This window comes from Mus caroli, unplaced genomic scaffold (assembly GCF_978045245.1).
Source record: "Mus caroli unplaced genomic scaffold, Mus_caroli_1 scaffold_7, whole genome shotgun sequence".
Classification (NCBI taxonomy): domain Eukaryota; kingdom Metazoa; phylum Chordata; class Mammalia; order Rodentia; family Muridae; genus Mus; species Mus caroli.
Genome location: NW_028227262.1, coordinates 132026918 through 132171096, shown reverse-complemented (window position 1 = coordinate 132171096; position 144179 = coordinate 132026918). Strand labels below are relative to the sequence as shown.

Sequence of the window (144179 nt, the reverse complement as noted above, 5' to 3'; positions counted from 1 at the left end):
ATGTGCTATAAAATATTTTCCATACTTAGCTCAATTATGACCCATAGGTTACAATGGCTGCATCACTGGTTTACTCTACTTCATCTATTTTGTCTACTTCATCTACTTTTGCCTTCCTGGTAACCAATCAAGCATTGCATGTTAAATGAAATGCTGAGCAGAGTGGATAGTGTTGACCGTGACAGAGCAGAGTTCAATAAGCTTCAAATACACATAAGAAGCTTGTTGGTGTTTTGTTTTGTTTTGTTTTTCTGACACTGGAAACTTAGTAGCCTGCCAAAATCTTTGCCTTATAAATTTAAGAAAAGAAAGGGGCAATCAGATCAATGCTAGTTCTATTACTTCAGGAATACCATGAGCTCAGGGGAAATCTGCTGCTGCTTTTCTTAATCTCTGGCAATTGTAGCTGTTGCTGACTTTCCCACTGTACTAATTCAGTTAGGAACTAAATTAGGCTTTGTGGCACATAAACCCAGTTTCTGTGGCTTTGCAACGTAGAGGATTATTTGTATCACGTCTTAGAAGGTCCAGAGTGGGTGGTATAAGACCATGTGGTGACACCATAGGATCTTCAAGAAGTCAGCCTTCCCCTTCTGCTCTTTGACATGAAGCTTTCTTCCATGTTATCACTTCTGATGAAAGATGCTAACAGAACCAAGGGATTGTTACCTGGGTATATTGCTGAGATCTCTAAGCAAGGAATAGCGTGTAATGAATACTGGGTAGAGAACTATCAGAGTCTAGCATGTACTTACTGTCAATCAAAATTCTATGACCCTGATGATGAACCCACAAGAGCTTCAAGCAACTGAAATATGGGATCCAGGACTTTTGATATTTCATTGTGCTGTTTTTGTTGTTGTTTGAGATGGGGGTCTTATGCAATCCAGATGTGAACTCACTCCAAGGTCTGTGAAGGATGACCTTGAATTTCTGATTGTCCTGATTGTCCTGCCTCCACTTTCAGAGGCTGAGATTAGACATGTCCCTTAAATGTAGGAAAGTGACCAAAGCCCCAGCTTGTACCATTTTCTTGCATTTCAGAAGAGAGCTGGCAGCAAATATCCCTCATTGTTAGGAGCTGTTTTAGGAGCCGAGCCTCTAGCCCGGGTTGCATTGTCCTACTTACCTTACGAAGCAGAACTTATCGCTTATGAGTTGCTCCCTGTGAATAATGATTAAACTTCAGACTTGTGAGTAAAATAAATAATGGTTGTTGCTGTAAACCATTAATAACTGAGATCGTTTGCATCACAGCAATAGATAACAAAAACAATTGCTTTCAATGGAAGTAGTTAATTATGCCAATGCAATGTAAATCTGGATGAGATTCTCACAATCAAAACTCGTAACAATGCCTGGGAAAGTAGTTCAGTTGTAGAGTGTTTCCCTATCATTCAAGAAGCCCTGATTTGATAACCAATGCTTTATAAACTGCACTTAATAGCACATGTCTGTAATTATAACCCTGTTAATGGTGGACAGAGGAAGTTCAGGAGTTTAAGGTCATCCTTTGCTGGATATGAGTTAATATGAGGCCATCTGAGTTTCCCGAGATACGGTCTAAAGAATGTAATAAATATAAATATCACCAAGAATGTGCCACGTTCCCCTATTTAATATGAGAATCCCAAACCATCCATATTCGTAGCATTCCTAGCTTAATGTAGACACCCATAAGCCCAAATATTTGAACAAAATTATACAGAGTATATTCTCTATTAACATGTAAGAAAAAATATTTCAGAAGCAAACAGCAAGCATACCTGAAAAGCAGCTATTCCAATATTAGCATCTTGCAGAGCTCTAAATACTTATGCTTAAAAAATATAGAACAGAGATAAACTTAAAAATCCAAATCAAAATATAGTTAGCTCAGTTGAAAAATAAGCTATGGTTACTAAACAGTATAAATATCATAAGAATGAACTAAATCAGGCTATGAAAGAACGGCCAGTTATGATTATGTCTAACATACTAAAATTTAATAATTTTAATTTAAATAGTTTATTTTCAGTTTTAATATTTTCAAAAATTTGAGGGTGTTCAGAGGAAAAGGTAATTTCAAATAGAGGTCTATGTGCTGCTGAAAGGGGTAGCTAAAGAAAATTGTCTGTATCCATTTCAGGGAAATTAATCACACTCTTCGATTAAAAGGTTTTAATGTGCCTAGCAAATAAATAAAAGTTACTGTGGGTTTTCAAAGGATCCCTGGTCCAGGAGTAGCTAATTTATGTAATATTTAGACATCAAATCATTTCCTCCTTCCTGTAGAAGCAGGTGTAAGTTAATATGTAGAAGACTTTTTATAACTGAGACTCAAAATAATAGTGTTTTAAACACATTTATAATGAGATCATATATGCTTGGCATGGTGGCTCATTGCTGTGAGCATCAGTGCTCTTGTCTTGTTACTCCTCCATCTCTAGGTTGTTCTTGTTACTCACCGATATAATACAGCTCGTGTTTAATCTACATTCCAAGCAGAATGAAGGAAGGGGAAAAGGGTCATATGTTCCCTTAAGGATATAACACATATGCTCCATTAATTAATTGTGTACACATTCTACTGGGCAGAACTTAGTAATTGTAAGCACACCTCACTGTAAAAAGACGAGCAAGGTAGAGCTTCATTCGGGATGGCCATGTGTTCAGAAAAAAATCAAAGGCATTCTCTTGCTGTCGGAGAAAAATGGACATAAAAGGCATTCTATTGCTGTAGGAGACAAAATGGACAGATAGTGTGCCTGTCACAGAGCCTCCTCACTCAAGAGCAAGAATTAATCTTGTAACTAATATTTTACTTTTTATGAGATCCGTAATTTGAATGTTCTGCCTGAATGAACACCAGACAAATGTGCTATGTAAACCTCTCGAACCACAATTTCATAAAGATGGCCTGCACTATGTATGAAAAGAGAGGGTGCTCCTTTAAGTCATCTTTATTCACCAGCCATAAAATACCTTAATAAATTAAAGAAGGCAGAAGCCATTGATTCAGACATGGCTAATAGACCATTTTATCTCTCCTAAGCAACAATTTCTAGAGTGCCCTACATGTTTGCTTTTTATACAATTTTAACTCATGCACTATCTTTCAGGAGACAATCTCAAGAAGCTTTTATAAGCATTAATTAACTAAACTTCACAACACACTTGAGAACTGTATATTAATACATCCATTTACATGGCAGGAAGCCAGATGAACATTACAATAAAGCAATATGAGCTGACTTGGTTTCCGCCATGTAAGGACATCAAACAGGCAGCACTGAGGGTTCAATGGCAATCTGATAACCACTTTTATAGTTACCCCCAATATTATTATTGTTATTCTGGGTCCAATATAAGCAAGCCATGTCACTAAAACGAAAGGGGAAAGGAAGGCTTTATTTTGAAATGCAACTTGAGCTTTAAAAAAACTGACATGTAACCTGTGTATAAATCAAAAGATAATCATAAAATTGGAAAGATTTTTCATCATGGAGATTTTCACACTAAGCTTGCAATTTATCTCTAGATTAAATTTGAAAAGGCAACTGTTAAGTATGAGTTATTCAGTTTATGTGTCAGGAAGGGATAGTTGATATCTGATTTATTTGAATGAAATAATAAACTATGTATGAATATCCATTATATGTTTTCTGAACCTTAGAGATTTGTGTAGAATAAATAATAAAAATGATAGTGAAATGCATACATATTTATGCATTCATAGTCTTTGGTATGACATTTTTGACAATATTTAAAACCCCAAGGTTTGTATATATAGCGGGTGTTTGAAGGATTTTTTTAAACACAAGAGTTATAATCATCCACCCTTATGGGGCAGATAACCCTATTTCAGACACTACGTGAAAGTTTAAACATTGTGCTTATTTCTAACAATCTGGTCTATGTCTAAAGGCTGAAGTCTATGCCTCAGTTTGACACTTCAAGCATGATAGGAAAAGCAAGTTACTTTCATAGGAATGAGAAAGTGTCAGTGGAGAACATCTGCCAGTAACCACCATCAGCTGATGGAATGGAAACTTATCGCACAGTCTCATCAGAAACCCTTGCCAACCTTCTTCTATAACCTTTAAAAAAAAAAAACTCAAAAAATGACAATGTCCTAAAGTTCCTTCAAGGGTGTTTGTTTCTCAAATCCCAATAACATGAAAAATATTGGATATTTCTCCTAGCATATTCATTCTGTTAGGACTAGGATAGTCCTAACAGAAGGGGCCCATGGGCAAGGGGCCCATGATTCCCTTCTCACTGGCTCACCCTTTCTCATGCATTGGCAGAATCAACATACTAGCAAGCCTTTAAAACAAGTTCCTGATCAAAGCCATTTGAAAGCTAAAAGTCTAACTATATATTATGTTGTTTGGCTGCAGTAGGTAAAGGGTACTTTTCAAGAGGAAATTTTGCCTTTAATGACTTACCCTTGGAAAAATTCTGGTCATCAAAATCTTAAAACTGTGGGAAGTCTCTTTGCAAAGAAGAGAGGGAAATAGAAACGTTAATGGTCACTGTGACCACATGGGAGATAGCTTTATCTCCTATGAATGAAACTCTTTCATTCAAGAGTTTCATCTTTGAGAGATGAAAGTCTTGTGAAGAAGAAGGACCCATATACACCAGATACAAGCTTTTCTATATACAGGAGACAAGGTCTTTAAATAAACTATGAACTCTTGACTACAGATTTGATATGTAAAATTCAGCAAATCATTGACAGTAAATATCACTCTGACGTGTAATAAGTAGGTACACAAGAAACACATAGTTCCTAGTTTCAAGGAGTTCATAACCTACAAGGAAGAGAGAAAGCTGTTTCTCCAAGGAAGATAAAATAAATATAGAGAGAGGAAACCAAAAAGCTTGTGGGCACAAGCATAGAAAAAAAATACCTTTATGGCTTCCATGACACTAACTGTATGTTTCCAATATGCCTTCCTGAACATCAAGGGCTCAATGCTCTGATATTGTGAGCCAAAAGTATTTCCCATAATTACTTCTCTTGAGTCACAGGCAAAGCTAATACAGTAATTTACTAAGTCAAAACACCCTGTTGGAGAGATGGCTCAGCAATTAAGAGCATGAAGTCCTTCTCAGCAGAAGAAATAAATACACAATGGTTAGGACATACTTTTAGGAGTGTTTACTGTCTTTAAGTTCATGAAGGTACAAATTAAAACTACTTTGAGATTTCATCTTACCCCAGTCATAAATGCTAAGATTAAGAAAATAAAAGTGATAAATGTTGGTAAGGATGTGTGAGGCCTGGGGATGCCTTTTGCACTGTTGGTGGGAGGAAAAACTGGTGCAGCCACTATGTAAATCATTTTGGCAGTTCCTCCAAAAGCTAGAAATAGATCTACCATATGACCCTGCTATACCACTCCTGGGCATATACCCAAAGGACTATTTGTGCGACAGAGACACATGCTCATCCATGTTCATTGTTGCTCTATTTTCAATAGAGAGTACATGGAAACAGCTCCAATGTCCATCAACTGATACATGGATAAGGAAGACATAATACTGATGTACAATGACATTTTATTCAGCTTTAAAGAAAATGAAATTATGAATTTTCTGGTCAAGGTGTGGAAAGGGAAAGCATTATACTATGTGAGGTCACCCAGACCCAGGAAGACAAAAATAATGTTTTCACTCATATGTGAATTTTACCATCAAATATTTAGTTTTGGGCATTTAAATTAGATTACCTATAGATTCCAGGAAACCAGAAAAGGGCCATAGATGGGGAGGAAGAAGAAAAATCTTAAGGGAAGGGAGATAGTCAAACACAGGTAATATGAAGAATAATGGCGACGATAGTACTGATTCAGAAGAGAGATGGGAGGGGAGGGGAGAAAGGGGGGCTAGGGAGGAATAACTAATGCTAGTGATTTTAGAAAATCCATATAAAGGACTGCTGGTTTATGATGTGTGTGTGTGTGTGTGTGTGTGTGTGTGTGTGTGTGTAGAACTAAATTGGAGTTATCCTGCATGTGGATGATGCTCCTCCAAGAATCCATAGAACTCCAAATAAAAATCCCAGTGCTCGGTGTGGAGACCTCCCTGCTAACTGTTGCTATGTCACAGAGATACTCCCCTCAAAAAATACAGCAGCGCCCATACTGGTTAATCTTCATATTATCAGAGGTGCTGTGTAGGCTGCTGGGAAAGCAAAATCCACAACATCCTTTCCCACTTGGGAACCCTGAAATTTTATAATAATGACAAATGTGTGATGTCATGCCACATGTGTAGCATGAGTATCTGAGAATAATCAAATATTGTTTTTATTGCATTTAAAGTTCACTTCACTGAGAGGGAGGGAGGAAGAGAGAGAGAGAGAGAGAGAGAGAGAGAGAGAGAGAGAGAGAGAGAGAGAGAGAGAGAGAGAGAGATGGTGTTGTACATTTGACCAAAAACCCATAGCTAGGGAGCTCACAGGCCCCAGTGATAAACCTGCTGCCATTATTCTGCCAAATATACACAGTATTAAAGTTCTCTAGATTCTATGCTTATAGCTTAGTACATCTCTCAGAACTTTTCAGAGAGGTTTCTTCGTGTAGTATATTGTGGCTAGCATAGAATCTCATAGCTGGTCAAGAGCATTAAATAAGAGTTTGTGTGTGGACACTGTGCACCTTCTTAGAATTGGGAACAAAACACCCAGGGAAGGAGCTACAGAGACAAAGTTCGTAGCTGTGATGAAAGGATGGACCATTTAGAGACTGCTGTATCCAGGGATCCGTCCCATAATCAGCTTCTAAACGCTGACACCATTGCATACACTAGCAAGATCTTGCTGAAAGGACCCAAATAAAGCTGTCTCTTGTGAGACGATGCCGGGGCCTAGCAAACACAGGAGTGGATGTTCACAGTCAGCTATTGGATGTATCACAAGGCTCCCAATGGAGAAGCTAGAGAAAGTACCCAAGGAGCTAAAGGGATCTGCAACCCTATTGTTGGAACAACATGATGTACTAACCGGAACCCTGGAGCTCTTGTCTCTAGCTGCATATGTATTGAAAGATGGCCTAGTTGGCCATCAATGGAAAGAGAGGCCCATTGGACTTGCAAACTTTATATGCCCCAATATAGGGGAATGCCAGGGCCAAAAGAATGGGAATGGTTGGGTAGGGAAGTGGGGGGCGCTATGGGGGACTTTTGGGATAGTATTGGAAATGTAATTGAGGAAATTATGTAATAAAAATATATATATATAAAAAAAAAAATAAGAGTTTGTGGGTTGCTTACCCACAGAATGAGACATCCACAGGATACCATACCCTCTCCTCCAAGGCCCCAGGATCTCTGTTCTCATACCTTAGTACAGCTCTCAGGAAAGATAGTAAGTAAGAGGCGAGATCAGCAAAGACATGAGTGATGCTGTGCTCTGGACATGCCAGCACCACTGCACTCATGATCTCATAGCAGCTGACTCTTGCTGCCTTCACAAGACCTGCACAAGATCAACAAGCCAGTCAACACAGATGAATGGGCTCTCAAGCCCTCCTCCCCAGCTAAGGTACTACTGAAAGCTGATGGCTTTTAGGGATGGAGAGTTTTCTCTATGCTTATGGTGTCTGATGGGTTGACCATGCTCCAATGGATTGCCCTGTGGAGAGCCGTGCCGAGAGCAATCGCTGTGGAGAGCCGTGCGAGCTGTGAGCAATCGCCATTATAAGATGATGCTGGCCTCCGCTGTGCCTAACTAGTAAACAAGCCTTGTACGCAGGTGCGAGAGTGAACTCACTCCTAGTCACTGCCCATTCTTGGGGCGTAATAGTGGGGTGATGGGCGAGCAACAAATCAGGAGCTGACATGCCATATCAGGTGCTGAAACGCCATGGCTGAGGGCTATATAAGTGACTCCATTTTCTGGGGTCGGGGTCTTCCCTCTTGAAGAAGCAATAAAGCTTTTGCCGCAGAAGATTCCGGTTGTCCTGAGTGTGTTCTTGCCGGCGGGGACAAAGCTCGGGATATTGCCCCATACCCATTATTATACTCAACACAAATAAGACTGGGTGGTATATTAGTTAGGGAAGCAGAAACCGGCCTGAGTAGGGCCACAGGCCTCATCCGGCCGGATCAGCGCCGGGGTAGCTGGAGCGCAGGGTTACCTGACACCCGCCAGCTACCCACGACCCCCGCCGCAGGATTTTGGGACTGCTGGTGAGTGGAACACAGCTTCTGCTCCAGTCCAATCACGCGGGACCTGAGACTGCTCTGGTTGGGGAGAGAGAAATCCAGCCTACATAGGGCCACAAGCCTCTTCTGGTCAGAAAAGCACCGGGGCAGCTGGGGCGCAGGGTCGGCTGACAATCGCCAGCTACCAACAACACCCACCACAGGATCTTAAGACTTCTGGTGAGTGGAACACAGCTTCTGCTCCAATCCAATTGCACGCGGGACCAGAGACTGCATTAGTTAGGGAAGCAGAAAACCGGCCTGAGTAGGACCACAGGCCTCTTCCGGCTGGACCAGCACCAGGGTACCGTCAGCTACCCACGACCCCCTCCGCAGGATTTTGAGACTGCTGGTGAGTGGAACACAGCTTCTGCTCCAATCTTTAAACAGTGACAACGATAACAACTAACCCCAGAGATTACCAGATGGCGAAAGGTAAACGTAATAATCTTACTAACAGAAACCAAGACCACTCACCATCATCAGAACCCAGCACCCCCACTTCGCCCAGTCCAGGGCACCCCAACACACCGGGAAAGCTAGACACGGATCTAAAAGCATATCTCATGATGATGGTAGAGGACATCAAGAAGGACTTTAATAACTCACTTAAAGAATTACAGGAGAACATGGCTAAAGAGTTACAAGTCCTTAAAGAAAAACAGGATAACACAATCAAACAGGTAGAAGTCCTTAAAGAAAAACAGAATAACACAATCAAACAGGTAAAAGTCCTTAAAGAAAAACAGGAAAACACATCCAAACAGATGATGGAAATGAACAAAACCATACTAGACCTAAAAAGGGAAGTAGACACAATAAAGAAAACCCAAAATGAGGCAACAATGGAGATAGAAACCCTAGGAAAGAAATCTGGAACCATAGATACGAGCATCAGCAACAGAATACAAGAGATGGAAGAGAGAATCTCAGGTGCAGAAGATTCCATAGAGAACATCGGCACAACAATCAAGGAAAATGTAAAATGCAAAAAGATCCTAACTCAAAACATCCAAGAAATACAGGACACAATGAGAAGACCAAACCTACGGATAATAGGAGTGGATGAGAATGAAGATTTTCAACTCAAAGGATCAGCAAACATCTTCAACAAAATTATAGAAGAAAACTTCCCAAATCTAAAGAAAGAGATGCCCATGAACATACAAGAAGCCTACAGAACTCCAAATAGACTGGACCAGAAAAGAAATACCTCCCGACACATAATAATCAGAACAACAAATGCTCTAAATAAAGATAGAATACTAAAAGCAGTAAGAGAAAAAGGCCAAGTAACATATAAAGGCAAGCCTATCAGAATTACACCAGATTTTTCACCAGAGACTATGAAAGCCAGAAGATCCTGGACGGATGTTATACAGACACTAAAAGAACACAAATTCCAGCCCAGGCTACTATACCCAGCCAAACTCTCAATTAACATAGATGGAGAAACCAAAGTATTCCACGACAAAACCAAATTCACACATTATCTCTCCACGAATCCAGCCCTTCAAAGGATAATAACAGAAAAAAACCAATACAAGGACAGGAACCACGCCCTAGAAACAACAAGAAGGTAATCCCTCAACAAACCTAAAAGAAGACAGCCACAAGAACAAAATGCCAACTTTAACAACAAAAATAACAGGAAACAACAATTACTTTTCCTTAATATCTCTTAATATCAATGGACTCAACTCCCCAATAAAAAGACATAGACTAACAAACTGGCTACACAAACAAGACCCAACATTTTGCTGCTTACAGGAAACTCATCTCAGAGAAAAGGATAGACACTACCTCAGAATGAAAGGCTGGAAAACAATTTTCCAAGCAAATGGCATGAAGAAACAAGCTGGAGTAGCCATTCTAATATCTGATAAGATTGACTTCCAATCCAAAGTCATTAAAAAAGACAGGGAGGGACACTTCATACTCATCAAAGGTAAAATTCTCCAAGAGGAACTATCAATCCTGAATATCTATGCTCCAAATACAAAGGCAGCCACATTCATTAAAGAAACTTTAGTAAATCTCAAAGCACACATTGCACCTCATACAATAATAGTGGGAGACTTCAACACACCACTTTCACCAATGGACAGATCGTGGAAACAGAAACTAAACAGGGACACAGAGAAACTAAGAGAAATTATGAATCAAATGGATCTGGCAGATATCTACAGAACATTCTATCCTAAAACAAAAGGATATACCTTCTTCTCAGCACCTCATGGTACCTTCTCCAAAATTGACCACATAATTGGTCACAAAACAGGCCTCAACAGATACAAAAATATTGAAATTGTCCCATGCATCCTATCAGATCACCATGGACTAAGGCTGATCTTCAATAACAAAATAAATAATAGAAAGCCAACCTTCACGTGGAAACTGAACAGCACTCTTCTCAATGATACCTTGGTCAAGGAAGGAATAAAGAAAGAAATTAAGGACTTTTTAGAGTTCAATGAAAATGAAGCCACAACATACCCAAACTTATGGGACGCAATGAAAGCATTTCTAAGAGGAAAACTCATAGCTCTGAGTGCCTCCAAAAGGAAACTAGAGAGAGCACACATTAGCAGCTTAACAACACACCTAAAAGCACTAGAACAAAAGGAAGCAAATTCACCCAAGAGGAGTAGACGGCAGGAAATAATCAAACTCAGGGGTGAAATCAACCAAGTGGAAACAAGAAAAACTATTCAAAGAATCAACCAATCAAGGAGCTGGTTCTTTGAGAAAATCAACAAGATAGATAAACCCTTAGCCAGACTCACTAGAGGGCACAGGGAAAGCATCCTAATTAACAAAATCAGAAATGAAAAAGGAGACATAACAACAGATCTTGAAGACATCCAAAACACCATCAGATCCTTCTACCAAAGGCTATACTCAACAAAACTGGAGAACCTGGATGAAATGGAGAAGTTCCTAGACAGATACCAGGTACCAAAGTTGAATCAAGATCAGGTTAATGATCTAAACAGCCCTATATCCCCCAAAGAAATAGAAGCAGTCATTAATAGTCTCCCAACTAAAAAAAGCCCAGGACCAGATGGGTTTAGTGCAGAGTTCTATCAGACCTTCAAAGAAGATCTAATCCCAGTTCTTCACAAACTATTCCACAAAATAGAAACAGAAGGTACTCTACCCAACTCATTCTATGAAGCCACAATTACTCTGATACCTAAACCACAAAAAGACCCAACAAAGATAGAAAACTTCAGACCAATATCCCTTATGAATATTGATGCAAAAATCCTCAATAAAGTTCTTGCTAACCGAATCCAAGAACACATCAAAACAATCATCCATCCTGACCAAGTAGGTTTCATCGCAGGGATGCAGGGATGGTTCAATATACGGAAATCCATCAACGTAATCCAGTATATAAACAAACTCAAAGACAAAAACCACATGGTCATCTCGTTAGATGCAGAAAAAGCATTTGACAAGATCCAACACCCATTCCTGATAAAAGTCTTGGAAAGATCAGGAATTCAAGGCCCATACCTAAACATGATAAAAGCAATCTACAGCAAACCAGTAGCCAACATCAAAGTAAATGGTGAGAAGCTTGAAGCAATCCCTCTAAAATCAGGGACTAGACAAGGCTGTCCACTTTCTCCATACCTATTCAACATTGTACTTGAAGTCCTAGCCAGAGCAATTCGACAACAAAAGGAGATCAAAGGGATACAAATTGGAAAAGATGAAGTCAAAATATCACTCTTTGCAGATGATATGATAGTATATATAAGTGACCCTAAAAATTCCACCAGAGAACTCCTAAGCCTGATAAACAGCTTCGGTGAAGTAGCTGGATATAAAATTAACTCAAACAAATCAATGGCCTTTCTCTACACAATGAATAAACAGGCTGAGAAAGAAATTAGGGAAACAACACCCTTCTCAATAGTCACAAATAATATAAAATATCTTGGCGTGGCTCTAACTAAGGAAGTGAAAGATCTGTATAATAAAAATTATTATTTCTTTCTTCAAGTCTCTGAAGAAAGAAATTATAGAAGATCTCAGAAGATGGAAAGATCTCCCATGCTCATGGATTGGCAGGATCAACATTGTAAAAATGGCTATCTTGCCAAAAGCAATCTACAGATTCAATGCAATCCCCATCAAAATTCCAAATCAATTCTTCAACGAATTAGAAAGTGCAATCTGCAAATTCATCTGGAATAACAAAAAACCTAGGATAGCAAAAACTCTTCTCAAGGATAAAAGAACCTCTGGTGGAATCACCATGCCGGACCTAAAGCTCTACTACAGAGCAATTGTGATAAAAACTGCATGGTACTGGTATAGTGACAGACAAATAGACCAATGGAATAGAATTGAAGACCCAGAAATGAACCCACACACCTATGCTCACTTGATCTTCGACAAGGGAGCTAAAAACATCCAGTGGAAGAAAGACAGCATTTTCAACAAATGGTGCTGGCACAACTGGTTGTTAACATGTAGAAGAATGCGAATCGATCCATTCCTATCTCCTTGTACTAAGGTCAAGTCTAAGTGGATCAAGGAACTTCACATAAAACCAGAGACACTGAAACTTATAGAGGAGAAAGTGGGGAAAAGCCTTGAAGATATGGGCACAGGGGAAAAATTCCTGAATAGAACAGTAATGGCTTGTGCTGTAAGATCGAGAATTGACAAGTGGGACCTCATGAAACTACAAAGCTTCTGCAAGGCTAAAGACACCATCAATAAGACAAAAAAACCACCAACAGATTGGGAAAGGATCTTCACCTATCCTAAATCAGATAAGGGACTAATATCCAATATATATAAAGAACTCAAGAAGGTGGACTCCAGAAAGTCAAATAACCCCATTAAAAAATGGGGCTCAGAACTGAACAAAGAATTCTCACCTGAGGAATACCGAATGGCAGAGAAGCACCTGAAAAAATGTTCAACATCCTTAATCATCAGGGAAATGCAAATCAAAACAACCCTGAGATTCCACCTCACACCAGTCAGAATGGCTAAGATCAAAAATTCAGGTGACAGCAGATGCTGGCGAGGATGTGGAGAAAGAGGAACACTCCTCCATTGTTGGTGGGATTGCAAGCTTGTACAACCACTCTGGAAATCAGTCTGGCGGTTCCTCAGAAAATTGGACATAGTACTACCGGAGGATCCAGCAATACCTCTCCTGGGCATATATCCAGAAGATGTCCCAACCGGTAAAAAGGACACATGCTCCACTATGTTCATAGCAGCCCTATTTATAATAGCCAGAAGCTGGAAAGAACCCAGATGTCCCTCAACAGAGGAATGGATACAGAAATTATGGTACATTTACACAATGGAGTACTACTCAGCTATTAAAAAGAATGAATTTATGAAATTCCTAGCCAAATGGATGGACCTGGAGGGCATCATCTTGAGTGAAGTAACACAATCACAAAAGAACTCACACAATATGTATTCACTGATAAGTGGATATTAGCCCAAAACTTAGGATACCCAAGATATAAGATACAATTTGCTAAACGCATGAAACTCAAGAAGAATGAAGACCAAAGTGTGGACACTGTGCACCTTCTTAGAATTGGGAACAAAACACCCAGGGAAGGAGTTACAGAGACAAAGTTCATAGCTGTGATGAAAGGATGGACCATTTAGAGACTGCCGTATCCAGGGATCCATCCCATAATCAGCTTCTAAACGCTGACACCATTGCATACACTAGCAAGATTTTGCTGAAAGGACCCAAATATAGCTGTCTCTTGTGAGACGATGCCGGGGCCTAGCAAACACAGGAGTGGATGTTCACAGTCAGCTATTGGATGTATCACAGGGCTCCCAATGGAGAAGCTAGAGAAAGTACCCAAGGTGCTAAAGGGATCTGCAACCCTATTGTTGGAACAACATGATGTACTAACCAGAACCCTGGAGCTCTTGTCTCTAGCTGCATATGTATCGAAAGATGGCCTAGTCGGCCATCAATGGAAAGAGAGGCCCATTGGACTTGCAAACTTTATATGCCCCAATATAGGGGAATGCCAGGGCCAAAAGAATGGGAATGGGTGGGTAGGGAAGTGGGGGGCGCTATGGGGGACTTTTGGGATAGCATTGGAAATGTAATTGAGGAAAATATGTAATAAAAATATTAAAAATCAAAAAAAAAAAGACTGGGTGGTATATTGTTTTCAAAGAAGACAACACTAAATTGATAGGAAGCACGGGAATATGGGAGGAGGAGATGAGGGATACTTGGGGATTAATATGATCAAACTATGTAATATGTATAGATGAGTTTTAAAAAAATTTACACACACACACAATCAAAAATGAGTCTCATATTTGGATCAAGAGACTGTGAAGTACCAGCACAGAGAGAATGATTACTTTAGGACTCTGTAATTTAATAAACAGGTATCAAACAAAATTTGAAAAAGTGCAATGAAAAGATTACATTGCTTTCCAACTGCTGTGAAATCAATTACATGTGACTTCATAGCTTCCCATCATTTACTTATTATTTGTCATTCTGTAGCATGGTCCTCTCTTAGGATGTCACTGGGTCCTCTGTTCAGGTTAGCACAAGGCTGAATTCGGGTATTGACCGGAATGTCTTCATCTGGAACACTCTGAGTTCCCTGAAATCCCCGAGAGTCCTCACTCAAGTACCCATGAACTGAGTATAGATAAACACACAGCTTAAAATAGTTCAAACATTTAAAAGCAGGAATGTGGCCAGACAATAAAGGTTCTTTGTCTTTCTATCTAGAATTCCACTACTACCCAAACATTTAATCAAATATTCAGGACAAAATAAAAAACATTTCAGGCCGGGCAGTGGTGGCTCATTCCTCTAATCTCAGTACTTATGAGGCAGAGGCAGGTGGATCTTTGAATTTGAGGCCAGCATGGTCTACAAAGCAAGTTTCAAGACAGCCAGGGCCACACAGAGAATGTCCATCTCAAAAAGAAAACCGAATGAAAACAAAAAAGCATTTTTTTCAAATGTAAAGGGTATCAAAAAATTGCACCATCTATCCTCTAAGTAACTGATTAATTAATAAAGCCTTAAGTGCCATCCCACCAAAATGAGAAGGAATTAAGAAAGAAGCCTAAGGTCCTGGGAAACACATAGAAGTGCCAGTTGTCTCACTTACATTTTATTTATTTATTTTTACTTACTTATTTGTCTACTTGTTTTATGTGTATGTGTAAATATATATATAGTCACATATATATATTCATTACACACACACACACACACACACACACACACACACACACACACACACACACACACATATATATATATATATATATATATATATATATATATATATATATATGGACCACATGAGTGCAGGTGCCCACAAAGCCTAGAGGAGGCCATGGATTCCTCTGGAACAGAAGGTTTAGGAGGTTGGGAGACACCTGATGTAGATGCTAGGAACCAAATCCTAGTTCTTTACGGGATCAACCAGTGTTCTTAACTGAGTCATCTTTCCAACCTCCAACCATCCCACTTCCTACCTCCTGACTCTCACATTTCTCTCATCCACAGACCCTGGCACAAAGTTCTCCTTATTCATCATGACCTTTCATTTCCCTACTCCACCTAAGTTCATATTCTCTAGGCTGTTTCTACCATCATAAAGTGTCAAACGCCTTGAGCTTTAAGACAACTCTGAACCCACAAGCAGCTCCCAAAAGTTCTGTGGGTGAACCTCTATTAGAATTACTTTAGCCCAGACTTTTGAGATTCAATTCCTATCACATGACTCTGTCCAATTATAAATGGACACCCCTCTACAAGGATTAAGCTGACTTTCAACAATGGAGACCTTGCCATACATTTTAGAATTTTGAAAAAAAGTTAAGCATCCTTTCTAGTTCAGATTTATTTTATTATTGTTGATTATCATGTGAAAGGAATTACAAAAGCCTAAGAGACAAACAGGCAGATGTAAAGTCCCATCTGCCTGAGCAGCTAAAAGCCCTGACAGTGGCCAAATTGATTTCAGAGTAGCCAGAGCTCTTCTTCCCACACTTCAGCCATGGACCAGGAGAAAGATCAACAGATGCTTCCAAGGGCATCAGTATGTGAATACTGGGGAGGCATCAGACAGAACCCTTTTGCTTAGAACCATGAAATGTGTCTTCCACAACTGTTTACACACTTCACTTTGACCACTTTAATGGGCTCTTCCAGTCTCAGTTTCTCACCTCATAGGGTGCGCGAAGTTTGAACTCCTTTTTGCCTATCCAACAAACCACATCTAGCATGCATGTTATCTTAACAAAGACAAATTCATCACAAGAATTCTACACGCAGTGTATGTCTTCCCCTTTGTGTAATGTGTGCTTGTCCTTTGGAAAGGAGATACCAATCTCAGTGTGACTTCCTTTAGAATAATAGACACTGTCACAGTTTGTTAATCTCATTTGTCTCCCAGGAGAAGGAGAACATTATTAATTACTCACTGTAGGTCAGGGGGTCATCAGGCTCATAAAGGCCATTTGCCCAAGACTCTCTCAGGACACAAACTAGTGGAAGCTGGACAGATCTATATACCCTGTGTATGGTGGCTTTGTTCTCAGAACATGATCGGAAACTCTTATTATGTCTACAGAATATATGTAGGGGACTCAGCCCAATTGCTGGAATTGTTAGTGAATTTCAAAATTTTGTACATACTTAGAGATGAAGGGTTTTAAGAAATTTTATGAACAGTGTTATTTCTGATTCCTTCCTAACCAAGCAAATATAGAGCTGGGTCAACGTGCTTTTGCAGTAGGGCATATACACTGGATATACAACGTGTCTAAAAGATGTAGAATCTATTTCCCTTAACCCCACTGACAGCTTTTCTCATTTTCTTGCCTTAGCACTCTCTGATTCATAAAGTAGAAGTTATAGAACACCACACAAATTAATATATCATTGGGTTATGCTGTCACACACCAAAAAAAAACCAGCTAATTGTAATACAGTGTGAGATATGCTAAATTAGGAGTATGAAATGCCAATAGAAAATAGACTAAGCCACCTGTCAGCCTGCCCAGGGAGAGGACCAGTCAAAGAAGCCTTCTAACATCAGGTCTGGATTTTGAGGGATGGGTTTGTAATTGCTGTGTGAATCTAATAAGAAAAATCATTTTTCAGAGATGGCAGCAATCAAGACAGGTGCCACTGTAATATGGCTCAGACACTCTCTCTTCTTGAGGAAGGAGATCCCATGCGTTCCTTTGAAGGCTGTGCAAGGAAGGCAAGAAGCAGAAGCACATACAACACTGGAGTTCAACTGTTACTTCCCAGTTCTCACAAGATTGATGACATTTCTGTTACCAGGCTTGAATTTAAGTGTCACCCTCTCTCCGGGGAAGGGGCAGAACAAGTTGGATACATTGGCTTTCCATTATTGCAAGGAATGCCTATGAGCAGGCAACTTATAAAGAAAAAGGTTTGTTTTGGTTCATGGTTTTCGGCATTTCAATCCAAGTTCCGTTGGCCTCGCTGTTTAGGGATAGCACATTACAGTGGGGCCTGTGAACGGAGCAAAGTTGCTCAACTGACCGTGTAGTTCAGATCCTATCTTAGTTAGGGTTTGTGTTGCTGTGAAGAGACACCACAGTCGCAGCAAGTCTTGTAAAGGAAACGTTTAACTGGGCCTGACTTAGAGTTCTGAGATTTAGTCCATTGTTGTGACAGGAAGCATGGTAGCATGTAGGCAGACATAGTGCTAGAGAAGGAGCTGAGAGTTTTACATCCTGATCTGCAGACAGAGAGATGAAAGAAATGCCATTAAGCATGGCTTGAGCATCTGAAAACTCAAAGCCTATCCTCAGAGACACACTTTCTCCAACAAGGCCACACCTTCTAATAGTGTCCCCTATTAGAAGGTGTGACCTATTGGGGCCATTTTGATTCAAACAACCACAGATACTAAGAGAGAAAACAAAGGTTCTTGGACACCATCATCTCTTTCTAGAACATACCCAGTGCCCTGTATCCTCCACTCCATGTCTGAAGGTTTCCATCACCTGCCAATAGCGTCCCATTCTCAAGAGCAATCTCCCTACTTATTCTAGAATCTGGGCACTATTTCCTGTTCATTCCGTGGTGATCTGTGCATGAAAAACGTCATTAGGACTTTGAAACTAGCACCCACACCTAATGGTTCTGTGTTCCCACAAGAAAAATATGTCTTCTCCTCTGTCAGTCTGCTCTTTCATTTCACATTGTCATTCTCTAAAGCATCAAGGATTTTTTTATGACTTGTTCTCTGTGACTTTGACTTTGAAAGATCTAGAACACTATATCGTGCTATATTTATGCAAGATATAAAATGATGTTTTTCCACAATTTAAGAACTTAATGTTCAATTTCCTTTATATTTCTCAAGTAGCCTGACAATTCCCCTCATATGAACACATTCAGATCATCATTTTTCTGGCAGTCACTGTCAGAGACTTAGGAATCTGACTTAAAATCTTAACAGTTTCAAGCTATCCAAGTCGTGAATGTGAAATGTGACAGTTTATGAAGTTTTGGTTGAACCTCAGTGATAGCCTTTAAAACATGTAAGCAAACCATCATGAGTGATACAGACAAAAGAATGCATTGCATGAACTGGAGAAATGGCTCAGTGGGAAAAGGAGCTTGCTGCAAAGTCCTGATCATTTGAGTTCAATCCCTGAATCTCACTTGCTAGATGGAGAGAACCAGCTCTCCTCATTCATTTTCTGACTTTCACACATGTGCAATGGCACACACATGCATGCATGTATCCATACAGATTCACACTGAATTATTAAATAAAATCATTGTAGTAATTGACTCTAATACAATTGTGGGGAAAGCATGGGAGGTTTGGACCTTACAAATGGAAGAAGAGAAGAAGCAAAGAAGAATTGGAAAGGATTCAGACTTGTCGGGGGTTCTTAGAACCCACCTTCCCTGCTCTGTGATGGGGTCTCAGAGCTCTAGAAGGAGAGCAGCTCATTGTGTTCTATATGAGTTCTCAACAAAGCATCTGATCTAGCACAGTGGCCCTTTGCAGGTACACAGCTACCATGAGGACAGAGCACAGATGAACCAAAATCTGTTGACATCATACTATGTGCCTCTTACCACAAATAAGTGACAAGAATCTTCAGAAAACATGACAGTTGCTCCTCTTCCACCTCCCAAAATCTTGCATTTTTCTCTTCTGATCAACTCCAATCTGGGACTTCATGAAAATAGATGGCCTGACAGCCACCGGTCTGAATATAACTGAGTAGATTGTAGCTATACTAGTTGATGTGGTGCTGAGACTTCCAACAATCCATTATGCCAGCTCAAGCAAGTGTCCTCCACAAACTGAGAAAGTCCCAAGTGAATGTCTGCTTGTATAGCACTTAAAGACAAAAACGAACATTTCACTCTCAATTTTTAAAATTATAATTGAAGCATAAAAATAATATTTACCTATAGTTGGTAACACAATGCTTTGCTGGGGTAAAAAGGGAGCCTTTCTGCTCAGTTTCTGACACATTTGTATGGTTTTGTGCATCCCACATTGTCAGCACCTACCCAGTTTTTCTCCAGCGCTGTGTCCCAGCAATGACTACCTTAGAGCAAGCTTTCATCATTGCTCCTCTGCATTTAAAAAACAAAACAAAACAAAAAGCTCTCCTGCCTCAATTTCACCATGTTCCAAATGGGCCATCAAAATGGACTGTTCCACTGAAAGGTAGCATTCCAACACCAAACACCTTAATATCCCTGGAGAACTGGCATCCAAAACCCAAAAGTACTCAAGTCCCTTTCGTTGTTACAAAGCAGAATGGCATTTGCACATAAACTAGGTAAGTTTTCTACACTTTAATTCATCTCAGGTTGCTTGTAATAACTAATATAATGTAAATGCCATGTAAATGATTGGTACAAAGACTATGTTAGTGGAAAAATTAAAATCTGTGTGTCTACCCCATCCTTTAAGATTTAATCCCCTCACTTACTGGCAAAATGTACTTTTTATAGTGAATGACCTGAGTGTAGGGACCTGAGTAGTCCTCCTCACAGTATCTTCTAGAGCACATGGCCACAAAATTCTCCTAAAAGTGAGGTATGCTTGCCAAGTGTGTCATGGATATTGATTTACATGTCTGTCTTCATGCCAGATTGTTAGGTTTTCAGTGTTAAGTACCACAACTGATTCATCTTTGTAGCCCCAGGCACTAAGAAATTTCTCTGGCAATGGACAGGACTCAATAATCATTTGGATAAAAACCTACTTGGTGTATTTCAAGACTTGATACGTTTAAATATTTTATTCCATATTTTCAGCTGCTTCAGTACAAGTTATGATTCTCATAAAATACAGATTTATGTTATAAAAATTGATGGATTTGGGGTAATTTAATAGAAGCAAATGAACAAATATTGAAAATCAATATAAATCACATTATTTCTTTGATCAGATTAATAAAATGATTTCTAAGTATCCATTTCTCTGGTGCTATTTAAACTTTTGGTATGTCATCAAAATATAGAACAATACAGCTCTCAAGAAAAGATGCCTGCTGCCACGCCTGATGATCCAAGTTCAATCTCCAGGACACACATAGTGGATAGGAGAGCACTTCTGCAAGTTGTATTCTGGCCCTTACACAGACTATTTTACACACTCACAAGTAAGTGTTTACAGAAAGTTTTTAGACTGTGTGATAACAATAAACTGTGTTTTCTTAACTTTAGATTGACAAACCCACTGGTTGCCAGGAGAAGCGATGAGCTGACAGTCCTTGATAACAGCTCTCGCGTGGGGCGCTCAGACCAAGCAGATGGACCCGACACTTGGAGAATGCTTTAACAAGATGTCTTTACTTATTCAGGTTATACACTCCTTGAAAGTTCCTCCAGCATAAGTTTAAAAGTATGCAGATGATTTTGATCAGATCTGACAGTTTTGTCTGGAGGTTAGTTTCCAACTGCCTCTCGTGTGCAGTTTGGTTGAGGTTTGCTGGGGTTTGCTGGATGGGCCAAAATGTTTACAATAGGACAGTGAACAAAACATACGGTGTCACTGCCAACTCTCCACTTCTGGCCCTCGCTTGTGTGTTTATTTCCTTAATTCTTCATTGGCAACCCGAGGTTAGTCTGGAGGTACTGCCATTTCTCTTGTGTGCTTGAGTATATATTAGTAGTAATTATGTTTAGACTCTAAGGTTGTTAAACAAAAGGCCAACCTTTTGCCAATGTAAAAGTGTTGGAAAGTCTTTTTAATACAACCATGTTTATTATATTTTAGAACATATCAATCATGTGTATTAGTTTCAGTAATCCTATCCAAAACCCTTCAAACATTCTATCATTTTTCAATTCCATAAGACTTACATAATTCTCCTTAAACTGTTCAATTTCGTAGCTATTTTTTGACTTGCCTAATTTACTTCTGGACTCATCAGATCCACTATCCCTAAGCTGATTGTTTAATTCTTTGTATCAGAAGGAGAAAAGAATTTTATCATATTTGGACTGTGCGGTAGTTCATAAGAACCACACCCTGAAGTACTTTCTGCCTCATAGAAGCCTCGTTCTGCTCGACAGAATTCAGACATGAGTTGCTCTATTTACTCCACGTGAAGCGGTTTATACACAGTTTTGCTTGGAACCTGGCATTTCTAAAATCATTTTCATGAGGATTTAAGACCATGCTTGTAGCTGGAGAAATTGAACCCTGGGGACTTAACTACCCAAATATTCAATGTGTCAGCAGTAAGATCTAGAACTGCAGGAATTATGCAATGACACATACAGACACATTTTTTTTAATTTTTATTTTGTTATTGGTTATTTTATTTACTTACATTTCAAATTTCAAATGTTGTACTCCTTCTGATTTCTCCTCTACAAACCCCTTATTCCATCCCCCATGCTCCCTTGGCATTCCCCCATTCACATACTCCCACCTTCCTGCCCTAGCATCCCCTATGCTGGAGTATGGAACTTCCACGGGACCAAGGGCCTCCCCTCCCATTGATGCCAGATAAGGCATTCTCTGCTACATATGCAGCTGGAGCCATGGGTCCCTCCATGTGTACTCTTTCGTTGGTAGTTTAGTCCCTGGGAGCTCTGGGGTGTCTGGTTGGTTGATATTATTGCTCTTCCTATGCGGTTGCAATTCTCTTCAGCTCCTTCAATCCTTCCACTGACTCTTTGCTAATTCGCAAATGAAATTTTGTGTGTGTGTGTGTGTGTGTACGTGTGCATGTGTGTGACAGAGAGAGAGAGGGAGAGAGAGAGAGATTGATTCCAGATTTCTTGCTCAATTGTTTTTTTGAGGCAGAGAATCCCATTGGATTTCAAGCTCACTTATTTAGTTAGGTTGAGTGGCTAGAAAGCCCAGGACTGACCTCTCTCCTCCTTCCCAGGTAGGGTTTTAAGTGTATACTGCTAACACCCAGCTTTCTACTTATGTGGTCTAGCCTCAGGTTCTTGAAGTTACACAGAAAGGACTTTACTAGCTCTCCAGCCCCTGTATTTATTTTTACTGATTTCTTTATTTCCCAAGATAGACTAAAGATTTATAAACGTACTGAGATCTTAAAAGACAATTTCTTTTTGAGAACTTCCTGCATACAATGTGTCTTAATTCCACCCCAACTCCTCACCTCCAACTCCTCCCAATCCCTCCACATCATGTCTCAATTTAATGTTCTTTACATCAGCTAGTGCTGCCTAGGTTTATGGGTGTAAGGCCACTGACTGGAACACCGGCAACCAGGAGCTGCATTCCTGAAGAAAGCTGACTCCCCATCCCCTGTACCTCACTCCAGTAGTCATGGGCTTCCTTAGCATCTTAGCCAGGAATGGGACTTCATGGGACCTCCATTATCAGTGCTGGAATGTTGTCTAGCTTGATCTTGTACAGGTCATGTTCGAACCACCTCAGCAACTATGAGTTCGTGAGCACGACAGCTGTGTCACATCCAGATTACAGTTTTGCAACAGTCCCCTAACTTCAGGTTCATACAGTCTTTCTCCATGGGTCTTTTATGACCTTCCCTGAGTCTTGGGATGGGGGGATGTGAGATATGGAATCTGTGGCTGAACATTCCTCAGGCTTTTATTCTCTGTATTTTGACTACTTGTGAGTCCCTGTTTTCACCACTGTCCACTAGAAAATAGAGCTCCTTTGATGGGGTCTGAAAGCTGTGCCACGCAGTGGGTAAAAAAGTAATTAGCATTTAGAAGGCAGTTTGATAATGTGTCTATTTAGCAGAGGAGTAGTAGGCTCTCCACTAAAGACTATGAGCTCCCAGCTGTATGTTCTTGGTCAAATTTGTAATACCAGACACTAGTGCTGAGTTCTAGATCTACAGATGGGAGATGTGGGTTAAATAGGAAATGGCCATTCTCTAGTGCTGCTTTGGATAAAAATGAAAATTGTCTTCTCTAAAACCACTTTCACCAATTTGTCACAAGGTAAAAGGAAAAAGAAAGAAAAGAAAACTGAGTGGCTATGGCTTTGAGGTGGGAGGTACTGAGAGGAGAAAGGGTTCTGGGAGCCTCTTTCCAGGGCTTTCTCCATGTCTTGGCATCCGTTTCTGCTCTTCTAGAGGACAGACCCTGTAAAGGCTCCCTTAGGATTGTCTACTCTGCCACTGATGCTCCTTTCCTCTCCCACGGTCCTTGTGTTCCTAGAGTGGTTTAGCTGTAGTTTGTCTCTCAGAGATGCCTAAACTGGAAACATGGTCTCTGTGTGGTTGTCCCGCCCTGTGGAACCTCTGAGGTACGCAGTTACTGAGTCGCTCGTTCCAGAAGGAATTAACGCTGGTGTTGCAGAATGATCCCGTTCTCTTGAGACTGAGTTGTTATAAGCCAGGCCATACCACACATCCGTTGCTCCCTTTTGCATGATGTCTGATCCCTGTGAATTTCTCTACCATGTTATGATAAACAGTCTATGGGACTTTTTCAAACAGCTGAGACTACCCAGGTCTTGAAGGTTTCCTAAATTTTGATAAAAAAAGAAAGCTGCCACCTTTATACAGTATTTATAGTTATTTGCACAGCAACAAAAAATGTACAAATACACACCCCAAAGGAAAATTCTGAAGTTGTTGAAACAAAGGCATGGGGGAAAGAAACATTCCTCTCCTTTTTTTTCCAAATTCAAATAGTCTCTGCCCTGTCCTGACTGCCCAGGGCCGTGCTCCAGCCTGGGAAGTGCTTTTCAGAAGGACAACCCAGGGGAACCAGCACCTTTGCTCCTCACTGTACCTTCAGTCCGGTAGGGTCAGGCAAGCGGAAGAGTAGCAGCTGACTTCGTGGCCAGAGAAGAAAGGAAATTAACAAGCAACAGTAGGCTCTGCCACTCCAAGTTAAATGACTGTGTTATTCATGCTCACAGTTTCTATTCATTATAGTGGAAAGGCACGGTCATGAGAATAGCAGCCTCGGGCCAATTGTGTAACCTTGGGTAAGCTGCAGGATCTCTCTGAGGCTTGATTTCCTAAGTGTAAGGGGATGGTGATGCATGGTCTGGAGTACATCATGAGGACATAAGAAAAAATCCAAGTATGTGACAAATACGCAGATGACTATTAAGGAAAATTAAGCCCCTGCTTGAGAAACGCAGAAACTTTAGGTTAACCTGAGTAAATCAAATGACTAACAAAATGACAGCATACACCGTGTTAGAAACTCTGAATTGTTCTACCTACACCTCCCTCAGTCTTCTGGTTATAACCGTGATGCCTGCAGCTTGTAGCCACGTAGTCTTCTTGTCCTTAGCGTTGAACAGGCTTGGTCACATCCTTAGTGTCTTAATAGAAAACAGTTTTAGAGATGCAGACATCAGTAAATGGCAATCAAAGCCACTTCAAAGCATTGCATACCCAAAGGACCCACTTCTCACCGTCATCCACAACCGAAGGCATAACTATTCCTCCATTTATCTGGCATTGTCTTTCCTTTAAAGTCAGGTATCCTAAAAATGGGTTATCTAGTGAACTAATTTCATAGGAAATTGCTTCTCTGGGTATTAAGAGCACAGGAGGCATTCTGCAATGAACTAAGTTTGGAGTATGGTAGGGGGAGTGAAGCTAAGAAGGGTTTTCTCTTTGTTCTGTTCTCTTTTCTCTCCCACAGTCTGAATTTCAGAACTTTTACTATTCTAATGTACATGATATGTGTTACAAAATGTAATAGAAACCCTCCATTCCCAGATTTTATTTACTCTCAGAAACAGCAGAAGGGGCTGTCATCTAAATCTTCTATTGGTTTAGGTGTAAATGTTTTCTTAGACACTGCAACAGAAGTGATATGGAGGGGGAGGTGTAGGACCTGAGGAGCAGGAACGCATAAAAGAACCCAAGGAGGCCAAGGTCATAGATTCTCCTCCGAAACCGGAGCATGGTGTCAAGAGCCGAAATCTGCACATGTTACACGAGATGATTATAGGTTGCTGACAAACCGAAGAGCCTATGCTTTTTCTACCATGATTTGGATTGTAAGAAGAAGAAAAAAAAAGCAAACCAAAACCTTTTTATAAACCTATTGTGTCTGTGAGCCCCCCTTATCGCTTGCAGGCAACAAGACATTGTCCTAAGGAAGTTACCTCCACTTGTATTTTAAAAGGCACACCATGTAACAAGATCTTGAGATCCAACTTTTGATGTACTGAAGCCAATCAGAAAGCGTAGTTAGAGGAAGAGGTGGCAGTTCCCATCTCCCTTGACCAAAGTTATTAGGCCCAACTCAAGGTTAAGATGTAAGTTTGTAACAGCTTAGCTCTGTGTGTTATCTACAAGCAGGTAGACAAGAAAACTTCCCAGTTTTTTTCCACTGATGTTTTGCCAGATGTTGGAACACATATGTTACCACAGTTAGCTAGCAAGAAGCAGAGAAGAGTCTCGCTGAGTTCGTGACCCCTGACTACTATGCAGAGTCAGCTTAGGGAAGGAACACCTTGCTCCCATTTCAGGGAGCATATCCATTCTGAGTTCTTTAAAGACTGCAGGTGACAAAGCCCTGACTATTAGTGTCTGGTTAAACTGCTTTTCCCACAAACATGGACATTAGTGTCAGCATTAACTTCTTCCATGGTGACAGAATGGCTAACTCTCCTTTATACACTACTTCTGAACTCAGGAAAGCGAGGAAAGGAGGTGTCTCCAGCTGCATCTTCTCCTTTAAGCAAGAAAATAAACCCCTTTCTAAATCACCATCAGATTTCACCTTGGACTTCACTGCCAGTGTGACAGACATCACGCGGCTATAACTGGTTGCAAGGGGTTCTGGGAGAAAGATTTTCAAGACTGAGAAGGGAAGTCAGGGAAGGGAAATCTGCTTGGAAACAGGTGCTGGCTTAGCCAGTCAACAGTATTAGCCACAGAGGTTTGGTTGGTCAGGAAAATACCAGTAGAACTTCATCATCCAATGTGTCACCCATGCCACAGACGCTAAGAAAGTCAAAGAACAATTCAAGTTTGCTGCAAAAGCTTGGAATTAGGGGGGAGTCCTGCCATCTTTAGAAACTATCTGCTTCTATCATTCTAAAGATGGGAAATACTTTTCCTGATAAACGAGTCCAGGTAGAGTGTAAAAGTTATACAACTTTTACAGTCATTCCTTTAATTATGTTATTTTTAGCTAGCTTTATAAACTATTAATATCTTCTGGTTTGTGGTTAACAGATCAAAAACATAATTTTAAACCATTTTTTAAAACTGAACTGAAATTTGTCCTTGAGTAGAAAGCAGGGAAAAATTCTATCCTAAAAAACCTATAATAGAATGCTTGCATGTATAATCCACTTTTCAGTTTGTTTGTACTGCCTTTTCTGAGTCTTTATACAACTTTAATTGTTTTTGTTGTTGTTGTTGTTCTGTTTTTCTATTTTTAATCATAGCACTCAAACTTGGAAAACCTGTTAAGGCAACTACATGGGATGTTAAAAAAAAAAATCCAGTTAACATATTGCTATGGAAACCAGGAAATAGAAACAGCACGCTAATCATTCATTTAGACAACTACGGGGTGTGTGTGTGTGTGTATGTGTGTGTGTGTGTGTGTGTGTGTGTGTGTAAAATCCATCTATTCACCTTCTATTGAAAGATGTTATAAACTTTCAAGCTAATCAAGATGGCTTTTTAAAGGCCCGGGGCCTTGTAACCAGTAACACCAGAGTTTCAGAATGAGCCACAGCCTTCATGAATAGCGTGATATTAGGAAGGACTGGCTTGAATCAAGTTTGCTTGGCTGGAACCCCTGGACATAGTGTAGACCCTTGAAGGAGCTTTGAGAACTGGGTTCTAACCCTGGCTTTCTTAATACCAGCTGTGTGACCGACCTTCCTAGGAATTAATAGGGGCTGTTTTATTCATCTGCAAAATGATTCCGTGCAGGCCTCCAAAACTGTAATAGGAACTTTCCTTTTCCATCAAACTGAGGAGTGGTGAGGTAAACCGCTCTTGGGACTGAAATAGCTCTGTCTAGTGTCTGGTAATGTACTGAACACATACATAGCACAGTTATAGGAAATGTATGAGACCTTCCTTGTCTTCGTTCTGTGTGTAAGACGTGTCCCCTGCACCTGTATAGTGGCTGTGGCTTGAATGACTCTCAGTAACTAGCAAAGTTACCTCTATACATACCTCTATGTCCATTATCGAATCAGCTCTTCTGACAATTGGAAAGAACTCGCATTCTAAAAGGCAATGGATTCCTTAGATCCTTTCACCTTATTGTATCCTTGTAGGGAAATGCAAAATTTTAGAAACGATTCTAATAAACGAATCTTCCTAAGTAAACCCTTTTCAATTTCTTTTAATATTCGAGATTTGGACTTATGTGTTGGATTTGTTAGTTGCTATTTGTCTATGTAACCGCCTTGTGTCCATTTGTCTATTTAATTACCCTGTGTCCGGCTATGAGAAAAAAAGTGAAAATTAACCAGAAGCCTCCCCTGGGTTAAACTCCTGGGGTTCTTCCAGAAATCCGAGAACTTATACTAGGGGGATAATGATTGCAAAATGAAATCATTGGGACAATCCGTCCATGCACTCCCAACATTGTCTGTGACAATGAGCGCCTTGTTTCCGTGGCGCCTAGAGCTCTGTCCACGCGGGTGAGTGCGGGGCCGCCACCTCGGGCAAGGGAGAGGCTGCAGCGCCGGGGTGCGCCAGGGGGTGCGTGCGCTTTGCGCGGGTGACTTTGGAGCACCAGGAGGGGGAGACTCGGGGCCGCTGATCTCCCTCTGCGCTGGCTTCAGACTCCAGAGCTGGAGGAGGAAGAAAAAGCGCATAGCTGGGGCGAGGGAAACTTCTCCACCTAGAAAGTTTCACCTTGCCGAGGGCGGGGGGGTGGGGCGGAGCTTGAGGAAGTGCGACCCCCAGGGCTAAGCGTACTGGCTGCGGGAAGGGCGGGGACGCCACCCCCCCAACCCTCCCAGGGTGGTGCCAGTCCCCATCTCGGGGCCCCCCCCCCGAGGGACCGCTGGGGACAGACCTAGAGCGACAGGGACGAACAGACACGTGCTGGGGCGGGTACCCGGGTCTCTTCGCCTCCAGCCCGGACGCGCCCGGGCGCCGCTGTTGCCCGGCTGAGTCACGGGCCGGGCTGGGCGCGTGTGGGAAGGGGCGGAGCAGTCCGAGGGCGCTCGGCGGGGTTCGGCCCGGGCCGCAGGTGACCCGGACGGCCTCGCCGCCCGCAGCGTCCGAGCCCGGGTGACCCTGTGCGGAGCCAGATGCTGGGCGACCGCTGACTCGCTGGAGAAGGGCGGAGCGCGCGGGTGGTCCCCGGCCGGCTGACTTCGGCGCCGCGCGCTCCGGGCACCCCAAGGTACAAACTCCAGCCGCGTCGATCAGGCACCCAGCCTCTCCCAGTCCCTCTGCTTTCTTTGTTCCACTAAGGGAACTGGCTACTGCTCCGGAGGACAAGACCACCGAGGTGGGTGCGAGCCCGGGGGCTTAGGAAACTGAAGGTATGGGGTCGGGGAGGTGCAAACTAGAATTGAGCTTGTCGCTTTAGAAGGAGTGTTGTTGACGGCCACCTGTGTGACTCAGGGGCGCCAAGAGCATTAGGTGCTCCAGGGCTGCTGTAGCTCTGCAAGTTTCACCTCTGGGATCTGACTCAGCCCTTACAAAAGGGATCGGTCACCCTGTCCAGGGTGATGCAGCCGGCAAGGTTTGAGCCCAGCTATTTCCTTGTTCCTAGCCTTGCTTTATCTGCCTTGAGGGAGCGCGCGAGGAGGGGGTGGGGGTGTCTTTCCCAAGGGCAGGTGTTTCTGGGATGGTCTGAATTTTTTATTCCTGGCAAACACACGGAGGGTGTGATCCATCATTTTCTATCCCACTTTATCTTTTTGCTGGGACTCAGTGGAGGTGAAATACATTATAACCAGAGGTCAGGTAGTCTGGCTAGTAGCGGTGTAATTATTAAAAGACCAAAGAAAGTACAATGCAGAATTTACTCCAAACTGTGGTTTCCCATTTCCTACCTTTTTATGTTTAGAAGAGCCATTTGCTAATTTGGCAGTTGGCAGGGGTTCTAGAGGCTCACGCATGAATGCTCCTCCATTGGCTTTTCCCTTATCACAGGCTTCTGTTCAAAGCAGCTCTGGGGCAGAATGAAATATTGTCAACTTTCTTAAGCAAAATAATCAGGAGGTTCTAATGGCCAAGTTAAAACGGTCCACGACTGTGAGGAGATTGTAAACGCTGTAACTGGATAGAATATAGACAGAATTTTAGGAAGACTGTCAGCATTTTGTAGCATTGGGAGGAGGTTTATTCTGTCGCTTCCAGCAGCCAGCCACACACACACACACACACACACACATTACCATGCAAATGGATTCAGCAGAACGTTATTTTCCTTTACAGCTCAACTATTATAGCTGACTAATGAATTTCTTCTGCATGGAGATGATCTGAAAACGATGTACACGGTGTTTCCCTTTGCTACTGGGACATAAATTGTGCTTTTATGCCCCAGTGTTAGTGTTGCCCGGATTATTTACAGGTATATAGCTTTCCTCTCCAGCTGGAAGCTTCCTCGGCTTTGTTCGCAAGTGTAAATTTCCACTGTGGAGCAGGAATGGGTTCTGTTACACATTACAGACTTGTCACTGTCATTTCAGGTTGTGATATACTCACTGTTTATCTCCTCTGAGCAGATAAATAACAGGCATAAAACGTACAACTTCAATAAGAAATTTGATGGTACCAAAAATGTGTTCCTACATAGTGCAATGGGTGCTTTAAAATTTGTGGTCAGTTTTCAAACTCAGCAGGGCCTCAGTCAATAGTTATTAACTTAGCCACATTCCGCTGTAAGCAAGATGGATTTATGGGATGTCGAGGATGATCAGGCAAGTACTGCCTTTCCCGAGACTGCTTTGTTCTTGATCATTGGCAACAGGGAACTTACGCCAGGGATGCACGACGGGCTTTGTGGATCCGAGGGCAAGCTTTATCTGTAAAATTAAAAAGTACAAATAACAGGCAGTTGATACGGAAGTCTAACATTTGTACTCCTTTTAAGTCTATAATGAGAGGAAAATAAAGTGTTTACAGCTTATCTCAGAAAGGCAAATACCTACAGTTTATGATTTCTAAGACCACGTAAACAGTGTCTCATATTTGTCTTAAACTTTTTTTAAAAAATGAGGCTTGCACTTTGAATTATATTTGAAAAGTCAATTTACAAAGCTGTTGATGGAAATAATTAGTTCAAAATAGGATGAGTCTGATTTTTCTCTTACAAGTTTATGTAATAAGGTAAAGGTTTTCTCAGAACAAAGAGGATAACACAGAAGGGGCTGAAGCTCTGTGTGGCTGCCCCAGTGACACTGGTGACACGGGACACTGTGCCTCATGCATATTATTGTGAGTTGCATGCTATTTTGCACTGAGAAAAAAGATTATGAAAGTCTGTCCTGAGAGCTCAGTATCTGACAGACTAGTGACCTGCTGTCATACCCGTGGTCACACAGGACTAATCACACATCCAGATCCCCTCTCTAGACTCCTCTGCTCCTCATCTCTGTAACTCCCATTTCACACAGCTTTCTGGTTTCTTCTTCACTGACATGAGGTTTAGGGATGGTCAGGAGGGGGCTGGGGTGTGTACAGGTGTTTTGCCTGGGTGCATGTGTGTGCCTGTGGCCATGGAGGCTAGAAGATCTCCAGGAACTGAAGTTAAGGTAGTTGAATGAGAGGCCATGTGGGTACCGCGAACCAAGCTAACTCCTCTGTTAGAGTAATCACTGTTCTTAAATGCTGAGCCATTTCACTAGCTTCCCTTTATTCTGTGGCCTGTTGTGTTTGTGCCTGGAGCACCTAAGTTCTTATCATTGCCCCTTAGCAACAAACTGAATGCAGAAGCCCAAGTTCGAGGGAAGCTGTTTCCTTTCCCTGACCAGTATATGTTGCAACTCCTGTCCGATACTGAGCCCTCAGGACAGAGCTTCATGATCCTTTTCTCAGTGCAGAAGAACATGCAGCTCTCAATAGTATGCAATAGGTACAGTGGCCAATGCCAGTTTGGAACCATTTAGACTATGAGTTCTTAACACATATTGATTCATGACTAAACTCACATTTTTTTTTTTTCTCACCAGAAATAGCAAAGAAGTTTTACTGTGAGCATTAGCTGTGCTGGTTCTAGGCAAGCATCTGAAACTGGGGAAGGGAAATGAAATGTATCTGCCCTTGAAACGTTTACGGTCTGATTAGGTAGACAGATATTACATATGCAAAATAGAGCTAAAATCCATAATTATTAGGGAACATAAAGACCTTAACATAGCTAAGCCTGCTTCCGCTTATTTCATTCTTCAAAACCTCCAAGCTGAGCCTGGCTCATCTTAAGGTCTTCACAGTTTAAAGAGCCTCACTCAGTGCTCTTTAGTCCATTCCCAGCCATCAGCAGAGGCTAAGCCCCTGGCAACATGCAGGCGCGAGTGCGCGTGCGCGTGTGTGTGTGTGTGTGTGTGTGTGTGTGTGTGTGTGTGTGCATGTTGCCAGGGGCTTAGCCTCTGCTGATGGCTAGGCTCTGCTGATGCTGATACATGCGCACATGCACACACACACACACACACACACACACACACACACACACCCCTTCTCTCCCTCCTCCTTTCCCCCCTCTCCCTCTCTCCTTCCCTCTCTCTCTGTCTTCTCCTCCTTTCAGTTTTCTTTACTTTCTCTCTTTGTAGAAAGACTTTATTTTAAAACTCCATGACTTATTCATATGTGTGGGGTCGTCAGCCCCATTATCAGATTAAGAGCTGTGAGTGACTTTGTAATCTGCCCTCCCATCAGAAAGCCCATTCTCAGATATTTCTTCAGCTGCGTTAAATTGTTAGCGTTTATATTCCCCTTGGGTTTTGTTTTAATAAAAACATCCAGTAAAATCTGACTACTTTGCTTTTCAAGGGACAAAATGAAGAAAGTGTTTTTATAAGCCATAAAACATAATTGAGAGAAAAAAAAATCACACGTGTGGCATTTGTACCAGGAGGTGTGAGCACTGTTAAATGAAGAACAATCAACTTTGAAAATCACAGACCCAGGCATGTGTGTTTCTTTCTGTGGTTGTATGCAAGTGTGTGTATGCAACGGAGAGTACGGATTACTCTCCATTTTAACTTGCATCAAAATCTTAGCTACAGGGCCATATAGTAATTCTGTAAAGACCTATGGGCCAGATAAATTATATCGTGAGGGTGAAAACCTGACTGTACTTCTGAGACAGCAAGGCAAAGAAGTTGTGAGATGTGGTCAGGGAACTTCAGGTGTTAAGAGCACCAAGGTCTTATTGCCTTGGTTCATGGCATTTCCCAACATTCATCAGGTCCAACATCAGAAATATTGGTCCATTAGGTTAAGAAGGTTCTTTCTTACTTTCTGCCCTGAGCATGGCCCAGTGAAATCTGTGGACAGTAATACCATTATAGTCAATGCTGGTCCTTTCCAGGGTGACAAGTGGATGCCAATAGATAAGGCAGTTGCTGATGGCGTGCCTGTGTGCGGTGTTCTCCCATCTCCTGTATCTGTGTCCTTTTCCCTTTCCTCTGTTCTGCCTATGCCCTTTATGAACATTTGCAAACTGTTTAAATGAATGAGACCATCCATTTTTCTTAGGACCTGATGAAAGTTCCACCCCAGATGAGACAGTCCCCACTTGGCATCCATCATTGGAGCTGTCATGTGACATCCCTGTGTGTCATGCACCAACGTGTGCTGCTTCTCTTCTGAGTTTTCAAAAGAAGCCACACAATTCCCAATTTTAAACTGTTGACTTGGTATCTTTAAAGCACTATATATCTGAGAGGGATCAAGCATGGGGCCTTGGCTGAGTTCTGCCCTACTGTGTGACTCTTTCAGGTACTGTCCAAATGAGCAGCACAGCCAATGAGACTTAGCATATTTTCTAAACAAAGTGCTTATTTTTTTTAGACTTCTTTAAAAAGATAATAATCCCACGGTAGAAAATTAAGTCAAAAAAGAAAAGGATATTTTATCAGTCATCACCTATTAGCGTATAGTTCTCTAAACTGGTCCACATGCTTTGCATCAGGCTACGGGCATTTCTAAGCAACGGGATAATCTAGTTATTTTGTTCTACACCGAGGCCCTAGTTTTCTGAAACCTGAATCCATCTATCATAACTCTGTATGTGAACTTCATTTCATTTCCAAATTCTCTCCTTCAGAATAGACTCTCCTCTTGGAATATTGGCTCTTTGTTTTGGATCGGACTGCGCTCCCCCCCCCCCACCCCCTTTTTGCTTCCCCTGCTATTGAAACTCAAAACATGCACCGCCTTGCTGGCTTTGAGGGCCCTTTCATAGCAGCCAGTGTTGCAATCTATTTTTCTAAAGGAATAAAGGTTGTGTATCACAGGTTATGTACGGACCTGTTTGCTTTACTCCGAAAAACTAGATAAAGTGCCCAACTAGAAGGCCATGGTGTAAGAAAGGAAGATTATGAGCTCTATGTCTTCCTACTATTTTAAATACAAACATAATAATTCTCCGTATCATAGTGCACACGTTAAGATCACAGCCCTTTTCCTGTTTTGAAGCGATTCTGTGTTGCCTACTAGCTGGAAATCTGAGATAGCGCCTAGGATCTCAGATTCAGTTTTGAAGTTATATGTTACAACAGCATGGCCTGGGGATCCAAAAATGACTCCAACTGCTGACCTTTGACATAAGGTAGTCACCTAAACTCAGAGAGAGAGAGAGGGAGAGAGAGAGAGGGAGGGAGGGAGAGAGAGAGAGAGAGAGAGAGAGAGAGAGAGAGAGAGAGAGAGAGAGAGAGAGGTGGAGTAAATCTCTGTAACAGAATTAAGGGGACTGGGTCATCCCCTCAGAGGCCTGCTCATGTGAGAAAGAAAAGTCCCGCCAAGTTTTGGGTCCCTAAAACAACTCAAACTGACTTTAAAAAATAAGTTTTGGCTTAGCTTGAGACCAGAGCATTTTTGCTCTTTGAGTTTTAAACCTAGGGTTCTTTTAAGGGAAATTTAATCCATGTGTTTTTGATTCACTAAACCTTAAACCATTACCCATAAACTGGATGTCCCTCCGACCTCTTTGATGTCTATAAAATCTTTGAAACCATGGAACTACCCCCTGTTTTTCCAGAAAAAAAAAATGATGAAGTTGCTTTTTGCTATGGGTCAGTAAATGGCATCTTTAAAAACTCTGGGATAGTTGTAAAGCATCAACACAGCTTTCTAAATGGGTACTAACCGGATGCGAAACTGTTAGTACCTTAAAGACCTGCTCCCCATGCTAATCAGTTGATGTCCTTACCAAGGCCAAGGAAATATTTTTGACATACCTTGTCTTTCTTACTCATGTATCCCAGATATTCCTCTTTTTTCTTTTGTCCCTAAGTTAAGCACACAGTAAACAAATCCTTAGTTGAGTGTTAAGTAAATGAACTTCTATTGTAGCCCAGAACCTTTTGCCTAATTCCAATCTTTGTATTCAATATCAATATCCATCTGTCATGTCTTAGAACAAGATCCATTCTGAGTGGGTTGACCTGTTTCGGCAAATTTCAAGAATAAGCCATCTAACTAAATATATGACATTTATTGAAATTCATTTTGTACCGTGAACCAACTGCCTTGCAAAACGTGCTGAAAATAGGAAGGAATTTCTAGGCTAATTTGATTAAATATTCTGTTGTTACCATATGCTTTCTGAAAATTGATTTTCCCTCTCTTACTATTCCGGTCGTCCTTCCTCCCACCTAGACGTTGACTGATTGAAAGCTATGCACAGAAATGGAAAGGTATATGATGCATAAGAAGAGCAGCAAGGTGAAACAGGCAGGCTTAGAAAACATATTTACTATAGTTATAAATTACTGTCATGTATAAGGCGGGGGTAAGGTGGCTCAGTGGTAATGGTGCTATTGGGTTTTGTTCCAAACAACAGTGACGACACAGTCTTTGAAGTGCATTGTCTGGAGAGAAACACCTTCTTGCTGTAGCTGGATTCCCTGTTTGAGGGTGATTTCTGGTAACTCTATTTCCCATATGAACTCAACACAAGCATGTAGCTTTAAATGCAGGTGAAATGCACATGGATAAAATGCATGACTGCTTTGGAGAGATGGAGAAGGTACAGGACTTGAAAGGGCCATGAGATCTGTTTTGATGTCAGACTTAGATTTTCTAATTGCCTGTTATATATTATCCTCAGAAATCTTTCCTCATCCAGAGCATGCAACTTGTGAGGGAGCAAAATCTGGTCATTTCTTATATTTTGTGAGGATGGAAGAGAAGGGGGGAATTATGTTATTACAATTATAGATTTTTTTCAGTTGAATCTGAAGGTTTACTGCATCCATACATCATCAGTAAAGCTTGTTTTGACATTTAGTTACAGATAACTGTATATAAGGAGTAACTTATTTATATAAGTCTGATTTTGTTCTTGTGCTTGGCTAAATCACTAATAACAATTTTTTTTACACAACTGTGTTGCAAATATTTTAAAACTCTAATTAAAAGGCCTTTACCTTGATAAATGAAGAAATGTGACATATATTTCAGACACTATAAAATTGTTCAATTTAAGACATTTGTGGGAATAACTTTTATCACAGATGCAGAAAACCAGTGATACCTGGAGTTTGTGTTCGCTACTGAATCACTGAGAAAGCAGAGGGAAATGATAGGAAAATACTTGAAGGGTCAAGGTGCCATGTATGTCAGTGTCCCATGAGGAGCCAGGCTGCCTTCCTCCCTCCCTCCCTCCCTTCTTTCCTTTTTTACAGGTAGTTTGGGTCTTGATAACTTTAATATATTTTAATCATGTTCACCCCAAATTCTTCCCCTGAATTCCTTTCAGATCCACACCCACCTTCCTGCACCCTACTTCCTGTCCTTAAAAAAAAAAATCTAATAGCCCATCAATTCTGATTTGTAGTGTCATCCTGTTCGGAGCCTTACCCTTAAAAAAAAAAACAGATTCTTTCTGTCCCAGAACCTATCAACTGTCAATAGCACTTCATCTAGGAATAGGGGCTGGTGGACCCATTTCTTCTCCATCTAAAATAACAAGTGCCCTACCTTGTGCCAGTTTTGTGCAGGCAACCACAACTGTTCTGATCTCCGGAGCCCGGTGGTCCTGTCATGTCCAGAGGAGACTGTTTTGTTCTGGGACTCCCCAGACTCTGATTCTTTGCTCCCCAGGCATTTCTACCTGCCTCTTCTACCATGCTCGCTGAGCCAAGGGTAAGGGTGTGATATAGATGTCCTATTGTGGCTGTGTACTCCACGGGCGCTTTGGGTGGTTGTGTTATGTTACTAACCACTAGCCACCGCATGAAGAAACTTCTCTAATTAGGTCAGAGAGCATCACTAATCTGTGGCTAGAGAAATTCAAATTTAGAGAGTAATTTGATACTATGAACATTGATAGCAGTAGGTTCACCATTTGAGCCTTCATAGGACGAAGGCTCCTGACTATGGGCTCTCAACCAGATTTGCAGTTAACAGTCATGTGTGTCCTCCTTAAATGAAATTCAGAACACAGTTGTTTACTCATTTGTTGCACAAATAGATCTATATTGCCTGTTACTGCTGTAGCTCACAGGACTCACAGATGGGGAACGCCAATGACTTTTTCTCTCCCAAACCAAGAGTAAAGCCAATAATCTAAATTATTTCACAGGCTTTGGGACATTTCTGACCAACAATTCAAGAGGGGTTATCTTACACCTGCCACTGGGCTTTTTATTTGGTAACCATTGTCTTCTGGGGTGAGCACTGTCCCATGTGTAGTATATAGATCCACCTTAACCTTGCAATGTGAATACATATAGGTGTGTATGAAACTTATAAAGTAGATTTCTACATTGCTTCCTCAAACATCCTCATTATTAATTGCCCCACCCCAACCCCTAACCTCTCCCCTACCCTCCCATCCCTCTTTCCATTTAAACCTCCCTCCCAATCATCCCTCTTTCCCTCTTTATATCATCGGTGTTCTATTTGCCTTCTTCCCTTGGGATGATGAGTAAAGATGATGAACACTTATCAAAATATTTCTTAGCCACTTGTATATCTTCTTCTAAAAACTTTGTGACATTCCAAAGCCCACCTTTTAATTATTACCTTCATTCTAATGGAAAAGAGGCAGATCAAAGTGGGGAATCAACTATGAAATCTCTCTTTCTCACTCTCTCTGTCTTACACACACACACACACACACACACACACACACACACATCAGGTTGTGGGTAGAGTATAAGCTTTCCTTCTCTTCTGTCACACATGGCTTAATTCTTACAGAAGGTAGACTACCATCAATATTATTATTTCAGTATGTTTGTGTCACCCAAAAAGTCCATGAATAAGGAACCCTTTCCTTAAGGTGGAAGTAGGTTGAGGTGGTATAGACCTTTAAAAGATGAGTGGAAGTAGAAAATATGTAGTTCACTGGAGCCTTGTGGAACATCATTATCCCTCTGACCCCTGGCTTCAGATGTCAGCACCCAATTTAGACTCTACCTACTGTCACCTGATGTCCACCATGAAATCCTCACCAAAACTTCTCCATGCTCAGGATCCTCCTGAACTATGAGGCTTATAAACCATTTCTCCATAAAGTCAGCTGCCTTCTATATTCTATTACAAAACTTACTAATGTAATAATCCAGATTTGAGCTGGCCTTTAAGTTTAGCTTGTCTTTGTCTGCTAGGAAGAATAGCAGGGATGTAAGACAGAAGCATAGCTATAACTGTGCATGGCCTGTTCCAAGCACTCTGCAGCCAACCCTCTACATGGGCTCAAGTTCATGGGCTCAAGTTCATGGGGTCAAGTCCATCTTGTCAGAAAGTTATTGGCATTAAGCCACACAAGATCATAAAATTTTATACCACTGTCACAGAAAACAAATTTATCCTCTATAATCATTATAATGTATGAATTATTATTGTGAACAAAAGCTATGTATGGTCTTAAGAACTACATCTATGGTCATTGTCCACTGACATATCATCTGTTCTGGATGTGAGTTAGTGTCCATTGAGGATGCATCTTGAAGCCTTTCTTTGGAGGTTCACTATAACAGTCCATGCTAGAGTGTGTCAGGAATGGGAAATTGATATTTTAAATAAATTTAGACAGTGATCTAAAGATTTGAGGAAAGCTTATCTTACTTCCTGCCTTTTGTTTTTACTTCCCATTTTTTTCTTCTCTAAGAGTGTGAAATGGGCTGTTATCATCTGACCCTGGCCTCACTCACATTTGGGCATAAACCTCTCTCTCCCACCTCCAGGTAAAGGTCACACTGCTCAAAGAGCTTGCGGTTTTGCATACTATCTAGTTAACACACAGCCAGCAAATGAATATTTATCATTTATCAATTAGAAGAATCTTTAGGTTTAAACATTATATTAGTTATTGTTGGGTGATGGGAGAAGAACTTCAAGCAGAGATGAATATACGTTTTGGGCTCCTCAAAAATGCATTTTCAGACTAGCCAAAATTAAGAGACTTCTCAATTTTATTTCACCCTGAATAGCACATATTTAGATTGTCCCTTGACATCTGTATGTCAAGGTCCAGTGGGTTTTAAGCACTGGTCTTCAAGGAACTTTTTAAAAATGCTGTTTATGTCATCAGGAAAGTACAGAAAAAATCCCAGGCAGTTACCCTAATGTCGATGAAAGGTGACAGCTCTTGAATCTGTGTCATAAGTTGATTAATTACTTTCCAACCGCTATTAAACAGTCTAAGTGAAGAGATAAACTGGAATTCAGGATTGAGTCTCCCTCTCAATTCCTAAAGGGTTTTAGTTTTCAGAGTTAGATGATCATTATATCTGACTCATTTCTTCAAGATCTTTAAGCTCTTGCCTCTATTGAAGAGAGAAGAGTGTCTGTTTTGACGTGTTTTCTTTCCCCAAAAGTTATTTCTTCCAGATTTTGGTAAATCTAATTCTGAAATAATAATAATGATAACTATAGTAATCAGAGACTGACATATTTTTCTTAATAAAGGCTCAGGGAGCTGGTGGATTAGGTAAACATGAGGAATCTGCTCCTCAACGCAGCCTGCTCACTCAGTGGGAATGGACACAAAGGACTTTAAGATGAGAGATCCAGAAAGCATTGTCCAGTCCATTGAACGAGTTCTTCTCCTACAGGTCTCTGTCTCATCGTTCCTCAGGCCCACTTCAATGACTGCAAACTCTCACTATCCTCTCAAGTCCTCAGTTGTTCTCAGCTTTCTTTGGTCTCAGTGTAAGGTCTCCTTTTATACATGGAGAGTAACAGAAACGCCTTTGGTCTCCAGGTCACTCATCATTACGTCCTCGAGTATGTCTCAGGGAGTGAAGAGGTCTTTTCAACCTATGATCCTGAGCCTGCTCTCCCCCACGTCTTTGATCACCTTGCTCTGCCTGCCCTGCCCTCCTCTTGTCCCCTCCCCTCCCGTCATTAAAGTCTCCTTTCACTCAGTCCTCATGCAACCAGTTGCTGCCTCCTCAAAAAAAGAAATAAAACACAGATGCAAGACGCACTGATAGGATCTTGAAGCCACAGTCGCCCAAGTAGTCATTCTGACTTGTCCTATCTTTTAAGCAGAAGTTCTTGATAAACACAGGCCTAACCTGTTTTCTCTACGTTCCTTATTCTTATTTTTTCCCTAGCTCATTTCATTCAAGTAGTCTCCTCCATATGGCAAAGAAAGTCTCCTTGTTGCCAAAGCTAATGGATGTTTGTTTTATTCTTACTCTCTGCCACGTGGGATACGCTACAGTCCATGATGTATGTCTGATTGCTTCCCTCCATCTCGAAAGTTCTGCCTTAGCCTTGAAAAATCATACAGGCTCGGCCTCTGTGTCTCCAAGTTTCCTCTGTTCATGACTTTTCTTTATACCTTTGGAATAAAGGCAGTACTAGTCCTTATCTGAAAGGGGTGGGATCAGAAATGTTCTCTTGGACTCTAGAATATCTGCATAGACTCTGCTAGCTGAGTGTCCTGAGTGAATATCCGAAATACAAAAATGCTCCAAAATTCAAAACCTCTCAAGTGTGCAGGTACTTAGAGCAGTTTGTAGTCTTGATTTTTAGATCATGGAGATTTAGCCTGCATCAAGTTTAACTGCCCTACTCTCCTAAGGTAATGACTTTTTGTTCACCTAGAGAAACAAAATAATTTGATTTTCTGTTTAGAAAAAAGAATGTTTCTTGTACATTGTGGCTCAGATTCTCAAGACAAGAGGGGAGAGATAAAAGCAGCTAGGAAACTGGAGCAATCCGGATAAGAAATGGCTCCATCCTGAACACTAAGACAGTCATGTCTGCATCCTCACATACGGGAGTCCAGTACGATGACTTGAGAACCTGGGCGATGAGAGATGCTGATCTGTGATACAGACTGGAGAGCAGGTGTCACGGGCTGAGTACAGGCGCCACAAGGATCTCCAACTGTTCTCTCGGCTTGACTTACTCATCCTGTTTTTCCAGCCTGTTAGCTTTGTTGGCCCCAGCCCTCAGTTCTGTGTGTCTTATCATCTATGCTCTGTTCCTTTTAGATTATATTCTTGACTTGTTGTTGTAACAAAATGCAGAACAGCTAGCAGCTTAAGGGAGAAGGGGACTGTTTTGGTCTGGGGTGGGGGGTGGGGGCAGGGTTAGTGGGTTACAGCAATACAGCCCATCATGGCAGGCAAAGCATGGAGGCAGAACATGAGGCTGACATTTAAGAAGCAAAAAGCAATGGATGCTAATACTCAACTTGCTTTCTCCCATTTCCCTTTCTCTTTTATCTATACCACACTTTGGGTAGGTCTTACCTTCTCCGTTCTATACAAACATAAGCAGAAGTATATCTCCTTAGTGCTTCCAAACCCAATCAAGTTGACCCTGGAGATTAACCATCATGGTATTATCACCCAACACCCCTCTCTTTATACCCCATCTACATGATGACAGCATCTTAATTCTTTAGCCTAGACTTTCATCCTTTATTATAAGACTCTCATATCCCACCACATGCCCACCAACTCTTATCCGCGCACATAGTACTTCAGCTGTGCACACAACACAACCACATTGGTTTCTCCACATCCCCATCAAACTTCTGATCTTCTTGAATCTCACTGGGTTTTCTAACCCCTTCTGTAAGTTAATTGAGAAAAACAGTCTCCTTATTATAAAATCTATAAGCCTTTTTATTTACATATCTGATATTTTAATTTCATTCTCTCATTCTTCAAAATATTACCACAATTCAGCCACTTCAGCTAGAAGGAAGCATATTATTTCTGTCACTGTTGAACTGCATAAGCAGTCTGCCACTGTCTTCATTGCCTCACCTTTATGCCATACAATCCCCTACTACCAGCAGTCCTCTGTCACACACTCACAGGGATTCCATTCAAATATAAGCACCCCTCAATCTCTACCTTGTATTGGTTTCTCATTTCGCTCCAACAAAAGCCAGAACCTCATAGTGACCAGCGAGGGCTCTACTGTTCGGATTCTTTGTCTTTCTAGACCTCATCTTTTAGATGCAAAGGCTTAGGGGAAAACTCAGCAAACACGTCTCTTGTTCATTCCTCTTAACTCTGCTCAGAAATCCATTTTCACCTGTCACTTGGCTGAGTTCTCCCTTCCTCTACCTTTTCTGCAAAAGTCACCTACACAGATTTCCAAAGCCCAGACTTCTCCCTGTACCCTTCCTTGAGACAGTCCAGATATCCAGACTATCAACTTCAAATATACTTTATCGACATCCCGCATGCTTGCGTGTATTGTCACCTGAATGCCCCTACTAGAAGTGCTTTCTGCAAGAACTGGATTGTTTGTCTGTTTACTGATGTATGACAAACACATAGTAGGGCCTAAATGAACATGTACTGAGTTCAATCTGAGAAGATGTTGGATAGGCAAAACAAGCTCTGGCGAAATGAATTTTTATACTGTCTGCTGATAAAGGTAAGAAGATAGATACCAAACTAGGGAGCCCCACTTATTCTCTTGATCCTTACTTATCTTTGTGCCTAGAGAGTTGAATAACCTCTGCACTATCTCACAGCCTTTGGCTCCTTCTCTCTTCAATCTCACCATATAGTCAACTACAATGAGATATATGTACTAATTGTCATAGCCATTGACTTCCACCTATAGACAGCATGCAGAGCCTTGAGCAAACTGCAGGAGAGGCTTTCTGTGAATGGGATCTGGCAGTTGCAACCAGGTCAGCCCCTCCCACACAGATGTTCTACTGCTGTATTCAGGAAAGCCCCATACCTTGTCCTCACTGCACAAAGTGTCTGTGTCCTTAGCTGTTCTGAGCACGTTGTTTACATTCAAGTCCCAGCTTAAGCCATCACCATTTCCAACGCCTTTAGCCTTTCCTCCCCATGTGCTCCTCTCTTCCTATGACCACAGTGCTAGGGGGAGATGGGGGATGGGACTCCCTGCCATTTTGACAGTGACTCTAAGTGAAAAGGGCCATTTAAAAAGATCATTCCCTCTTCTTGCTCTTCCTTTCTTTTCCTCAAACAGAGATCTTACACACTCACAGTAACATGATTGCATACACACACACACACACACACATACACACACACACACACAGCCCTGAGTTATTTTTCTCTTCAATTGATCAGTTATATAAATGCAATGCTGAGCACAGTTGTTTTTAAGTTGTCCTAACCTTTAGATTTATTGATTTTTTTTCAAGCATCCAGGGTGTTTACTGAATGTTAGAAATAGGATTCCATATTTACTTCTCAGTCCTGTCCTGCTTTCTCAGGGACTGGCTTGCTTGCCATTCTCTGCTCATTTAAAGGTATTTATTTTTTATTTTGTAAATAATGTGCTTAGTTCTTTATTTTACGATGATGTATCGATCTCACCATGTGTGTAAGCTTTTGTTTTTTTTCCAACATAATTGCATTATTTTTACTCATGAAAATCCTCACCTGTAGACAAATACAGACAGGTTGGTAATTCCATTCATTCACAGTAGTCTCCCAATTTCTATGATGCTTAGAGAAGAAACTATTGTGTACTTCAGCTTCAAAGCCTAAGCCTAATTCATTCAGTTTCAGAGTCTGCTTGCTGATGTTAACTTCCCAGAGAACATTCTCAGATGTGAGCACAACAGAGGTCAGAAGTGAACGGAGTATTAGTCAGAAAGGCCCACCTGATACAACCCCTGGTGTCTCCACCCTTGCCTCATTCCTAACGCGCATGGTTTCTCTTTCCCTATGACAGAGCCACCATGACAAAACTGGGTCTACTCACTGTCTGTTTCCCTGTGCAGCTGTTTAACTTTATGCCTTCTGAAAACCCAGAGGAAACGGACCAGCCAATAGTGTTGCATGACTATAATCCTAGCACTAGGAAGCGAAGACAAAAAAGACAGTTTGAGACCAGCCTGAACAACAATGGTAACAGGACCTTGTCTCACTCAAAAGATAATGAAGGGAGGAAGGGAGGGAGGGAGGGAGGGAGGAAAGAAGAAAGGAAAGAGATGCATTAATCCACTGGAGCACAGATCCCCCCATTTGGAACTAGAACGTGCCTTGTGCCCAGGACATTTTCCACTCCCCACCCCCACATAGAGGAGGGAATGTCTGATTCACTAGTGAGCAATGTATCAGCTTCCTCTGTGTGTGTCTTCCTCTCAGTCCACATTCTGAGTGCCTAGACAGGTTCATCCTTTCCAAACTCTGATGTGAATGTAGCAGGAAAGGGCTGCTAGGCTTAATTTATTTTAACTCACATATATGGAAAGATGTGATCTGTGGATTTATTTTATTCACTGTTCTTGGCAATTGAGCAAAATCTGGTAGGGCATCTACGCGATGTGAATTATAAACTTCCATTCATCTATTAGACTGAAGGGGGGGGACCCTGCTTTTGGTTTCAAGCCTTTTAGCATGTTCCTAACAATGGGGAATTTCAACCTCCACATTTCCAAGGATAATGAAATGTTCTTGTATGAGTTACCATTTATTAATGGGGTAGATGCCTGTCCATCATATGGGACTCTGACAATTCAATGAATGTTCTGAATGGTATTTTTCTTTACAACATGCACAATAGTAAAACAAATGTCCATTTATTCTTTTTTTCCCAGAAGTTGCATGTTGTCAGCCATTCTTATAAGAACAAAGATGTTTGCTAACAGATTATGAATTTATGAGGCAAAATCTTGAGGCTAGAATGGTATTCTATTCTTCTTATCTTTACTCTTGCCATACCAGGCTTGGACAATGATCTTAATCATATATTGAAAGTAGAAAATGCACAATTGGCTTTTTTTCTTAAGCTAAAAGTCTGTCATTTTCAACTTCTAAAATGTTGATCAGGAAAGGGGCTGAGATAGCCGCATAAATATCAGAACAAAAACACTAGCTCTCTTTCGTGAAACATTTGTATACCCCAGAAGGGGTGGCTCTAAAGCCCATCATTATATAGGGCACTAATCGCATTCATTATAACTCTTGTATATTATTCTAGTGCCAAGTTTAACTTGATTACTTCTATAGCCTTTATATTAGAATCTTTAAGAAATATACAGATCTTTTTATGAAATTCCATGTAACATATAAGTTGCTGTCTTCATTACACCTCTTCTCTTTAAACAAAAAGCTTATACCCTTTGATGGTTACACTTTCATATAATATATTAAATCAGTTCATGAGTTCAATTACCCTATTGACCATATTTAAAACTACATGTTTTGGATATATAACAGGAGCAAAAACGAAATAAAAATAGGAAATTGTGCACAGTTTGCAAATATGTACATGCTAGGGAAACAAATTCTTAAAAACAAAAAACAAAAAGCACTGGAGTCGGGCCTGGTGGAATGTGTCTTAGTCCTAGCTATGGAGAAAGCTGAAATAGAGAGAGATCAAGTTTAAGGTCTGCCTGGACCACAGAGAATGTTCGAAGACAGCATGGACAATTCAGCAAGCCTGTCTGGAGAGAGATAAAGGGCTGGGGCTATAGCTTCATCGTAGAACACTTTTCTCACGTATACAAGGCATTTGGTTCAAATTCCGGTACAAATAAAATATTAATTATAAAGGAAGGAAAGCAAGAAAGCAGGCAAACAGAAGACAGAAAATTATTTTACTCCCAAGATAAATAGAACCTACCCAAGTCTTTTTGTTCCAAGTTATGTTGGTTTCAAAAGCTGGTCCCTCCTTTATTTTTCCTCTACGTGTTTACCACTAGGATTGCAATTTAAATACATCCATGGGACATATTTACACTAAAAAAGAATCCAGTACTTGAGGTTCAAATGTAACTGGGACTCCTGCATCTTCACTTCCTAAATCTCTATGGGGATATGGGCTTACTCTTTAAACGAATGGTTCCTGTTTGGCTCTTAGTGTAGCCTCTGTCTTGGAAGAACTTTAAGGGCTTCAAGAACTTGAAACTGAGTTAAAGGAAAACCACAAGATGGCCAGGGATGGGGAAATCACAAATAGTCTACTTAACTTGTAGAGAGAAGGAAGGAATGAAAGCCTGGGCAGGTTTCAGACTGGTTTCTCCCAGATCACTGGCCAACTTCCTCATTTCTACTGAGAGCTGGCAGAACTAGCTGAGGCACAGCTCAGGACAATAAGCAGAGGCATTATGTTTACTAGGTGTCAGCGTGGGGTGCATAAATGAATGCCAGCGTAGCTGTGATTTATTCAAGACCCTCGTGGACAACAGACAATCCACAAGGCGGAAACAAAAGAAAAGCCTCAGGCCAGGCTCTAGACAGAGGCAAAGCACATCCACATCCATGTAGCACCTAAGCTCCTTCCACTCGCTCTCCCCTCCACACCCCAGCTCCTTTCCAGAATGTTCTATGCCGTGTCAGAGAGTCATAAAGGTACTTTGGTACAAACTATTCTTTAAATATTAAAAATAAGACTGTCTTGTGTGCATTCTGGATTATTTGCCTATGACCGTCCACTAGAGCAGTTGGAGGGGCTGTAAACTCTGGAAGCTTCCTTCTGTCTCTTTAACCCACCGTTGGAAATCACTTTGGTGAGAGGATCTTGAGGTTGGGATGTAGGTCTCTGGAAGATCAATTGCTTAGTATACTTAAGGCCTTAGATCAATCTCAATGAGGGAAGGGAAGGAGGAGAAATGAAAAAAGTAAAAGAAAGGGAGAGGAGAAGGGAGGAAAGGAAAGAAGAGGTTAGGCAGGGAGAAATCCCAGGCCCGAGATCCTCTCACGACGGTGATTTCCAATGGTGGTTAAAGGGGCAGAAGGAAGCTTCCAGATTTTCTGTGTCATGCCACTGCTTTTCTGTATGATTATACTTAAATGATTAAACTGCACCAGAAATGATTTTGATAAGTTATATTGTCTTTACTGTTATATACTGAGATTAATCTAGAGGCATAGGAGAAAATTCAGGGAAAAAAAAAGTTGTAACAAAATGTTTTCTCAATAGTTCTGTGGCTTCCTTTATGTTTTGATTTAGGCTACAGACTTAAGGTATGGAGTTTATCCTGCTGTCTTCAAATTAGCTGAACTTCTCAGTATTTGGACAACTGAGTGTCATGTAATGGATGCTTAAAATATCTGTTCAGGATTGTGTAACACCATGTACTGTGCCTGGTTACAAAACCAGTATTTGAAATGTCATTAGAAATTTCTTTCTTTTATTCCCCCTCTTTTTTTTATTTATGAAGCCTTTTATTTGTTTACATTTCAAATATTATCCCCCTTCAAGGTCTCCTCTCCATAAACTCCATACTCTTCCCCTTTGCCTTAAGAGGGTGTTCCCCTACCCACCTACTCACTCCTGCCTCACCCTCTAGCATCCCCCTTCTCTGGGGTATCAAGCCTCTACAGGACCAAGCGTTTCTCCTCCCAGTGATGCCAGATAAGGCAATCCTCTGCTACATATGCAGGTGGAGCCATGGGTCCCTCCTTATATCCTCTTTGGTTGGTGGTTTAGTCCTTTGGAGCTCTGAGGGGTCTGGTTAATCGATATTATTCTTCCTATGTGGTTGTGATCCTCTTCAGCTCCTTCAGCCCTTCCCCTAACTCATCCATTGGGGTCCCCAGGCTCAGTGCAATGGTTAGCTGTGAGTATCTACATCTATCTTAATCAGGTGTTAGCAGATCCTCTCAGAGAACAGTCATACCAGCCTCCTGTCTGTAAGCACATATTGGCATCAGCAATAGTGTCCGGATCTGGGGTCTGTGGATGGAATGGATCACATGGTGGGATGGAATGGATCACATGGTGGGGCAGTCTCTGGATGGCATTTCTTCAGCCTCTACTCTATTTTTGTCCCTGCATTTCCTTTAGACAGGGACAATGTGGGGTTAAAACTTTTTAAATAGGTGCATGGTCCAATCCCTCCAAGGGGCCCCATGTCTGTCTACTAGAGGTGGTTTCTTCAGGTTCTATCTCCCTGCTGTTAGGTATTTCAGCTAATATCATCCCTATTGGGCCTTGGAAGCCTCTCAAATCTCTGGCATCTGGAACTTTCCAGTGTTTCCCCACACTCCCCACCCCACCCCCCAGTGCTACTTATTTCTATTCATTAGAATTGTGTTGCTATAACTTTATTATGATGATCCTTCCTTTTCTTGCCTCGTGGAATTGACACATGAATAGTAACTGTGCAGAAGTTAGAAGTCAACCTTGGAATTGGTCCTAATCATTTATACTCTTTGAGATAGGGTCTCGTTTTGTTTATCACTGTATGTCCGGCTCACTGGACACCCACTTCTGAATATTCTCGTGTCTCCACTTCCTATCTTGGAGCACGGTCTCTGGCAATTGCAGACATGCATGTTACTTCATCACTTTGTATGAGTTCTAGGAATCCCCTCAGGTCCTCACACATGCATAGCAAACCCTTTGCCTCCTGAGCCATCTCCGTCCTTATAATCCTACTTTTAAAGCTAATGGAAAGAATATCAGTTTATAGAGGGCTACGATTATTCCTGGGGATGTGATTCTTGCAAGCCCTCTTACTTGGAGTGGTGATTGTTTTATGGTTTAACTTCCTCAATATGGCATCTCGGCCATCTTCCAGAATAACAAGTTCTCTTTATATAATCAAACTTACTGAAATCTTTTAGAGTTTTATGTGTCAGGTCATTATTTGGATACATTATTCTCATCTTGAGCTCATTCTACATCTTCTTCTTCAAAAATACATAGGAGAAAAATGAGAGTACCACCTTAGCAGTCTAAGCTGATGAGCAGGCTTCCAGGATGCCAATTGAGGAGGTATTTACGAGTAATGGTTCAAAAACACAGAGAAATCATTTCTTTCCATTTATTTGAGTACTGTACATAGTCCACAGCCATGCCACCCTGAACATGCCTGATCTTCTCTGAAAATTTTATGTAAAGTTGCTTTTATCCATTTGACCTTATGTATGAACTCCCAAATCCATAAGTATTTTTTTACTGGATATTGTTTGTATGTGATTTGCAAGGAATAAAGGAATCATTATGAAACTACTGACCCAAAAGGAAGAATGAAAGAAACAATTTTACTGGCTCCTGTAACCTTAAAACATGGTGGGATACAGATAGCCTCCACCTCTCCATGTTTAAGCTCTTCTGCCCGCAGCATCAGCTTCACACTCAGGCTGGCTCTCCCCACACAGTAGCCAAGATGGTCCTCAGAGACTCCAAGGTGGTATCATCTGTATCTTTGGAATCTCTGAACATGAGTGATTCTCTGCCAGCATCCATATGGTTGTCCTTGCTTTGGTCATATGTTCACCCTAACTGAGCACTGGCTCAGAACACTAGAGCTCATTGAAAAGCCAGTCTGGTGAGCATCCTCTTCCTGCAGTGAGAAGAGAGCATCATGATTGATGGGCAATCTCAGTAGATGGGGTAGTGAGGGATTTCGAAAGAGCTGCCAGAGGAAGAGACAATAGGAGCTGAGCGGATATAAATAACTGTTCACTTAAGTACTATGTCTTTTGAATACAACCTTTTCCCTGGAATTGCAACTAATTAAGCACAGTTCAAACAGGCATCGTGTGTTTTTACAAATTTAGAAGTACTGAGGGGACCTTGATTCCATGTGCACCTTTGATTCTCTTCGAACACACATGTCATCTGAAAAAATCAGAATAACAGTTGCCTTATGACTATAATTAGGAAAAATTATATAACTGAGGATATCTTGCAAACTAGAAGGTGCTTTCAACAGAGGAACATATCATGTGACTTCTAGGAAAAATCAGTCCCTAAAGCAAAGTTAATTGTGTCAAAGTTTATGAAGTTTTTCCTCCTTTAAAAAGATGTAATGTCCCATTACACCTGCTGAAAATTTCCCTGAGGAATCAGTCCTTAAATACAGCACTATGCTTTGGCTGCTGATAGAATTGCTGGCAAGCACAGATCCTGCTCAATAGAAACCTAGAGAATCCTCCACATTGCTAGATTTGGGGGCAATGCTGTGACCAAGTAGTTCACTAAGAAAACTAGAAACGGATAGGTAGTAGAGAAGAGTTGAATGGCAAGTTGGAAGGTTGGCCTGAGGCCAAATTCATAGTTAACAGGCAGTCTTTCATGAAGAGACTCCTAAATACCACAAACTTAATGACCAAGCTGGCACAGAGGTGCTCGTTCCCAGGAAATGTTTGTTCAGTGAGCGTATTCTTGCAACCAAGTGCAGAGAAATAAGGACATGCTTTATAGGTGATCTGGTTTCATCTGCTATGTGCACATTTCAAGGGAATGAATTAGTCAGTCTGTTTGAATCATCTTTGTATGTTTTATTTAGTCGAAAAATCAGTTAAATGACTAGCACTATTTCAAAAAGAAAAAAAAAGGAAGAGAAGTGGAGAGCAAGACATTCTGTGTTGAAGTCTGATTCAGACACATCACAGGATTCAATGGATGGAGGCAGAAATATATGGAAGTGAGAATATTTCTGAAGTCACTACCATCATAAACATTCAAATTTCTGTCCTAGCCCGGTTTGGCATAGAGCTAGGGGAGAAAGTTGGAGTCGTGAGGTAAACACGAATCTCATATATTCAGGTTGATGGCCCCGGAGTGACGGGTAATTGTAGAAAAGCAGTCCCAGAGATCAGGATTGTCACAGTTGGAACATACTTTGGAGTTGATTGGTTCACTTCAGGAATGCCAGTAAATATTTCATAACCATTCCCGGGTGGAAGGACAAAGCTCTAATGTGCAATATTTGCCAATCCCTGTGAAATAACACTCCCATCATGCTGCCTTTTGGTTGTCAAGATAAGGTGGCTGAAATGTAAGTCGGGAAGAAACTCACAAGACAGGTGTAACTGAGCTAGTGCCAGGGGACTGACGCATGCTACTGGTTCAAAACTCACTCTACAAGTGGGAAAGATGCCCAAGAAGTTAAGTGACTTACTTTGGGTCATACAACATAGCTCCATTGCCACAAACTGAAACTAGCTTCTACTACTCGAGATTATGAGTGCATTATGAGAAAAGCACCCTAATTGATTGCTAAGTCCACTTAACGCTATAGCCTGGCTACATTTCCCTTCTTTGAACTTCTCGCCTTGAGTTTAAGCTGCTGTGTGATTGTCTCTCCTTCCCACCACTCTGTGTTCTCACTGACAGTTTGAAAGTAATTTAATCACCTTCGACTCTTCTCTGAAACATCACAGATACCCACCCATGTTTTCCGAGTCTAGGAATGAACAGTGATCATACCTACCATGGGCCAGACACTATGCTAACATCTACTCCTCAAAGAATTCAAAGAGCCTCCCTCAGAAATGAGGCGGATCCCATAATGCAGCTGACCAGAGTATGTGGCTGTGCACTAGGCACCAGAGTCTGCCCGTGGCACTCGGCTCTCACCAACACACACCTCTGTGGGCAGGTCAAGTCTTAATTGCACAGAATGGTCTAGAAAATGGCATATATTAAGTGATTAATAGCATCCTTCTTCCCTGCTAGCTTACTTCTGATTTGCTGTCCCATCCAATGAGATAACAACAACAACAAAAAATCTCATTCATACATTTGCTGGATTTTAGTTTGTTAAGCATCAGCACGGTACATGACATACATATAAACCTTAGAACATGTTTCTTATTTTAAAAACATAGGTAAGTCGTCAGATTGTAAAAACAAAACAAGGATTATTCTGAAGCTTCTTTCAGAAGAGAAAACCTAAAAGCCATGCACATTCAATCCTGCATTACTGGGTCAGCTTGGATGCAAATGCGTTGTAAGATTGCTTGGCCTTCCCTTAGGGAGTCAGCATTCCTTTATTTCCCTTCAGTTTTTTGGAGAAAAATATAAAGATTGTGTTCTCATTCCTGGAAGATATACTGACATGTGTCGTGTTAAGAAAAAACAGTTTTTCATAAAATGTACTCTGGACTGATATGACAATTTGTCTCCTATCCTTATTTTTTATTCCTTCTTCTTTCCCTCACCAGCATCAAAAAAAATATTCTAGTATATTTCTGAGCAATGAGAAGTACACATAAAAATAGCAAGTTCAGCTCCAGTTGCCATATATACTCTAAGATGGTCATGTATCTTCGAACTATCCTCTCTTTTTTTATACTTAAAAACAATCCCATGAGAATATTGAGCTGTGGGCGCAGAGGTGACTGAATGACCTTAAGTCACATAGCTAGACAGGGAAGGGCTGGGATTGGAGCTCTGATGGAGAACCTTCTGCTCCGGCAGCGATCCCTCTCGGTGTTAATGAAGCATCTGGGTATGGGCGACTGTCTGTTAGGCAGGGATTGAGTCTTGGTTCGCACTGGGTGACTTCTGTCAAGCATCCTCATCCAGAAGATGAAACTAATCAACTCCCTTCTTCACAGGATGGCTGTGGAGAGAAAGCTGACGGTTTAGCAGAACACTTGGCATGTGGTAAGCACACAGTGCACATTTTTTGTTGTTTTTTTTTACTATTATATGGCTTATACCTCTTCCAGTAATTTAGCTTATTGAAGCTTTCCTTTGCTCTCTGGTATAACTGTGGCTTTCTGGCTTCGTTACACATCCCCTCAAATCCTATATCCTCACTCAGATACCTCCACATGGACCCCAAAGACCACCGTGTCCTCAACTGTCTATGCTAGGTTTCTTCTCTTTCATGCATGTGAAGTGGTAGCCACGGCAGGTCGATTGTATCTTATCTTAAAGGTAAGACATCTTAGCTTAATGCTGTTCTTTTTAATTTCTTGCTGATCACAGTTTGCATGCTCTTCTTTGGTTATTTTTGAACTTCTTCCTCCAGCTGAAATCCCTAGCCCCTCCTTTATACCCATTACTTGAAACACATGTTCATGTACTCTGACTTACTTGTAGAACATGGAGTTACTATGTTCTGAATCCTCACTGCTCCTGTATTGTCCTGTGACCTCTCATCTCTGACTCTACATGGACCTCTATATGAACCTTGTGACCAGTCTTATGTTCCTGGAATCTTGGAAATACTTGTTTGGAGTATTGCATCATCAGCCTTATCTCTCACTTGTGCCTGTCAACCCACCTCTACTACTTGCCACCATCCTGCCCCTGCTACGTGCCTCCCACTGGTCTCTGCTCTGCACAAAGCCACTGTGCTGTATCTGTGAGGACACCTCAGTCACTGTCCTCCTTGAGGAATGAATTCTAACCTCATTTACAGTCTGGTGTCCTCCCAACTCACACAGCTGATAACTCGTTTGCCTCTACCAATGGACTATGAGCTTTCCAGAGCAAGGCACTGTGTTTTTGTTGGTACTGAAGCAGTGTTAGTAAAAGAAGGGAAAGGCTTGCACATAAGCATATATCTTTCGTACAATTTAAGAGTGAAATCCAAACAACTGCTGTTGCCTTCTGCTTGTTCTTCCTCAAAACACACATTCCGTGCACCTTTGCAGTCGTTTTGAAAGCTGCTATTAAATGTGTTGAAACTACTCTTTGAAGGTCAACAGAGAGTTCTTTCCTGTATGAGCTAGGTGCCTCTTGAGACCCTTACCTGGCTTCTGTAACCTGAAACAATCTCTTGATGTCTCAATGACCTGAGCTTTCTTGACTCTTCCTTTAGTTCTTTTACTGTAGGTAGTCGCCCAGATTTAACTCGCTGACCATCTCCTTATTCACCTTGTTCCACCATGCCAAGCATGCCAACCTAGGTTTTAGTTATCGGCTTTTTGCAGTTTATTTTACACACAGTCTTGAATTTTGCATCCCTTCCTAATTCCACTTGCTACCGGATCACTCAAAGCAGATGTGTCTCACCTGGACCAATCATATCCCTCATCCATAATGGCAGCTCCCCTCAGAAGGCTTTCATTATTCACCTCGGTTCCTTAGTATAGGTGTTCCATCTGCTCAGAAAATTCATTCCCCATGAATTCCAAGCACCTGATTCCTGATAAATAGCGTGAACCCTCCTAACCATTCCTATGGTAGACCTTTTCTTGGTTCCCATTACATAATAAAACTTGGCATGCTTAAAATCTGTATCTTTTAGTCACCTTCCTATTGCTGCCTGCCATGCTGCTGTAACTCAGTCTACTTCTGCCCGAATGACTCCCCATCATCCTTACCTTCCTTTTATTCTGTCTAGCCAGATGTCAAATGCTACACACTGAACTATGTGTCACTGTCTCTTTTTGTTCTTAGGGGCAATATATTGCTTCTGGCCCTCTTTTGCTTCACTCCAGGCCATTATATTTGCTGGTCAACCATTTCTTTAAAGCTCCCAATTTTTAGAAATGCAAGAGAACCGAAGTCAGAAAGTATGGACTAAGGTTCTTGGTTTTGACCCATACTACTTATCTTTATTTACACAGAGATTCGGTATATATTAGTTTAATGCCAGACTATGTTCCAGGCTTCTCTGTACTCAATTATTGGAATACAGTAATGAGTCAGACAGATGTTGTCCTCTCTCTTCTGGACCTCACCACATGATGAATATGTGCCTGTTTCTCATATCATAATCCCATACAGGGACCATCTCTCCGTCTCTTGATGCTTGTAGTTTGGGGTTTGTCCTATATGGAGTGTCTTAATGCCAGGTAGTATTGTCCGTCTATGTGTGTTGCATAGTAGCCATTTTTTTTAGGTTCTGTGAAAGGCAGGAACCATGAGCCATTTTCCATTTTCCATAGTGTAAGCACAGAATTATGCCCATATTAGTTGCTTGGTGACTTTGGTATGGTTTCATACATCCAAGGTTAGTAGTCTTTGCCATCACTGTGGTGCCAAATATGGTTTTAAGCATTATTCAGCTCATCTTAGGTAATTAGCTTTCGTTCTAAAGCCTCTCTTTTGCATAACAATACCCAACCCCTGCCCATAACTATTATCAGTAGAATTCACGTTTTTAACCTGTGCCCCTTATATTTTTTAAAAAGGAAGAACAAACCAGTTATGGTTCCTGGGAGAAAAACTGGTCCAATTGCATACCACAGAATACTGAAATAATGTTCTTTTTACTAAAGAGCTTTTTGGCTTGATAATTAACAATATGTTGTTTTTTCCTGGGAAATAGTTCTAAAACTTCAGTTCCGAAGATTAAATTTTACTTTCACGCATTTCTGCCTGCTGTTTGTTTTGAAGTCCTGGTGATCTTGCATTAAGCATTTGTCTGTATAAAACAATAGGTTAACTATAGCCAAATTATTACCATACCTTTTCCCTGCACACACACACACACACACACACACACACACAAATCCTATAAACAGCATGTGATTGCTTGCTTCTAGGATTTATGATTGTTTTCTTCCAAAAGGAAGCTAAATTTAGCCTAGTGATTCTACATGCTCCCAAGGAAACAATGCCTGCTGTGATTTCTAGAATAAATGAATCTGAGCCACAGTTCCTTTACTTGACTAAACAAGAAAGTTTAAGCATCAACCTAGTCATTAGCCACAGATAGAAAACCACATTAAGCAAGCAGCAAGGGGTTAAGACAGAATGTGCTATGTTTCTTATTGAGCTGCTGAATGCCTCTCAGTTGCTGTGTGGCCTCAACACAGAACATTGTTTGCATCACAGAATGGTCCTTGAACATGACTCGTTTGTGGCTTGACTTCTAAAATTAAACTATGTGGAGTCATGTCCAGCCCTACAATACATCTATATTTGAAGCTAGCTATCAGTTTTTTCTTTCTCATTCTATGTAAATAAAATTCCAGTTAGGAAATGTTATTTCTGATAGCAAAGCTGGAGGAGTCATGCTTCCATTTTTCTCTTTGTTTCTAATGACGACTAAAGGGCTCTTGCCTGAATGTGTCTTGGCAGATCAACTCCTCACAATGAAGGCTCCCACCGTGCTGGCACCTGGCATTCTGGTGCTGCTGTTGACCTTGGTGCAGAGGAGCCATGGGGAGTGCAAGGAGGCCCTAGTGAAGTCTGAGATGAACGTGAACATGAAGTATCAGCTCCCCAACTTCACGGCAGAAACCCCCATCCAGAATGTCGTCCTACACGGCCATCATATTTATCTCGGAGCCACAAACTACATTTATGTTTTAAATGACAAAGACCTTCAGAAGGTATCTGAATTCAAGACCGGGCCCGTGTTGGAACACCCAGATTGTTTACCTTGTCAGGACTGCAGCAGCAAAGCCAATTCATCAGGAGGGGTTTGGAAAGACAACATCAACATGGCTCTGCTTGTTGACACATACTATGATGATCAACTCATTAGCTGTGGCAGTGTCAACAGAGGGACCTGCCGGCGGCATGTCCTTCCTCCTGACAATTCTGCTGACATACAGTCCGAGGTTCACTGCATGTTCTCCCCAGAAGAAGAGTCAGGGCAGTGTCCTGACTGTGTAGTGAGTGCCCTTGGAGCCAAAGTCCTCCTATCAGAAAAGGACCGCTTCATCAATTTCTTTGTGGGGAATACGATCAATTCCTCCTATCCTCCTGGTTATTCACTGCATTCAATATCGGTGAGACGGCTGAAGGAAACCCAAGATGGTTTTAAGTTTTTGACCGACCAGTCCTATATTGATGTCTTACCAGAATTCCAAGATTCCTATCCCATAAAGTACATACATGCCTTCGAAAGCAACCATTTTATTTACTTTCTGACTGTCCAAAAGGAAACTCTAGATGCTCAGAGTTTTCATACAAGAATAATCAGGTTCTGTTCCGTAGACTCTGGATTGCACTCCTACATGGAAATGCCCCTGGAATGCATTCTGACAGAAAAAAGAAGAAAGAGATCCACAAGGGAAGAAGTGTTTAACATCCTCCAAGCTGCTTATGTCAGTAAACCAGGGGCCAATCTTGCTAAGCAAATAGGAGCTAGCCCTTCTGATGACATTCTCTACGGGGTGTTTGCACAAAGCAAGCCAGATTCTGCTGAACCTGTGAATCGATCAGCAGTCTGTGCATTCCCCATCAAATATGTCAATGACTTCTTCAACAAGATTGTCAACAAAAACAATGTGAGATGTCTCCAGCATTTTTACGGACCCAACCATGAGCACTGTTTCAATAGGGTAAGTCATATAGGCTTCTCACTTAAAAGTTGGTATGAAGCAGAATAAACGTCTGTCTTAAAAAAAAAGACACGGAAGTTATTCTGTGATTGATGAATATTTGTAAATATTCAAAGTATTTACAAATTCTTTGTAAGAAAATTAAGAAATTAATCTTGATTAATGATTAAGATAATATCTTATGAAATTAATATGGGGCTGAAGAGGTAGCTCAGTCAGTGAAATGTTTATTATGTAAGCATGGGGGAGTTGAGTTGTGTTACAGGAAACCATATGAAAAAAAAATAGGTGTGGCAGTCTATGCTTATAATCCCAACACTAATATGAGAAAAATGTCTTGGGCTCACTGGTCAGCCAATGGAGCCTAATTGGCACTTTCCAGGCCAATGAGAAAGACCTTGTCTCAAATGAATAAATAAAAACAAACAGGTCCCTAGGGGGTGATAACCAAGTCTCACATCTGGCCTCCACGTACCCACACACAAAAAAAGTAAGCCCACGTACACACGCACACACAGAGAGAGAGAGAGAGAGAGAGAGAGAGAGAGACACAGACACAGACACAGACACAGACACAGACACAGTCACAGACACAGACACAGACACAGACACAGACACAGACACAGACACAGACACAGACACAGACACAGACAGACAGACACAGACACACACACAGACACAGACACAGACACAGACACAGACACAGACACAGACACAGACACAGACACAGACACAGACACAGACACAGTCACAGACACAGACACAGACACAGACACAGACACAGACACAGACACAGACACAGACACAGACAGACAGACAGATTAATAAAACTAAAAGAAAATATTACTTTAAGGCTTAGATTTGGATTCCCACCCAACAATTTCTGTTTTAGATTGATGATCATTCAAAATGGTATTTTCACAGGAAAGCATAGGAAAATTATTGGTGGTTTTATTTAAATAAAGTAGAATTTGGAATCCATAAGTATAGAATTATTTTTCTGCTAGCCCTTTGATCGCTTTGTGACAGAGAAAGAGTACCAACCTAAAGGGGGTGTCCATTTCTGTCTTGGGAGTTGTTGTGTTGGGCCTAGATTTACACATAGAGCATGGCTGTGCCTCCTAACAGGAGACCCTCGGGGACCATAGCTGAACAAATAGTGTCACTTTGAGTCCTAAAAACACTTGGGCTTTGGAAACATGTGTCTTGCCCAAGTAGTTTTCAGTCTAAGAAACAAAGGTTGTAAGTGCAACCGGGGAGAGCAGTCTCTTTGTACTTAGGAGGAGAACCTATGACATTCTGCTGAGAGGGACGTGGGGCTCATGAACACGTGCTGGCTCTCGATGAGCCTGGGGTACTTTCTTAGATGGAAAATTATTTCTCTGTTTTATTGAGTTCAGGAAATACAACCTTTGGTGAAACCCAGACAAAGCTTCCCTCCTTTCCCCTCTGACGAAGTCTTATAGTACACAAAACACGGACACACCAGTCCCAACGAAGATGTACTGCCCACACACATGTTTAATATACATTGTAAGCTCTCTAAGGTACAATGGAATTCTTCATCAGGCTGATCTTTTTTCAATAGAAACTATAACAAAAGAATGGAAGAACACTGAAGGCCTTTCAGAAACCTGGCATTCAGAAATGCAAGTGCGATACTCGTAGCATCTTTAACAAAAATGCTTTGCCCATAGCCTGTAAGCTAGTTGACCAACACAAGTTTAAAGAGCCTACTAGGAGTTCTCCATGGCTTCCAGGGCTCAGCCCTTGATGCTTGGATTTTGTACTGTTAAATGTTAAAATGAGTCTTGATTTTGCAGGGCGGACCGGTATCTTATCTCACTGTTTTATTTTGTACATTTCAGCCTCCCACTTGCAAGCATCCTTACTCAATTTAGAAAGTCTCAAAACCCTCTGAACTTTATCTTACCCGCTTTGCCATTTTGTAGTGTTCCAGGGGGAACAAAGAGGCAAGATTATCCAATAAAATGCAGGCTAGTTTTATCACGAAGGAAAAATGCCCCAAACGCCATACCTGAAACCATTATCACTCCCATCTCAAAAAATTCTTGTGGGAAACAAGATGTAACTTGCCAACAGTCTTTGTGCAAGGGAAGCCAAGTTTTGCGCTGGCCAAATTCCATAATATGAAAATACCTGTAGACCTCCTCTTCTTATTTGCCTGTTAACCTTCTCCATTTACTAATGGCTGAAGTTTTGCTGAAACTGAGACTACACACATTTCTTTTCACAAACCTGGCCCACGGAAAGAGTTCCAGTAATCAGCGTATAGTCCTAGCTTTGTCCTAAACGGCAGCAAAACCAAAATGCTTTACAGGACTGAGCCAGGAAGGAATAAGAGGATCATCTAAGCAATATGATGACTCCGGTTTTGCTTGGCCGATTAACTTGGCCAGATATCAGATGACCTTCTAATAATATCTTGGAGTATAGTCTTTATTTTTAGCATGAAGTTTCATGACTAGAAACACATCAGGCAGTTTTGCTATTAATATCTCTAATATATGTATGGGCAGACTTACGTGTGTTCTTTGGACAAGTTGAAGGATGCTGTGGTGGTACCTACCTATTAGGCTCCTGCCCAGTCCTCAGTGTATGTGAGAAGATCTATCAGAGGGACTCTTTGCCCTTCTGTCTCCTTGTCATACGGAAAATGTATTTCTACTGCAGGATCAAGCACAAGGATGCCAGGAAAGACCATCTATTCAGGGATCCAGCCGATGTTTCAGGAGCAACTTACTTATTGATAGTCAAGTTATGCTGCTTTCTCTCCCCTTACACTTCATGACTGTATCTAGGCACAGTATTTTGGGGCATCTTCTCAGAGCTGCAACAGGAAAGACCCCTTTGAGTCATCTGATAATTCTGAGAGCACATTACTCTTTACCTGTGTCTTAATTGTGCTTAAAAGCTTGTTTCTACGTATAATGCATATGTAGAGAGTTTATCCCAAGCCACAAGTACGCATCCATGGAATACCCGTGCTGTTGGTCATAACCTTCTGTAAGAATGTGGTCTTGATTTTCACAATGCACACATTTTTTTTCTGTTGAATTTGAATGTAACTCTTAAAGGGCATATTTACAGTGATATCTAACTTTGAATTCTATCCATTTGCATATCCACAATAATTTAAAATTCATTTTAAATATCTTTTCTGACCTTTTTTTAACCTATTCATAGGTGAAACTTTATAAGCATCTTAAGTTATTATCAGTTCATGTTATTCTAGGCTAGTGCATATTCCATTAGGAACATGTTAATGTGCAAAATAAAATCATTGAGAAAATGTCCCTCTAATATGGAAACTTGATAATAATTCAATTTTAGAGGGAAAAAACCCTCTTCCTTCTATATGAAGATAAACACGATTATAAATTTACTCATTTAATTCTAATTTCTAGAATCTCCACCAATCATTCATAAGAAATTAGTTAAATTGAAAGTCCAGAAAGAAAAATTTAAGAACACATTAAGATAGTTTCTGCAAATTCAAATCAATGTTCTTTCAAATCTTTTACTTATTTACATCCTAAATGCTCCCCCATCTCAGTTCCCCCCTCCCAGAGTTCTTCACCTCATCCCTCCTCCCCTTCGCCTCTGAGAGGGTGCTCTAACAACCCCCCTGCCCCCAGCATCATGAATAGGAGAAATTTTAAAATCTCACAATCAGCAGCAATCGTATTCTGGAAGTATACTATGTATTTTCTTTGGAGACCTGAAGTACCACATTTTAGAAATGATTTTTGTGTGTGTGTGTGTGTGGATGTTGAGATAGGGAAGATGTTTTCTGTAAAGTACCGATAATTCATTACACTGTTTTCCTTAGAGCACCATTACCAACGTTTTGCTCTATTATATAAACATCTGAAAAGGTAAGCTTGCAGTGAATGTCTCCCCAACAACTTGGTCTTCCTTTTTTGTTTGTTTGTTTAGTTGTTTTCATACATACAGCATATTTTGATTATATTCCTTCCCTTCGCCCAACTCCCCCCAACCTCCCTACCCACCCAACTTTGTCTCTGCCCCCACCTCTCTCTTCCTCAAGAAAAAAGGAAAGGAAAGAAAGAAAAACAGAAAGACAAAACATATTAGAACCGAGGGGTGGGAGAAATCACACCAAAAAAACATGAAGTCTGCTTTGCATTGGCCAGCTTTGCCTGGGCATGAGGGCTTGTCCTGGCGTGTGTTTGATAGACTCGGTGGCATCCTGGTAATCTTAATGATGATTAGTGCATCAATTGAGGGCACCAATGGCATTTGGTACCAGCCACTCGTGTGTGAAAGGCCTGGTTTGCAGCACACTTGCTCTATGACCTCTGATTGCAGCTTAACTCCTCGCAGTTCGGGTTTCATCTGCAACATGCAGGTACCGCAACCTAGTTCACAGGCTTGCACATGGCACAATAAGATGACTATAAAACCCAGAAATCAGTAGAGCCTAATGAGAGGAACATGAAGCCCGAGTATGGGGTCAGTCCTGCACCCCATTGTGTTCTACCTGGTACCCTGAAAACATAATTTACATTCTCCAGACGGTCTGGTCTCACGCTGAAGCTATCATGTGGACAAGTACAATACCCAAAACAGTCCTGACTCGGTCCTATGCTCATATTAAATGACAGCTATTGCTATGAGGATGCTTGTCTAAAGAGAGGTGGACTCTAATGACCTGTTTATTTCTTTAAAAAGGGCATATTGTGGTTCCATCCCTCATGGGAAACTTTCACTTCCCTCCCTATATATTATGAGTGACCAAACTCTATCCAAGCTTAATTAGTTCATGCTTAAGTTTGCTGACTCTGAGCGGGACAACAACTGAATCAAATTGCATTACACTCAAGACAGAAGTCTGCTTTTTTTCTCTAACTTAAAATTTAAACTAGCTATGACAAAGCAAGATACCCTGCTGCTGTAGTTAAAGTGAAACTTTGTGTTAAGAATTACACAATACAGGGCCAGAAAAAAAGTCAACCTCCTAGGTTGTTTTTATTGCGCTTCCTTGTTTCTCAAATACCACTTGCACTCCAATTCAAAGAGTAGCCAACTGCTTCCCAAAATAAAGGAAACTAAAGGTAGTAATTTTCCATCTCCGTCCTGGAGTGCCAAAGTTAAAGGGTCACCACTCAGAGCAGTCACAGAGAGAAAGGAAAGCAATTAGAACAATTTTCAATAAGAGCAGAAATCAAAACAAGATGCAAACAAGGAATATCAGGCAGAGGCCCGAGAAACAAGCCTTCGGTGATGTTTCTTATCACTACCATAAAGATGATGGATGGATAAAATTGAGTTACATTTAAGTTGTAACGAAAGAAAATAATTGCAGCGTTCCATCAGGAAACCACAAGGTCCATTATTGATCTGTCCTCTTCAGGGCATGTCTTGTAATATTCAATAAAATAAACAGAGATTTATAACTCTCTATAGGCCGTGTATCTATAATCTCCCACACTATTCAAACTATGGATGTAGAGTGGGCATTAGAAATATAATCCATGTCATTTGATTGGTCTGGCATGGCTTATTTAGACTGCACTGCTCTCAAGGGAATGCATTTTGTATTAGGAGTGATAAATGTAAAGTCAGATTATAAAGTTGTTTCTTACTTCCTGTGTTCAGGAATGAGGGAACATTACCCTATATGTACACTGTTACTGGGGAGTGATGTTAGACAGTTCTCCAAACTTAAACATTAAATATCTTGGCTGTACAGCAAATGTAATTGCTACCATAACAAAATCTTGTAAGAGAGAAAATCTTTGAGGTACAAGGATTGGATATACTTTATGTTTTTAAAAATCTAAGTAAAACTCTATTTCCTCTTGCTTCCTTTCCATAGCCGTTGGCTCTATTCTCTCCCAGACTCAGCACATTGCTGCCTCCTGTCTTGTTTGAACTCTCTGTGCATACAAAACGGCATAGTGCAATTTTTTATTTTAGAGAAACTTACAATCAATTTCTTTCCAGAATTTCAAAACACCCTCTGAGTTCATTGGCAACTCCCTGGGTGGCATGAGGGTGTGAGGGTGGGGGTGTCTTTAAAAAGTAACAAATGAGAGATTAGTGCCTTTTGCCTTTCTCCCCATCTTCCTACTAACCTCCCTTAAGTCATCACATGTCTGTTCTTGACCCCCTCCCCAGAAAAGACTTTAAGATTCCATAGCATGATGCTTTCATCAACCAAATGCCAAAGGATAAAGTCAAAGTTGGAACTCAGGCAAGACATAAGGCAGCCTTTACCTGGGCGGCACTGACTCAGGATGTGAGTAACAGTATCTCCCGTGTGGGGGGTACTTGAGGTTACCCATGCCCCTTGCGTTTGAAGAGTGTTTCCTGTCCTCTCTGTCTTCTAAAGCACGGCATGACTGTGTTAAGTTGCTGATCCCTAGATGGTGATTCATTTGGGGAAACTGCTGTGTCAGACAATAAGTCCACAGGAAAAGAAATCAATCCTAAAGTTGACTTTTGAAAAAAGGCAAAATTCTGAAGCCAAAGCCCCGAGATCTGAAGTTTGCATTCCCACGATGATCCACGGTTGGAGATTACTGGAAGCATGCAGAGCCCCACATGTTGATAAGGATAATAACCTACTTGAGTAATAGCATATTTTTTTAAGCTTACTATAATATAACACCTCAAGTCTTGGGTGTCTCATTCCTCCTCCAGACTTCTGTCTTATCAATGGCCATCCCTCCCTCTGTTCTTATCTCGTCTCTCAAACAAGAAAAGCAAGGAATTTAGAGAAGACTCAGGAATTTCTCCTGTTGCTTATTCTTGGTTTGGCACAAATACAAGTACAGTGTGTTTAAAATGAGCAAGCGCCCAGGTACTGCTATAAAGTCACACCTCCAGCATCCATGGAGGGCTGGAAAGTACCAGGGAAATGAAACCAAAGGCTTGTCTACTCTTGAAGTCAACTCAACTCCCTTGACTTTCTTTTTTTTTTCATTTCTTTTTCTTTCTTCTTTTTAAAATCATGGATGTAGTAAGTGACTCTAAGGTCCTGGATATGTTCCAGTCTGCTCATTATATATTTTTCAAACTAATATGTTCCAGAAGAGTTCATTTGCATGTGAATCACTGGCTAAGCAATATTGACTAAAAGCTAGGCTTTACCTTAGGAAAGCAATTTGTGGGAGCTAGGTTAATGTGGGAGCCGATGGACTGTGTGTGCGCACACACTTCAGGAAGATTTTACAGTCTTTCGGAGGGAAAGGAAAATGTCTAGTGCATGCCATCATAGAATAAAAGTTTCTTTTAACCATCCTCCACATTCATACATGGCCACAGATGGTTTCTAAATGACATTATTCTAAAACGAAAAGATGCATTGTTATTTCCGACTAATGTTTGACTTCCCTCATCTTATTTGGGCATATCGTCGAAGGGATCATCAATCAGAGAACATTAAATGGCAGGTGACACTTCAGATTATGCTCTAGGTCAAAGGGGTGAGTTAAGGTCAGTTTGAGTTTGGAAGGCACTGTTTTGTGGAGATGACTTTATGAAAATCCAGGGAGTTTTTTTTATGTGTTATCATCACAGAATACATAGGTGGTTCATGGTGGCCTGGTTGTAGGTCAACATGCCAGGAACATGTAAATGTGAATGCTAAATTTCCTATTGAGAGTTTACATTGGAAATATCTGTTTATCACTTAGCATCTCTCAAGGAGCTTACCAACACCAAACGTAAAGAGCCACTTAGGATTTGGGGACAAAGCAGGATTGAACTGGCTCACCGGCTCTGAGGGAATCAATAGTGCTTAGAGCTAATGCACTAAACAGGTTACAAGCACTAATGCAGTGGCAGTCAATAGCAAAAGTGAGTGCCTCTAAGAATTACCTTGACAATGAAATGTGCAATATTTTCCATTTATTTTCAGCTAATTACATTGCAAGCTTGTTCTCCCATCTTATTAGCTTAAGCGAAGCACCCAGAAGCCTAACAGTTTTATTTAGGACATAAAATGAGCAGATCACCATTTTCAGCAAGAATCCGAGGAAAGGATTTATTATGCAACCACAATCCAATAGGAAGCCCAGTAGTTGCTTCCTGGGTGCTAATTCTATTAGTAGGACCGTGGTGAGCCACCTGTATGTGACACTTTTCTTCATGTGGCAGTGAGTGAGTGGAGATGGCAGTAAATGGCCAAGTCACTCCAGTGGACAAGATGTCCTGATAATTCATGAAATATGATGTGACCTGTGGAAATAAATGAAGGCAATGACTAAATTTTATGATTTGATCTTAAAAGACTACTTGCAATGATAAAGTTAACTTTTCCACAAAGCTTAAAACGGTACAAAATGTGTTCTATCTTTAGTATATTTTGTTTGGGGCAAACATAAGCCAAGCATCTAATGCACTAACAGTCACAACCATCTCATGGCCTTTTGTCTTAAGCATAAGCTGCTGTGTTTCACTTTAACTTTTTTAACTGACTTGGAGCCATTAAAGCACATTATTTTCTACTTAACAAAAAATATCAGAAGGTGTAATGCCCTGGTGGGAGTTTACCTTTTTAAAAATATATTCTGTTCTGCAAAATTGTCGGTGCATTTTAATAGAGCTTGGTGTAAAGTAGGTGATGTGTGCGTGGCTAGAAGCTACAGACCTCATTTCAGCGAGGCTCATTCACTGATTCACAGCCTAGCACACCATCAGCTTCTTCGGAAGTAAGTTGGGTCTCTGCTGGTCTGGATTATTTCTTCCTTGGCTCCCTGCCTCTCTTTGTGTCAACACTCAGTATTTTCGAAGACATTCTTTTTTTCTTCTGCACATGAAAAGGGTTCTCCCATTACTCACGAGTCCTGTGACAAACAATCATGCCACTCAGAGAACACACAAATAAGCCCTTTGGAAGCCCTCAGCATTATGAACATCAATAGAATTTAAGGCAATGTGATGCTGAGGTGGCCCAAATCCCGTCGTCCTTCTGTATCTGCAGAGTGTATCTACCCTTCACAATTACATCCCTTTTTACTGTGTTTCCTGCTCATGAGGATCATGTGGCTGAGAGGCCAAGTGGAAGCCAAGTGCTCCCAGGACTCATGCTCATCTTATGAGCACCTCCTGAATGCCCAAGTGTGGGCCCTCCAACCAGGGCCATCTTTGTGCTACCAATCCTTTCATCTCTGGTGCCCTTACACTAAACTTTTATCTCTCCCGTTAAGTTAATCATCTTCATCTGCTGATATGTGTAATCACACAGATATCTAAGTGAGGGAAGGTCTCAGAAGGAAGGCACTTGCCAGGCTTTGCTACCAAGGCATTATAGATCACAGACAATACATCGTGTCAACTTGTTCTTAGAGGGCTCTAAAACAATCTATGCATTTGAACTTGAAAGAAAGAGCATACAAATCACAGGCGTATACAATCTGAGTAAATTTTACTCAAGTATTTTTATGAACAAATTGTAAACAGTGTTTCCATCATCTGCATAAACTACGAAGATTTGAAGTGCAGGTGTAAAAATAGTCTGCAGGATCCAAAGAAACACTCACATTTTTCTGTGTTTGTCTGCTCACTGTTGTTTGGCCAACAACAAAGTGATGTTTGCCAAGGGAATAGGAGGTATTTAATCTTCAGAGTTTGTTCCTGTGCCTACAAGTCAGGGAGGTCATTGGCTTGCCCCTTCCTGCAGCCTGTAATTACAGGCAGAGGACTATTTATTTTCCAGTAAAGTGACCAACTCTTGAATGTAATAAGACTGTTTATAAGAGCAAGTGGATGTAAGAAATATATACAATTTTGGAAAAGACAATGGGAAAGTGAAACTATTGTCTTCATATTTTCAATAATATGAGATAGTCTGAGTCTCTAGAAATGACCTAAAGTACAGCACTAAAGGTGAACCTCAGGTCACGTTAGATAGTCCCAGACCTTAACATTGTGAATTATTATGGGAAGTTTACAATAGGGTACAATATGTCTGGTAATTCATTAAGTTAGAAAGTAATTAGTGGCTCCACCATCATAGTAAACAAGAAGCAATAATTATATTAGTAAGAATGATTTAGAAATATTTCTACTTTGGAAAAGAGCAGTTACATTGGGTTAGCTGGAGACACTGTGCTGGAAAAATAGCACCATTTCTTGCTCTCCAATATTTTTAAGAATAATTATTATAAAAGCAATGACTCCGGGTAGAGTTGGGTATGTAACATACAACTTCAGTTCCACTATCGTCCCAATGCTAGAACTATCCATAGGCGTTTAAAACCATACTATGTAAGAGGAAGTTTAACGATAGTCGGTGAACCTTATGATCTATGTGGCAAAGCCAAAAGTTCTAAGTTGTTGACATATACAAAGAGAACTTAAACATATGCCAGCCTTAAAGGTGGTGTCACATTGTGGTAAATTGTGACAATTTTTCCACCTACTAAAAACAAAGTTTCCTATTGACAATTGGAACAAAACAAGAGCAATCCATCACATTTTCCTAGGATCTAGGGTAGAGAAGGTGCCAGCCACTGGTGTCATTGTGACCCTAGTGAAAAGACAATAGTCTAACTGAGTGTATCTCAACTCATGAAGAGAAGAGGTGCCAGCCCCTTGGGACGTGAACAGCTGCATTTTCTTAGGTAAATACTGCTTTTGTTTGAAAGCTTTCCCTGCATTGTGGTCCATGGAAGCAGTTACAACTCGCAGAGCCTTATCTAATGCTCTGTGTGTTAGAGGTTCAAGAAATAATTAAGACAGTCGAATTTTCCATTTTGTCTGTAATATATAAAAAATATCTCTCGGAGTGAATGGATGGATAATTACTTCAATAATGAAGATAGTATAGCTTCATTTTACCTTTCCTGCCTTAGCACAGTTTTTATTTTCTACTCTGAGCTACAGGCAAATCACAAAATAAATTGCACTATTGTTTGCTTAAGGCTCTCTTTCCTTCAAACCTTATTCCTGTCTGTCAACCTCAGCCCAGTTCCCCAGTAGCTCAGGAAAACCTCCACTGGGATTAAGCAATCATTTACACAACCTCTCATTCATTAACCCATGTTGACATTCTCCTTCTCTAGCCCAGCCTCGCTTAAGGATTCCTTAAGCACCTTATCCAGCAGCTGGGGTGGGTGCAAACAACGCCTATTTAATCAAGAAATTGAATATTTCCAAGGAATCATTTGGCCTGCCTCAGCCTTCTTCATGACCACAATTGCCTTCTATTTCATCTTCAAAGTAAAATCTGGAGTCTTCCCTAGTAAACGTGTGCTTTTAAAATCCTTCATTTATTTCTACGTAGTCATAAAGCAGAAATAGAAAATATTATTGCTTCTAAAAAATTTTTTAGTGTGCTAAAAATGATGCCAGTAAGAGAAAATGAGAGCATCCTGGGTTTGTCGTCATCTCCACCCAATCTGTTTGTCTCCCGAGTACCAATGATGTGGTAATCGTTCTTGAAAACAGCATGTTTTTATAGCTGCAACTTTAGAAATAGTTTGGGGGGCTCCCCCAATTTCTTCAGAGCACAATCCACACTTATTTGTATGATATTCAAGGAGTGTCTTACTTGGGCCCTGGTTTCCTTCACATGGAGTAGAAAGCCAGTCAAGAACTAACTCTTGGCAGAGGGTAGTAGAAACCCCTGACTTGCAGGGCTGGCCACTTCCTAGCATTTTAGTGTCCCACCATGTCTATGCCAAGCTACCACTGATACAAGTTTTGTCATTGATAAAAAACTAGGGATGAACCTGACCATATGGCCCCGTGAACTGGTACACAGCAGCTCGGGTGTGTCTTTGGGCTCTGCCCTATACCTGGGCTATGAGTGCTGTAGCGGATAGTGTCTGTGAGTCACCCTCCCAGCCCAGCCTTCTAATGCCTGTCCCATGGTCAGCCTTCAATTTCCTTCAACACTCATTTTGTCAAACTCACATTTCTTCTCTATTTTTTTAAATTCTCACCTTAAATATTATCTTTTCCAGAAACTATTCTCTAGATTCCATCCCATTCAGGGTGATGAACTTTGGAAAACATCTAGTGGATAAGGCTCGAGTTACAGTGTCACCATGAGTGATAGTCACAGTGGGAACCTCCCTTGACATTTGCCCTGGAAACCCGCAGGTTTTCACCGCTAGACACTAACCATGGTTTCATGTTTAAAATTATGCATAGATTAACAGAAAGATGAATAAGTGTCTGTATCAGTACCACCATTATGGACACAGGGCTCCTCTTACTCCTCATTGCTTCATAGACATGAAGGGTGTGCTAGGCAGAAAAGCCCTGTCTTGAACTAGACAGACCCAGTTGAAAAGAGAGAACTGGGTTGGTGCTCAGGACACCTTGCCCACTTACACAGTTTTTGATAAGTAGTTCAAGTCTGAAACCAAATGAGAAAACAGGAAATGAGTCTCACTCTATAATGCTAAGATGGAAAAGAAGGATATGAGCTAATGCCCGTTGGCTCCATGACTAGAATATAGTCATGGGCTTCAGGAGCATACTAGGGCATGACTGAACACTTTCATTTCATCCGTCTTTCTCCTCTTCTGACCTTCTGCTAAGACGTCTCTATAGTAATAGGGAGCCTCCTGAGCCTACAAAGAAGGTGGGGCTCCTACTGTATTCAGGGAAAATGGCTTCCTTTTGAAGGGTTAATGTTGGGGTTGATTTGTGCCTTCTGCCTTTCTAATACTTCTATGAAATAAGTGCATTACAATTTGGTTTCTATTAACTAATAGGGAAAGAGAGAGAAACTTCCTCATAGCATCCAAACCTGCCATACCTGGAGCAATTTGATGAATCACTGTCGCTCCTCGCTGACTGAAGCTCAGTGTGAAGGCTGCTAACCAAAACCACATGGGCTCAGCCTGTTTTATATCTGATTCACCTTAGGAAATGATAACGATTCAAAAGTCTTAACATTTCCAATTCTAAAGCTCATATCACTGTAGAATGTTGAGTGTTCTAACCCCAAGAGTGGATATATATTTAGGTATGAATGCAAGCATTTTTACACATGCATATAGAAAGCCATACCCACACATAAAATATATTCTGTTCCAAGAATCTTTCCTCCTGTCGTCCAACCTCTGCCAAGACCTAGCTCTGCATCGGTCTCTGCTGCAAGGTTCTGCAGCTGTTGAAGGCCACTCTGCTCTCATCCTTCTCTAGTCTGATAGCACATGCTGCCAGTGCAGAACTGTAGTTACCTATCCGCTGAGCTCTTTGTCTTACATAATCAGTTATGTGCTTTTATGGGTTGGTCCCTGGTCTCCCTATATGCACAGTGCCTTCAGAAGATGGGCTGAAAAAGAAATGTTGGCACACATGCCAAGTTAAGAGTGTTTTTACATTTTTTAAGAGTTACATATATACAAGAAAAGTGAAATATGTCACATGGGTCCTATGATCTTCAATGTCTAATATATAATTTAATGTATTTATATTTAATATAATGTTTTAATTCTTTGAAAACTTCATAAACACATGCTGTGGGTCCTGGCCTACTCAGCCTCTACTCCCCCTCTCTGGCTTCTCCTTCCCCTTCCAGCTTCATGTCCTTTTTTTATAACCCACTCAGTCCATTCAGTGCTGTTTTATATGCACATGAGTGTGGGTCATTCATGAGGGCGTGAACGCAGTCTCCTTCGAGTCCATCTTCAAAATAAAAGGATTCCACTAAGGGTGGATCCTTGCGAGTCCCTCCCCTCTCCGTGCTGGAATTTGTAACTGGTCTTGAGCAGGTATCCACAGTAAAAGTGCAATACTTTTGTAATAAAATAATGGAAAATATGACCGGAGGGGTGTAGCTTGGTGGAACATGTGCTTAGCATTTTCGGACCTTTGGGTTCAATATTCCACAGTGGGGATGACGGGGGGGGGGGGGGGCAGGATGAAATGATTTATAGAAGTCCTTTACTGAAGGAGAGAAAATCTTCCCTCCCAAATCAGGAGGGAAAGTCATGGGTTTGAGTCAGATCTATCCCAATGTAGCCTGCAGGCAGATGTGGAGATGTACTTGCCCTGAGGAGTACAAGGCAGATGGCTGTGTAGAGTTAGGTCATCAGCAGTAGGCAAGGGAAAGTCTAACACATTGTCCCCAGGTGACTCACCAGTGTTGAGCCAGCAGCAGGCTAAGCACCGGAGGCTGGTTTGTGCTGCCTTGACAGCTAGCCTGGATGAAAGCATGTGGTTCTGCCAGTTTTCCTTTAACTCTGCAAGCAGCTTTGCTCTCCTCCTGGGCCTGCAGCTACAGCTAGACTAGGCAGGTGTCACATAGTCATGACCCCAGGGCAGGTGAAGACGGCATAGAATTTCTTCATCTAGGGAAGTCCATGGGTACAGAAAGAGTGAGGGAACCATCTTCCTTTCATGCTGTGCCCTGAGAATATGAAACTTGAGTTCTCTTCCTAGCACAGGACAAGGTCCAGACAACACCAACTTTTCACATGAAAGACTAGTCTGTTCTGCCCAAGAACTGATTCTTCTGCACCATACATAAAGCCCTGCCTTCGGTGTGGATCACTGAGAAGTTCTAGTGACTGGGCAGTTAAACCCTGGGGTGGTAACAGCTCAGGATCAATGGGGTAATAGGCAATGAGCCTGGCTATCACAAAGGGGAAAAGCAAACATGGACCAGCCTAAACTTCCTCTGTAAGAAGCTAGCCAGCCCTTTTGGGGCCGCAGACATCCGGCACCCTTCCAGCCGGAGGACAGTGACCTGCCCTGCAGGGAGCGCCATCTTGGCTCCTGGACTCCGCCGAACTTAGTCTGTACAGGTCAGAGTGAGGACCACAGAGGCAGACAGCTTCTGGGACAGGCGGGAGCCACAGAGCCGCTGAGGCAGCACCCTTTTGGGGCCACAGACATCCGGCACCCTCCTAGCTGGAAGACAGTGGTCTGCCCTGCACAGGAGCCCTCTGCCTCAGGAGCAGGGAGCACATCTTGGATCCAGGACTCCACTGAACTTAGGAACTTAGTCTGCACAGCTGAGAGTGTGCACCACAGAAGCCTACAGCTTCTGTGACCTGCCAAAGCAACACAGCATCTGGGAAAGGTCCTGTTTTCCGCCTTCTTCTTCGACCAGGAGGAGGTCCAAACGCCAGATATCTGTACACCTTCCCTTTAAGAGGAAAGCTTGTCAGCAGGGAGTGCTCTAACCACTGAAACTCAGAGGAGAGAGCCTGTCTCCCAGGTCTGCTGACAGAGGATACTCAGAATCACCAGAAGAACAACCTCTGAACAGAGACAACTATAACAACTCCAGAGATTACCAGATGGCGAGAGGTAAAGGTAAGAATCTTACTAACAGAAACCAAGACCACTCACCATCATCAGGACCCAGCACTCCCACTTCGCCCAGTCCAGGGCACCCCAACACACCTGAAAAACTAGACCTGGATTTAAAAGGATATCTCATGATGATGGTAGAGGACATCAAGAAGGACTTTAAAGAACTACAGGAGAACATGGCTAAAGAGTAACAAGTCCTTAAAGAAAAACAGGAAAACACAACCAAACTGGTAGAAGTCCTTAAAGAGAAACAGGAAAACACATCCAATCAGATGATGGAAATGAACAAAACCATACTAGACCTAAAAAGGGAAGTAGACACAATAAAGAAAACCCAAAATGAGGCAACACTGGAGATAGAAACCCTAGGAAAGAAATCTGGAACCATAGATGCAAGCATCAGCAACAGAATACAAGAGATGGAAGAGAGAATCTCAGGTGCAGAAGATTCCATAGGGAACATCGGCACAACAATCAAGGAAAATGGAAAATGCAAAAAGATCCTAACTCAAAACATCCAAGAAATACAGGACACAATGAGAAGACCAAACCTACGGATAATAGGAGTGGATGAAAATGAAGATTTTCAACTCAAAGGACCAGCAAACATCTTCAACAAAATTATAGAAGAAAACTTCCCAAATCTAAAGAAAGAGATGCCCATGAACATACAAGAAGCCTACAGAACTCCAAATAGGCTGGACCAGAAAAGAAATACCTCCCGACACATAATAATCAGAACAACAAATGCACTAAATAAAGATAGAATACTAAAAGCAGTAAGAGAAAAAGGCCAAGTAACATATAAAGGCAAGCCTATCGGAATTACACCAGATTTTTCACCAGAGACTATGAAAGCCAGAAGATCCTGGACAGATGTTATACAGACATTAAAAGAACACAAATTCCAGCCCAGGCTACTATACCCAGCCAAACTCTCAAATAACATAGATGGAGAAACCAAAGTATTCCACGACAAAACCAAATTCACACATTATCTCTCCACGAATCCAGCCCTTCAAAGGATAATAACAGAAAAAAACCAATACAAGGACAGGAACCACGCCCTAGAAACAACAAGAAGGTAATCCCTCAACAAAACGAAAAGAAGACAGCCACAAGAACAGAATGCCAACTTTAACAACAAAAATAACAGGAAACAACAATTACTTTTCCTTAATATCTCTTAATATCAATGGACTCAACTCCCCGATAAAAAGACATAGACTAACAAACTGGCTACACAATCAAGACCCAACATTTTGCTGCTTACAAGAAACTCATCTCAGAGAAAAAGATAGACACTACCTCAGAATGAAAGGCTGGAAAACAATTTTCCAAGCCAATGGTCTGAAGAAACAAGCTGGAGTAGCCATTCTAATATCAGATAAGATTGACTTCCAACCCAAAGTCATCAAAAAAGACAGGGAGGGGCACTTCATACTCATCAAAGGTAAAATCCTCCAAGAGGAACTATCAATCCTGAATATCTATGCTCCAAATACAAAGGCAGCCTCATTCATTAAAGAAACTTTAGTAAATCTCAAAGCACACATTGCACCTCATACAATAATAGTGGGAGACTTCAACACACCACTTTCACCAATGGACAGATCATGGAAACAGAAACTAAACAGGGACACAGTGAAACTAACAGAAGTTATGGATCAAATGGATCTGGCAGATATCTACAGAACATTTTACCCTAAAACAAAAGGATACACCTTCTTCTCAGCACCTCATGGTACCTTCTCCAAAATTGACCACGTAATTGGGCACAAAACAGGACTCAACAGATACAAAAACATTGAAATTGTCCCATGCATCCTATCAGATCACCATGGACTAAGGCTGATCATCAATAACAAAATAAATAATAGAAAGCCAACATTCACGTGGAAACTGAACAACACTCTTCTCAATGATACCTTGGTCAAGGAAGGAATAAAGAAAGAAATCAAGGACTTTTTAGAGTTCAATGAAAATGAAGCCACAACATACCCAAACTTATGGGACGCAATGAAAGCATTTCTAAGAGGAAAACTCATAGCTCTGAGTGCCTCCAAAAAGAAACTAGAGAGAGCACACATTAGCAGCTTGACAACACACCTAAAAGCACTAGAACAAAAGGAAGCAAATTCACCCAAGAGGAGTAGACGGCAGGAAATAATCAAACTCAGGGGCGAAATCAATCAAGTGGAAACAAGAACTATTCAAAGAATCAACCAATCAAGGAGCTGGTTCTTTGAGAAAATCAACAAGATAGATAAACCCTTAGCCAGACTAACTAGAGGGCACAGGGAAAGTATTCTAATTAACAAAATCAGAAATGAAAAAGGAGACATAACAACAGATCCTGAAGACATCCAAAACACCATCAGATCCTTCTACCAAAGGCTATACTCAACAAAACTGGAGAACCTGGATGAAATGGAGAAGTTCCTAGACAGATACCAGGTACCAAAGTTGAACCAAGATCAGGTTAATGATCTAAACAACCCTATATCCCCCAAAGAAATAGAAGCAGTCATTAATAGTCTCCCAACCAAAAAAAGCCCAGGACCAGATGGGTTTAGTGCAGAGTTCTATCAGACCTTCAAAGAAGATCTAATCCCAGTTCTTCGCAAACTATTCCACAAAATAGAAACAGAAGGTACTCTACCCAACTCATTCTATGAAGCCACAATTACTCTGATACCTAAACCACAAAAAGACCCAACAAAGATAGAAAACTTCAGACCAATATCCCTTATGAATATTGATGCAAAACTCCTCAATAAAGTTCTTGCTAACCGAATCCAAGAACACATCAAAACAATCATCCATCCTGACCAAGTAGGTTTCATCCCAGGGATGCAGGGATGGTTCAATATACGGAAATCCATCAACGTAATCCAGTATATAAACAAACTCAAAGACAAAAACCACATGGTCATCTCGTTAGATGCAGAAAAAGCATTTGACAAGATCCAACACCCATTCATGATAAAAGTCTTGGAAAGATCAGGAATTCAAGGCCCATACCTAAACATGATAAAAGCAATCTACAGCAAACCAGTAGCCAACATCAAAGTAAATGGTGAGAAGCTTGAAGCAATCCCTCTAAAATCAGGGACTAGACAAGGCTGTCCACTTTCTCCATACCTATTCAACATTGTACTTGAAGTCCTAGCCAGAGCAATTCGACAACAAAAGGAGATCAAAGGGATACAAATTGGAAAAGATGAAGTCAAAATATCACTCTTTGCAGATGATATGATAGTATATATAAGTGACCCTAAAAATTCCACCAGAGAACTCCTAAGCCTGATAAACAGCTTCGGTGAAGTAGCTGGATATAAAATTAACTCAAACAAATCAATGGCCTTTCTCTACACAAAGAATAAACAGGCTGAGAAAGAAATTAGGGAAACAACACCCTTCTCAATAGTCACAAATAATATAAAATATCTTGGCGTGGCTCTAACTAAGGAAGTGAAAGATCTGTATAATAAAAACTTCAAGTCTCTGAAGAAAGAAATTATAGAAGATCTCAGAAGATGGAAAGATCTCCCATGCTCATGGATTGGCAGGATCAACATTGTAAAAATGGCTATCTTGCCAAAAGCAATCTACAGATTCAATGCAATCCCCATCAAAATTCCAAATCAATTCTTCAACGAATTAGAAAGTGCAATCTGCAAATTCATCTGGAATAACAAAAAACCTAGGATAGCAAAAACTCTTCTCAAGGATAAAAGAACCTCTGGTGGAATCACCATGCCGGACCTAAAGCTCTACTACAGAGCAATTGTGATAAAAACTGCATGGTACTGGTATAGTGACAGACAAATAGACCAATGGAATAGAATTGAAGACCCAGAAATGAACCCACACACCTACGGTCACTTGATCTTCGACAAGGGAGCTAAAAACATCCAGTGGAAGAAAGACAGCATTTTCAACAAATGGTGCTGGCACAACTGGTTGCTAACATGTAGAAGAATGCGAATCGATCCATTCCTATCTCCTTGTACTAAGGTCAAGTCTAAGTGGATCAAGGAACTTCACATAAAACCAGAGACACTGAAACTTATAGAGGAGAAAGTGGGGAAAAGCCTTGAAGATATGGGCACAGGGGAAAAATTCCTGAATAGAACAGTAATGGCTTGTGCTGTAAGATCGAGAATTGACAAGTGGGACCTCATGAAACTACAAAGCTTCTGCAAGGCTAAAGACACCATCAATAAGACAAAAAAACCACCAACAGATTGGGAAAGGATCTTCACCTATCCTAAATCAGACAAGGGACTAATATCCAATATATATAAAGAACTCAAGAAGGTGGACTCCAGAAAGTCAAATAACCCCATTAAAAAATGGGGCTCAGAACTGAACAAAGAATTCTCACCTGAGGAATATCGAATGGCAGAGAAGCACCTGAAAAAATGTTCAACATCCTTAATCATCAGGGAAATGCAAATCAAAACAACCCTGAGATTCCACCTCACACCAGTCAGAATGGCTAAGATCAAAAATTCAGGTGACAGCAGATGCTGGCGAGGATGTGGAGAAAGAGGAACACTTCTCCATTGTTGGTGGGATTGCAAGCTTGTACAACCACTCTGGAAATCAGTCTGGCGGTTCCTCAGAAAATTGGACATAGTACTACCGGAGGATCCAGCAATACCTCTTCTGGGCATATATCCAGAAGATGTCCCAACCGGTAAGAAGGACACATGCTCCACTATGTTCATAGCAGCCCTATTTATAATAGCCAGAAGCTGGAAAGAACCCAGATGTCCCTCAACAGAGGAATGGATACAGAAATTATGGTACATTTACACAATGGAGTACTACTCAGCTATTAAAAAGAATGAATTTATGAAATTCCTAGCCAAATGGATGGACCTGGAGGGCATCATCTTGAGTGAGGTAACACAATCACAAAGGAACTCACACAATATGTATTCACTGATAAGTGGATATTAGCCCAAAACTTAGGATACCCAAGATATAAGATACAATTTGCTAAACGCATGAAACTCAAGAAGAATGAAGACCAAAATGTGGACACTGTGCCCCTTCTTAGAATTGGGAACAAAACACCCAGGGAAGGAGTTACAGAGACAAAGTTCGGAGCTGTGATGAAAGGATGGACCATCTAGAGACTGCCGTATCCAGGGATCCATCCCATAATCAGCTTCTAAACGCTGACACCATTGCATACACTAGCAAGATTTTGCTGAAAGGACCCAAAGATAGCTGTCTCTTGTGAGACTATGCAGGGGCCTAGCAAACACAGGAGTGGATGCTCACAGTCAGCTATTGGATGGATCACAGGGCTCCCAATGGAGAAGCTAGAGAAAGTACCCAAGGAGCTAAAGGGATCTGCAACCCTATAGGGGGAACAACATGATGAACTAACCAGTACCCCGGAGCTCTTGTCTCTAGCTGCATATGTATCGAAAGATGGCCTAGTCAGCCATCACTGGAAAGAGAGGCCCATTGGACTTGCAAACTTTATATGCCCCAATATAGGGGAATGCCAGGGCCAAAAGAATGGGAATGGGTGGGTAGGGAAGTGGGGGGCGCTATGGGGGACTTTTGGGATAGCATTGGAAATGTAATTGAGGAAAATATGTAATAAAAAAAAACAGTGGAAAAAAAAAAAAAAAGAAGTGTAGCCAGATGTTGAAGTCCCTGCACACCTGCATTCAGCAGCTCCACTGCACCCCTGCAGGGATGGCATTTAGGAAAGAAAACCTAACTGTTGAGTGTTTAGCTAACTGGCTAAAAGAATCTAAGAGACAGAACTTTCCATTTTGAAAGTTGAGTCGCCCACAAAGCCATTACTATACCTTCTGCAAAATATGACTCTGAATAACGTTTATATGAAAAACCGTATGTTAATTTTCCATGGTCAAGGATGGAAGAACTGGTATGAGTCAGATGGACTGATTTAACAAAACTAAATCTTAAAACGTTATCTACATGACTGATTCAAATTAGCTATAGATGAGCTAAATCTGTCCTATAGATCAATTAAAAGAATCGCTATTTCAAATATATCACATCCTTAATTACACTGAATTAAATGTAATTGCATACTTGCTTCATACATCACAGTGTTAATTGAGGGAAACATTTTGAGTCAAACCTACTGAGGTTTCTAGCACTTCAGTTTTCTCTTTATTAAAAGAAACAAAATATATATTTGAGTCATGTTAAAAAAAAGTAACAGGCGAGATATGATAAAATGATTTTAAAAAACAAACCTTACACACATAAACACAATACACTGATTTACTTAAGGAATCACTTCAGAGCGTATAGAGCAGAGTAATTCTATATATCTCTAGGATGAGATATAAGATAGAGCCCGGGGAAAGGAGTTTATAATCTTTAAGGTGTGTGCCTGTGCATGGTGCACAATCCTGGGTGTGCATATGTTGAGGTCAGGGACATCCTTCCAGAACATAGTGAATCTCACTGAAAGTTAGCCCTATTTTCTTTGCAATGTGGGGACACCCCCGCCCCATCAGCTCCTCCAGTCCTTCTGCTAGTCCCCAACTGTGACCCCTGAGCTCAGTCTGAAGGTTGGCTCCAAGCATCCATATCGTGGCTCCTTATTAAAATCCTATTGCTAAGGCTCAGATAGCATGCAGCTCTGTAGACCACCCTGCAGCAGTCCTTGGGTTGCCCAACATTCTCAGCAGGGAGAGAGATAAGAAGTAATGTCCCCTCTCCCCTCTCCGTCAGCGAATGTTGGGACATTACTTCTTCCCAGAAGCCAGTCTTCTTGTGGCTCCCCCTGCTGCTCTCTGCTTTGGGAAAAGACAAAAAAGAAGTAGATATGGATGTGTGCATAATGAAACCAGAATATACATGACGCTGTTTGTTTCTTAGCTCTAAATTGCACAATCTTTCAAGATCAAGGAGCCCTGAGATCCTATCCCAGCATTGTGCAATGTCTCCACATAGGAATTTTATTGGGCAGAGATATCGACATAAATCCTTGAAAAGATGAGATTTAGAAACCAATTTCCTGAAGGAAGGGTCCTGAAGCTCACAATATACATATTCCATCGACGCTGATGCCGATTTATTTTTAACCTTTGCATCTGGGACAACAGGTGTATAGGGGCAGAGCCCCTGGTTGCAGCACATTTTCCACTGAAGAAAAAGTCAGCAAGCTCCTGTAGATTTGTAGGCACTCTAAGAAATGCCCAGAGATCACCTCACCTGCTCTCCTGCTCACCCCACTCAGAGAGGTGGACCTGGGTTAAGAGAAGGGCCTTATCTCTGGTGGCTTTGCAGATGTGCAGATCTTACAGCGATGGTTATTACTCACTGACATCACTTAGGCATGATGGAAGGAAACTGGGTCAAAAGTATTAAGGAAGTTCCCATGTTTTGATGACAGAGGCCGACAATAGTTTATGATCCAGGATGGTTCCACACCATACACGTTGTATTTGCATCCCAGGAAAATCCATTGAGAAACTCTGTGCCCTAGGTCAAGTTTGAGGTTTTAAAGTTCCCAGTGGACTATTGAGATCTAGAAGGAGCAATGTAGAGGCTAGTAAGGGAAGGAACCTGGCCCTAATGAGGCACTTCAGATGGCTTAAGATTTGAAATTGTTCGTTATTCCTTTAACCGGCTTCCCTTGGCTCTGGGTTCTACAAAATGAATCAGCAATCACCGGTCAAAACTCAATTATCAATTAATGTATCTCTATTGAATAGCTGGTACATCCCAGTTAACTGCTACTCCTGAGAATAATCTATAATACTTTAGTGAAGAAAGGCTTCTAATTAAATAGTGAGCTAGTGCTTTTTATACATCAAAGTAAGTGTCCAGAACTAAAACATTTTCTTAATTACGAGATACAATAGATTTAGTCTCTCCTAAGGCTCTCTCAGTTTGCTAATTGATTGCCAATTAAAATGAAGAAATCGTCAATGCACAAAAATAGAATATTTTAGGTGGCTTTAAACCACAGAGGCAAACATATAAGAACTTTACAGTTCCATGCAATGGATGGTCAGCATTAAGGAACGAAGTCACTACACAGTAATATAGCTGAATTTTTGTTATACTTAACAATAAGTTAGAGGGCAGGTGACGAGGGTAGGGAATGCATGCTTGCCTAGTATGCACAAAGCCCTGAGTTCAATCATAAGTACCACAAAAGATTACGTTTCTGAGTTTTATAATGGATGATAGTAACAAAGGATTTCTAACATCTCAATCATTTTCCCAAACTAGTAGCTATACATAAAGACGTCCTGCTGGGCAGTGGTGGTACACATCTTTAATCCGTACATTCATGAGGCAGAGGCAGGTGGATCTGTGAGTTCAAGGCCAGCATGGTCTACAGAGTGAATTCCAGGCCAGTCAGGACTACAGGAAGGAACCCAGTCTTGAAAAACAAAGAGCAAACCACTTATGTCAGACGTGTTATTGGGAAGATGCCTGCAACACTCTCACACCTGAAAGAAGGCCTGAACGCAGAAACACAGAAAACACAGAACCAGAAGATGGGTAGAAGCCACATAATATGAAACCTAGTAGGCCATGTTAAAAATGTTTACCCTAAGAGCAGGGGGGATGAATTATATCGTCTAAATAGAAAGGAGGAGGTATTGAATCATATAAATAAAATAAAGACGTACTGCAATATGGGCAGCTAATCTGACAGTGGCGCCAGTTGAGAAGCTATTGCCCCAGCACAGCAGAAGGATGGATGGCTAGGGCAGATATCACAGTGATAATGACAGAAATAACAGGCATAGATCTGGGAAGTAGTCTGTTGATGAAAACCAGCCCAAACTAGAGGCCCTTGGGGCAGTGAAACCCGAAGTGAGGAAGTACCTCCATCAGAACGGCCTACGGGCAGTTCTGTGTGGCATTGTCTTGATGGGTGGTTGAAGTGGGAAGGCCCAGCCCAATGTGGGTAGTAGTGTCATCCCTGTGCAACTAGTCCTGGGAGGGCCAAGCAAGATAGCTGGAGGCAAGCCAACGTGGAGCTTTCCTCCATGGCTCCTGCCTCCGCTTGAGTTCCTGCCCTGACTTCTGTCGATGATGGACTGTGATTTGGACTTGTAAACCTTGAAACAAACCTGTCCTCTCCAAGCCGCCTTTGGTCAGGAATGGAAAGTAACTAGGACGGTTAGGAAATGTAACTGATGGAATTTCAAGGTAGATTACACGGGAGGGATGAAGGAGAAGGGAACCACGAAGACTCTTCGATGTCTGACTCATACAGCTAGAACAATGGAAGAGTCATTCTGTGATGTGTATAATATAAGGTCAGGAAGGGACAAAGGGTCAGGCTAAGCCTGAGGTCTCTCAGTTCTGTGGATGGAGATCACATGTAGAGACAATAAAATAGATATCACAGGAGAAACAGATTGCCAGGGAAAGTATGGTACGTATATGGTCCAGGCATGTGTGGTCCAGGGGTGACCCTAGAAGCTTTGGGAAATCTGATGTGGACACTCAGGCATGACTGGTCCTGCACAGGAAGCACAGGTGCTTAGGTCTGAGGAGTAAGAGAGACACCAGAGGCTGGATCGCGACATAGAGGCCAGGATCCTCGGTGCTTAAGGGTCATTTCCCTGCATTGTTGAACAGTATTTCTTGTCACCCTTCCACTACAATTTGAACATTACCAGATTGGTGCTTGTCTTTCAAGAACATGCTTACTGGGATATTTGATGTGCACTTTAAAAAAAAATCTTTCTCCCAACAATGACAGTCTAAAGGGAAGTTCTGTGTGCTCGTTCCATTGCCAGAGATTCATATGAGCTAGTTAACTTAATCTTTGCAAAAATTCTGTGTTGTGGAGACATTTTTTTCTGTAGCAATCTGTTTTACAGATGGAGAGAATAAAACACAGATCACCTCAATTTCTGAATGTAGAAAGATTATAGGAATTGTACAAAATGCACGCGTACTCAGGTCTGAGACTTGATGAATGCAGTTGGTATAACGCTCAGTTACCTCCCCATGAATTCTCTATAAAACTACTTCCCTCAACTTCTGTGCCCCCCAAAACATGCACATATGCATGGATTTTAAGATATATCATAGAGTGACTTTTAATGTCATCATCACCACCATCAACATCACCATCACCATCATCATCATCATACCTGAAATTCATTTCATAGGACTTGCTGCTAAGGCACTATACACTAATGTCAAGAAATGAGACATTTAAAGTTTTGCTTTTCTTCTCAATGGCATCCAGGTTCCCCCGTCTTCATGAGTGTGCATTCGAACCACAGTGTAACACTGAGACAACAAGCTGTGCCTCCCATTTTTTGAGAGTCTGTACACACCACAGTGCCTGGAGCCCCAACAGTCACTACAGATGTTCATGCACAGTTAGGGCTGTTTGTCTGTTCATGCGACTATCCTTGATATTCTGAGCAAACTCTTTAATGACACACAGCAAAGTTTCCTACCAGCTTGTTTGTCTCCAGAATCTAACTTTTGGTGGCCATGTTTTACTCCAGACCCTGCTGAGAAACTCTTCGGGCTGTGAGGCGCGCAGTGACGAGTATCGGACAGAGTTCACCACGGCTTTGCAGCGCGTCGACTTATTCATGGGCCGGCTCAACCAAGTGCTCCTGACATCCATCTCCACCTTCATCAAAGGTGACCTCACCATTGCTAATCTAGGGACGTCAGAAGGTCGCTTCATGCAGGTAAGAGCATTCTTAGGGTAGCTGCCTTTGTACAGTTATCTCTGAACCGTGTTTACCAACAGGCTATAAAGTGCAAATCAAGTGGAAGCTAGAGACAGAACCCAAAGGGGTAACAACGAGGCATGACCTACTTTTTATGAAGTGGGTTGCTTGTTTTTGTAAAGGTTTTGAATCTTTCAGCCCAAATGTGACTGCTTTAATCTTCTTGTCTAGAATCAGGATTTTTTCCCCCATTCATAACTTTTATCACATGATTGGAAAGTAAAAAAAAAAAAAAAAAAAGGAACAATTAAGCACTTCCAGGCAGTGTTTTCCTGTTTCAGGGGAAAACTGGGCATCAAAGGAGAGCTATTGTGTGGCCCATGCATGTCCATGAGAAGAGACATTCACATCATCTGCATCCCTGAGAGACACTGGCAGGAATCAGAAAGGGATGCTATCAAAGTCCCACTGTACCTCGGGCTCGCCTCCTTCTGCAAAGGAGTGGAGTCTCACAAAGAAGTTCAGATAGTTAATTTTTTTTCAGAGCAGGATCCATTAAGAAATGCTTCTAATGGCTAGTGACAGTATTTCCATACAATAAAAGTTCACATTTCAGACTTGATGGAATTAGGGTTTCCTAGATACAAGAATCAGAGCACTTTGCAGAAATTAACAACCTCCTCGTGTTGGCTATATTTTATTGCTTTAATAGTTATTGGTGCTTCTCACCATGAGTTCGTGAGTAAATTCTCAACTAATGTGGAGGGACGGTGACATCTGTGGAACTTCTATGAATATTATAAGGGAAAATGTTTACTTCATTGTCTAATATAGTAATTAATTGTATAATATAGTTGATATCCTGATTATTTAAGGGCATCTAGTAAGCCACTCAAGAGTGATGAGATTTTCCTCTTAATTTATCCATTCCATCCCCACATATTGTATGTATATTATTTTACAAAGCAGAGTTTTGCAAATTCTCACCATCTTTGGAGTAATCCGGATGTTGGTCATCGCCATAATTTAAGAACTACAAATCATGGTTCTCTCATGCTCGTTGGCATGGGAGGACCTCTCTCCAGAGTCATGCAGCATGTCACTCAACCTCCAGTCTCTAAAATGTTAGCAAACACCCTGTGATATGAATGTCCCCACACTGTCTTCACCCTCACAGCTGACCTCTCCTCCTTGCCCCTTTCCCAGTCTAGTGTGCTGTCTGCCTGCATCACCAGTCTTGGTCACTTAAATCTATTTTTGCCTGTGAAGGTGGGGCACATATTCCTCCCACATACATGTAAGCTTTAACGTATGACTGTTACCTGTTATCTCTGAAATGGAATCCTATCGCTTATGCTTGTAGGCATTCTTCAGTTACACTGATCATTGTTATAAAAATCCAAAGAGTCTGAAGGGCAAGGGGGCGTCTTGTAAACTACTTACTCAAGTGTGCCAATGGCTTGCTTCCCTCATCTTTATTTGTGCATTTCTGTTTTCTTAGTTCCCCATTATCTCACCAATCCAGGTCTACATTAATACAATTTAACAATCAGTTACAATTTGAAAGGTAATTTTTTGAGATTATAAAATAATTGTATTTCTCCCTTCCTTTTCCCCCTTCCAACTCCTCCCATATAGCCCTCCCCGAGTTCCTTCAAATACGTGGCCTCTTTTTTTCACTGTTAGTGCATGAATATATGTAAATTTATTTGTATACATGCATATATGTCATAGAGCTATAACCTGTTACATCTGTAGAGCAGTGTTTTTTTAATCATGAAAAGGGTCATAGTCTATTTCCACATGTTAAAATAATAATAAAATCCTATTTTTAAGTAAGTTACTTTAATAAAAGAGTTTGTACCATCCAAGGAATAGATCACGTGTCTGTAACCCTATACTCCTTGTAACCAAAATTCTGTAGTTGATGCATAATTCTTATATCTTAGTGTGTTTGGGTGGTGGGGGAGCTACCTTCTGCTATGGTCCAAACGGTGAAAATGAGAACTTATTTCATAACAGGTACTGGCATCACTGCCTGATAAGATGTGTTATCCAGGTCATCTTAACATCATCAAGCATATATTAAGATTCTACTGATTTTCTTTTAAAAAACAAAAACAAAAACAAAAACTGAGCAAGCGAGTGAAGCCAAGGAAACTCGGAACCTGCTTTTGGGAGAATAAAATTTTGATAGAGGAGATTAAAATGTTTTCCTGGCAGCAGTGGTGCATGCTGATAGAGAACCCCCCGGAGCACAAAGGACTATGTCTGTGATAGTTGCGTTCCATCGAGTTTTATATAAATAAACCTAAAGCATTTGACCAGCAATGGAATCAGGCGGCCAACCACACTGAAATCCAGTTTGTTTACATCAAACACAGTAGTGGGGGGAGGGGAGGGTAAAGAGGGTAGAGAAGACGTGAGACCTGGAGCTGCCTTTGCCAGGGTGACTGACTACCAGGTTCTGTCAGTGTTTTCATTGGACTAAAACTCTGAGTCTTGTAGCCAGGCTAAGTCTCTACAACTCTCGTGTTAGTAAATACTGTGGCATTTCTGTTACAAAATAGAATCAACATATTTTTTTCCCTCCCAAGGCAGCTGCTACACATGAGAAACACAGAGAAATGATTTTACTTCCTTCCTACCCACAAGCCTAATGGCAAAGTTGCTTAGCAGATTTTTTTTTTTACCCCAAGAGTTTGCAGCTGTTTCTGCCCTTCCTATTGTGCTGCTGGTCAGCTTAGGCTGGGAACACAAGCTATGGCCCCAGCTGTTGGGTGCAAAGTGAATCAGGTATTTCACAGTGGTTATTTGATTAGAAAGAATTATATTGTTTAGCTAACAATAGTCTGTGCATGGCAGAGGAGACATCTTGGGCATGTTGCTAACTTTTAAACAAGTGTATAACGTGTCTCATGCAGGTGCCCAGGAGTCTGAATAGACTGATGTGCACGTGCACCCAGAGCTGAGCCTAGATCCCTGGAAATAGAGCAGTAATAGAATTCAAAAACAGTTTTGGTTTGTTTGATCACTCTCTTGGGATGCTTTGAAGTAGGTCACGAAGCAGTCTTTTTAGATAGCAGAACTAAACACGGGGAGTATGTGTCCTTCCAGGGAAACCTAGCCCAGTGAGCAGGGCCATGTGGGAGAACAGCGGATTCTCATGACGATCACGGGACTAATCACAGGGATTGCCAGCGTCTCCCCTTCTGAGCTCCTCATCTAATCAACATCTAAACAATGCTTGCTTGATTTTTTTTCTTACAGCACTTGTATAAGGCCTTTAATCTCTAAATGCAAAGCATTGCTATTAAAATATTTGTGCATGACTGTCAGGCTGGACAGAGTCGGTGTGGATCAGGGATGGGGGTGGGGACCAGAGGCCTTTCCAAGGCCTGCTTCAAACTCAACTCACAGACAATTACTGAGTATCAAATAGTACATGGTTAGCAGTGTCCACCACCTGGGCACAATCACAGCTACCATCAAGCTCTTTGGTACCACTCTGGTCTTTCTGCATCATTCCAACCCCTTTCCTGTTCTGTTACCTTCATTGATGTTAAAGCTCATTATTTTCCCTTCTGGTCTTATCGGGACTAGTTGAGTCTAGCAAGAAAGGAAAGAGGAACGATGTCGTTTGGTCAGGATGATTCTTTATGGCCATCACTTAAAGGATCATGTTGGTAAGGTGAGAGTAATCACTCCCTTTCCATAAACCTGTTCATTTCCTCACCTCCTACCATCCGACTGCATGGGGCTTCTAGACCCTCATCTGGCGTGCCATATCAGTGCCTTCCATCTGTGGGCAATGACATGCATCATGTTGAGAATGACTGTTGTTTTCTAATAGGTAGATGCAAACATACTAGTCCAGAAAGGGAGCATTAGATAGAGATGCATCGGAATGAAGATTAAACTCAAACATTGTTTCTCTTTAGGGATTATTAATTGACTCATCACTTATAAAATATTCACAAAGGCATCATTAAAAAATGTCATTTATAATGAAATAGACAGCACTGACCTAGATATAGACCTACCTAATGAATATTAGCACTAGAATCTTTTTTTTGAAGAGAACATGTGCATTGAGTTCAGGAGCTTCCTTCTGTGTGCTAAGCAAGAACTCACTGTAAATAAGAATCTCAAGGTCATGCCCACAGCTAAACTTTAAGCTGGGTTCTTAAAATTAATGTATCCATGCTCTCAAAAGGCATATATTTTGTTCGCTATCAAATCACAGAAATTTAAAGCATCATAAATATTTGAAACCCTGGGAAGATGTGGAACTTTTGTTTGTTTTGCTTGTGGATAACAAAGAGAAAGTAAAATTTATTTCAATGGATGCTTTGTAGAAAATAAAAATAAAAATAAACCCCAAAACCAGAGAGACACATAAACTAGGAAACAGATATCATTAATTTATGAACCTTTATTAATTTTAACTATTGGTAGTAGATGAGCTCTGTACACAGATGAATTGTCCTATGGCCAGTGTGTTTTGCTATGAATTTGGAAGTTGCACTAGTTATTTATCTCATCACTGTAACAAAATGCTGACAGAACCAACGTAAGGGAGGAAGCATTGATTCGGCCTTGAGGATGAAGTTCATTACTGCCATGAATATGGGATGTGATCAGCAGCGACTGCAGGCTGTGGCAGAAGCTGCTTCTCACATCTGGGTAGCTGAGAGGGCAGAGACAGACAGAAAGCGAGGTCTGGATAGAAACCTCAGGGCCCCTTCTCCAGCATCTGGCTTCCTTCAGCCAGACTCCACTTCCCCAAAGTCCCCCAACCTCTCCAGAGCAGTGCCACCAGCTGAGAACCAAATTTTCAAGCATAAGCCTGCAGGAAACATAGTCACACCCAATCTCTGACAAATGTATTGGCTCTTCCCATTTCGTTTTACAATGTCACTAGATTATTAGGAGTTTAGATGCTTAAATTTCTTTTTGACTCTTTTCAAATAATTGAAACACAGACACAGGAAGAGTTGCTATTTTAAAAGATTTACTTATTTGTTTCTTTTATACGAGTGCACTGTAGTTGTCTTCAGACACACCAGTAGAGGACATCGGATCCCATTATAGATGGTTGGAGAATTGAGCTCAGGACCTCTGGAAGAGCAGTCGGTGCTCTTAACCGCTGAGCCATCATCTTCCCAGCCCCAGGCCTTGCTTTTTGAATATGCCTGTCCCTACAATGTCTGCTTGATATGGAAGCACTCATATCCATCTAGCAAAAATAACCAAGCAAAGTACAGAAGGAAGCTCCCCAGAACTAGATTTTTAATGAACTTCCTGCCTTTATTCTGCAACACAGAGGGCCCTATCTTTCCTCTCCTGCTCTATTTACCTCACTAACTTTTGTATCTGGTCTCCCACCTCTTTGAATTCTGAGCTTCCAATCTTAATCAGCAATTCCCACTCTTTTTTTTTTTTTCTATTTCATTAAACTAGTTTCCTTGATTGAAGCAGCAGCTCTTCGTGTTATGGCTTCTTTCCAATAAACATCGTTTTGTAGATGCTAAGAAATCTCAAGCTGTCCGGAAGCATAAGGCCTCAGAGTCATCCCTTGAAAATTACACATTAAACTCAAAGGTACATTCTGAAACATTTGAAACACTCGGGCCTTCACCAAGGCATAAGTGGGCTTCACATTTAAATCTGCAAATGTATTAAAACAACAGACATGAGTTGGAGACATATTATGTCCATACTATGGACCAGAATCTGATCTATACTGGAAATACAGGAAAGCAGATTAAACTCTAAATCTGTAGCACTATATCTAGTTATAACTTGGTCTGTCTATCAATAGTGTCACCTTTACTCATATTTTTCTCCTTGAGTCCGAAATTCCAATAATTTGACTCTTTCATGGATAATTGGTTTGTCCTTACTACTTAACAGAAATCCTGGGCTTCTTAACATTTAAAATAAATCGATATCATAGATGGTGTCAAAACTCAAGAAGAGTCTTGATTACCTTTAAACAGGACTGTAGATTTTCAATTCTTATTCAAGGAAAATTCACTTTGGTCGTCCAACAACTTCATACAGGTCTCTCTATCTCCGAGAGATCTGCCATGCAGACAACTGTGCTTCATCTCTCACTCTGTTTCTCCAGTGAGAGTCTACCCTGCCAGCTACCAGCTTCTCTAGAACCCTGCAGTCTAGAGGCCCGCTCTGACTCTGAGGAAACATTCTTCCAAGCCTTGACTATGGGTGCTGAGCAGGGGTAGCTAAGCAAGGGTCTCCAGTGAGTCGCTTGAAGTACACTTTCCTCTTACAAAAAGCAAAACAAACAAAACAAAACAAAACAAAACAAAAACACTTGATAAGAAACACAAACCCAAACCACAGAAAAGTATTACTTCACACTTACGGAAATGTCCATAATAAAGAAATGGAAAATGGGGTCAGTCTCGGTGGCACTCACCTTTCCTCTCATCACTCCAGCATTTGAGAGGCAGAGACAGGCATATCTTTGTGAGTTCGAGGCCAGCCTGGTCTAGTGACTCCCAAGACAGCCAGAGATATGTAGAGAGACACGCTGTCAAGAAATGGGAATGTAGAATAGTACAAACACTGGGAAATAATTTAGCAATATCTCAAAAACATAAAGATAAGGTTACCATAAGGTTTTAAAAAGAAAAAAAAAAGCCTTATCCTAGATGCAACCCACAAGAGAAATAAAAGTATATGATCACACAGATAGTTTCACATCAGTATCCACAGTAGCATTATTCAGAGGTAAAACATAGAAGCAACCAAACTGTTCCCCAAGAGATGTATACGTGCACAGAATGTGGCCTGGATATACAGCACAGTATTGCTTAGCAATAAAAAAGGAACAGGGATGAATCTTAAAAACATATACTAAGTAGAAAGTGCCATACACAAAATTCCAGACAGATTCCATTCATATATAATGTCCAGAATATGAAAATAGAGAGATAGAAAGTAAATTAGTACTTGTCAGAGGCTCGAGAGATTGGGCAATAATTGTTAAGGGATGTTGATGGGTGTTTTTTGTTTTGTTTTGTTGAGCGACTAAAAGTATTTCAACGTTGAGTGTAGTAATGATTGCACAAATCTGCATATACTCTAAAAGCTAGGCCTCTGTAAGACAGGCTAGAAGCTGTGGGAATGGCAGGGAGAGCAGTGGATTTCCAGAAACAGTCAGAGTGGGAGATGGAACACACTCCCAGCCTTGTGTGTGCCAAGTCATGTGGGAAGGGTGTGGGACAGAGGAGGTGGAGTGGCCTTGTGGTCATATTAGAACAGCACGGGTGACAGTGGGTTCCCTGAAGGATTGGGGAAGCCCCTGGAAGTCAGCTGATGATCAGTCTGATGATCAGTCTGCTGTAAATTAAGGATATTTCCTTCTCGAGTGAGCACTGAAATTCCTATTGGCCCTACAAACATCACCATCACTCCAGCTCTTCTTCCTCCTCCCCTTCCTCCTCCCTTCTCCTCCCTCCCTCCTCCTCCCCGTCCTCCCCCTCATCCCCTTTATACATGAAACTATTGAATTGTCTAAAAAGAGACAGAGCATTTGAGGAAATAGATAGCTACCTAGATTTATTTTTTGTTAAAATTATCTTCATCTGGGAGCCTGATGTAGCTGTCTCCTGAGCGGCCTTACCAGAGCCTTACACATACAGAGGTGGATGCTTAAAGCCAACCATTGGTCTGAGCACGGGGTCCCCAATGGAGGAGTTAGAGGGAGGACTGAAGGAGCTGAAGGTGTTTGAAACCCATAGGAAGAACAACAATATCAACCAACCAGACCCCCGGAGCTCCCAGGGACTAAACCACCAACCGAGGAGTAAACATGGCTCCAGCTGCATATGTAGCAGAGGATGGCCTTGTCAGGCATCAATGGGAGGAGAGGTTCTTAGACCTATGAAGGTTCTATAGATGCCTGAGTGTAGGGGAATCAAAGGCTGGGAGGCGAAAGTGGGTGGGTCAGTGGAGGAACACCCTCATAGAAATAGGGGCTGGGGATGGGATAGGGGGTTTCCGGGAGGGGGGCAAACCAGGAAAGGGGATAACATTTGAAATGTAAATAAAGAAAATATCATATATATATACATATATATATATATATATATACACATACATATATATGTGTATGTATATATAAAATCTTCATCTGTTTTAAACAAAATTAACTTGTAAGGATGTCTAGTTGAAAATAAAATCTATATATAGTCTTTATGAATCATAATAAATCACAAAAAGTATTTTCTTCACATTTTAAGTTTTCCAGGTGAAACCACAGTTTTATTTTTCTGTTCATGTATTGATTTACCACATCTTTTCTCAGACACCTTATTGAGAGATTTTATGTGGCCTCATAACAGCAATGAGCAAGTAAATTTGGATTTTTCCCTCTCCCCACCCCCCAAACAGTGCATTAGGCCTATATTTTCAGAATCATTAAAGAAAAAGGGTTTGTGACCTAAATACTAAGAATTAGTCATGGACACAGTAGAAATTCAAAAGATAATTGCCAGTCTTCTATTTCATACTAATTGTTCTCAGATTGCCAAGTGATTTATCATAAGAATTAAACTTACATGCCAAATTTTGTTCTGTCCCTAGAAATATCTCCATGACAACAAAAAGCAACTCCTAATTCTTGTAAGCATGGCTTCGGGAGTATTTTGAGGATTTTAGTGGTTACTCAATTATTTAGGATTCTGGCAATGAGAGAAAGGGAGGGATTAATGATAGAAAAAGTATTCTTGGCATTTCCTTACAGTGGATGCTCCTGCAGAGAAAAGGCTAATGATCAGTGGAAAGGGTATTTGCATCTGTGATAAGGTCTCTGCTCATCACTATAAAGGCTAAGATTTGCCCCCCTCTTTCCCTGGTCTTCCTTCCTTCTCCTGCGGTCTGTCCACTTTCCCTAGCAGACAGCACCCATTCTAGTCCAGCAGCTTTTTCATGTGGGCCTTCAGTACTCACTTAAACAGAGAGGCCTTCGCCTTAGGCACACTTAACTCCTGCAGCCAAGGTTCCTGAAACAAGGAGTAGCTGGCAAGGATGTGCATTGTGAAAGCTGTTCTAGCTTCAACTCCCCAGTGCTCTTTGGGACTTCTGACTTTATATTGGTACTCACTCCAGGGCTCGGAGAGCCAAGCAGCTGGGTGTTTAAGAAGGAATCAAATGCTCAGATTTGGGCATTAGATAAAGTCACTGGGAAACCTGACTCTTTCACTCTCCAGCTCAATTCTCCCTTGGATTTTATTGAGAGTAAAAGCAGCATCTATCTTCCAGAATAACTGTGATCTCTTCTTGAAGCACTGAGCATAGTGTCTGGCTCGGTTACCTATGATGAAAGTGTCTATCTGTATGGTGTCTCCCGCTGAAAAATCATGAGAAGGCAAAAAACAAATCAACCCACCCAAGCCCAGGGATGCAAACATTAAAACAAAAGGTTAATCGTTAAAAACGATTAAAACAAAAGGTTAACCATTCCTGGGAAGCACATATAATCAGATATGTGATGAAGTCAGAGATAACAGTCTAGTAATTAAGAGGGGATTGCTTATTATAGATTCGAGAAATTCTAAACCGAGCAAGAAGGTTATATATAGAATTGCCATAAGGCTCAGCAACCAGTCCTGACATATCACGTGACAGCAGTTTAAGGAAAAGGAAACATAGCCTTTCAAAGGGTTCTGGGAGATGATCATTGTCATGTAATAGGACTGAGGAGATGAGAAGAAACCAGAAAGACAGGTGCAGCATGCAAATATACAAGAGTTGATCCATAATCATCAAAGAGGTGAAAGTCACAGAAAACTGAGTATTAAGATAAGCTGGTATGTCTTAGTTTAGGTTTTATTACTGCAACGAAACACCGTGACCAAAAAGCAAGCAGGGGTGGAAAGGGTGTATTTGGCTTTTACACTTCCATAGCTGTTCATCATCTAAGGAAGTCAGGACAGGAACTCAAATAGGGCAGGAACATGCAGGCTTTAGCTGATGGAGAAGCCATGGAGGAATGCTGCTTATTGGCTTGCTTCCCATGGCTTGCTCAGCCTGCTTTCTTATAGAAGCCCAGGAGGAGAACCACCTACAGTGGGCGTGGTCCCCTCCCCTCAGTAACTAATTAAAGAAGTGTCTTACAGCCAGATTTTATGGAAGCATTTTCTCGGTTTAGTTTCTCTCCTTTTAGATAATTCTAGTTTGTGTTGTCAAGTTGACCTAAGACTAGCCAGCATACTGATGTTTGTCTTGGGTTTGACTTGTGCATGAGAAAGGATTTGATTATTATTATTTATTATTATTATTATGGCTTTTGTTTTGGTTTTTTTTTGTTCTTTTTTGCTTGTTTGTTTGTTTGGTTAGTGGGTTGGTTGGTTTTTGGGGGGTGTTTGTTTGTTTGTTTGTTTGGCTGGGTTTTTTGGTTTTCTAGATCTTTATTTTCAAAGTGAAGTCATGGGTTGGAGAACGACAGAGAATGGGAGGAGCTAAACACCGAAAGAGGTTTAAGATTGCAAAACTGAATAGCTGAAATCCAGGTGCTGTGTTCCAGAGGTTTGGGATCTTCAGCATCTGGTAGGGGAGTAGGCCAAGGAAGGAGGTAGGGGACTGGAAATTAAACTCTTCTTCATTTTGCCCACAAAGGTCACTATTGGGCCCTAAATATAAGAAATAACAGTAATTTCCATCCTGACCACATGACCCTTGAACCATTATTTAACTTCTGTGTAAATACAACCACCCCGATTAATGGAGGTGTTTTGAAAGTGTTGACTGTTCGGAGTAGAACCAAACTATCATAATGTTAAACTTTTATGGCTCAATGTGCACTTGGTTAGTTTTTTTTTATTAACAGTTCATCCCATGAGAACAAATTAAGCACTTGGAAATCTTCCTAAATTGTTTCAGGCTACTTGACTTCTTGTTGTGTTGAAGAAGAAAACGAAATGACCATTTTCCCCAGAATATGTTCATTTTGTGTGTATTTGAGGCCAAAGCACTTAATCTCCACTTCTGTTTTGTGAATGAGAAAACTGTGGCCAAGGGAGTGGTTTGGTTTTGTTCCTTTTTTTTTTTTTTCGTTTGTATTCTAATTTCAGGGTGCCCATCATTGTCCAGAGGCTTCATATAACGAACCAGTGCATTTTGAAATTGCAACTTATAAAAGTTTCTTGGAAGTGTCAGGCAGTTTCACAGTAGATCTGAAGCCCAGTGCTGAATCAACTCTTACTCCACCTCCCTGTGTGCAAACTGATGACCTACTTAAGAGACCCTCTGAGCATGCCCAAACCCTCCTAAAATCGGCAATCAGCTAATATAACAGTTCTGATCTAGTCTCCTCAGTTCATCTGTCTAAATTTCCACTGTCACTTGATTCTAGAAACAGGAAGGGGGGGGGAATGTATTGCTGGAGAATATCCCTAATGCCAAATACCTGAAAGCGAGAATATCACCATGTATCTGAACACATCCTTTAGGCATTGTTAAAGCCCCAGATCTTATTTTTAAAGCCAGGACAAAATGTAGTTTATTTGTAATAAGTTAAAACCTACTTTTATTCCTTTTCTTTTATTGGATATTTTCTATATTTACATTTTAAATGTTATCCCCTTTCCCGGTTTCCCTTCCGGAAACCCCTATTCCATCCCACTTACCCCTGCTTCAATGAGTGTGCTCCCCCACCCACCCACCCACTCCCACCTCCCCTCCTTCTTATTCCCCTACACTGGGGCATCAAGCCTTCACAGGACCAAGGGCCTCTCCTCTCACTGATGTCCGACAAGGCCATCCTCTGCTACATATTCGGCTGGAGCCATGGGTCCCTCCATGTGTACGCCTTGGTTGGTGGTTTAGTTCCTGGTAGCTATAGGGGTAATGATTGGTTGATGTTCTTCCTATGGGGTTGCAAACCCCTTCTGCTCCTTCAATCCTTTCTCTAACTCCTCAATTGGGGACCGGCACTCAGTCCAATGGTTGGATGCAAGCATCCGCCTCTGTATTTGTCAGGCTCTGGCAGAGCCTCTCAGGAGACAGCTATATCAGGCTCCTGTCAGTAGGCACTTCTTAACATCCACAATATTGTCTGGGTTTGGTGACTGTATATGGGATGGATCCCCAGGTTTACTTTGTAAAAGTAATAGTATATCATGAGACAGTGGTGTGTGTGTGTGTGTGTGTGTGTGTGTGTGTGTGTGTGTGTCTAACATTCAGTTCAAATAGTCAGAGTCTATTCTGACCTCAGAAGATCCATAAATACAGTTTAAGAGTAGCAAAGCTGGAGTCAGCCCCAGGTTTCCAGACTCACCCCATGCTCTACATTTGGAGAAACTGCCCCACGGGGAGGGTTAAAAGGACAGATTAAGCCTGGTGTGGTGACGCACGCCTTTAATCCCAGCACTCAGGAGGCAGAGGCAGGTAGACTTCTGAGTTTGAGGCCAGCCTGGTCTACAAAGTGAGTGCCAGGGCTATACAGAGAAACCCTGTCTCAAAAAAAAATTTTTATATAAAAAAGGGGGGGCAGATTAGAGAATAATCCGGGAATGATGGAGCCCATGTGGTGTCTTCCTCCTGGGAGAGTTTTCGCTCCTTCTTCCCCACACACTTGTAAGGATCGGTCTGAATGTGCTGCCTGATTGGTTGGAAGATCTCTTCCCCTAGCTGTGCTGAGGCCATAGGCAAAACATGAGGGTCCGGACAAATTGGCTTCAAGGCAGGAGATGCAAGATGTTGCGTTGGTTTCTAACAGGATGCACTGTGGGTCTTTAGTTGGAGCAGTAATGCACTCTTCCTGTGTTTGTAGTAAGTCTATTGGAATGAGGGTGGTTTCTTCTGCTCCTCAGGTGGTGCTCTCTCGGACGGCACACTTCACTCCTCATGTGAACTTCCTCCTCGATTCCCATCCTGTATCTCCAGAAGTGATTGTTGAGCATCCATCAAATCAAAACGGCTATACATTGGTTGTCACAGGAAAGAAGGTAAGGCCTGCTTCCATGGGAATTTCCACGGATGAGGTTCCTCTTGGATGGATAATGTGTGGTGGTGTTTACATTCCCCATCTCTGAGACTTAGATTCATGCCTCTTCCATTTAGTTCTTTCTGGAGACTTGCAGAGACCTTCTGAAGTGGAATTATCTGCTAGTCAAAGAGCACTAGGCCTGAGGTGGCCTTCTTTAAAATGTGCATGGCTCCTCCGGCCTGTTTCTCAGTGAAACAAACCAACAAACGGGGATGTGGATTACAATCCTAACAGCAGAACCCCAGAGCAAGCAGATGATAAATCCTGGAGACACACACTGGAATGTGACTCCAGCCTCTGAGAGAGAAAGAGAGAGAGAGAGAGACAGAGACAGAGAGAGAGAGAGAGAGAGAGAGAGAGAGAGAGAGAGAGAGAGAAACGTTTTGATACCAGAACGCCATGTAACCTTACACAGAACTTTCCAGGGTCTCAGGTGCTTCCCCTACAGTTTAAATTAGTTTCTCTTGTTATTTTAAAATCATCTCCTACAGAGCCACGTGTCTCTACTTTGCAGAACTTCTAACGTTATAGGATAGTGATTCTGGACCAGGACAGTAACTTTGATGTTTCCTTAAGGTTGAGGTGGTAAGGGGGTTAGTTAATTAGTTCCGGTTATGCTGTCCAAGATTTCCTGGAGCTCACAGTCCTGTGTAAGCATCTCAGGTGCACACTATATCCACCAGTGTTACCTTTTTATCATGTGTTGTGCCAACAGTAGAAGGAGGAGTTTGACATTTTATTTATTTTATTTTTTTTTAATTTTTAATATTTTTATTACGTATTTTCCTCAATTATATTTTCAATGCTATCCCAAAAGTCCCCCATACCCTCCCCCCCACTTCCCTACCCACCCATTCCCAATTTTTTGGCCCTGGCGTTCCCCTGGGGCATATAAAGTTTGTGTGTCCTATGGGCCTCTCTTTCCAGTGATGGCCGACTGGGCCATCTTTTGGTACATATGCAGCTAGAGTCAAGAACTCTGGGGGGTACTGGTTAGTTCATATTGTTGTTCCACCTATAGGGTTGCAGATCCCTTTAGCTCCTTGGGTACTTTCTCTAGCTCCTCCATTGGGGGCCCTGTGATCCATCCAATAGCTGACTGTGAGCATCCACTTCTGTGTTTGCTAGGCCCCGGCATAGTCTCACTTGAGACAGCTATATCTGGGTCCTTTCAGCAAAATCTTGCTAGTGTATGCAATGGTGTCAGCGTTTGGAAGCTGATTATGGGGTGGATCCCTGGATATGGCAGTCTCTAGATGGTCCATCCTTTCGTCACAGCTCCAGAGTTTGGCATTTTAAAGATCACTTAAAGCCATTGTTTTGGAATTTTTCACATAGATGCTACTCAATAGATGCCGTGAACTGATACTTATATGAGACTTCTACATGCTCAACTTTTACAAGCCATTCTAGAAGCCCTTTCTTTCTCTTCTCTTTGCAGATCACCAAGATTCCATTGAATGGCCTGGGCTGTGGACATTTCCAATCCTGCAGTCAGTGTCTCTCTGCCCCTTACTTTATACAGTGTGGCTGGTGCCACAATCAATGTGTGCGTTCTGATGAATGCCCCAGTGGTACATGGACTCAAGAGATTTGTCTGCCAGCAGTTTATAAGGTAGGAATATCTGCCATCTAGTATGAGTATTTTTTGGTAAACACAAATTCCAATAATGAAAAAGAATGCAAAAATCAATGTATTCATCTACGTGGGGGACATCAGCCAAAGCCCCCCTCTCTGTCTTAGCTTTGTCTTTGAGATAGCATTGGGACACCCTCTCATTCTGCACCTGAAGTGCTTGCTTCATGCTCCCTAGGTCCTCTCTAGCATGCTTGCTCTCCCTTAGGTCCGTGTGTGTAACGCGGAGAGGTCAGAGATGACCAGTACTGCTCCCCAGTTCAGATCTATTCCCTCTGGAGTCACCCACACTCATTCTGCATTGCCTGCTCTAGACTGGGTGCCCCAACTGAAGCTTCCAACTCCATAGAGATAGGTGTCACACTCATGGGGTATATGGAGCCCCCAAGCTGAGCCGTGTGGACTGATGAGCCTCAAACATAGAGGTTGGTTCCCAGGTTCACCTGTGGGTACCTTTAACTCTTATCTCAATGTCCTTAATCATGAAATAATAACACAGAGAATAGTTATACTGGCATCTACACTTCTATAAGCCATAACATATGGCTTTATTCACTCTGAAAATACTTACTGATGGTATGGCAAGACATATAGTTCAAGCAGAGACTAGTGCAGCCCGCTGTTGAAGAGCCTAACTTCTGGCAGAGATGGCAACCTTGGCAATGCAGCCATACTCAAAGTGGTGCTTCATTTCTATAAAGTTTGCTTTGACACTATGAAATCTGAGGTCCTTTCTTAAAACGTCTTGGCCCCCGCATATTTTGCTTGAAAAAGATTTTCCAAGCGAGAACCCAGTGTTAAGTTTTCTGTCTACATGTAGAATAGTTGGACTTTTGAAAATGGTACCTGTAAAAGATTCAAGTTAAAGGGCTGGGTCACCTGGTGCACTCCAAGGAGTAGCAGAGTAGAAACCAGACTGGAGTGCATGGCTGCTTCCATTTAGTTACGGTTTAGAGGAAGATTTGCAGCGGGTAACTGGGCTTTCAGGAAAATCATTTTCTGCTAGGTGTGACACAGTTGCCAAGCCTTGGCTTGGTCAGTGACAGAATGAACTGCAAACAGTAGGAAAGTAGCTCCAGGTCTGTAGCGTGTTGTTCAGTCTTCTTTTAAAACCCACATGCAACTGAGTACTTTATTAAACAAACAGCCTTGGCAGGCAGTTTCGGATGTCAGAAGCCTGTATTCTTTACTGTCTGCGACAACTATACTGAGTGTGTGTTTGTGTGTGTGTGTGTGCGCGCGCGTGCGCGTGCACGCGTGCACAGGTTCACACAATTAAACCACAACAATTTCTTTTAAAAACTACCCACATTACTGTTTACGAAATCAGGCTGGTAAACTGACTAGAAGGAGCACTTCTTCCTGACCCTTGTGCCTCTCTTTATTAATCATCAAAGTCTTGTTAAAATAGCTGACAACAGAGCAAATAGCTTAGAGTTTTCCAGAACAACGTAGTTTTGCATGCAAGTCTTCCTCTTCCCTCATCTTTTGAAAGTCCAGCCATCTGCGGTTGGTGACTTTTAAAGGTTTCAGTGTATCATGCATACATCGATGAGGTGTAGGTTTTATGGCAGAAGAAAAGTAGCAACCGCACAGCTGAGTCTATAAACCCACACACCCACCCCCCTCTGTCCATAGCTGTTAGGAAGATTTCATGCCATACTAGACCGTGACATTGGGCATTCTTACTGAAAAAAAAAAAAAAAAGATAAATTGTCCCTCTTTCTTTTTCTGCTTTCAACTCTACATGCACAAATTCAGCCAATGTATAGAATTTCATTTTCTGATACAAACACATTAACCTGCTGCTCAAGGTACATGCTATTCAGTAGCTGAGCTCCTTTGCCGTTTCAGATATGAGTGATTTCAGGATTTTAAACCCAATCCATTGTTTCAAATGTGTCCTCTGACCTCATACTTCAAGAGCAATGAGGACTGTTCAGAAAAGGAGGGGTATTTTCACAGTAGAGTCTGAATGTATCATCTTCATATAGATGATAATGGGATAATCTTCATACAGATAATCTTCTCAGAGACACAATTGAACTGCATCATTGATCAGAATCCCAGACACAAAACAACAGCAGGCCAGGCAGGACATTGCCAGCAGCATATTTGTGACTTTATTTTTCCTGCTAAATCAGAGAGTGGCTTCACTGGTAAATGTAATAGTCGATGTTTCTTTTTTTTTTTAATGCTTTCTCATATTTTATTTTAATGGGGTGCACTCACATTATCCTAACATCTTGATGGAATGAGCCCAGCAGTAATGTGATCTTTCACCTGTGAAGGGCTAGGAACTACTTTGTGGTGGTATCTCCCCAGCCAGACAGGTGGGAGACCCGGCTTCTGTCTGTGGCTCAGTGCAGGACACTCATTTCCTGGCCTGGAGAATTTCTTTGCACTTCAGGATAACTCCGAGTTTGCCAGCCCATTGTTGGGGCTATACAAGGGTGTGTGGTCTACAACAGCTTCCTTCCTTTTCCCCTGGAAGAGGGACAGTTCCCTCATAAGCTACTGGGACAGCATTCAGCTCAGAGAATGCTAAACAGAGCGAACCTTTCTAACTCAGGGCAGGGGCAGGGAGGAGGGTAGTGCAGGTTTTATAGTCACTTGTCACAGTTGTTACTTGTCACTAGTAGTCACAGCTACTAGACAATGCTGTTTTTCTCAGTGATTGCCAACTCTCTTTGCCATTTCATTGGAAGCAGTGATGATGTGTGCTGAGTGACAGGCTTCAGTTCTGACATGGAACAGGGGAAGGGCTGGAGGCAGAAGGAGCTGGCCCACATTGACTTGGGCAGCTGTTTTGGAAGGGGGGACCTCCTTACAGTGAGCAGCAGCTGGGCGGCAGATCAGCCTTGGCCTGAAGAGTCCTGGGAGTGATTGTCTCTTCTCTCCTGCTGGTCTGCCAATATCACAATAAACAGATTTTCCCCCTAGCAGTTCGCATTTGACTAGACATAGATGAGGTGAGTTTTCATGAAAGGCACAACTGTGTAATGGATTTTTATGGGTAAAAAGGCGATTATAAAAGCATTAAGCTGAGACTTTAGAGGGGTTTGGCAACAAGGGTGAGTTAAGACATCGGTTTGTAATTATTTGCTTAGGAGGGATGGGAATGTTTGCAAATTTGAGTTCTCCTGAAAGTTCTTCTTTACTGTAAGAGTGGTGCAGGCCAGGCTTTTTAGTAAGTACCTCAGCTGGTTCTCAGTTGCCCTGATCTCCACACTTCTTTTTCCCACCATTGTACTTTACAGTACAATTTACAATATGTTCCCCCCAAAAGAGCATTTCCTCTCTCAATTGTCACACGGCTCCCTGGGAGGAGCTTATTTTTAACTTGGAAATGTGTTTTGCCTAAATAATTTTAGCCTCGGAACAGTCTTCAAAAATGCCTCGTGTTATGGTATGTGATGGCAGCCACTGTGTTAGAGTGACTCCAGGGGTCACTTTTAACACACTGAAAATGAGCCTATTATTCACTGAGGATAAACATCTCTTATTTTCAAAATGAGAGAAAATAATGTCAATAAGTAGAATTAGAAAAATTACTACAATACTGATTTGAGGATCTCTCAGTTTAGATTTTTGCCAGTAGAAATAATATATTGTGGGCTGGAGAGATGGATCAGCGGTTAAGAGCACCAGCTGCTCTTCCAAAGCTCCTGAGTTCAGTTCCCGGCAACCACATGGTAGCTTACAGTTATCTATAGTGTGTTCTGATGCCCTCTTCTTGCATACAGGAGATGCCTTCTGCTTGCATGCAGATAGAGCACTCATATACAGAAAGTATATAAATCTTTAAAAAGGATAGTGTGTTGTTTGTACTAAATATTACATAATTTCATGTGGGTTCTGGATCAAAGTTTCACCATATTTTAAAAGAAACTATAATTCTAATTAAGAAGTACAAATTGGTAGACATTAATTACTTTATTCGGAGACTTGGAGAGGTGCTCAATAGAGCCCCTGCGTTTAGCACCCAGTACCCACGTTACAGCTGTAATGCCAGTATCGGGGGAGCAAATGCCCTCTTCCAGCTTCCATAGTCAGTGTGTTCACATACACAAACCCACACACAGGAACACATGCATGTGAATTTTTCAGAATAAAAATAAATATTAAAAAGTAGTACATAGTTTGTTTGGCTTCCACACTATGAAAGATAATCATATTCTGATGGATTTACCGTTGTAGGTGTTCCCCACCAGTGCACCCCTTGAAGGAGGAACAGTGTTGACCATATGTGGCTGGGACTTTGGATTCAGGAAGAATAATAAATTTGATTTAAGGAAAACCAAAGTTCTGCTTGGCAATGAGAGCTGTACCTTGACCTTAAGCGAGAGCACGACAAATACGTAAGGAGCGTGGTAACTTTGCTGGGCTGGCCTTGGAAACTAGGCTGGATTCTTTAACTTGGTTTTCTAAAAAGAGAAGAATAATTGTTCAACATGCTCGTCCAGGAATTCACAAGGGTCTTGACCTGTCATAGCATTTGAAGACGTGTTTGGTTTTCTTCTTGTAATCTCACTTTATTAACAGACAAGGAGAAAGACAAAGGTGACATGGCTTAGAACAATTTAACATCCACGAGTTGTTTTTAGACTTGTTCACTTGATTTCATCTTTATATGGAGTTGGAGTTTAGAATTTGCATTTATTACTGTGGTTTAGAATGTTTGGCAAGTATCTATGGGTGCAGTTGCACATGTTGTATTGCGTGTGAAAGTCAAAAGACAACTTCAGGGATTCGATTACCTCCTTCCAAAGTAGGTTCCAGGGCTCAAATTCAGACCATTAGTCTACCACACATGACTATGTGTGGTAACTGCTCTTCCATCCTGCTAGGCCAGCATCTAGGAGATTTGAAACTACTAAAGTAAAAACTCTGCAGAAATGGCCTGTTCAATATGAAAGAATGGACCTTTCCCTTCAGACTTCAAACACTGCCCCGAAGGTCTCTCATGAACATCAATAACAACTGTCTGTCTGTCCTCTGTTCATGATTCACCTGCTAATCCTTGGAACAATGGTGAAGACATCAATCGAATTGAACAGTTTTAAGACTTTTTAGATGAACTTATTTTCAGGTCATATTCATTGGTACCCTGCCATCTGAGCATCCCTCAAATCTTCAGAGGATTCAGCTCCATGCTTGCCAAACATTAAAAGAGCTGGGATACAGCCTACCTGAGCTAAGCCAGAGATCAGAGCTGCTACTCTCTGATCAAGACCTTATTCTCCTGTATTCTACATATCCCTTCTACAATCCCTAAATGCCACAGTAACCAGGTAACCCAGAGATTATTTGTTATAGTGCAGTAGCAACAACCAAAGTTTTAACAGTTGAATCATTGTGGTTGAATCTGTTCTATAAAGTAAATATATCTAGCCAGGCATGGTGGCGCACACCTTTAATCCCAGCACTCAGGAGGCAGAGGCAGGCGGATTTCTGAGTTCAAGGCCAACCTGGTCTACAAAGTGAGTTCCAAGACAGCCAGGGCTATACAGAGAAAGCCTGTCTCGAAAAACGAAAAAAAAAAAAAAGTAAATATATTTAATATAGATTTCACTCAGAGACATTATAGAAGACCTTACTATAGTAACCAAAACCAGTTAATATCAAGCTTGCTAGGCCAAAGACAAAAGCAAGTTCACTCTAGAAACATTCCTGTTCTCTCAAACTCTTAATTATTACAATGTGAATTAAGATCAATAAAGAAAAAGACAATTCATTAACTCTTTTGAGAAGTAACTTATTAAAAAACAAATTATATTTTATATATATATATATGTATATATATATATATAAGATTACTGATAAAAATGCTACCATTGGTAGCTAAGGAGATGCCATGGTTGCTAATGTGCTTGTCAATCTAGTATAAGGACCGAAGTTCAATACCCCACACCCAAATTAAAGGTTGAGTGTGGTAATGCTCACTAGTAATCTAGCACTGGGGAGGCAGATGCAGGAAGACCCCTGGAGCTTTCTGGCCAGCCACTCTAGCCTAATCAGTGACCTCCAGGTCCCAGAGAGAGAGCTCATCTCAAAACCAAGCAGATAGCCCCTGAGAAATAACACCCAAGTTTGGTTTCTGGCTTCTATATGCATACTTGTGCCCCCAACATGACACAGCCATAACAATTCTATGGAAGAAAACTGTTACAGTTGCACTATCCTTTAAGTGGTTTAAATAAATTTATGACAACAACAGTCATAGAAATAGAGTTGTTGGCATAAACTGGTAAAGAGAGCTGGCTTATTCATAGCTGGTATATTGATTGCTTCATAGGCTGCTGACATAGCAGCCATGATGTTACATGTACCAAGCAACAAAGCGCATACCTTTACAGGTTAGGTTAGCATGCACTTCTTAGCTGGTGAGTTTGCATGGGTGACATGAAGTTTCCTACAACAGTCGATATAAAGTTTGGCATAGGCATTCAAAAAATAGAATTGTGTGATGTTTCAGCCTTCATGCTTCCATGAAACTGAGCTTGCTATTTGGAGTCATGAGCTCACAATTTGGGGTTTAATATCCCATCACAACAAGCAGCCAAACCAGAAAATCAGAAAATGCCTGTGGATTTGAAACATATTAAGCTCTGCCCCTTTTTTTTTTTTTTTTCAGGTTGAAATGCACAGTTGGTCCCGCGATGAGTGAGCACTTCAATGTGTCTGTAATTATCTCAAACAGTCGAGAGACAACGCAATACAGTGCATTCTCCTATGTAGTAAGTTCAAGCAGGGCTTTTCTTCATGACCTAGGACATTTGACTTTTCTGTCATCTGCTTTGCTAGTAACCAGTTCCTCCTTGGTTTTGCTGCCCATTCAGGATCCTGTAATAACAAGCATTTCTCCGAGGTACGGCCCTCAGGCTGGAGGCACCTTACTCACTCTTACTGGGAAATACCTCAACAGTGGCAATTCTAGACACATTTCAATTGGAGGGAAAACATGTACTTTAAAAAGGTATTGTAAGTATTTTTGTTTATTAATATCTGTGCTTAATACGCCAAGCCAAGCTCTTTTGCGTTTGTGCAGAGCACAATATAGATGTTTTACGTGATTCTCTCCCACTGATGATTCTCTCCGTCCAAAGTCCATCTGCTTCCTTTTGCTAATTTTTCTATCCTTCCCTTTTTACTGATTAATCCCCATTCTGAGTTTTGTCTTGCTACCCACTCCTTTATTTTGGTGAGTCTTATCTGAGCTATACGGTGAATTTAAAGCTCTGGTCATTGGCAGTATCAAAATGAGCATTTCTATCAAGATTCAGATATAAAGAAGATATGTGGTGGGACAGAATGGGCGAGGTTAGGTTTGAAAGTTAGTTGGGTTTCTCCTTCTTAGAGTTGAAGGAGCTAAGTTTATTCAAGCACCAAATGTACTTTGAAGCTTGCTTGAACCACCGAATGTTTTGAAGTCACGGATGGCCTTTCAACAAGGCTAAGCGTGGGATCTAGTTGGATGTAAACAAGCTACAGTGGGGAGAGCTTTTCTCCTAGGCCACCTCTGGAAATTCCACCGAGTGACATTTTTTGACTTACAGATGTAATTTTGGAATATGTGTGTCACTAATAACTAATATCTGCTCTTTATTCCTTTCCTTCCTTCCTTTCTGGTCTTTTGTGTCTGTTTGCTGCTCAGTGTATCAGATAGTATTCTTGAATGCTACACCCCAGCCCAAACTATCTCTGATGAGTTTCCTGTGAAATTGAAGATTGACTTGGCTAACCGAGAGACCAGCAGCTTCAGTTACCGGGAAGACCCCGTTGTCTATGAAATCCACCCGACCAAATCTTTTATTAGGTAAGTAGAAGCTTCTGGTGGGTAGGAGAAAAGCAGGAACAGAAGAATCATTTGGCTGAGGAACACCCAAGGGGTATCACGTCTTTAATCCCTCATTTAAACGCTGCTGTGTTTCTTTTGAAGGCACCTTTCCAATTCAGTGGGAAATTGTATTCCAGTCCTTGGGACAGTCTGACTTTATCCATGTTACTTCCCGTCAAGAGCAGTTCTTCCTATTATTCATTTCCTGTTATGCTTTCAACACCTAGATAAAAACAGTTCAACCTGGTGCCATGGTCTAGATGCATCTATGTCATATATAGTGTTTCCATCTGTGTCAGTTCTCTACTGAGCTGTAGGTCGCCTTTCCCCTCTCCTCTTGTTGCATTTTGCAATTCCTGTACACATACGTATTTCTTCCCTGCACCAGACTCTGTTTTAGTCAGCATCTATAGAGCCTCTCCCACCTTTGCTTGTTCTATCAGTCCACCAACAATAGTCACAAGCATTTTTCTTCTCCACATTTAGTTGGTAAAATTTCAGCCATTTCTACAGCTAATGAAATGTAATTTTCTTTAAATATTCTCGAATTTCCAAAGAAGAGTTAACCCTGAACTCTCATTCAATCCTAGCGAGTCCTCTAACATCATAAGAGTATATAGTAAGGATAAAGCTGAGTGTATAAGACTGAACCTCTGCACAGCTGGTAGAAACGCTCTGAATATTCCTGTTTTCTATTTTGTTTTACCAGTGGTGGAAGCACAATAACGGGTATTGGGAAGACCCTGGACTCGGTTAGCCTCCCAAAGCTGGTAATAGCTGTGCATGAAGTGGGCGTGAACTACACAGTGGTAAGTCTTAGAGTGGTCGGTCCTTCTGCCTATGCTGCCAGGCTTTCAGGGCACAGGAACATTTTGACTTTGTCTAGTAACCTGCAGCAGAGGTCAAATGGTACTTTTATTCAATGGTAGAATCTTGGCCTGACATGTTAAACATACATACATATACACACATGTTTATACATCAATGAAGCAGTTTTCAGATTTTTTGATATATATACAAACTTGTCACAAGCAAAGGGTCATGTGGGAAAAGGACTCACAACTGAGAAAGTGCCTCCATCAGACTGGCCTGCAGGCAAGTCTCTGGGGCCATTTTTTTATTATTATTGATGTTGGAAGGACCAGTCCACTATGAGTTCTAGGTCCTGGGAGGGATAGAAAAGGTAGTTTAGCATGAGCCTAGAGACTAAGCCAGTGTACAGAATTCCTCTATGGTCTTCCCTGCTGTTCCTGTATTGACGTTCCTCGGTGATGGAGTGTGGTTGGGTTCCTGTCCTGAGGTCCCTCGGTGATGGAGTGTGCTTTGAGAGTTGTGAGATGAGTTAGGCCCTCTTCTCCCACGTTGATCTTGACCCTGGAGCTTTGTCACAGCAGTGCAAACCTAATCAGCACAGCTCGCAATGAGTTTCTCAAGTGAAAGAAATAGGATAGACATTTTTATGAATGAGGTGCATAAATACTATTTTTAATCATAATTATGTATTTTTCTTTTCTTTAAACCTATTCTACATGATGCCAATAAGCCAGATAGGACTAAATTATGCATACAAAAGAATTACATGTATAGATATTATAGATAGATGTATTTCTTGTAACACATATATAATCAAAGACGATTTTGACTAATGAAATTAAGAAATGTTAAACTATTACACACCCCTTGATTAAAGTAATAATATAAAACACAGCACCTGCCCCACTCTGCTGTGTACCTCAAACTATGGATCAAAACCCTTTTCCTTGCACTTCCTTATCTCGGTCCTTGTCTCTTTATTAGCATACAGGGGATGGTAATAAAATGCTATTATCAAGTATTTCAATGGTATTTTTCATTTCTCTACATTTTTTTTATTTGAAAGCACAACCGTAATTTAACCTTAACAGTGATGGATCCATCTGTAGCTGTAACAATTTTACATTAGGCCTAGCATGGGAGTCAGTAATAACAGCAACTGGAAGATGGAGACAGAAGGATCAAGAGTGTAGGGTTGGCCTCCTCCATATAGCAAGTTCCAGTCCAGACTAGGGCTAAATAGACCGTTTCAAAAACAAAACACAACAAAACAAACAAACACCAAAAATCTAAGTCTAAACCTCAGAATGGTGAATGTCTTGTTATAGTGTTTTTCTGCTGTGAAATACCACACATCAGTTGGACACATGCTCTCAACCTGGAGTAAAGGCTCTAAGTTCAATTGGGCAAGTGGTAGATTGAATTATAGCACTTTCTTTGAAATTCCCCCATCCAGTATTTCACAAGGACTGAAGCCACTCTGGTCCTTAATTACAGAAAGCAATTTGGGACTAAAAATGTCAAGCTGAATCACCAAACACTAAGGTCATCTCAAATGAGATTCCTCTTGACCCTCTCAGTCATCCACATTGCATCACCTCTAACAAGTGTTATTAGATTCTTATCATATTTCTGAGAGAAGATGCTCCAGGGAGTCACAGCATGAAGTTAAGGACCTTAAAGCCAATCCCCATACATGGCCACAAACAAAGTTAGAATACCACTGTTATTAATTTAGGAGCCGTCACTTCTCCACAACCAAGATACGATTTTACTTTAACCAAATAAAAATAGCAGTAACCCTCTTTGGTGTTGGCATGTGACTTTTTAAAGTTGGGTCTAGGAAATGATTCATTTACTGAAGACCAAGCCTCCATTATTAAGATAATGGCTGAGCTTGCTTTCATCTCCCTTACCCAAAGATGACATATTAAATGCTTGCTTGAAGCCTTCCGTGTCAGATATAGAAGAGGCATACCCTAGGAAAGACTCAAAAAGTGGTAGAAGATTTTTTAAAAGTCCTAATGGTCTATACATCTGGAAGTACAAATTCCTCTTGTTTGAGTTAAAAATGCAGCATACTGTAACTCTATGCATTAGTACTGGACTGGAGGGAGAAATCTAAGGGATGTTCTACTATTTACTTTTTCATTATTCCTTAATTTACTGTCATTTCTAAACTCTTCCCCATTCCCTGTGGCTTATAGAGTTTAAAGTTGATTAAGATGAATTGAAAGCATTTATTATTTAACAAACAAAAACTCATGGTCTGATCCAACCACAATATTTTTTTAATTCCAGTAAACTCAGTGCATTAAAATGTAGAAATAATTAATTTAACAAAATGTAGATTAATGTGTTAATGTGCGCTGTGTCCCAAATTATTTTGTGGTTCCTAGGTTCTTATTATTATACAGAGAATTATTATGGTAGCAGTGAAATCTTTCATTTCCGCTTAACAAGATCATAGGAATAAATAGCTCTCAGTGCTATGACATTATATTTGATATAAAACTAAATATTGCAATATATTTTATCCATATAGTATCTCTGTTTTATCTGATTCCAACATACATTTTTAAATACAGTCTGTTTTAACATTATTAAGAAGAAAATATCACACAGTAAATTCTGTGCTTTTTATGTATATCCTGAGGCCTTTTGCTATTGTGAGCATAAGTAATTGTTTTATCTCCAACTATACTTGTCAAAGAAAAGGAAATCTAAGGGATGTTGTTGCCTGTTTGTCTTTTCCTTGGGGGAGAAACACGGCCCTTTGACTTTAAATATCCCACTTTGTGTGGCTGGTTTTAGTCAAGTACAATCAAGAGGAAACTGCATTTTCCAAAATTCCATAAATCAGAATTTCAAAGAGGAAGATTTGAAATGAGAGATGAAAGGATATAAAATAATAACAGCAGAGCCTTTGTAGCACGGACAGCATTATTTAGAGGCGCTACGGAGCCAAACAGAAGCAAGGCCAAGAGCCGTGATGATAGTGAACATTGATGTTTAATGCCTTGGTAATTCCCTACTCCATCCGTTAGATGTGTGACCAGACTGAGTGAAGTATGTTTTCCAAGTTCAATGTCTTTGTCTAAAAATGGAGCCAGGCAGGTAGACACTGAGTTTGAAACCACTCCGGTAGACAAAGTGAGTCCCAAGACAGCAAGCTCCAGGACAACAAGGACTATACAATGAAACCCTGTCCCCACCCCTTAAAACACAGACAACATGACACCTTCCTGTAGGAATATAGGGACCATTAGATAAGACTGACTTTGTATTTTGGAACTAACCCTTACCAGTAAACACACTAATAGAGTACATGGACATTGTCAGCTGTGGTGCTAACCACATGGAACTTTCTAAGTTATAAAATATATCATGAAACATCCCACACTAAGAACATTTAAATCTTATTTACTAGGTGAGGAAACTGAGTTTCTGTGTGATGCCTTTACCTCAGTTCTTAAAACTTAAAAGTGGGATATGAATCAAAAGTTTCTAAGTTCGCAAGGTCCAGCCCCATAGCTGCTTTACAAAATGAGAAAGCGGTTCCAACCAGGAAAGTGCCTTGTTGATCTAAGGAAAATCACATGATGGAGGGAAGAACCAACTGCTACTCCATCATCGTAACTTATTTGCAGCATGTGAAACTCGGTTATTTGGAAATTTTTACCTCCATTGTGTTTCCCAAAAATGTGTTCTTTGACGTTAGGAAGTTAAATGCAGAACATTTGTAACAACTGATGTGTTTTGAGTTGATTCTGAAACTATGAAATAGCTAAGTTATATAGATGCTGTCGGTGTCCTGCTGACGGTGGGAACTCTGTCTTTTGTAGGCATGTCAGCATCGCTCAAATTCAGAGATCATCTGCTGCACTACTCCTTCACTGAAACAGCTGGGCCTGCAACTCCCCCTGAAGACCAAAGCCTTCTTCCTGTTAGACGGGATTCTTTCCAAACACTTTGATCTCACTTATGTGCATAATCCTGTGTTTGAGCCTTTTGAAAAGCCAGTAATGATCTCAATGGGCAATGAAAATGTAGTGGAAATTAAGGTAAGAGTTGCTTAAATTACTCTCTTAAATGAACTTGAACTGCTCTGTTGGCTTCGCAGCCATGTGAATAGAGTCATTGTATGTGCTCAGTGTATCCTATTCTACATCAGCAAATATCAAAGCTCTGAAAACAAATCTCTTTGGCAGAAACTAAAAGATAAGGGTAGTTATCCATTGCCTTCTAATGAAGCAGTTAAGACCCCCTTCCTTGTGTATATATTAAGAAGTAACAAATGCTGAGCATAAATCTATCAAACAGGCTCCCGCCAATGCTGTCATGATGATGTGATGGCATGCATGCCCTCGTGGGCTTCACCGACACGTGCTAGTTGGAAGACAAACAGTAAGGGTTGCGATGGTAGATGCATTAGTTGCAGTTTCGTGTTTCCTTGTAGTTTGTGAAGTTCTATATCTATGTGTAGCCAGTTGCGGGGGAGGGGCGGGCATGCCATGGCAAATATTTGGAGACAGGAGGTCAATTTTTCAGTTAGGTTTTTCTTCTTGTACCTTGTTTCTATGTCTCTCTCTCTCTATTCCTTCTCTCTCCATATATACCTATATATGTATATATATATATATATATATATATAGTATAATTATATATTATAGTATATAATATATAAGAAGTAGTATATACATATACTACTTCTTAGAGTATTTCATAGGCATATTTTGTTCATATTCACTCCCCACTCCTCCCTGTAATTCTTCCCAGATACCTGCCCGTCCCCTTCTCAATTTTATGTCCTCTTTAAAAAAAAAATAAAATGAAATAACCTACCAAATCCAATTTGCATCTCCCTTATTACATTCATAGACCTGGGCCATCCACTGGAACGTACTTGTAGTTGACTTATCAGAGACCACACTCTTTACAAAATAAAAATCAGCTGTCCTCCAAAATTCCCACACGTCACAGCAACTCCTTAGCTACGGGTGGAAGCTCACGCACAGGTTCTGTGCAGACAGCTGTGTGTTCCTGAACGAACAGTTCCGACATGAACTGTTTGGAATGAACAACCAGAAAGCACGGCTTCACACTGCTCATCCTCACCCTCTGACTCTTACAATCTTTCTATCCCCACCGCCCTTCCCCACTTCCAAGATATGGTCCCTGAGGCCTGGGGAGGAAAGGGTGATATGGATGCTCCATACCTGGCTTAGCAGTCTGCCAGCACTGATTTTCTGCACTTTGACCAGGTCTGGGTTTGTGTTGTAACCACCGTGCAATGCACAAAGTCCCCTGACAAAGTCTGAAGGCTACACTAATGTACAAGCACAGAGATAGGAATTTAGAGGACAGTTTGATTTTATACCTACTTAGCAAAATAATCTCCTCCATGGAGCCTGTCAGCTTCCCGGCCATGGGTTCTTGACCACATTTCACAGCAAGGCAGACTCTTCTTGTTTTTGCCACTCCAGGCTAGATGGTCCATAAGTTTCTAAGCGGTTCTCTTACCTCTGCCTCCCCGTCATAGGAGTACTGGGATTACAGGTGCACAGCATTCAGTTTTGGACATGGTCTTTGGGTATTCAATTCATCTTATACCCACTGGGCCATTTCATAGGTGTGCTTAAATCTAAGCTGATTTATAAATGGGCCTGGATTACCACCACCTTGGGAATGCATTAGCTTCTAAAACCTACTTACTACATGGTAACGGATCACCTTCCTGCTGCAGATAAAGATCACTAAGAACCAGGCAGAAACAGTAAGGACTCAGATCAGCTGTCTTCTGTTCTTTCAGTAATTTTCACTTCTGATAATAAGAAAGCTAGCAAAATGATCAAGATTTGAGCTTTCCACAGTCCACTAAAATAGCGAACTAGTCATCCCTCACAACCTGTTGTCTGAGATATTGAGAACGTTTTCTCCTGAAAGAACATCGAAGGCAAATAAGAGCACACATGAGCAGCAGAGTAGCCCCTGCTCAGGTGTCATGTGGGTGGCATGGGTCATCTCCATCCGAGTGACACTTCCACTGCAATAGTTCTGCTTTTTCAGGGAGTTTTTTTGTCTCTGAACCAACCCATGCACACACTCACCCTCACACAGTCACTAACCTCACCATTGCATTTTGTACAATAATTAAGTAAACCCAGCATGAAATTAAATGGAAGCCTGCTCCACTGAACAGCATGTTTGCTGCACCAAAGTTCTTTCTTCTGCTTCTTTAATTAGTTTTAGAAGAGAAAGGGTTTTTATCACTCTTTCCTCCCCCCCCCCAATAAAACTAATCTAGTGTGACCTTTTGCTTTCAACAATAACACTTTGCTGTTTGAAAGATTCCATTTGTTCTTCTTGATGAAAACAAAACAAAACAAAACGGTTTGTGTGCAAATAGTTTTATGCCACCCCCAAACACTATTTCTCTGTTCCTGTGTCTATGATGGACAGATTAGAGATAAGTGGTTCTTTATCCACCCTTACAAACCTGGTATTTGATGGAAAAAAAACTCCTCTCTGTAAATTAAGCAGCCATTATTCAATGTCCTACAAAGTTGTTGGACCAAGAAAAACATGACTTGACATCACCCTAAGTCTGTTAATAGTATTTCCAACATGGCCCAAGTTCCCTAGAAATGGGCACAAAGCAGTCGCCTTTCTTCACTATATAAAGTTCACTCATTCTCTAACAATCTATAGCACTTGTGTGTCACAAAGCTGTACTCTAGCAGGAACAGAGCAGTTTAGGGTAATTGTTTTAATGTCCTGATTCACTCCTTTCCCATACACCATTTTCTGTAAGTCTAGGAGGAAATATAAGTGGAAAGTATGTCTTATTGACTGATGCTTTATCAATTTCTAAAATCCATCGCTTTGAACCCTCTGCCTCTCTTGGACACCCAGTAGTGTGTTTTTATGAAAAGGATTTCTTGTACTTATCCCACAGCCATTCAAACATGAATGCAAAGGTTATTTGCCTTCCACTAATGACAGTGCTAGAGTGTGACTTGGTTGTAGATCTCTCATCGAGCATGCTCAAGACTCCAGGCCTAACCAATAATACTACAAAGATAAACCTGTTAGACAAAAAGCAAGTGGGAGCTGGAAAGGTGGGTCAGTGGTGAAGACTGTATAGTGCTCTTGCAGAAAAGCTGAGTTAAGAATTGTCTCCCAGCACCCATGCCAACCCTCACAGTCAACTGTAACTTCAACTCCAGAAAATCCCATTGCCTCCTGTGGAGTCAGCTTGTGCACCAAGAAACATTCATGTGGGCATAACAACTAAAGAAGAGGAGGAGGGAGGAGCCAGAGGGGAGTAGGAGGAGGCTGATAGTTAGGAGCCATAGTGCCTGCTTTGAACCCCACTACGGGGAGCTAGGATAGGAAGGTAAGGGATTCTAGGCCAGCATGGGCTATATAGTGAAACAATGTCAGAAAGCAAAGGAAGCAATATCTCTGGGAGAAATTACACTATGAAATTTGTTGTTTACTGCCAGGAGGTGTTCACATTACTCAACCAGGTGTACCTATAAGAATCCCTTATTTAACGAGGACCATGATAGTTTTCAGCCCCAGTTGTAGCATCTGCCTCAGCAACTAGTTGGCCTGGTGACTGACTATGCAAAGGGACTGGCCACCATAGCAAGTGGTCATTCTTAATGATAGAACAGGAATCCTATAGATGATAGAGGTAGTTCAAGACCACCAAGAGTACTTGTGAAAGGTGTTGTAGAGTAAGCTTCTCTTTGGTAGTAACACCGTGGGGTTCCCATGAACAATAGCACTCATGTTTATGAATAATTTTACAGTAACACAAGGTTTTTGGTTTATGTTATTCGATTTAAATCTTTTGCAGATCTTTGAGGTTAGGAGGTCAGTAGGTATTGTTCCCTATTAACAAGTAAATAAACAAGTTTAGAACGATTAACTGAATTGTCTTGGGGTCCTGTGGGGAGCAAACAGTGGTACTAAGACTTACATGCAGCTTTCCTGAGTCCCAGTTCCGCGACATTGACAGTGTTTCTAATTATTCAGTTTCATTTAATGAATATAAAAATACTTTATAGTGGAGAAATGTTTTATCATGTGACATAGGTTGTGCACACTTATTTGAGTGAAATAGCTCTAAACATTTTTAAGTTTTATTTTATTTTAAGTGTGTGTGTGCCTGTGTAGGTATGTACAGGTGTAAGTAGGGATACCTGTGGAGTCCAAAAGAGGGTGGATCCCATGGAGCTAGAACTATAGGCCATGTTGTAAGCCCCGTGGATGATGAGAATTGAACTCAGGTAATTTAGAAGGATAGTAAAAGGTCTTAACTGCTGAGCCATCTCTCTAGCCCCACTCTAAACTTTCTTCGAACATCTAAAATTTGATGAGTCTTTGTTTTCCCCTAGTTGTCACACATTGGGTGAGAAGTAAATTTTTGCATCAGATAGAATTTGCTAAGCTTTGTGACTTAGTCCCTCCTTGAAGCTTAGCCCTCCTCCTGTCAATCAGCAATCACAAAATACCAAGAGTTTACCGGAGAAAATGAGATCATTGTAATTCCAAGTTGCTCTCTGTGTGTGTCTCTCTCTCACTTACAACATTTTATTTAGAATCCCGTATATTGTCACTTCAATGTCTACTTAATAAATAGTTGATAATCAATAATGGAAGCTTTAAAATCATTTCCAAGGCTCGATAAAGCTACATTTACTTTGAATACAAAACTTAAGCTGCATCCATTTTTGTTCTTCCTGCTTTGATACGAGTTCCGCTTAGATAGCTAGGGCTGTTGGGATTACTCTTGCCAATCTATGCCATTCTATCTGATTTCAGCTTATAAAGACATTTCATCTTCAGTGTTGTTGGTAACATATATTCTATTAGTCAGTGCTCATCATGTGTTCCTTGATGGTTATGAATCAAAAAGAATTCAGCCTTTTAGTTGTTTCTTCTTCTGATTCTCCAAGGCGATCATAAGGCTGAACACATGAGTCCTGGAGAAGGCCGTGTATTATTGTCCTCCCTTCCCCCACCCTTAGCTATTATCTAAGCACTCGAGGCACATGTTAGGGCTTCTCATAAATCAAGCCCTCCGGTTCTTTAATCTCTTTCCTCTGTCATTCGCTGAATTCCCTCCAATATGTGAGTAAGGGCCTGCGCCCTTTCTAGACCTAACCAACAAGTTGTCATTTCAAGCCCCAAAGTGACCCGTGAGATTTATGTGCTTCTCTGCTGAATTACCCTGTGCAGCTGACCTAGATCAATGGCGTGTTCCTGCCGCTTCTGGAAGTACAATACGGGCAGGGTCTGCCTGTGTTCATTTCTTTAGTGGAGCCTTGGAATATAAAGATGTGCTTTCTTTCAGATACTCCTATCCCTAGAATCTCAGGCCAACCTATCTTGAAATCCATGAGGCACTGCAAGGAAAAGCAGTTTTTGGACACCCTCAAGAGCTTGGAAAACAAAGTTGTTAGGAGCTGTTCCTTGTCCATAAGAAAGACAGTAATAGGTTTTGATAGCCCTCTCCTCTAAGTAACAGCCTGTTTAATAAATTATACTCATTAAGTCTTGATATGAAAAAAATGTATTCATGTTTGCACTTCTTTGCCAAGACTAATGATTGCTTTCTTGAACAAAATGTTGATGTTTTAACATTTAACATTCCTGGTGTTAACTCAAGTTAACTATGCCAAGTTGGGTAATGTTTAATAATCCTTAAGAAGCTACATAATTATTCAAAATAATGCAATTGTGCTCTCAAGACCCAATGAAGGTCATATAGCATCTTCTGGGAATTTCACTGAAATGAATTTATTTATGTACATTGTTCAACTAAGCAGAATCAAAAGAAATTGCCGGGCTCAAACAGCTAACGGAATGTATTGACGAGGCAGTTCCTTGGATCTCTGGAGATGAGACCTTGGCTTTGGTATTTTCCAAAGTGTTCAGTATGGTGCTAAAAGTGAATCATTGCAAAGGACAGTGTTAAGCCATTCAGCAGGTTTAGCTGCTAAACTCGAAGCTGTGCTCTTTTTGCCAAATGTCCATCCTTCATGTGAAGACAGTAATAAGATAATTATGCATGAGAGTGTTCAACGTAAGGACACAAACAATATCTCCTTCCCTTTTCTCTAAAGCTGAGCCTGATGGAAAATCTCCTCTTATCATTCCTGCCCAGTGTCCTGAAATGCTCAGACTCCCTTTCAGCCAGCTCAACTCCCATGAAGCTGAACACCATAAAATAATCAGATTTCTTGGAAAACATCGTCTGCATTTGCTGTATTCTTGGCTTCCTTCTAGAACTGCCAGCCTTCCTACTGACCTGTGAAGTGTTAATGACCTTTCATTTCTGTTTTCTTTTTCCCTTCCAGGGAAACAATATTGACCCTGAAGCAGTTAAAGGTGAAGTGTTAAAAGTTGGAAATCAGAGCTGCGAGAGTCTCCACTGGCACTCTGGAGCTGTGTTGTGTACAGTCCCCAGTGACCTGCTCAAACTGAACAGCGAGCTAAATATAGAGGTGGGGTTCCCGCAAGCCTCTCATGATGTAAATAAGGATGCCGTTGTAATTATGTCACCAGGAGGCTTAAAATAAATCATTAAAGCTCATCTGTATGTTGGCTCTAGCTCATCAGCTCAGCCTCAGTTCCTAGCTGTGATTTGAGAAATGTCTAGGTTTTTAATCACACTGTCTCTTTCCCCTGGGTCAAAAGTATAATTCTCAAAAGTCATGCCACACTCTTGCCAAAACATGCTGCCATTCTCCAAAAGAACAGAGCACATGCAAGACTGTCCCTTCTCCCTCTTTTTACCAGGCTAAGGGGCCTTCCCACTTCAGTGGTCACAATGCATGGAACTCTATAAATAAAAAGAATCATATCAACTTGGCAGAGTAAAGTGGAAACCCAGTTGATGTTTTTTTTTTTAATCAATTTTTTTTGTTATCCTTTTTCTTAGGTTTTATTTATTTATTATTTATATGAGTATTTATATGAGTACACTGTAGCTATCTTCAGACACACCAGAGAGGGCATCAGATTCCATTACAGATGGTTGTGAGCCACCACCACGTGGTTGCCGGGAATTGAACTCAGGACCTCTGGAAGGGCAATCACTGCTCTTAACCACTGAGCCATCTCTCCACAACCCCCCAATTGTTTTATATTACCTTCTTTCGCATCCACAACTAAGTCAGATGACCCAGAACAAGAATTTCTTTTATTATTTTTAACAGTTTATTTTTGATATAGCTCATAAACCATATAATTTGCCACTCGGAATGTACAGTTCAAGGGGCTTGGAACATTTAAATTGTAAATTTCTTTAAGTTGAGGTAACACAGCCCTGTAACCTCTAATCTACTTCCTTTCTTTATGAATTTACTGACCTGGGTATTTCATCTAAGTCAAATCATACAATATTTGTCTTTTGGCATCTTGCTCATTTGACTTGGCAAATATTTTTGTGGTTCATTCTAGTTTATGGCTGAATGATATCTTATTTCATGCATATCATATATTGCTTACTCTAGAAATGGTAGCTTTGAAGGATTCCTGAAATATTCTGGAAACGTTAAGAAATGGAAATATACAAAAGAATTACAAAATCTGAGACCAAATGTAGAAATTTCAGAATGACCATCAAAGTTAAAAATCAGAAAGCACTGGAGCTGGGAGGATCCACAGATTTCTTCTATATATCAAAGTGGAAATAGACTATGAGACTTTATTATCCTATAATAATATGGTCTCCCATATTATTCCTCTTATGAGAAATTTTTCTGCTATGCATTCCACCCTCCCAAATGGGGCATAAGTTTCATTTATTCATACTTCAATGGTATCATAATACTTGATCTATCCATTCCCCTTCATATATTCTTTAGTTCCTCAAGATCAAGGAATATTTTTGTTTATCTGAATCATGCTTTAGGTAATCAATATTTCCTAATTATCTGGACATTGAGGTAGAATCGAGGAAATTCTCACTCTGAAGACTGTAATGTACATTCTAGAATAGTGGCCACCAGGGTGCTAATTGGGATCCAGAGAAACTTGGTCCCCCATAGATAGTATATTTTATATTAACCTTGGACAAAATCTGACTTTCCTTCTTATATATTTCCAGTGGAAGCAAGCAGTCTCTTCAACTGTTCTTGGAAAAGTGATCGTTCAACCGGATCAGAATTTTGCAGGATTGATCATTGGTGCGGTCTCAATATCAGTAGTAGTTTTGTTATTATCCGGGCTCTTCCTGTGGATGAGAAAGAGAAAGCATAAAGGTGCATATTTTGTTTATTGTCTAAGAAGCTACCATAGTGATATAGTGATTACATTCAGCACTGTCATGGAGATATATGGATTGTCTAATAAGCATTCATAAAAGGCTGTGAGTTCTGGGCACTGGGTCAAAGTCTCCTGGGACCTGTGACAGCAAAGTCTTTAACAAGCTCTCTCTTTCTCTCTGTTTTAAGATCTGGGCAGTGAATTAGTTCGCTATGACGCCAGAGTACACACTCCTCATTTGGATAGGCTTGTAAGTGCCCGAAGTGTAAGTCCAACTACAGAGATGGTTTCAAATGAGTCTGTAGACTACAGAGCTACTTTTCCAGAAGGTATAATTCAGTTTACTATCCTGAGAAATATCTATACATAGACCTCTGTGAGCTGTGGCATTGTTCTTGCTTTTTGCTTTTTGTCCTGATATTTTTATACAAGTAGGGGAAAAAAAGGTGTTGACCTCTGCCAAAGGAATATTTAACTTGATGCAGAATTGCATGGCCTTCACTTTAAAATCAAACTCATGCAGGTATCATATTGGAATTTTAGCAACTGCAAGCTCTCTGCTCACGTACAGACAGGTTCACTTTAGAATTATTTGAGCAAGGTAACTTATCTCAGCCATGCTAAGACACTGAGATGGTCTCCTTAACCCTTCATTAAGACTTATAAAGTATTTTTATTTAAGTGTAATTTTAAAGTGCTATCTTTTGGGGGAAACTTTTGAATTATGCCATTAGTCATCTTTAAAACATTCTCAATGAGCATAGCTTTTGCCTAGCACCATCTACAACTTGAATATATTTTGAGATGTATCCAAGAAAAACCTCCAGCACTGCTATTCATCAACAGCATCTGCTTTGCAAAACACCAGACCGACAAATGGTCAGGTTGGCCAGGGCATTTCACATTGTTTTACTTAAACATGTCTTTCACAAAGCAAAATGTCTGTATTGTACCAGGGCCATTATCTTTAGAAGTTACAGGACATGAGTCAAGTACAAGCACTTCCCTGTAGAAATATCTACCATTGGATAAATAAAGTGAGTCACAGACAGTGTGGATACTGAGAAGTTAGAAGCTGCTCATCCAAGCCAGTACACCAGCAGTGAGACACTTAACATTCCAAGTTTCTCACCGCTTGCTGCCTGCCCTTCCTGAGACTTGGGTTAGTTCTCCAGAGATTACCGAATGTCCCACAGGACTCCATTCACTGTTAGAAGGAAACCCAATCCTTTAAGAATGTGGACAAACCAAGCTCAATGCATGCTTTTAAACTTGAGATATAAGTAGTAGTTCATAACCATCTTTAATAGCTCTAACCTGGAATTATTGAGGTTTGCAACTAACTGCTCTTTACCAAGCTTTCCTGGGCATGGGAGATAATGGTCTATAAAGTGCTTTATAGCCCAAGAAAGAAGATCTGAGTTTGCATCACCCAAACATACATAAAAGTCACATGTCCTGGGCGTGGAGGGCACACATCATCAGAGTCTGTTGGCAGAGCAGCTCCAGATTCAGTTAGAGAAATAAAGTGGAGAATGATGGAGGAAGACGCCAAGCATTGACCTCTGGCATAAGCACAATATAAACACATACAAGCACACACACCATAACACTTTCTTGATCTTTAAAGAGTGTGTGTGTGTGTGTGTGTGTGTGTGTGTGTGTGTGTGGTGTACGAGATGAAAGGTGGGTTAGATAAGTGGTCCCCAATGGCAACAACAGATAATATTGTTTGCTTGCAATCAAACAAGAAACTCAGTACTTAAGAAAGCTGATGATGTCATGACTATTTCTAACTCCACTTAAGCATGTTTAGTATTTTCCACAGTAGCTCTTTTGGTTAATAATACTTACTCAGCCAGACAATAAATCTCAAAAATACCTCCAGAAAAGTTTTGGAAGGGTCTTTATAGTCATAATAATCTGTAGCTCAAAACAAACAAATGCAGCCTCCCAGGAAGATTCTAGAATTTTGAAGAGGTCTTCACAAATGGTAGATGAATAAAGGAAAAAGGAAGACTTATTCTCTGGCTGGCCCTTCCATAGCAAGGAGTCAAATGAGGGTTTTCTAACCTTGTTCCTCTAACCCTCACCTTCCTTTGCATCTGGAGTTCAGAGCTGTAGGTTCTTGGGGGCTGAGGAAAATCTTTTGTAAGATACAAAACAAAGGTCTCCTGAAGGAAACTCCTCCTGAGCCTCCAATACACAAAGAAGCCAGTTCAGATCATTCGTATGTAATCCTGCTGAAATGTCATAGAGAATTCTGAGTCCCCACGGCTGGGGGGGGGGGGATTATTCTCACAGCTATAGAAAGAGTTCTGCAGTTGCTACTGTTTAGGTTTGGGATGCGCACTCTCTCATTCTTCTCTTAAGATGGCCTTCCTTTGCCCTTCTGACTTTCCCTGCCTGCAAGGAGCAGGTGGAAAGCAAGCCAGGAGGGTTTCCTAGCCATAATGATACATGTTAGGCAAGTGAGGAATGTAAAGCCTTAAGAAGTCCTCACCACACACACACACACACACACACATACACGAACTGCCAGCCAGTTGCTGTGATTCTAATGTCCAGTCTTTGTTGAGGGTGGTGTTCCAGTGGGAAATGCAAAGCACCTAGTGGCTTCTTTGTCTCATTTAGGTTTAAAAGCACTCAGTGCCACAGCTCCTTAAGTTGGCATGAAACTGCCTTCTCCCTACAAAAGAAACCTGGCTTAAGGGTCACTTTGGTTGTAAAGATGGGCTAGTGGGAAACTGAGCCCGGCCCAAACATCCTCAACTGAACAGTGGTAGGGCACACTAACACAGATCCAACTGCCTGCTCTAAGAAGCCATAACACTCTGTGACCCCACCGTAATGTGGGAGCACTTACCACTGCTGTGCAAGACTCTCAAGCCTAAGAATGTCGCATTAGTCACTTCTAACAATATATAAGTGCAGGTTGACAATCATAGCCCAAAATTTTGAAGTAAAAAAATAGTTGAAAGCTCTGTGATGTGTGTGTGTGTGTGTGTGTGTGTGTGTGTGTGCATGTCCTTGTACCTACATGTAATGCCCAGAGCAAGATATCAGTAGCCTTTGCTATCATTCTTGGCCTTGATACCTTATGACAGGCTCTGTCATTGAACCTGATGCTCACCTTTTTTTTGCTAGGCTCACTAGAAACTCTTGGGATCCGCCTGTCTTGGCTCCACAATGCTTTTTTTGTTTATATGACAACTGGGGGTTTGAACTCAAGTCCTCAAGCTTGCTAAGCTAGTGCTGCTACCCACAGAACTATCTCCCCAGCCCTTAAGAACTAGGATACTTTGAAGTATCACGCTGAAAAGTTTTTATATTTTTTGATTTTAAATTTCAGATTGTGTGATCAGGGATGAATGATCAACCATTAAAGTCCATGTCACTATTTCAAACTCTGAGAAAATTCAAAATCTGAACAATCTCTGGTCCCGAGTATTTTTGAAAGGGATATTCAACTTGTATGGATTGTATGTATTTTTCTGTACATATTCCCTTGTCCAGGAGTTTCCATAATACTAATCGTTTCCATTAATAAGTCGTCATCTCAAAAGGCATCTATTTTTTATTTTTTATAATCTAAACTGTTTATTTGCAGGACTGGGCAATTGCGTAACCACTGTCACTGCTTCTGAGCCTCTGACTCTTTTCCTTTTTAGTATAATGCTTGTGTTAACCCTTTGGGACTTTTCATACAATGCATCTTGATCGTTTTTAGCCATACTCTTCCCGCTGACTCCCTGTCCTCCCCACCCCATCTCATGTCCTCTTTTTGCATTTTAATAACTTATGTAGATCAATATGTGCTACCCACATATTCCTGGGTGTGGGGCCATATAGTCCAACATGGTGCTCACTTCGGTCCTCACACTTAAGGAAAAGTAATCCTTACCCCTAGAAGCCATCACCTGTCCAAACTGCTTCTGATTCTTAGAGGAAGATTATGTCTTAAAAGGAACTTCAGGCATCGCTTTTTGTTATTAATAAAAAGAGAAATAAATACCCAAGGAAACCAATCAGACAAACAAGAGTTCATTGTTAACACTGCTCACTTAAAATGTTTTTTTTCTAACTACTTTATAAAATGTTTCTCTGTCCAAACATATGTGTGTGTGTGTGTGTGTGTGTGTGTGTGTGTGTGTGTGCCTTTTCCTGATTCACTATCATCTTTCTCCAACCATTCCTTTGCAAAGAGTGTTCCCAGCCTAGCATCTCATTAATGTTAAAATCCACTATTAGTCCCCTTCACCACCCCTGAGGTGCACCCCAATGAGTGAGGTTTCATGGCTGTATCTATTTGCTTTATCTTGCAGACCAGTTTCCCAACTCCTCTCAGAATGGAGCATGCAGACAAGTGCAATATCCTCTGACAGACCTGTCCCCTATCCTGACGAGTGGAGACTCTGATATATCCAGCCCATTACTACAAAACACTGTTCACATTGACCTCAGTGCCCTAAATCCAGAGCTGGTCCAAGCAGTTCAGCATGTAGTGATTGGACCCAGCAGCCTGATTGTGCATTTCAATGAAGTCATAGGAAGAGGTAAGTGTTTCCATCAGTTCTCTGTTAAGTACAGTTTTCCAGTAAGCCATTTATCTCCTCTTTTGCAGATTAGGAATTTAGACAATGCTGAGGGCTCCTGACAGAGCCTGATAACGAGTTTTGTCCTGCAGAAATACAGACATGAAAAGTCATAGTCATGGAGACTGCCCTGTGCGTGGAATCATTTGGATATTATCACAGGAGAGAAGACCCCATTTCTCCCTCATATTTCTCACAGTAACTACAGCGTCTTGGGGGAAAATCATGCCAGTTTTTTTACTCCTTTATCTCTTCAATCTTACTTTATCCTGAGAGCTGTAACAAAATCTATTCTATAGCGGCTTGTACACTGCTGGACAGCATCAGGATACAGGGAATTTATAGCCCTCCCCTAATCTAAGGCAACATATATCATCTCCACAATGCACTCCAATTTCTTCACACACAAAAAAAAATGACTATTTGCAAGAAGCTAGCCAGAGCATCGATAACTTCAAACATTAACACTATTGGAGGAAATATTTGTCAGGAAGAGAAACCAAACAGAAGCCCTGAGATAAAATCTACTGTAAAATCCTTTTAAACATAGTGGCTTCGGGTTGGGTTACTCCTATTTTAAATGCTCTAAAGAGGTTGCATGGGCATTTGCCAGGATGGTGCAGGAGAAAGTGACAGGGTGGCGAGATGTGAACACTGGTCCTTCTGAGCATCCAGAGCTGAGTATCTAAGTTGTTTCTTCCTGAAAAGGGGCCTCTGTGCACAACTGTATGATTGGGTTATATTACTGGTCTGTAAATCCAGTAAGTGGTCCAGTGTTGGAGATATAGTCTCACTGGTTATATTCTCACTGTTGTGATTTATAAAACAGCAGTGTAATGGAGAGGGAAGGAGCATCTCAGTGGGCCTGTGCCTAGACGTCACCCTGAACAATCATGCCAAGTGACAGCAGGGCTCACATAAAAGGAAGTTTTAATATTGGGCGAAGGCCTTCCAGGAACAGATGGGGACAGAGAAAGCGAGTGGAGGAGAGAGAGAGAGAGAGAGATCTGGGGTGTGGGGTGCGAGCATTCCTCTTATATATCAGCCTTATACATGGCTATAGGTGATGATGTAAGCTGTTGCTAGATCCTACGTCCCTGGGAGGAACCTAGTGGAATTCTCTGTAAGCCAATACTCACTCTATGTGTTGTAAAATCAGGACTTTTTTTTTTTAATGAAAGGTGATAACATGGTGATAATTTCTCCCAAGTCACAGTCTTTAAGAAGCTATCAGTATTAACTACTGTTTGTTTATATGCCCCCCCCCACAAACACACACACGGAAGATTGTGAGCACTCGTGAGCATGGGTTTTATTGTATTCATCTTTGTGTAAGTCACAGAGGATAGCCCCATACCTCATATAGTAAGCACTCAGGACAGCTTGCCGAACTCCATGAATTAATGGAATGACTTACAGAGCCGTCAGACACTTGGCACCTCTGGGAGAAATCACTGCCACTGTTGAGAGGCTGCTACTGGGGAAATGAGTGGGTAAAGTCAGAGGGAAATGCATGAAGTGAGTCACTGTGAATCTGCTCCATTTGGGCAATTGTCTTTTGATCCCTGCCAAAGTGGCTTACATATTAACCAGTGACTAACAGGGAAAACCCTAACTCTCTAATACATGATTTATAATCAGTTACTAGACTACAGAGGGCTTATTCTACACTTATCCAAGTGGATAAAATTATTTACATGTTTTCTTTAATATTATTTTATCCTTAAAAATAATATATTTCCTTTCATGCAGAAGCTATTATTGTGTCCAGTGATACCCCAGTGACTTGATACTTTGGTATATAAATGTTTAAAAGAAGCCATATTGCCTACAATTTGCACCATATATTAAATAATCACATTGCTTATAGCATGGAGAGAGGTGTAATGCATCTATATTTATATCTCACACTTGTACCACACAGAGTGATGTTAATCAAAGTGTCATAAGCAATGTACCATTTTTTTGTCTTACAGAAAAAAGGCTTAATAAATAATTCTTGCATAAAGTCAGTTTAACTCTAGCAAGTTCTCTTTTTCAATAGGGCATTTTGGCTGTGTCTATCATGGGACTTTGCTGGACAATGACGGAAAGAAAATTCACTGTGCTGTGAAATCCTTGAATAGTAAGTTGTATTTACTACGGAAGGGAACATTTGTGGTTTGCAAATAATGGAGTGTTGATTTGCACTTTCCCTTGTGGAAAAAGGCATCTGCTACTGAAATTGTGGAATTAATCCTGAAAATGTGTTTAGTCTAAACACTCACTGAGATAGTCCCTCTGAAATTATCCTACGGAGATCTAATAAGTAAGGCAGGAGGGGCGGTGAGTCGCTTAGATGAACTGAGTACCATTTAGCCACGTTCAACTTATAATATTTGTTTTGCAAATGACATTTATGGAAACTATTGAAAGCGTTGGCACATACCATAGTAATGACTCATTTTGCCCAGAGACACTACTATAATTGTTTTTTTAACCAGCACTCCATTTTAGGAAAAAAAAAAATGATAACTGAAGTAATACGAGCAGGAGAGAAATGTACTGGCAGAGGACTGACAAATCATTAAGGATGGTAGCCCTCACTTATCCACGGTTAGGCAATGAGGTGTTCCACAGAAATAAGTTTCCTAAGGAGATGCAACGTGTCCCCTTTTAATGCAATACTTCTTTAAAATTTAGCCATTACATAGAAAACTCTTAAGATCAAGTGCTCACTCTCTTTAAAGTCCAAGGTATGCTTATGAACATAAACTTAGTCTTTACTGATGCAGAGGCACAATTGCGACATTGTACAAGCCAGTGTACTTTGCACGTGAGAGGATCCCCGGCTCCGCCTTTATCGACAGAGCTCACATATTTGCTTTGCTACTTTGTAATTTTATACCTTAGAATTTGAAGCCACCTGGAAAATGTTAGCAAAGTACGTTATAGATTGGTATTAGATCTAATAAGCTTCGAAAGTACAAATGGTAGGCTTCCCTCCAAGGCACTCTGATACCAGAACTACTTCAGCTCTTTCACACATCCATCTATTCTCCATGATGAGCGTCATTCTATACGCTTAATTTTGTTGGATACCTGACTACAAAAATAATTAAAGGGACAGTCTACGTGGAGTTCAGCAGCAATCTGTGGTAGATTAAGTATACCGATCAATAAATTGATCTCAAAGGAAAGCAGTGTTGCCATTTATACTCAGAACAGCCCTAATCCCAAGCCATTTTTCTGTCCTTGTCCTGTGGTTACTGTTGTCAGTCCACGTTGACCTCCATCATCATCCAGGCCTTAGAACACATTTGGTTCTCGAGAACATCAAAGAGATAAGTCATGAAATTTATGTGAATGCTGTTAACTCTTTGTTGGTGTGCCATCGTGCCCTCGGTAGGTCTTTCTAGAAGTAATTAGGATATACTACACTAACCACTAGCTCTTCTGAGCTCAGTGAGTAACATCAATAAGCATAAGGACCCCTGCACTCACAAGAAAGGCCAGCATGCCCACAGGTGTTTATAGCCCCAGAACTATGGGGATTGGAACCAGGATTACTGGGGCTTGCTGACATGCAGCCTTGATCCAAATTCAGTGAAAGACCCTGGCTCGAAAGAATGGTACAAAAAGAAAATGGATGTCATTCTCCGACTTTTGTGTATTCACACACACACACACACACACACACGAATACACTGCATGAACTCAAACGCATGTAACCCACTTAGTTGCAGAGGATGTAACTCACTGGTGGAGCATTTACTTATACAGGGCTCAGTTTAATCCTCAGTACAGAAAAGGAGTTGGGGAGCTACCTACATATGCCGCATGGTGACTGGTCCACAAATTCTCCTAGATCAGTAATCACTGAACTATATAGCCTACCAGCTATTTTTATGGGTGATGTTGTTTGGGACCCAGACATTTACTGTCCACACTCTCATGGTTCAGCAGTAGAGTTAAGTATTTGCAACAGGCACCACATGGCCCATAAAGCCGAACACTATCTAACCAACTACAGCAGAACTTGACAGCCTAGACCCTGGACACTGCCCAGATGGAACAGTGTGCTTCCTTGGTTTGTATCTGTATAAGACAACCTAGGCTTCTGCGTGAGACCAGTTGTTTCCTGAACTCTGTTTTACAAATGATGTTGTCGGTGATGACTTGATGGCACTGCACAGGGTGACACCACTGAGGCTCGGGAAAACAATATCCTACACTACGTCGGATTGGTTTGCTGAGTCCTTTGAACTAAAAGGCCTCTGTCAGGCCTCTTCTGACTATCTCCTGCCTTTCTGACCCCAGGCCTCCTTTATTCCTGAAAGTAGAAGTAGGCCTCAAAAATTAGAACTTCTCCCCACCAGGGCAAATCATAAAAACTAGAACCCTTGTTCCCAAAATCCAGGCATAGTCCCTTGAAATATTATTCTGAGCATCCTCTTCTTGTTTTTGAGCTGCATGGCCACAAAATTTTCCCTGACTCACATTGTCTGCCAGCCACTCATGAGACCCTCATTATAGAAGGGTCCTACTTACAGCCAGGAAGAAGGGACGCTGTCCCAGAGAGAGGGACAATGGCCAAACAGACGAGCTTTCCTGGGTTCCCCTTCAGTAGTTTCCATTCATTAGGTCACAGGCTTTTTGATCGAGTCATGTTTTTCACAATTGTCCATTTTTTCCTCAAATCCAAGCATGAAAGGAATAGTTCCCCTGGGTACTTAGATCTCCATTTCTGAAGGCCTCCATGTCTTATAAAGCTCATTTTCAAAAGATGCTATGTGGGCCTAGAGAGATGCTCAGCAGTTAAGAGAACGTCCTACTCTTCCAGTGGCTTTGTTCCCAGCAGCCACTGTGGGTGGTTCACAATCATCTGTTCTTCTCCCACCCCCACATATACATATCAATTGTAATAATAAATAAAACTGTTTTTAAAGAAGACCTCATACATAACATACTTTTTGTTGTTAATCAGTTCTTAGTTGTAGGATTCTCAGATGTTACCCCAGGATAGGTGAGGAAAGTGGGGGGCGGGGGGGGGACCTTTCCGCCCCAGACACCATTCACTCAGGCATGTTGTAGAAAGAACACCCTGTGGTTGAAACATCTGGACAAGGTGTCACCTGATGGTTTTGGACTTTTTTTTTTCTTTTGCTACCTAAATTTGAAAAAGTATTCATTGTCCTCCAATGAGGCTAAAGTCTCAACACTGAATTTTTCAGGAATCACAGATATAGAAGAGGTCTCCCAGTTTCTGACTGAGGGAATCATCATGAAAGACTTCAGCCATCCCAATGTTCTCTCACTCTTGGGAATCTGCCTGCGGAGTGAAGGGTCTCCTCTAGTGGTCCTGCCCTATATGAAACATGGAGATCTTCGAAATTTCATTCGAAACGAGACTCATGTAAGTACTTTACTAAGCTCATTGACCTTCAAGTTAGCAGTGAGCCAGATAGTTATGAGCTATCATGTATGTGCAAAGAAACAAATCCAGGTTCTCTGCAAGAGTAGCAAATGCCCTTAACAAGGGAGCCATCCATCTTTCCAGCCTGTTTGTTTGCTTGCCCTCTTGCTTCTTTGTTTGGTGTATTGGGATGCCTCCATGTGCACCTATCAGAGTACGTGTTCAAGCCAAAGGCTGACATTGGGTATCTTCCTCAATTCTTTCTCAATTCAAAACTTAAGTTTTTGCACCAAAACTGGAGTTCAACATTTTGCCTAAATTAGCTAGCCAGTGAGACCCTAAGATCTGCCTGTCTCTGGCCCCTGCTCCGGAGCTAGAGGTGTGCCATAGCACCTGGCTTTTACATGGATGGTAGGGATCTGAATTCAGGTTCTCATGCTTACAAAGCAAGCATTTACCCACTGAACCATTCCAGCTCCAACACAAACATGCAGGTCTTATAAAAAGCTACTTGCCAGTCCTGCCTGATGATGCCTTCTCTGTAACATCCATAGGCCGATGCTGTCTGAGAAGAAGAGGAATAGATCTTTAATAATTCTGTATATTGATTATGTGTTGAAATAATGCTTTAGAAAATATGGGTTAAAATATATTGTGATGTTTCATCTATCTCCGTTTTAAAGTATATGTGTATCTTACTCTACGTGATACCAAATAGTGCTATACTAGGCAGATACCATATATATGTACATTCACATACACACCAGCTTACAGCGTAGGGACTTTGCATATCTTGTTTGCGCCTGTGGGTTCAGTGCTCAGCACATAGGCTCTTAATAAATGTTAGTCCAATAGATGAGCTCACGGTTACAAAAGAGGCCCACACCTCTTGTGGGTGTGAGGTTTTTATGACCCTTATAATAAGACATAACAGTCAAGTGAACTTTGGCCAGGCCAGGGCTGAGGAGAACGGAATGGGGAGCTCCCAAAACTAGGCTGATTGGATGGCCTCCGGCTTGGCTACTGCTGTGCAGGTCCCCATGGGAGTCAACCAAGTAGCTTTGCTCTTCATCAAAAATGACTGTGTAAACATGATGCTAAGTAAGCTCTAGGGCAGTGAGGAAATAGTTTACATTCAGCCAAAAGAATAAAACACCCTCAGGATATGAAAATGTTTGCAGAGAATTCAAATTGGCATTGAAAAAAGGCCTTACTTTAACTCTTGTCATCTCTCTGACGAGTCAGTCAGCTTAGATATGACACCTTCTCTCTAGCACTCTTCTTCAGGATTAAAGCATAGGAGAGATGTCCTACTGTCCATTACAGAATAGAAGCTGGCCTCTGAAAACCTAGAGAGTGGTTACTGGTCCTAACACATATGTCCTAGTGGGACGTCTAAGCTTCAAGATGTGGCCTGTTCACATGCTCTGTGGGCTATGTGTACGAGCGCGGTCTGCAGCCCTTCTGTCTGGGTTCTACCTGGAATATTGTGATCAGAAGCTCCAAGGTAGCTGCTGAAGGAGAGACAGCCCATTCTGGATAGTAAGACCCGTCTCAGAGCTGTCACCCACAGTAAGATCTATAACTTCAGATTCCAGTCTTACTTGTAGAGAACAGAATACACCATTCTCTGTGTTGGTCCAGGACTGCTGGATGATGAGTGAGCTGGTACATTAGTTCTGATGAGCTTCCAGCAGACTTCATCAGAGGATATCCAGATGCACCACTTGTCCTTGGGAATGGTTTGGCTTGTTTCTCTGAGCCTCCTACATTCACCAAGTGCCCGATGCCTTGACATCTAGATCCTTGTTGGTTTGGATAGGATTGCTCCTTCTTTCAGGGCTAATTCTTTTTTTTTAATTGGATATTTTCTTTATTTACATTTCAAGTGTTATCCCCTTTCCTGGTTTCCTCTCCGAAAATGCCTCCCCCCTGGCATTCCCTTACACTGGGACATAGAGCCTTCGCAGGACCAAGGGTGTCTCCTCCCATTGATGTCTGATTAGGCCATCCTCTGCTACATATGCAGCTGGAGTCATGAGTCCCACCATGTGTACTCTTTGGTTGGTGGTTTGGTTCCTGGGAGCTCTGGGAGTACTGGTTGGTTCATATTGTTGTTCCTCCTATGGGGCTGCAAACCCCTTCAACTCCTTGGGCCCTTTCTCTAGCTCCTTCATTGGGGACCCTGTGCTCAATGAATGGCACAGGATTCATTCATTGGATCCACAGTATGGATGGCAGTGAGCATCCACTTCTGTATTTGTCAGGCACTAGCAGAGCCTCTTAGGAGACAGCATCCACAATAGTGTCTGGGTTTGGTGATTGTATATGGGTCCCCAGGTACGGCAGGCTCTGGATGGTCATTCCTTCAGTCTCTGCTCCACACTTTGTCTCCGTAACTCCTTCCATACATGTTTTGTTCCCCCTTCTAAGAAGAATCAAAATATCCACACTTTGGTCTTCCTTCTTCTTGAGTTTCATGTGGTTTGTGAGTTGTATCTTAGGTATTCTGAACTTCTGGGCTAATATCCACTTATCAGTGAGTGCATATCATGTGTGTTCTTTTTCTTAAAGTAGTCTACACCCTGCCTTTAGAGTGTGCCTTTCATGTGCAAACCAACCGGTGCCTCAGCTTCCTCTACATCAGGCTCTCAGACTCTGAGCTAGTGTCTACCTATCTTAATCGCCCTAGGACCAGGCAGGTGGCCCCTAGGCCAGCCCTGCTGGAACTACTGAAAAGAGCCAAGGCTGGCTTTGTCCTGCACCTTCCCCAGGAAACTACAATAAAGCATCTTGCTCATGCTTTCCCCTCCTGCCTCCTGACTGTCTCTGATGCTTTCCGATACAGCTCTGCATGTGTGCTGTGTCATAATAGGGTTTTTTGTTTCTTGTTTTTGAAACTGTAAGACGCAAACTCTCTTTTCAACAGGAACTATCTCCTGATCAATTCTGTCTCATCATGCACATTAAATTATAAAACCTACATTTCAAAACATCTGCATTTCCGTATTGGGAAAACAGAGCCTGTAACACTTCCCAAGCAGAAGTGTGTACGAAATAACTAACATTTATAGAAAACATCTAGCCCTGTACTTTGTATACAGTACTACTTAACAAATAGCTGTGGCTCTCCACAGGGCATGAGTTATTATTTGAGACTAGATAAGTCATATAAACATTGCAGTGTCCTGAGCTCACTGTTAGAACATTGAGTGCTTAGTTTATGCTTTTCCAACTCTCTTTGATTGCAGAATCCAACTGTGAAAGATCTTATAGGATTTGGCCTTCAAGTAGCCAAAGGCATGAAATATCTTGCCAGCAAAAAGTTTGTCCACAGAGACTTAGCTGCAAGAAATTGCATGTAAGTATGAAAATATCTCTATTTGCAAAGTACAAAGGAAGTGTTTTCTCACTACTATGCCAGTAAGGACATTTTCTTTCTTCTCTTCGAAGCAAAAAAAAGAAGAAGAAGAAGAAAATGTATTTCCCTGACTATATTGAGTGAATCTGTAAGCCCCTGGGATGTAGGTGGGGCTTTTAGTTTTATCAAACAAAGCATTTAAAAGGTTGCTCCACAGGGGACCTCAAACAGCTGCTCTACACTCCAGCTTTCCTGGTCCTTCCCACCAGCAGTCTCCAGTGTTGTGGTTTCACACCGAATTAGTGATTGGGAGAGAGAATTTGATCTCCAGCATTTGACAGTGAAAGGGGAAAGCTGGTAACAGGAATACCAATGCAGTGTAACTCCCAACAGCAGCTCTGAAACCAGCCTGCAGAAGCACTACCAAAAATGGTCTTTGGGAATGAATATACAAAGAACTTTTATTTGTGTCTGGCTGCCCGGCTGTGTAACGACAACAGTCAACAGTTTATAATTGAGAGTCCCAGCTTTCCCTTGCAGAGCACACTGATCCATGGCTCGTGGTATGTGTGAATGAAAGAGCTATGCTATTAATGTTCTACCTAGGTTTTGCTCAGGGTAGCATCATAAAAGTACATTAAACAATGGATACGTGGTCTTAGCAGAAAGTGTTTGTCTCACTGATGTTGTGTCGGTTTGGTTTGGTTTTTTTAGCATGACAGTGTTTTGCTTTCTATCTCCCTGCCTCACTGATGGCACATATGAGTTTTATGTGTTGGCTGGCCTATTTTAGAGCAAAAAATAGTAAAATAGCACCCATAGCCTCTTCATCCCATGAAATATATTGTAAGATAACAAGGGAAGATGTAGGTGATGTAGGTGGTGCAGTGTGTAGGCCTGGCGCCCTATTTGTTTTGCCACCAAGGAGAGCCAGGGGGAATCCAGCTTTACCTTTTCTGCAAACCTACACCATACCAAATGCCATGTCATTCACAATGACTCTCTTCAGCCAGTGGAATTTGTAATGTAAATGTCAGGCATTTTTATTCAGGAATTCCACTGTAATTTAGCATTAGTCAATAGGCCAGAGGAAATTATGGATCACTAATACCAAAGCCACTTGTGAAAATCTATAGACATTCAGTGCTGTTGTAAATTATTCTACTCCAGTCAGTAATAATTTTTCTCCTGTAGGTTGGATGAAAAATTCACTGTCAAGGTTGCTGATTTCGGTCTTGCCAGAGACATGTATGATAAAGAGTACTATAGTGTCCACAACAAGACGGGTGCCAAGCTACCAGTCAAGTGGATGGCTTTAGAGAGTCTGCAAACACAGAAGTTCACCACCAAGTCAGATGTGGTAATGTACCATCCTTCCTAAATTTCTCTTTCTGTATCTTCTCTCCGTAGTTGTATGGTAACATTTTTTAATGAAATTCAAAACCACCGATTGCAGAAGTAAAACTGGAGTTATCTGTCCAGAAGGTACCAAACTATATTCAGAAATTCTCTTATTTATTCAAAATTATTTGTAGACCGAAGCACCACACTGGGTTATATGGCCAGATTTCAATAATCTCTTAGAGATCCCCCATCTTCCAACACCAGCACACACAGAAATCTAGACTAAGTGATATTTTTATGAGAGTCCAAAAGAAATCATTTGAAAGAATCTACACAGTAAAGTGAGGAGGGAGGCAGAGAGGCTGAAGATCCAGATGGAGAGACTGCCAGGGCAGCCAGCAAGAGAGAAACATGTAACAAACATCGTGGGTGAAGAGAAGCAAGTCTACTGGTTCTCACTGGTCCAGAAGCCTTGGCCTTGGCCTCTTAGGACTTCCAGAGCATGCTCAGAGCATGAGTGCTGTGTGAAACCCCGAGTAGGATGTTTTGCTCACATGCCATGAGTCAGGACAAGTTTGATGCTTAGGTAGAAAAACATGTGATGTTTTCCCCTTAAGGATACAACTGCAAATCTGTGCTGTTCATACACAAGCCATCCTGGAGTGTTCCTGGAGGATGTGAGCTTCAAAAGGGAAAGTCAACAGCTGCAGAGAGATGACAAGGGATAGGGACTGAGGGTGGTGGAAAGAAGTCATCTCACTCCTTTGTCAGCCAGAGAGGGGTAGACTTTGTGGAATAAGCCATAGAAGGAGTGTTCATCCAGTTTCTGATCCTGTGAGGAAGAGGAGGTACTGACATTTATTCAAGGTGACTAACGGTTTGTTTTCACAAGCCACAGCAATGTAAAGAGATTTCTGGGGTCATGAGATCCATAAAGAAAGAAAGAAAGGGAGAGGGAGGGAGGGAGGAGAGAAAAGAAAGTGACAGCACAAAGTGGAGCCTAATGCCTGAGATTTTTGACAGTGAAAGTTTGTATAGGTGAAGAAGTATGAGAAAATGAGTGTTAGAGAGGGACACTAACCAAGGTGGCAGGTCAGTGCCTAAAATGAGAGCTTACTTATCCTCACACTCAGACTTGACCACCTGTGTGCTTACAGGAGGGGAGAGGGGATAACAGCTCAACAGCAGAAGTAGACAAAAGATCTGAATGGGCATCACACCAAACACATGTGCAACTCATTAGCTAATAATGAAGGAAAAAAAACATGCCCACACAAAGATTTACATGTAAACCATTGAGGTAGTATTTGCCCCAAATCAGGAACAGTCCTAATGGTCATCAACTTGAGAATGGATAAGTGAAATATGATGCACCTCGTGCTGTGGAGATGCCTCCGTCAGTAAAGTACTTGCTGTGCAGGCCTAAGACCTGAGTGTGTCCCTAGCTCCCGTGTAAAAGCTGAGCCAGGCATCTGTGGTTCCAGCCCTGGGGTGGCCTAGACAGGGAACAGACCTGGGGCTTGATGTCCATCTAATCCACTCAAATTGGTGTGCTCCAGGCCCAGTGAAAGTCCCTGTCTCCAAAAATTAAAGGTAATGGGGCTTAGAGAGATGGCTCAGCCAGGTTAAGTGCGTTTACTGCCCTGCCAGCATTTTGTAGCAGCTAATAACCTTCTATAAATCCAGTTTCAGGGGATCTAACACATTCTTCTGACATCTGTGGGCACCAAGCCCATGATACACAAATGTGCAGGCAAAATACTCATACATACAAAATAAAAATAAGGTGGATAGATACCCAAATTGGCCATTGATCCCTAGCCTTCACATACACACACACACATACACACTCACACACACACACACACACACACACACACACACACACATATATACAGAGAGAGAGACTATGGTGTAAAACCATTTGGCAGTATACAAGAATGACGGACATATGCTGAAGTGCTGTTAAAACTCCCAAAATTATGTCAAGTGAAAGAGAGCAGACCCAAAAGATGCAATGTTCAATGATCCCACTTGTGAGAAATTTCTAGAAAGCCGTAGAACAGATCAGTGGTTGTCTGTGGCTAAGAATAGGAATGGGGACTGATTACAAATAGGCATGAGGAAACTTCCTAGGATGTTGCAAGTAAGCTAAGACTGGGATGCAATGGTGCCTATAACCTAGCTGAACTTTTTAGCATTTGATTATATACCGATAAACAGGTAATTCTATAACCTGTAAAGTAGACATCAGCAAGAAAAGACCCATCCCAAGAGCCACAAAAACGAAAACCAATGCTTAAAGGACATTGCTGATATCAGTGCAGTTCCTCTCTCCCTCTCACTGAGAGACACTACACTGTGAACTGTAAGCCACACACAATGCTGCATTGACCAACGGCCACTGATTGCACGGAATAATTTGTGTAAAGTTTTGTTTCTAAGGCGGGATAGTCTTTTTGAATGTTGACGTGGAGTGTTTCCAAAAGCATGTAGCAAACTGAAAGTATCTCGAATCCTACCAGCAAAAACTTGCCTGTGTTTGTATAGGTTCTCTTTTCAGCCAATGCCCAGGTGCAATCTGGCCACACCAAATACTCACGGTGCATTCAAATCAGATAGGAATCACTTCCCATGAAGTTACTCATGTCCAGACAGCCCCGTTCCGTGGCTCTCACTTAGCACACGCTCTTCTCTGAAGTTTGTGTTCTTGCCTGTTCAGTCCGGCTGGCTTCTCTCTGTCCCCATTCTGCCTCATTTCCCTGGATAATCCACCATCCACAGGCACCCAGCCCTTCCTGAAATACCCCTTTCTTTTGGCTTCTAGACTCTGGGCCACCTGGTTTTCTTCCTACATCTTAACCAAGAAGTTTTCTTTTTTTCTTTGTTTTTATTGAATATTTTCTTTATTTACATTTCTAATGTTATCCCTTTTCCTGGTTTCCCCTCCCCCTATCCCCTCCTCCCTGCCCCTGATCAACAACCCCCCCCCCCACTCCCAATTCCTGGCCCTGGCATTCCCGTACACTGAGGCATAGAGCCTTCTCAGGACCAAGGGCCTCTCCTACCATTGATGACCGACTAGGCCATCCTCTGCTACATATGCAGCTGGAGCCATGGATCCGACCATGTGTACCAAGAAGTTTTCTTTATTCTTCACAGCCTATCTTCCTCCTGTCTCCTCCTATACCAGCTAAAGTCTTCTATCGATAGGCAGTTACCTACACATAATTATAATTGCCAAGGCACCTGCTTAATAAAAGTGTTTGTGTGGATATGTTTTTGTTTCATTTTACATAGTTAGGAGTAACACCCCTGCGTGTTCAAATGTTTAAGAAAGTGCCAAATGTTTTACAGAATGGATGTAGTGTTTTCTCTTTCTGCTGGTGATCCCTGTGAGTTCAGGCCATTCAACATCCTCGCCTACAGCTGACATTGTCAGATTTGGGGAGTTTAGGCCAATCTAATACAGCTGTACTTTCTTTTTAATCTATATTTCATCTATATTGCTCTAGTGACTACTAATTTTGAACATGCCATGTGCTCAGTGTCATCCTTGTATCATTTTTGATGAGACGTCTAGGCAGACCTTACCCTCATTTTGGTTTGAGTTGTTTGCGTCATTTGTGTATTCTGGATACGGGTGGGCCATCGGGCAAGTGTTCTGTTATAGCCTAGGACAATGCTTTCAGGAAGCTGTATCTGTCTAACTTTTGTCCCAGGAGACCTCCAACTCCCTTCTGATGTCATTGTCTGAGGTATATGGTATTCGAGAGTCTTTTTTTCTCTATTCTACCCCCTCTCCATTGCAGACCCTCATCAGCCTCTCATAACTCTGGCTTCCTTGTCCCTACAACACCTACAAAGTTATTTATACTTCAAGGCTATGGTCGTTGTTAAACCATTCATAATAGCCACTATGAAATAAATAATTGGGGTAGGAAGTGATGCCTACACATGCTGCACTGTATGGCAGACACTCTTCTGGCTTCGGACTTGGAGGAAAGATCCACAAGCTCGCGTGCTTCTTGTTCCCTTCCCTGTTCGTATTCTGAATCCTCCATTTGAGGATTTGTCAACCAACGTCTCCATTATTTTTTATTTTGGACAGAGTCTTACTCTTGTAGCCCAGGCTGGTCAGAGTCTTACTCTTGTAGCCCAGGCTGGACAGAGTCTTACTCTTGTAGCCCAGGCTGGACAGAGTCTTACTCTTGTAGCCCAGGCTGGACAGAGTCTTACTCTTGTAGCCCAGGCTGGTCAGAGTCTTACTCTTGTAGCCCAGGCTGGTCAGAGTCTTACTCTTGTAGCCCAGGCTGGTCAGAGTCTTACTCTTGTAGCCCAGACTGGACAGAGTCTTACTCTTGTAGCCCAGGCTGGTCAGAGTCTTACTCTTGTAGCCCAGGCTGGACAGAGTCTTACTCTTGTAGCCCAGGCTGGTCAGAGTCTTACTCTTGTAGCCCAGGCTGGACAGAGTCTTACTCTTGTAGCCCAGGCTGGTCAGAGTCTTACTCTTGTAGCCCAGGCTGGACAGAGTCTTACTCTTGTAGCCCAGGCTGGTCAGAGTCTTACTCTTGTAGCCCAGGCTGGACAGAGTCTTACTCTTGTAGCCCAGGCTGGTCAGAGTCTTACTCTTGTAGCCCAGGCTAGTCAGAGTCTTACTCTTGTAGCCCAGGCTGGTCCCAAACTTACAGTGCAGCTGAGGAAGTGCTTGACCTTCTGATACTCTTGCTTCTGCCTCCTGGGAGCTAGAATGATGGGCATGTTCTACCATTCCTGGTGTTATATGTACTGGGAGAGGAACCCAGGGCTTTGTGCATGCTAGGAAAACTCTCTACCAACTCAGCCGTGTCTCCGGCTAGAGTCTCCTTTTGCCTTATGTACCTTTGAGGTCACAGTCCCCAGGCACATGGCAGCCATGACTCAGTCAGTTTCAGCCTAGCCCATTTTCAACATTTGAAAACCTCCCCTCACAGTTTTGCTGAAACCATTATCTCCTCATCACCTACTCCACAGGTGAGAAGTGTGACTTCTCCAGCATTGGAAACTCAACAGGAAGAAATACCTGTGCGTTTTGGAGGGAGATACGAGTTTGAGACAGGGTCTCTAGCACTTCAGTCTGGCCTCAGACTCATTATTCTTCTGACTCAGTTTCCCAAGTCTAGGATTAGAGATGCGTGCCAACATACCTAGCTTCATGGGCATACTCTGGCTACTACATGGCTCCATCCTGACGTCTGACGCCATGAACTCTTGCGTCAGTTTGTGCCTCTTCCCGGAGATCCATTTTGCCCTCCATCCTCCCATAATCTTTCTCGTGCTCTCTGGTTTTTCACAGCAGCTGTCCTGCTTCTCTATCATCAGTCTCTATTACAGTTACGGATTTATTGCACAACACTGTTAACACAGTTCAATCAGCCCTGGGACCCACCTATCTGGACAATAACTGACTTGTACAGGATCAAAGATCAGTCGGCACTTGTTCAGTGGACTTAAATTTTAACTGAAGTTCTAGAGCGTAAGTGTTTACCCCGTAAGTTTCCAGAATAAGAGTTTAGATGTATGAAAACTTTGATGAGAGGCTGAGCTGAGAGTGAAATTATCTTGCTCGCTGCTGGGAGAGGATTTGTGTTCCCTACTTCGATGATCTTAATGGCTCTTGAAACAGACAAGAGTGGCTCGTTATTTATAACACAGCTCTCAGGAGGCAGAGGTGGGAAGGTTGCTGCCAGCTCAAGGCCAAAGTAGACTACAGGGTGAGACAGTACCCCCGATGCTAAGAAAAAGGGCAGGAGAGCTCTTGCGGGCCGGCGGCACAGTGGTTTGGTGGTTAGAGGTGCTTGCACACAGGCCTGATGACCTGTCTGCTCCCCATCGTGACCCCACAAGGTGGTCGGAGAGAACTGAATCCTGGGAGTTATTCTCTGACCTCCATGTATTCGCCATAGCATGTGTGCACATGCACACACACACACACACACACAAAATTAATTAATTAATTAATTGAAAAAGGGAGGGGTGGCTCTTATGTTTGAACAAAGGAAAGAGCCATTGATGTGATGCTTTGGCAACTCTAACAACTAGAGAGCTGACCCTGGAGCCACAGTTTCCTTCTGTCTCAGAATTCCAAGACATATATATTGCTCTTTTCGCTAAATATTCTGAGCTATATTTGGTTCTAACTTCCTTTTTGGTATAGATTCTCTTTCTTACACACATACACACACACACACACACACACACACACACATACATACATGCCTCATCCCCTTCCCATAGGCTCTTTTGTATGGAAATGACCTGGAAATGTCACCTAGCAAAAACTATTGTTCTGTGTCCTCTGCACAGGGTGACTTGCCTATGCTGACTTACCTCCTTGTCAAGGTTGTCTCATGTCCGGTGGGGGTGGGGTAAGGAAGAATGATATGTCTGACCTGTGCTATTTTGAGTAGGGAGCTTTAAATCAAGAAGAAAGTGCCTATCTGTGAAGTTCAATAGACACTGCCAGACCTGAGGGTCAGGAACTCTTTAAATGTGTTTGCCAGTGTGAATTCAGATACATAAGGGGGTTTTAGCAACTCCCTCAGCCCCTCCATGTCTCTCTGGTCTTCCAGGAAAATACTGATACAGCTGTTTCGCATTAACCAGGCACTTTAGCATTTTCAGATTTATTGAAATTAGTTTTCAATAGAAAACTGTTGCCTAGCAATTGGATTAGTTATGCATTTAATACAGATTTTTTTTTTACTTACACTGATTTAGAGTTTCCCTTTAACATTAACATTTAGATATGTTCACATTTTTCCCTTTTTGCATGTTCATATTTGTTTGATGTGTGTGCCTCTGTGTGTGTGTGTGTGTGTGTGTGTGTGTGCCTCTGTGTGTGTGTGTGTAAACTCGTGTGCACCAGCGAGTGCTTGTGGAGGTCAGAAGTTGATACTTGGTGTTTTCCTCAGTCTCTCTCCACTGTATTTACTGAAGCAAGGTCTCTTGAGCCTGGAGCTCTCTGTTCAGCTAGTCTAACTAGCTAGTTTGCCCTTGTTAGTTAGGGATCCCCTGTATCCATCTATCAAAGGCTGGAATTACAGACAGACTGCTATGCCTGCCCCTCTTTTTGTGGCGCTAGTAATAAGAAGTCTAGTCTTTACGATTTCATAGCAAGTACTGTGTCCTTAGATAAGCTTCCAGCTCTTGTCTCTTTAAATGTATATATTTTGATGTTTTGCATGTAGACCTGGTGCCTACAGAGGTCAGAAGAGGACTTGGATCCATAAGACTGGAGATGGCTCAGCAGCCTAAGAGCACTGACTTCTCTTGCAGGAGGATCTATGTTCTCTTCCTAACACCTGAATCAGGCATCTCACAATGATCTTCGTCAGTCCCAGGGGATCTGATGTCCTCTGGCCTCCATGGGCATCTTTATCCACATGGTGCAAATATACTCACACCAACCCACAAACATACATAATTAGAATTTTTTAATCCATCTTTTTTAATTCTGGGAAGTCATTCTTATCTATAAAACTCTAAAGTTGTGGCAAAACTATTGAAGGGAAAGATAGGAACATGTTGGTACCTTGACCCTGCAAGAACAAACTCAGAAAATGTACTCCACTAACCACCAATTAAATCCTAAACATCCGGAAGACTTCACATATTCTTTTTGAATATATAACTATAATTCTTGTAATCTGAACCTTATCTCATTCCGGTTTAAACAGGCCATGAAATGTTCTAGTTCTCTGTAGAGAAAATTTCCCTGTAAATAGAAATGGTGTGAAATGTGTCAAGCAAGGATGAATTATGGAGAGCTGCCGATTTCCCCTTCATAGGAGTGTGGTTAACACTTTTCTCAACTGGCTTCTCTGTCTTGCTTTATTAGTGGTCCTTTGGTGTGCTCCTCTGGGAGCTCATGACGAGAGGAGCCCCTCCTTACCCCGACGTGAACACATTTGATATCACTATCTACCTGCTGCAAGGCAGAAGACTCTTGCAGCCAGAATACTGTCCAGATGCCTTGTAAGTAAGGGTCTGGTGGGGTCTTGTGTGTGTCTACAGTTCATGACGTGTGCAGAAGTGCTTGTTGCCGTTGTGCCTCTCACAGCATTTCTTTCTGAAACAGGTACGAAGTGATGCTAAAATGCTGGCACCCCAAAGCGGAAATGCGCCCATCCTTTTCTGAACTGGTCTCCAGGATATCCTCAATCTTCTCCACGTTCATTGGGGAACACTACGTCCACGTGAACGCTACTTATGTGAATGTAAAATGTGTTGCTCCATATCCTTCTCTGTTGCCATCCCAAGACAACATTGATGGCGAGGGGAACACATGATGAATGAGAGGTCCACCAGCTCATTTCCAAGAAACAGTTCTGGCCCAAACCTGACTATCCCTTCCCCAACAGTTCTCACTGCCTGGCCTTTGGAAGGTCACTTAACGTTTGTTGTTGTTTTGTTTTGTTTTTTGTTTTGCTTTTGCGGTAACTGCACCACTATGAGACATTGACTTGCTATTTCAAATTCCTGGATTCTAAGGAATTTCTCATCTGACAATGCAACAGCAACAGAAGCATGGTCCCCACAGGCTGGGGACCAGTGGCAACCTGCAGCTACAACACTCCTATCTCAGCGGAGTTCTAAATCTCAGTTCTGGCTTAAAAGTTTTAAAAATAAGATATATATATATATATATATATATATATATATATATATCCAATACAATGAACTTTGAAGATTTCTCAGAAAACTCAGAAGAGACGCCCTCTTTCAGGATAAATGTGGTGTTCCTAGCAGGCTGCTTGTTGAAATTCCAGTGTTTTAAAAATATTTTTGTTGTGTTGTAGTCGTGAACATTTTCCATTTCTGATGTTGTCCACCCATCAGGCAAACATTCCCTTTTAAATGTTCATGTACACATTCCTTCGGTTGGAAGAACATCCACGGACAAAGCACTATTCTTAAACTAGCATGACATGAGCTGTGTTTATAAATTATCAGGGATTTTATGTATTGTACATAGATGACAATAGGAAGATTGTTTATTTCAAGAAATAACTTTGTTACAGTAAAATATTCCTCATTTAAAACCCAGCTGCTTAGCAAGGAGTGTTGGCTCACACCTACAAACCCAGCATTTGGGAAGCTGAGGCAAGCAGATTACCACAAGTTTGAAACCAACCTTGGCTACATACAGATGATTTATATATAGGCCAGCATGGGTTACACTGTCTGTCTTAGCAAACAAAATTTCAACTGTTTGAGAAAGATTTTGTTCTGATCTAATGAATGTGGACATTTAAATTTTTTATCTGTTTTTTAATGGCAACTTTGGAAATAAGTAACTTGTGGTGATAAATCTTTTTAAAGGCAACTCAGTATGTTTTTAAAGGACAAAATAAATTGACTGAAGGCTTTGCTACTTCCAGTCACAACCTGTGTATAGAAGAAAGAAAGGGTCAATGATCGAGAACCAGACACTCTCGTTCAGGAGGAGGCTTCTCGCCTGAAACAATTACACCCAACACTTTTGGGGAAGTCTCATTTTTGCATTAGGACATATTTTAGGTTAAACAAAAGCATATTTTGAAACAGACAAAAGCCAACTGAAAATCTTGGATGAATAGTTACTGTGGACAGGACTTTTGACATGTCTTGCTCTGTGGAATTTTGTGCTTACTACTGTATAGTGCATGTGGCTTAGCTTACCCTAGCTGGTTTTGTCCGTGTAAACATTGAAAGTATTATATTTTTATAGAAATGTTTATTTTTAATGATGTAAGAAAATTTTTCCTTAGGCCGCAGAAATCCTGCACTGTGAGCATTTCAGAAGAGGTATGTGAGACCCAGTTCAACGGCAGCATGGTTTTTTAAATGGCTGTAAGTTATGATAAGGAAGTGTACTGATTGCCAGTACACTCCACCCTCATTACGTCACCAGGACTTGAAGCCAAGGGTTAAGAGGGCAAGCTATGACATGGGTGTGCTCTGCTGAAACCCAATCGTTGAACTTGGCTGTTGTTACAGGAAAATGATGGCATCAACAGGTCTTTGATGGTGGTGGAGCATATCAGAACACATAAGGAACTATAGCCCAGATTTATTTCAATTCAAATATTACTGCTTCATAATTATGAAGAGTAGTGCAAATTTACAGAGCACTGTCAAAGACTGACAGAAAGAAAAAAAGATCTGCTCTGTAGAAAGAATTGTCTGCCATTACAGGGTCAAGAAAATGAATGCGCCAAGAACAGTAAGAGCTGTGGAAGACACCCATACCTGTATATACATGCTCGAGAAAGCTGTAATGTGAAAATCATGTTCTCTATTTATGACTCTTCCTAGGGCAATGTGTCTGGACAGATTGTAAGAGTAAGTCATTTTCCTAAAGAATTAGATACTCGTCACTGCCTATACCTGCAGTTGAGCTGAATGGTACTCCATGTGTTAATAATTGTTCTGATGAATCATACAGTTGAAATAAAGTGACGTAACATCTTGTATACCGTGAGTTGGCTGTAGCTAGTCCTGCTTGATTACCTACCTCATTTACATAATGACAGAGGAAGCCTAAGATTGAATTCCCCTGGCTCCGTGGCCCAGATGCTGATTCCTCAATGTATGGGCAGTAGCTATATAGATTTGCAGGCCTGACTCTCTGGAAGTCTCTGTGTTGCTACGGGTGGTTTTTCCTGAGTTTTCAATTCCCTGCATTTTTTTCTGACAGCCTTTCCCCTGCTGGAGTCCTTGGTTCTGGTTTAACTTGGAGCTCTTCTCTAGCAAGAAAGCATC

At 41.4% G+C, this 144179-nt stretch overlaps 1 protein-coding gene across 4 annotated transcripts; it reads left to right on the top strand.

Moving 5' to 3' along the window:
• The first annotated feature begins 28776 nt into the window (after nucleotides 1-28776).
• Met (MET proto-oncogene, receptor tyrosine kinase) lies at nucleotides 28777-143898 on the top strand. Of its 4 annotated transcripts, none has more exons than XM_085840810.1 (22): nucleotides 28777-29026; nucleotides 52518-52566; nucleotides 55942-57152; nucleotides 82931-83122; nucleotides 95950-96084; nucleotides 97567-97740; nucleotides 101962-102122; nucleotides 104399-104501; nucleotides 104604-104740; nucleotides 105419-105580; nucleotides 106311-106410; nucleotides 110260-110478; nucleotides 116788-116934; nucleotides 118542-118695; nucleotides 118888-119028; nucleotides 123025-123255; nucleotides 125339-125419; nucleotides 128508-128689; nucleotides 131941-132050; nucleotides 133245-133410; nucleotides 141274-141410; nucleotides 141514-143898. In XM_085840810.1, the coding sequence occupies exons 3-22, from the start codon at nucleotides 55956-55958 to the stop codon at nucleotides 141722-141724; spliced, it is 4140 nt and encodes a 1379-aa protein (XP_085696936.1). In that variant the 5' UTR covers nucleotides 28777-29026; nucleotides 52518-52566; nucleotides 55942-55955; the 3' UTR covers nucleotides 141725-143898. The 4 variants fall into 4 exon arrangements, with proteins under 4 accessions (XP_085696936.1, XP_021020024.1, XP_029334029.1 ...); XM_021164365.3 differs by having other exon boundaries at nucleotides 28777-29134; XM_029478168.2 differs by lacking the exon at nucleotides 28777-29026 and adding an exon at nucleotides 36785-36945.
• The last annotated feature ends 281 nt before the right edge of the window (nucleotides 143899-144179 follow it).

Coding starts and splice junctions, on each gene's coding strand:
- Met (XM_029478168.2), top strand. Junction 106,411..110,259: donor TGGGCGTGAACTACACAGTG/GTAAGTCTTAGA, acceptor TGTCTTTTGTAG/GCATGTCAGCATCGCTCAAA. Junction 110,479..116,787: donor AAAATGTAGTGGAAATTAAG/GTAAGAGTTGCT, acceptor TTTCCCTTCCAG/GGAAACAATATTGACCCTGA.